At 47.6% G+C, this 114,812-nt stretch overlaps 1 protein-coding gene across 1 annotated transcript; it reads right to left on the bottom strand.

Moving 5' to 3' along the window:
• Positions 1-493: 493 nt before the first annotated feature.
• Positions 494-75,586, bottom strand: LOC119374230 (arylsulfatase B-like). Its single transcript, XM_037644310.2, has 11 exons — positions 75,447-75,586; positions 40,606-40,714; positions 36,260-36,419; positions 22,439-22,551; positions 21,410-21,521; positions 18,580-18,665; positions 15,871-15,997; positions 13,239-13,547; positions 11,518-11,656; positions 2,181-2,508; positions 494-658 (listed from the first exon to the last, which is right to left on the bottom strand). Exons 1-11 carry the CDS (start codon positions 75,584-75,586, stop codon positions 494-496), a joined length of 1,788 nt encoding a protein of 595 aa, XP_037500238.2.
• Positions 75,587-114,812: the final 39,226 nt, after the last annotated feature.

The raw sequence follows: 114,812 nt of genomic DNA on the forward strand, positions 1-114,812 counted from the left end.
TTTATAGGGTTTAAGGTCTGAAAGCAGCTCAGACTATGAGACACGCCGCAGTGGAGGGCTCCGGGTAATTTCGACTACCTGAGGTTCTTGAACGTGTACTGATTTCGCACAGTATGCGGGGCTCTACCAGATGGCCTCCATCCAAACGCATCCGCCGTGGCAGTGAACAAACCCGCGTCTTCCGGCTCAGCAGCCGAGCATCGTAAGTACAAAGCCGCCGCGGCGGCTTCAGGGCCATTTTCTGTTCCGCTTATGCATGGAGGCAATCACGGGCTCAGTAACTCAGTATGCCCGCCGCTTACTTATGAATTTCACTTCACCGCGTTTTGTAGTTCGCGGTCTTAGCTTCATTGACAGGCGAACTTTGCGCGACAAGAAAATTTTTATCAATCAGGGAGCGCTATTGGTGCATGCGGAATAAGAACGTAACGAATTAGTGTTAAGCAATGCGGTTGGACCGTTGTTTGTAGACTACTGTGTGATGGAAGTGCTTTCAGCAGGGGCAAGCCATTTGCGGCGAAGGCTCCACGTCCACCCACGGAGACCAGGTGCAGTCGTGGTGTTGCGGATGACCCCGCTCGTCCACTTCCGCGTTCGAAGGACGAGGAGATAAGATCAGTCGGTAGGTTGCCAGTTTTTTTAGCAAACCGTCCCGCAACTGAAAAAAAAAAAAAACGTTAGCCCTTTATTGCACGGAACACATTCATTCTTGCGAAGGCGTCACTATGGCCGCATGCAGTGTTCTTTATTGTTTCCGGCTTCCAGGAGAACCGTGGCGTTTTCAGTATTTTGTATGCTAGATTGATCCTTTAGCTGTTATCTGTTATTTGGCTGAACACTGCTTGTTCACATTGCTTTTGTAGTCGGTAAGTGGTGCCACAATAAATTCAATTACAATGGCTATAGGAAGTGAGTGTGAGAGTCTAATGGTGGAAACGTAAAAGAAGAAAAAAATATCAGGGGAAAGTTTGCCATTGAGTGTTTGTCTTATACTGCATGTTTGTCTTATACTGCATGCAGAGCTTTCTTGAGAGCTTCCAAATGGGCTAATAACATTTTTGTTGGAACCACAGATGTAAACACAGATGCAAGGGCATATCCGTAGTGAGATATACATATACATGCCACGTACGTTGTGAGGATTCGCAGTGAGCTCGCTTTACCACGTATTGCGTGCTTGTCATGCGACATAATTTATTGACACGTGAACGTTCAGCAACCTAAAGGGCGAGCGTCGGAGAACGGCGGTTGCGATGCAGCCAGAAGCCAGCCAGGGGTGTAGCCAGGGGGGGGGGGGTTGGGGGGGGTTCAAACCCCCCCGAAATTTTTCAGTTTTTCTTGCGTATATATACACGCGCACACACAAACGCACGCACGAACATACATAAAGTATGGTTGAACCCTCCCCGAAAAAAATTTCTGGCTACGCCCCTGAAGCCAGCCCAGCGCAAGCTTTAGGTCGCGTGGCTGCTACTAACACTACGATTGCTTTATTCGACTGCTTCGTCACCGTGCTCTCTAATTCATTTCATAAACCCCTAAGGAACAGCGTTGCCATTCTAGAGACTAAAGCCATTGACAGCATGGAGATTATAAGAGGGCTTGATGCGACTGGCTGGCATGATTTATTCACAACGACGAAGTAAGTGTTCGCATGGTTTCAAGGAACGAAAGCTCTCGCATACTGTCAAGATTCTCGCTTAGAATTGTAGACATAGCGCGCCAGTAGAATCGCTGACACACGCAAATGTAGGTCTTGAGACCGACGGGAAAACTAAAAACCGAAAACAGATACAAAAAAAAAACATGGGCTGACGATCACGAAAAGCAAATTCTTTATTATGCAGGTACTCCGAAGGAATGATGACGCAATTAGCTCCTCTTTTTTCAAAACAGGATAACCGTCGTATTTCCTGCAGTGACCGGGAATGCGGCTGTGTGAAGCCAGATGACCTCACAGCTGCCTGGTCTTTTCTTATACGTACGTCGATGCAGCGCCCAGATTGAACAACGCAAACTTTGGTACGAGCAAACGGGATCATGTCCACTTACAGGAAGTCATCGCAGCACAACATTACGCACACAGTGTATATCGTGCAATAAGCGTAGTGTACATGATCCCACTGATCCCGTTCTCTCAATCAAACAGTGAACTGACCAATTATGACGCTTGTACTTACCTCAGGCTGAGAGGACGCCAGATTGTTAAGCTCGCACGGGTCGTTGAAGATGTCGAAGACAAAGACGTCCTCGCACGGATCGAAATTGACCGTTGGCTCGCCGCTGGCGCTGCACGCAATCGTTGCCTCTTGGCGCCAGTTGGGTCTAGGCGGAGACCAGAAGCGTGGGTCCGAGTGGATGGTCGCTTCGTGCACTGCTTTCCATGCGTCGGATGACACCATCAGGGCATCCAGGTCGAGGCCTCCGGGGGGATCTCCTTCCGGGAGAGGCACTCGGTTATTCAGGTACGGTTCACAGGGATCCTCAGAACGGTTTACCAGCTTGTACCTGGCATAATGGAATTTTGCAGGAGACATTAAGGGCTTATTCGTTACTGCAGTGCTAATCACGCTATCACAAATGTCTAACAGTATGAACGCTACAAAAAGCTGTTTGCCGCTAGGACTTCAAATCTCTCATTTCACACAACCACCTGTCTCCCTATAGGTTATTGAATTCCTGTAAATAATGATGTATTAAACATGTTCTATAGCCTAAGTCATCATTGGACGTCTTTCGCCACAGAAATAATAAACATAAAGATAGCGAGTTCATTTTGCATTTCCATTAAACTCGGGTATATTCAGACACATTTCACGTACACAAGGGATGTCAAAAAATGAAACGGAACAAATATGCACATGCGCTAGCGTACGAAGACCAGACAATGCGCGCAGCAATGCGGACCATGAAATGAATAGCACGGAATTTGTAGTAACCGGTTTGAAACACTCGGAGGTCGACGCTTAGTTGCATATTTAAAGCGTTCCCGCGGCCCGTTCACATCACCTGCTCATTCGCCTGGCATGCATCGCTTCTAGTTATTCAGAGCATCGCATTTCAGATGCGAAGCAGCTTAAGGCGGGGCTTTGTCCATCGATCCCTCCCGCGGCGTCCACACCCCCACTGCGCATGCGCGTCCCCTCTCCCTCTCTCTCCTCTCCTGCGCTCCCCCTCTCGCGCGCCTCATTCTCTCCTGCGCAACGCCACGATGAGCGTCCACGCCCCTCTGCGCATGCGCGTCCCCTCCCTCTCTCTCCTACGCTCCCCCTCCTCTCGCGCGCCTATCAACCGCGCTCCCCACTCGCCGTGTGAGATTTTACGGCCAGGCTAGAGGATCGACACGACGCGCGTAGCGTTCCTCTTCGCGTTCCACGACGCTTTGAATGGATGGATGCAGCTTACGGCGCGGGACTTCGCCCCAGCTTAAGAACCTGGCGAGCCAGCTCCTAAAAAAATTACACCATGTCCCCGCTGCTTCGCATCTACACATGGTTCCCTTTAGCGGGAGATGGTGCAACATTTTTACGCCATATGGAATGTTCCAAAGAGATTTCTCCCAATTCATACGCTTATAAGGCAGAACTAAAGACAAAAACAAAAGTGTTGTTTGCTGGACTATAAACACAAACACTAAATGTTTTGTTGGATATCAGCACTTCCAAGAAGTTCTACTTCTCTGATTACATTTGTTCTTGTATTTCTTTTGCAGGTGAGACAGTGGTGCAAATCGCGACACCCCAGACTCTAAAAAAAAAGGAGTATATGTGTTACCATTTTCGGTGAGTCCTGACTTGCCACGTATATGACTATCTTTAAAGGGTCCCTAAATCACCCAGATATCGAAATTTAGTTGTGGTGTTGCAGTCGTGCACAAGTCTACAACAACACGTAGCCGTGAGAATTTTTCGAAACGGTGCCGTAATGACGGAGTTACACGGGTTTGATGATGCAAAAGAGGCTCTCGCTCGTTTAACTCTTTCCTTCGCTAAGCTCCTTTCGTCGGCTCATCTCTCCTCCAGGCCGAGTGTTCCTCCTCGCCGTGCGAGGAGAAGAGCAGCAAGCCCGCGTACCTGCGAGCGGACAAACAGGGGCTGTGGATGACGAGCAGGCGACACGTTGACGTAACGGCGAACGATGAGGGGATGAGGAATGCCGAAAGGCACGGAGAGGAGGAGGGATTGTTTCTTGGGATTTCTGGGGCGTCCGCGGCTCGTAGCGCTACCGCGTTTGGCATTGTAGATCGTGACGGCATTCTGAAGTCGATGCACGCGTTTACTTGAAATGTTAAAAAAAAAAACAAAAAAAAATGCCAGGCCTGCGCGGAAAGCGCAGCACAGTCACAGCGAAAGCTGGAAGAGCGGCATTTCTAAAGCCCGTTGGGGCTACTAATACAAGTACACTAGCAAGGCACCCACTACGCCATAAATCACAATATTTGTGAAATTGGGAAGCACCCACAACGCCATTATTCGTCATTGTGCGCAGAAGCGAGGTTCCAGCTAGACATATGTAAGGCATTATGTGCACTTTGTTTACGTGACGACTGATGACGATGAAGAATTGTGGCTCAGCCCTTTCTAATGGGTTTTAAACGGCTCACCAGTTACGTAATTCGCATTGTGTGACACCCGGTCGCTATTTAACTCTCCCACCATGCAATATAACATATATTGACGTGAGAAAGAGATACAGAGAGAAGGGAGAAGAACTTTATTGAGACCCTGAGGAAATGGATGATGGGCTCATGGGCTTCCTTGGCAACCAATGCAAGTGCACTTGCGAGGAACCCACTACGCTATAAATCATAATTTCTGTGAAGTAGGGAAGCAGCCACTATGCCATTTTTCGTCGTTCAACGGAGAGCCGTGGTACCCGCTAAAAACATGTAAGGCATTATGCGCACTTTGTTGGTGTTGTGCCTGATGACGATGAAGAATTATTGCAGAGCCCCTTGTAGTGGGTTGGAAGCATCCAACAGCCCACTCGTTGCGCAATTAGGATTGTGTGACGCCTGGTTACATAATTCGCGTTGTGTGGTGCGTGGTTGTTATTTCACTCTTCTACCACACTAAATTACATATGTTAATGTGGTTCCTTCTGAAGATGAAGCCTGTATAGCGTCGTTTTGCAAGGCAGTTCCAAGCACCGGCATGGCTCTGGGAACGGTCGTGTTTTTGATGTTCTCCGCTACAAAGGATCAATCGGCTTCAAGCCGAGGTACTGCCCAGGTTTCTACCAGCAGTAATGACTACCGTATCGTCCTGCCCCGTCTTCCTACTGGTAAGCTCGTCGCTGACTCCGTTTTCCTGCATGCAGACCTTGCTGGCCGTCCATACCGAGCGCAGGACTTTCGAGATGCCCTCCGGAATATCATAGATCTTGCTGATATAACCTCGATCGGACAGTTTCAAATGTCACATGTCTGGATGGTGACTTGCAGGACTGCGCTATCTAAAGTGAAGATAGTAACCTGTGGTGAATTCTTTGTTCGAGGACGAAGATGCGTCGTTATAGACCCTGAACCCACGGAAGTTAAAATGAAGCTGTTATGGCTCCCTGAACGCCTGGAAGATATTTATGTGCACGAAGCCTTTCAGCCTTTCGGAAAGATCAAGTCGATTTCAGCGGAAACTTGGAGGGTGTCAGAAATGGAACAGATGAGGACCCTTAACCGAGACGTTGTACTGGCACTTGGTGACGGAGTCCGTGTCTCCGACATCCCGCACCTACTCTCAGTTTGTGGTCTACAAAGCCTAGTGCTGATTCCCGGCAGGCCACCTTTATGCCTTCGTTGCAACAAAGTAGGACACCACGCTGCGATGATTGTCGGCGGTTTGGACATACGGCTGAAGAATGTGTGGCGACGTATGCCAATAAATTACGACATCGCATGCGACCACCTGAAGATGCGTTTCCAGAACATATCATGGACGCTACGGAAGTCCTCGATGCAACGGGAGACCTTCCATGTGCTGCCGTCGCTGAGCCCTGTGCTGTTGACAAAGACGCAGCTAGTGACTGTGCTGGAGCGGAGAAATCTAAACAAGCGTCAAACACCGTAGATGTGACAGACAGCGGAGAGAAGGAAGCGGTACCTGCACATGATCAGTCTTGACACAAAAGGAAAGCCCCAGCAGTAATGCTGATGTAGAAACGCCACGTGAGAAGCTAACTAGTGCCGATGTGCGAGAATCCGTCGATGTTTCCATAAGTAAGCGCCCTGCATCGTCAAACCCTGAGACGAGTGAGGAAAGTGATTCGGCGGTTGGCCCAAGACAATCACGACGTCGGAGATCATCAAAGCATGCAGGAAAGTGCAGACGTTCAAGATCAAGGAGGCCTGGTGGCGGTAACGGGGAGCATTCACGCGCCCCTTCCCCACCAGACCGGCGTATGCAGCTCTGATAAAAGTGTAGACACCATGGCGCTGCCTCAGAAAGTCACTTTTGCAACGATCAACGTATGTGGACTTCGATCCAAGCAGAAGCAGGTGCAGCTCCGCCGGTTGCTGTTCAGCCATCACCTTGACTTCGTCGCCGTTCAAGAAACGAAGATCGAGAGTGAAGTGGATACGGAGAGGGCCTTGCGGCCATATCTCTCCGTATTTGATGTAATTGTTTCGCACGCTGTAGGCCTATCGGCGGGCTGCCTTTTGTTTCTTAGGAAGAGTTTACCTTATTCTTCTGTTGCTTATAATGTTGACAGAGGGGCGGCTTATACAATGCGACTTTATGCTGTATGGTTTGCCGTGGCGCCTAATCAATGTATATGCCTTCAATGATGCACCGCGGCGCACTAATTTCTTTGAAAGCTTGGCCACTTTGCTAGATCCTGACCGTAACATTCTGCTCATGGGTGATTTCAACTGTGTTTGCAGTCCGTATGATCGTACTGGGTTTAGCCGCAGCGATAAGAGTGCTGAAGTGCTATCTCTGATAGTTCAAAATGCGGGACTTGTTGACATAGGAGCAATGAATAGATTACCCTCATATACACATGCACAGGGTAGTACTCACACTAGAATTGATCGCATTTATGTTTCAGCGCCTCTTATTTCTCGTGACCTGTCATGCAAAACGGAGCCTATTTCGTTCTCAGATCACTGCATTGTTGTGGGGCAGATTGGTCATAACACTCGATCAATTTCAGACCGCAGTGGGCACTCTGGAAACTCAACTCTTCAATTGTGAGTGACCAGGAATTTACTGTTCGCGTGCGCGTAGCCCTGAGGCGTTGCGTCGGCTGACATGCCTTTGTTTGCCTCTTGGGAATTTTCAAACAAGAAGTTCGGACAGTAGCTATCGAAATCGGATCAGTGCGGGGCTTTTACAGAAGGTTAGAACAAAAGATGTTACTAAAGAATCTTGAAAACTTATATGAATTTGAATGTGAGGCGCCTGGTTGTTACACAGACGAAATCGCTAATGCCAAATGCGCACTCCAGAGGTACGACACCTTACGCTACAGAGGTGCCCGTGTTCGATCACGCAATACTCGTACTTTGCATTCAGAGGAACCCACACGTCAAGCCTTACTCGATGAATGCCGCAACGCAAAAAGCAAATTTATACCAGATTTATATTCGCAAGGGTCATTGGTAACTAATACAAGTGAAATCATGACAGAATTTGAAGCTTATTACAAAGCATTGTTCAGCGATTCCTATGAAAAACAGAATGAAGATCTCGTAACGCAGTTTCTGTCATTTGTGACTCCTTTATCTGACGAAGAGTGTGAGTCTATTAGTGGGCCTATCACTTTAAAAGAAATAGAACTCGCCGTTGACCAGTTACCGATGTCGAAAACGCCAGGACCCGACGGAATGTCGGGCGAGTTTTACAAAACCTTTAAATCCTTACTGTGCCCGGTACTGCTGGACATTTTCACGCAGAGTTTGAATCTGGGGACCCTTCCTCAATCTTTTACAAGAAGCCACACCGTCCTAATTCCGAAATACTCAGATAGAGAAAAGCTTCGTCATGTTGACGGCTACAGACCGATTACACTGTGTAACGTTGACTATAAAATTTTTGCAAAAATACTATCAAACAGACTACAATTTGCAATGTCAATTCTTATTGGCGCCCACCAGACTGCGGCCTGAAAGGTCGTTCAATACAAACCAACATACACATTGCCCGCACAGTATTGGAACATTCTTCCCACTCGTATGACCAACTGGCAATGTTACAAGTAGATTTAGCGAAGGCGTTTGATCGGGTTCGTCATTCCTTTCTATTTTCTCTTTTAGACCATGCTAACATTGGTTCCACTATATTCAAAGGTATAAAACTATGCTACAGTGATTGTTCAACTCGTTTGATTGTTAATGGCCACCTGTCAAAACCTGTGTCGATTCACTCTTCTGTGAAGCAAGGCTGTCCGTTGTCGCCACTGCTTTTTGCCCTCTATTTGGAACCACTGTGCTTAAGCGTGATTCGATCTTGCAATGTTCATGGTTTCAGTGTTTATGGAAATGAGGTGAAAGTATTAGCGTATGCAGATGACCTGGCGTTTTTTGTACAGACATTTCCAGCATAACAACAGTGGTGTCCACTATTCGGGAATTCGGAACCATTTCTGGTGCACGAATGAACTTTGCTAAAAGTTTAGGACTGTGGTTTGGCCCGTGGGCTTATAAACCAACGAATTTCGAGGGTATTGCATGGTCTTGTGTGCCACCGAAATACCTTGGCGTTCCATTGGATGCATATAAGTCAAGCGCACATTATTGGAAAGAACGTGTACCCAGCCTAAAGCGTTACGCCCAACGTTTATTCCCCATAACCTCTCAATTTTTGGCAGAGCTAAAGCATGCAATCTATTCCTGGCAACAAAATTATTCTACGTACTGCAAATACTACATTGTTCCAGGGTTTACATTCAGAAGTTTCACCGAATCTTTGCTACCTTTATTTGGTCATCAAGTTACGACCGATGAGGCGTGACAATGTTTTTAGACCAGTTTGTGCAGGTGGTCTTGGGTTGGTGCATCTCTTTATTAGACAATTGGTGTCCCGTTTTTTATTTTCGGGACTGCGATCATCCGCTGCTTCGAACATTTTTACAAGTGAATCTCGTCGATGTTTTACCAAGTTTAGTGGTATCTGCTAATTGTGCCTCGCCTCCCTATTTGCAAGGATTCATGCGTGAAGTGTATGAATCAGTGCGGTTTTTGACAGTAAGATTCTCTAATGACTATTTATTCTCTAGTTCACGAAAAGATCTATATAATGCCATATTAGATATGTTGTTTCCTGCACCTTTGTACCGCTCACTATATGCTGGATTGCCTGGACACGACGTGCTTGTGCGTGTGAAGAAAATGCCTATTTCACCAACATCCAAGACATTCTTCTACAAAGTGCATACACAGACGCTGCCTGTGAAGACCTGGTTAAGCAGCAAAGGCATCTTTGTATCTTCAGTTAACTGTCGCCTCTGTGAAGTTCCGGAAACTATAGAACATTGCTTCATCAGCTGTAAAGACGCCATACTCTTCTGGGACGTTCTACAAAGGGCTTTTAAAAAACAACTCGATTTAAATTCGTATAGCATACGTTATCTCATGCCACCCAAAAGCCATTCTATTCCTGTTGACATGCTATTACTAATGGGTATGCACAGTTTATGGAAAACTCGCATGTTAGACAGACATGCGGAACCCATGGTATCATCGCGGTTGCATCTCATTCAAATGGCTCTTCAGCTAAAAGACTTTTACAAACAATTAGAGTTTCAACCGGACTGGTATCCACTCTTCATGAAATGTATAGCTTTAATACCCTTTTAGGCTTCTGTGTACGCTTGTACGCTGGTAGAGACCGCCTTGAATATTTTGTTCGCTATGTATGCTAGTTACACACATTTGTAATAATACCATGAAAGAAAAAAAAAAAAGCACCGGCATGGCTCAGAGGTAATACTGGGCTCCCACGCAGAGGGCCCAGGTTCGAACCTCGTTCCATCCTGGAATTTTTTCTTATTTTTTTTTTTTTCTTATTTCGAGCGATAGTGGTTACGGACCGGCGCGGCGGCGGCGGCGGCGGACAACTACGCACCAAAAACGGCCGTTGAAATGATCTCATAACAGCTTTCGCTGTAAAATATTGGACGTGGTTTAGGTGCCCTTTAAAGGGACAGGTGAACTCTCTATTGCGCCCCACAAATCTTCGACGAGCGTATCATGATCTTCAAACTGTGTTCACGTGTCTCTTTATAGTGATTCATATACGTGGTAAGGGATGACTCACAGAAAACGTCAAATGACTCTTTCTCTTCTTTTTGCGCAAGAGATGGCCCAGTGTGTGGATGTGCCACGCAGGTGAAGTAAAACTTCCGGACCTGTTACACCCACAGCTCCATCAAGTCCGACCATCCGCCAAAGTCAAGGAAAACGGAAGTGTCATAAACTGGACGAGTTGTGCACATTCGAACACGAGCAAGGCAGATGTGGAATGGGTGCAACATGTACTTATCCGGAGCTGAACCAAATGAGCCCTTCAGGCGTCTGTGCAATTGACGCTACCAAGAACAGCCGTGCATAGGCTGCAGAAGCGGCTGAAGCTGCAATCCTAAAATTACTGCTATCCTAAAAAGCTGCAATACTGCACACGCGCCAACCATGTTGAACACAAAGCATTTGCAATTGATGATATGAAATGTATCGGTGAGAGTCGGATTCTATAGAAATGGTCATGCTTTCGGACGAAGTATGCCGGGGTGGCAAGCCGATAAAATCCGCGGACATGGGGTTCGGACAACCTCTACGTAAGCCCAGAAATCGTGCGCGACAATCTACAGGTATGCGGGTGGTGTGACCTCCTTCATGTCTCTCTGGTGGGATCGTTTTGATACGCAGAGGCGTCAAACTGCCGCGACCGCTAATCCGCACACGTTGGAACAGTTGACATTTCCGAATGTCGGACACCTGCGACCTGACATTCTCCTGCAGCGTTATTGCGACCCACCTCAGTGGATCTCAATTGTTAGAAGTGCTTCGGACGACGCATTGCCGATTCGCTGGATTATATTCGGCAAGGGCCCAGTACCCGGGCTCCTATAGCATATGAGTACTACTTTTTTATTTTTACGAAGCTTTGCTTAGGACGCGGTTAAAATGATGCAGTGGGGTACCTGCAAGAACAGCGAGTGCGCTTTACCACAGAACATGAACGCGTTACGGAGGACATGCTAGGGCAGGCGGAATGATATCTCTTAGATAACCTGCGTCCTACGGATAGCGCACACATCTAATTCTGCTGAACGTTTACTAAATTTTAGGTTTTGTGTGAACACTGCGCCGCTGACAAGCAGCACATTTCTCTTTGTTCCCATTTCTTTCCTGTACACGTTATCGACGTTGAAAAGGTCATTTTAGGACGCCTAGTTTTCCAGTAGTGGACTTAAATTCGCGCACAATAAAGACGTTTCAAAACGCCATTTCTGCATTTCTGAAGTCTTTCAAAGGGAGCAATTTCTACGAATGCTTTCATGAAAATATTCATTCCTTGCCTGCCGGAGATGATGGCCGCCGCATCCTTCCAACCTTCGATCTCTAGGACCACGTCTTCGTGCCCGATGTCCTTGAACGTAGTCAATGCCTCCCAGAGGTTCCTTCCGTCTACGTCACCGAGGTCCGAAACGTCTCCGCCTTGTAAGTGTATGGGTGAAACAAAATAATAAGCAGCAAATATTGAGCTTGCCGTCGGTGTGTACGCGAAAGCGTACGGACCCAGACGCATATTACAAGATGCACAATTCCGTCTGTTGGTTCTATTATTCAGCACTCCTTTATTTTCCGCCCTCATGACGTCAAAGAACTGAGTTCCGAGTGTTGAAGAATGATACTTATTCCATGGGCAGCATATGCTATACGCACTCAATAACTGCATTAGAATTGAAGGAAGACCGCGTTTCTGTTATCACAGTTGGTAAGCAACATGATCACTTTTATACATCCTTCGGCTCACGCTAAACAATATCAGCCAGAGCTGAGCAGTTATGGTAGAGCACGAATAAATGTGGTTTCCAGGGAAAGAGAAAAAATAGGCGAATTGACATCTGGAATAGAAATCATGTTAGTTTTTCTTTTTTTTTTTGCTATCTAACGCCATTTCACGTCTCAACTGACATGTTGGCCTTCAGATATGAAGTGAACAGGAGAGGGGCGACGGGGTTCTGACATCGTGCCGTGGGCCGTATAATAGTGACCCGCGGGCCGCAGGTTGCCGAACCCTGTTTTCGACGAAAACAAACTTTTGTTAAGGTATTTCTTTCTTGGAGGCCGCCGACAGCTTAAGTGCTGTACTCCTCGCAGTCAGTAAACGGACTGCACTCAGCTATTTACAGCTTTCTTACGGTTCCAGTGGTAAAGTGGACGTAGAGGCTTTTCCTGCAGCAATTTCCACAGTCGTGTGATAATTCAGGTATGATTACATGCATACGAATCTCAATGACCATTATTAAGCTTAAATCGTCGGTGAAGGACGCTGGGCATACATTGATTAGTTCTACAAGCCCGTCATCACCCGTGATTTCGAGCATTCAGACGCACCACACACACTTGAATGAGTCGCACAGGCAAATACTGACGTTTTATGGACTGGTAAAAATGTTTCGATTGGCCCCTCTCACTGGCCTTACGCCTTGTAGCATTAAATGCACAATTGGTTGGATTCAGGTCGTAACACAGTACGGCCAATGTTAACAGAGGTTGCGCTTAACACTATATACATGGCACATTGCAATGTGGGCGTATTAACCGAAAGTTCGCACAAGGGCTACGTGGCACCTAATAACGTTACACTATGGGCGTTTTTGTCAGCATTAAGCCACGTTTCTTAAGTAGGCGAAAAATATGTAGGGCAATCTCGCTGCCCGCGTCAGTAAACACATAATGGTGTGAAGCGGCTCACAGTGGACTCTGGATGCGTAAAGGAGCCGGTACTGCCCCAGGGAAAAAAGATCAACTTCCTACCAAGCAATGTTATGTCCATAGTTTCACCAAAGCTTTGTGTCAAGAAATTTCTTCCTTGAGCTTAAGTTCACAAGGTTCCTGCACTGGCAGGAAATTTAGTTTCGTAATAACATGTCTTGAGAATACATATTTTGGTGTTATATTGCAATGACTCAGTATGGTCATGTTATCGCAGAAGGGGCCTATCGCCGGAGTTTTTGACGCAAAATAAGAGCAACTCGTGCACAAACATGCTCATCTGCAAACAGCACAATACCTGCAGCCGCGTATAGTGTGGGCCCCCAGTCGACAATGTGCATCAGCTGCTGCGAAGGTCGTCGTGGTCGGCAGCTGTTTAGTCGTCCATACCAGAGCACCGCCGGTACTCGCATGCCCCCTTCCCACATGTCCCCCTTGGAGCCACGCAAGGGCCAGTTGTTGCCAGTGTTGGGAACACTTAGCGAAGCGTCCATCGGCCCACCCCCGTTGTCGCTGGTGAACACCACCACGCTGTCGGCGAGCATGTCGCGCGACTGAAGCGCCGACAAAACCTCACCCACAGAGTGATCCAGGACGTGGAGTGCGCCTGCAATGAATCAGCAGAGATGACAGTGTTTGCTGGTAGGGACTTTAGTGGTCACGCTGATGAGCGGGTGCGAGAGGGTCGTGCTCCGATGTCGCGGTCGGTGAAAGACGTGGTGACATCGGCACATCGACTGTAGCACCGCCGCAACGTAATGGCTACCATCGTGGACGCAAGCATCGGCATTACTAGCGACGTTTGAATTTTTTTCTCCCAGCGTATAACGGGACTTTGTGCAACCACGGTGCCTCGTGAGCGTGACTAGGTTGCAGTCACAATGTGTTATAATTGGCATTGTTGTTTTCTTTCGTTTTTCTCTTTTTTGGTCTTGAATGTTGTAGGTTTTTGAAAACTAGCTTCTCGTCTTTTCCCGCCCAAACTGCAACGTAACACAAAGTAAGGCTAGCAGCTAACTCCCTTAGGATCCAAACTGGTGTTCCTCTACAGAACGCTGGCGTAAGAAAACACAACCGCCGCAGCGAGCACAGTGGCCTCCAGGTATCTATCCCTTCAAAGAAATGTATGCGGTGAGAGCACAGTACGTAAAAGCGTATGAGCCGCTGTTCTCTCTGGCGAGATAGCACGCGTGTCACCGCGGACGACGATGCCCTTTTGAATAAAGTTGGCAGATTCTGCTCGAGCAACGCAAGCCTAGCCTCAAGCACCCCCTCATGCACATTCGCGCGACGGAGATGGCCAACGCATTTCATCTCTGCTTGAGCTGCGACCGTCGGGAGCCGCGCATGTTTTCACTCGCACATGAAACACATGACGCACGGGGCAATGCTGGCAATTGCACAAGGATGTTGCAACGGCGTTTCACAACGATGTTGGCGGTTCACAACGCGTCGACATAGGAAGCTGTGGGATGTACTATTAATACACACACTCTATTTGCGTTGCGGGACGGCTTTAATCTATCAAAATAAGCGGGGGATATGGGTTTTATAAGTGACTAGACGCAAAATATGCCGGCAGGCCTCCATATTAAATTACGAATGACATACAAGGGGTGGGTTCCTGCGCTCCTGCTCGGCTCAGGGAACTTGATGTTGCCTGTAGAACTCCCACACATATCTGCACGCTGCGCGCTTGTATCAACTGAAGTCCTTTTACAGATGTCTGGGATATGTTGTGCACATCTTGAACTTGGTTACAGCGCAACACTAGACAAGGACAAAAGAAGGAAACGGAACAACACGGCGCTGACTCTCAGTTTCAGTTTCAGTTTATTGATATCAAAAGGTAATACAAGATTAGCGAATATACAGGCGAGGGTCCCAAAGTAAAAGAACTGTAGTGGGACCCTCGGTTCATTATACAACTGATATTGTATAGAAAAATTGTCAAATATATATATGTAGCACGTGCATGACCCGTGACATGCGCAAGACACAAAGAAACACCAAGGCAGCATTGTCAAAATTATAGATAATAAAGATTGGCGCAGGTAACTAAATTCCTTCTCATGAAGAGCGATTGGTGGTTCACTAATACAAGTCCTGCCTCTAGTCGTTATGTTGTAGGCCTCAGCGATTTCCCTTGTCAGTTGGTCCGCATATTTAAAAATGACAGTGGTTTTGTTAAAGATGAGACGACAACCACATCTTACGCACAGCAGTATTGTGCACGGCTTACGAACAGCAGACGGTCTTCTGTCGAATGAGAGCGCAATATACATAGAGCATTTACGCTCATGTTGCCCCCAACTTTTTTCCCACGTTTTTTTTTTAATTTTGTTTTTCTGAGAACTTTTTTTCAGTTGATGTTTAGAGGCGGACGAACTAAGCTGTTCAAATTCCAAAGTCAAGTTATCGCAGTTTCGCTGTCGCCTGCGTTATATTTCAAGCAGTCACCGCCTTACTTGAATGGCGTACTTGTCTAAAGTTACAGCGCAATATATCACCGTAATTCACTTTGACGTTCTTGTACAAACACAGAATTGATCTCATGTAACGGAGCACTGCGCCAGGTGAAATGACATGACTGCGCACAAAATAGGGGGCAGCAGAACAAAAAAGAGTGGACTGATGTATAGGACTGAGCAGCAAAGCCCTGGAAGCTGATAGATTTAACCTGACATCCTTGTTATATTGACAATTGCAGAGCTTTTATTCTGCTGACATCTGCAGCGAGCTCTTGCTTTGTCTTAGCACGCGTGAAGAGTGTACCAGGAGTGTACATAAAGGTGGTCACTATTTCTTTTTGTTTTTTTTTTGAAGAGAGAAAAAAACGATCCGTTACCATTTATCAGAAGGCATTCAAAAGTTCCGGAGTCAACGCTGGTTATGTAGCGGACAATGCGCGTTCGCATTTGTCAACTCACCTGCAAAGACGCTGCGGTTATAGTTTGTGATGTAGCTGTACTTATCCACAGTCTCTTGTGGTGCCTCAGGCTTGGTATCTTCGCAGGTGGAATGAACTGCTTGGTAGCTCAGGTACAGAAATAGGGGCTGTAAGAAACCACCATGAACATATGTCCTGTACACATTATATACACTGTAATCATAAGTGTTAGTACATGATTGCCTAATTTACTATCGTAGTTTATTTCGCATTGGAAGTATTTGAGTTTCCACCGCTTACAGGCTGACTAGCGCTGGTTTTTCGACTTCATTTGTCGGGTCGGCTCCTGAGCAATTCCTAATCAAACTAAGAAGCAAAGTGCCCTCGATTAATCGATCGTATGCCTGACATAGCGAGCACGAAAGATTTCCTGCGATTCCTTATGCGCATTCGATTTCGCACAGGTTGAAGAAAGTTGCGGGACAGTTTCGTGTTGATGTTTTGTTGCTGATTTTTTTTTTGCGGGTCAAAAAGAAGGGGTAGTTTGTGTGGAGTGATTGACAGGCGTGCAAAGACAGATGCAAGAGCAAATGACAAGGCTTGTTCTGCCAAGCTTTTTAATAAGTATACCATGTGTTTTTCTGTGGCGGTATGTAGAACTCCTTCCACGTACAGCAGCGTCCACATCGGTCAGACTCGATTGTTTATCAACAGTAATTCGAAAGAACACGCTAATTTGTTAAATGGAAGAGAATCATCCCATCTTGCCAGTCATCTTGCCAGTCATGATCAGAGGGCAGGGAAGATCGCTGATGCATCGCCGAGGCAGCCACAATGCTTAGATTAAAAGCAATTGCATTACGCAGCAATCGGTTTCGCTATCTGAAGAACAGATTGTGTTCATTGATCGTTCATAGGCATGTATGTGTTTTTACGTGCAATCCCTTCCCATGGTTACTGTATACAGGGTGCCGCAGCTAACTGTAGTCAGAGTTTAAAAATATGCCGAAGCACTCTATCGCGACGCGACCCAAAGCATGTTACTGACTAGTGTGTAGAGTGTCACACCCTTTTTGTGCTCTCTTCGATTGCTTAATAAAACAACAAAAATGAGCGAACTTTTCATGTAACGAAGCTGGACAAGAGATTCCAAAGAGAAAGTAGTAGATTGCTTAGCAAAACGCCCGATTAGACATTTTCTAACTTTGTGCCTATTAAGTATTAGTGTTTCTGTGTTTACTACAGATGCCCGACAAATACAAAAATATACCACGTGACATGCCCGCTTGCGCACTTTGATTCCAAGGCTCCCTAAAAGAATATCCATTTCTTCTTCTTGATTTCAACTATGATGTCCTTAACCCCCGTTTGTTCCCTGACCCACTCTGCTCTCTTCCTGTCTCTTAAGGTTACACCTATCATTTTCCTTTCCATCACTCGCTGCGTCGTCCTGAATTTAAGTTGAACCCTCTTTGTAAGTCTCCAGGTTTCTGCTCCGTAGGTAAGTACCGGTGAGATGCAGCTGTTATATACCTTCCTCTTGAGGGATAGTGGTAGATTACCATTCATGATTTGATAGTGCTTGCCGATTGAGCCCCATGCCATCCTTATTCTTCTAGTTATTTCACTCTCATGGTTCGGCTCCGCGGTTACTACATGTCCTAAGTAGACGTACTCCTTTACAACTTCCAGTGTCTCGCCACCTATCGCAAAGAATATGCTTCCCTCGTGGCGGTTCATGGCAGCGATAAGCAAACGTAGCGGTTATCGGTTGCGCTACCGCAAGCAACAGTTGCGTCATCGCAGAGCCAGCCCCGTTGCCCTTTAGGCATTTTAAGCGCCAGCCCACAAGGCCAAATGCGATGGTCGTTTCCACGTGGGAAATTACGGAGAACAGCAATCGAGGCGCGCATAGGCGTACAGGCGGGCATGTGACGTGGTATTTTTGTATTACGCAACAAGTTATATTGTTCTTCCAAATTGCCATTTTGCATAATCAAGCGCGAGGCGATGTTGCATCATTCTTCATGCTTCAGCTTAGTTTTCCCACATCGTCATCCTTATTCAAGATCTTTTTTTGTGGTAAGTGGTGTTACTATGAGGAAGAAAGGGGCGATTTACGCGCAACGTTTGAATGTTCCCGCGTCATGTGTCTGACTGAGGCAGGATGCATGACACTGGGCAACATTCGAGCAAATATACGCAAGCCAGGTGACGACTATTCTTGTACGGCAGATGGGCGTCGCAAGTATGCTAGTTTGATTTAGTCTGGAGCATATTCACTAATTACATGGCTGCATATAATTATATGGATGCAGCGTTGGCGGCTTTGATGCCGGTTGTGAAGGGTATTGTTTTGGAGTTGGGAATCCTAAAACTCGCATGGAAGGAGTGTTCTCATAGTAACACCCTTGTTACTATGAGGACCAAGTCTACCAGATGAGAGTCGGGTGTACTCAACGATCTTAACTAAGGGCGTTCAAAAGCAGCTAAGGCGGGAAATGACCATGCAATAAATACTTCAACGCTTACGAGTGGTAAAAATGATTATTATGTAACTCGGTTCCAACAGCTACGCGCTCCATTCATTGGCGCCTTTAATATCGGAGGTTCGGAAGGGAAGTTCGGTGCTTTCCCGAACATCAGCGAATGAGCAGGCTTCTGATTGGCTGATGTGAAGAAGAAGACCTGCATGAATCGCCATGCCAATATTACGCGAAGCAGCTACAATATGTTATATGGCGTTTACCTCTTCAACATTGTGATTGGCGATGATGTGTTTAGCTTCGTCTGTGAAGGCTTGCGTCGAGTACGTGCCTCTGAGGTCGGTGACAGCTTTCGTTGAATGGCCAACGTTGCGCCAGAGGTCCAAACCGCATAGGCCTTGTAGCTGCAAATCGCGGCGCCGCATGAATGAGGGCTACTTTGGTAAGTCCGCACCGGAACGCTTATGCAATGTGATGCGCGGTGTAATGGGAAATTTTCTGTTGGAAAGAAACTTTAATCCATGCTACAACGATAGATTTAAGCTCGTTAATTTGTTTACAATTCTGCGATGGCGGAACCGAGAAACGCTGCGTCCACTTGAAAACCGGTTTCAACTGCTGAACATATATCTTTACTAAAACGGCCGAATCGAGTGTGGCATCAATAACCGCTGTGAAAACAGTTTAAATGTGATCTCATGCTCTTCTAGGTAATTCACTACTTGCGTATGTACAGTATGACTTGCTCGAGAAATTTACATGTGTTGCGAGTTAATGAGATAGGACGATGCTTACGTGGAACCGAACGGTCGCCTGTTATGGTATTTCCATCACTTCTGCTATTCGCCAGTCACGATGAATGTTACCCTGTCGTATGACAGGGAAAACTGCGGGAGGGATATCATTTGGGAAAGCTATTTACTTTAGACATTGGCACACTTGGCATTTCTCAGTATCTCATTACAGAAATCAAGGTGACCAGAGCTACTAGCGGTTTTAAGGTTACTCAACAAGGCGTGAATACCGGGGTTGCTGATGAGAATTTATTGCATGAACATGTTAGACACTGCCGCAGAGAACTTCTCATTACGTGAGATATTGCTCGCGAGGTTATGCAAGATCACGCCAGGTCATTTAAAGAGCATGGTGAAAACACTCATATAGCGGAACGAAGACGCCATAGCTCAGCGGTAGCTTGCAGTCGCGCGCGGCAAGGAGAGATTACAAGCGGAGCGCAAATTTGCCAGTTTATCAAGCGCCCTTATCTTCACACATAGGCCCGCACTCGCGCTATTTAAAGGGCTGTGACACAGCATTTTTTTCGTCGCACAACAGATTGCGGCTATTGGTGGAAAGCTAGCTGAAACCAAAAGCGGCGTTTAGATATGATGCGCTTGCTGCCACGGGGTGCCGCCACCTGCCGGACGCCGCGCCCTGTGGTCGGCTAACATTACACGGTTGCAACACTATGCGCTCTGGAATCGCACCTGGACAGAGCGACTGTGTTTAATGACACGTGGTCATGGTCACAACTCGCGCTGGAAGTAGCTTCTTTCCGCCGTGTCATCCCTTCCTACGCAGCTTCCAGGTCACTCGTCGGGACGTAAGAGAGAAAACGCTTAAGACGCGCGACGATTCTTTTTATAGCTCCGCTCATTTTTATTAGATTAAAGCATTTCGGCGGCGATGAATGTGGGATGCAATAAAGTCCGATACTGAGGTCAATCGATGATTACTTGGAAAAGTGGTTTAGGATCAACTAAAAAAATTTGGTAGGTATTGCGGTCCACATTGAATGATACTTATTTTTATTTTCAAGTTAGGCAAACTGTTGTACATTTTAAACAATACCGGGTAATATATGTTACATGCGAAAATCATGAGTATTGACACAACAGCTAGCTAACAATAATTAAATGAGCTATAGACCTTTACTGGTGTTTCTATTGTAAAGAACCGCTAAGTAGGCTTAAGAGCTTTAGAAAGAGTTATTGTGTACGATATGTGACACGTATAAGTATATATCCACGTAAATATAAAACTAACCAAGCTGCCGCGCTAGCTTAGCAGGTAAGATTTGTCACTGCTGCGCTCGAGGACGATGGTTCGATTTTCTCCCACGTCCGCCGTATTTCTATCGGAGCGAAATGAAAGGACGACCGTGTGCTTAGGCCCAAGGTGCGTTAGAGTACCCGGGGTGTTACAATTTATTCGAGTCCTCCACTACTGGGTACCTGTTATCATATCGTGGTTAACTTGCTGCTATATAAGCTCAACAGAAACTTCCGTAGACGTGAGCTCAGTAGACAATATAAAAATAAAACATTATTTTGGGCATGTTTCAGACGTTGAAAGACGTTTAAAGGGTCTTATACCACTCAAATTTCAAAGACAGTATAGTAATTTTGTTCTCTACGTCACTACCTTTCCTAAAGGCGGTATCTCCTCTTCGTCACTTATTTCTTCAGAAAACTCGCGAGCGATGTCACTACTACCCGCTCAGCCCATCAGAATTCACATACCTTGCTCAATTGCAATCGAAGAAGTGCGTGTGACTAGTACTCGCTTGAAGCGGAGTTTTCTCGAACAGAAAATTGCATGGTTTTCTGTTTCAAATTTCTGAGTTTTCCGCTCAGCGGAGACATTTTGAACATTGTAACACGATTTCCTCCATTTGACAAACGCGCCACTAGCGTTCGTTTGGAAGGCTCAAACCTGGGGAGCAGCTATAAGAATTTCCACCGTGCAATCTGCCGCGTTCAGGTCCGTGACGCATTTGAATTTTCCTCGTGCACATGAGCCCAACCAGCCATAGACTTGTGTCGGAGCCTTGTGCTACGGCAATTGGCAAACTTTCTCGACCACGACAGTTCCATGAATTCGGCCGCGTTCTAATTCTTTTCAAGGACTATCTTCGCAATTTCAAACCCTTCAACGGCGTAAATGCATTGGCTACAATGGCCATGACTGTCTCTTTTTGTTTCTTAGACGAATAAGGCTTTGAGGGTGCAGTGGTGCGCGGAGCGATAAGATACAAAGGCGTTTACGTTTAATCATTTCTTCCGTGTAAAGAGAACACTGCTGGCTACTCACATCCTGTGACGGTGTGATTATAATAGGCCATTTCGCCGTTGTAGTATCCGAAGAACGTGTCAAAACCGCGCCATGTTGGTGTGTGCTCCATGCTCCTATATCCCAGGTGCCACTGCGGTCGAATGTAAGGAGAAAGCACTTGACGAGATAAATGGCGAACACAGGTTGAGCAGGGGAGTCAGCAAAGGTATCGTCTGAGATCGCTTATTCATGTGTACAGTAGCATACTGGCTAAATTTAGAAACAGTTCAACAAGGAGTAAACAATACACGTGTTGCATTGCAGCATTCGTACTACGTCTGTAATTTTAGGGTATACAGGCTACAGTAATCAGGTAACATGTGCTCATAAGGGCCCTCCAGAGACGGGCCTAGTTACGAAAGACCACACACCATGAGAGCAGGATTGATAATGAGCTAAGGCACGTTTCTGTTGCCCACCGTTATGATTTGCAACGTCTATTCTCGCCTTTCAGCGGCGGCCGAAATGGACAGTCCACAATATGCACACTTCTTCCACTAGCCACAAATTTAAAAGCGGGAAATGGCGAAAGAGCCGACTGGGTGCGCTCTCTCGGCGCAAAGTTTTCGGCCGCTTCCACCATGATACCGCTTCTTTGCATTTGTGCTGACCGTCCCAGCGTTCAATTATGCGACCTTCGAGCAACCTCGGGCTGTCTCGGGATCCCAACACACGTTACACGACGGCGTTTGCTGTCACGACGTGAAACTACATGGCCATTCTCTGCGTGCGCCCACCGGCTGCCAACTCCAAAAATGGACGAGGACCAATTTCGATAGTTGCAACAGGGGTGCAGTGGTTAGCGTGCTGGTAACTGTGGCGGTGTGGCCGAGGTTCGAATCATAACCGTGTCCACCTTTTTTTGTTCTTCTGTCAAGGCTTTTCTGCTGCTGCTTTTTGATGTCGCCTCGGACACACAACATGCCAAGTAATGCTCTAGCATTATTCTAACAAGGTAATACTTATAACCGCGGCGTCACCTTACCAGGTAGATGCTACGGAGCTCACCTTTCCGACCATATGAGTGCTGTATCCCAGCCGCTTGAACCACTGCGGTAGAAGCTCGTACTTCAATGGTACGGCGGCCTTCGCGGCTGGCACGAGTACCCCGTAGCCCACGCCTGTTTTGACACCGATAAACAGCACGAAGGTCAAACACAGAGCATACGCCATTTGCAAAGACGCGAAGTGTTTCAACGTCGACCGTAGCGGCCTAAACAGAGAAAAAAATATTAGCAGTGTTGTGCTGTCCAGTTAGGGGGTTATCGTTGGCTTATAATCGCCGCTAAGACGCATGTTGCAATCGTGGCGTCGAATACTCCTCTGTATTCACGGGCGTGAATAACAACGATAAATCCCTCGTAGGACAACACAACAAAGAAGATGTACATTGTCAAAGGTTGCGCCCTTTAGCTGAAGTAGCTGGCTTATCCCCACGACTTTGATGGTTTTCAGGCTTCTTCATCTGATTCAACGATAATGTTAGTTCGAGGAAGTTTTGACCCACTCACACGCACGCTTTCTATTGTAATTGGAAGTCTCGTTTATTGAGTGTGGTACTGTTCTGAAGTCTGCGAAAAAGAGAAAATAGCGATCCACTAATGAGATCTTGATCGGGCTCAACCGCAGCCGCCTATGTAGATTAACATCCACCGAACGGCCCAAATTTAACACTCTGACGTAATTGTGCTACATGAGCTTCCTGTATACTTGAGTAACACTGATGTCGTATCCGAGGTGCACAGCAGCGAATAGCTGGAACAAATATGGGCATAGGACCCTTATCGTTACACCGTGCAAATAAAAAGGTGCAACTACAAAACGCGCGGTGAAGGCACTTAGCATTTTCACCCCATTTAAAATATGCAAAGATCTTTAATAAAATACACATAATTCTGCCGGCGGACATGAAGGAACCCACATTCTACTCTACATAAGGTAGGGGATCGTGGACAGAAGAGCACTATGTGTCGAAGGGTATGAAAGCAAAAAATTGGCCGCGTATCTGCGTGATTCGCTGCAAATGTCGTCGAAAGACGATAGTCTTCTGCCGGCCATACTACATGAGTTCTCCTCCTCTATGTTGAATCGCCGCATCTGGCTCATAGCGTCGCATTTGCAGCGCGGCCCGAAAAAGACTAGCATTTTCAGCGCCGGCTAAGAAACACTACGGTCTTTAGAATTAAGTATCTGTATTTTCTGGATATGGAACATACCACCTAATACTTACGTATTGATGTTGCACCTCAGATATGCGTAACAGTTGCTTTTTGATCGACAATGTCCACAAGTATGAAAGGCGCTCCCAGTTCAAGATGGCTGGGTGTTCAGAAAGTGGTTAAACTTCGGCCAGGTGGCTGAATCGGGTGCCAGACAGACAAACAAAAGGAAAGACAGACAGACAAAAATGTCTGTGTTTAAGTTCCCCAAGAAAGACTATCGTCTTTAAAGCGACAGGAAGGGGAAGATGGAAGGTTGCGATGAAAAAATCCGTAAACAGGGGGTGGGTGCTCGAGCCGACGTTTTCGACAAGTGGACTTGTTTTCTTCAAGGCTGGAACTGATTTCCTTAGCTATCGTATGTATATGCTTCGTGCCCTCTCCACCACAAGGGAGAAGGGGAGGGCAACTGCCAGAGTGGGAATGGGGAAAGGGGGAGAGGCCGCCGTGACGAACTGGGTGAGTCATAAGGAAGGCGTAAAAAAACAAAATGAGAAAAGGAACAAAAATTGGGGAGGGGAGGACATGCGTTTCGCTGAATCATTGTCAGTGGAAGCACATGGCACTTTAAGAATAGTAGGTTCGAAATTCCTAGAAGAAGGGCTTAACTCTCATTGGTTTTCATTGTGTAAATAAAATACCGGACAGATTCAAGGGTCCCCTTAGAAACGTTAATACCTGCTGGCTGGAGTGTATTGAACTTGTGAATAAGGTATGACTCCGTATATTTTCTGTCGCTTGGGGACCGGAAGTTTGACTGAAGTATGTAAAGTTTGAGATCATCGAAGTGCGCTCTACTACATTAAAATGCTGTGCCACTGCTTTGGGTAACTTCTTCGCCGTGTCTGCGCGATGCCCGTTTAATCTAACATTAACAGGTTGTCCCGTTTCTCCAATGTACCGTTTTTGGCAATATGAAGATTGGATCATGTAGATAACGTTTGAACTAGTACAGGTAAAACTAGATTTTATATGATGGACGTAATCACTGCCGGTGCTTTTAACTATAACGTCATCTTGAAGATGTTTACAAGTCTAACATCTTGGACGAGAACAAGGTGTTATGTGGGCAGTAGAATGAGGGTTTACTTTTGCATGCACTAACATGTCCTTAAAATTCCTATTGCGGCGTTACACGACCTTCGGTACTCCGGGAAACGCTTTTCTAAGGCTCTCGTTGCTTGCCAGTATTCGGTAATACTTACGGAGGATATTATTTATGTTGGGTAGCGCATTTGAGTATTTGGTTATAAATGCTGACAGCTGGTTAGGCTGTGGCACGGGGGCCCTTTGTTCTAGTGATGATTTCCTATCTAGTTGACATGCTTCGTTGAAGACCTTGTTTAGAGCATCATGCGGGTAATTTCTTTTAACTAATGTTTCCTTTAGGTTGCTTAAGTGGTGAACGTAGTCACTGTCATCGTTACAGATCCTTCTTATACGCCTCGCCTGTCCTACAAATATCCCCTGTTTGCAGTGTCGCGGGTGATGTCTAGTGTAATCTAGGTATTGCTGGCTGTCTGTAATTTTTCTGTAAAGTGTTGTTTTCAATTTTCCTGCTTCAATAGATACCGTCGTGTCAAGGAAGTTAATTTCACTGGAAGAATGGTGCATGGTGAATTTAATACTAGAGTGAAACCTGTTACAGTGGTGAATGAATGCGTGTAGTGTACTTACGCCATGTTCCCATATGATAAATATGTCGCCTATATAACAGAGACAGGTGGAAGGGTTCACTGGACATGATTTCAACAGCTCTGATTCAAACTGTTTCATAAAAATGTTGGCGTATGTTGGCGCAGAATGGATTCCCATACTAGTGCCGAAAGTTTGCAGGTAGTGAACGAGTCAAATTCAAAATAATTTAGCGTCAGGACTAATTTCAGTAACGATAGGTAAACTTCAGCATTATGTGTTTGCTTGCTTTCTATGAGTGATTTTGAGACCGCTTCAATTCCTTCCGTGATTGAATCACCGAAGGGATTGAATTGAATTGAATTGAATCACCGAAGGGATTGAAGCGATTGAAGGGATGTCAACTAGATAGGAAATCATCACTAGCTCAAGGGGTCCCCGTAGCACCGCCAACCAGCCGCCAGCATTTATAATCAAGTACTCAAATCCGCTACCAAACATAAATAATATTCTCCGTAAGTATTACCCAATACTGGCAAGCAACGAGCGCCTTAGAGAAGCGTTTCCCGGACTACGAAAGGTCGTGTTTCACCGCAATAGGAATTTTAGGGACATGTAAGTGCATGCAAAAGTAAACCCCCATTCTACTGCCCACATAACACCTTATTCTCGTCCAAGATGTAAGACTTGTAAACACCTTCAAGATGACGTTATTCGCCGCGAGATCGGGCTACAGGCGGCAGCACCGTCGCCGCGCTAGTGTGGATAGGCGGTTGACGGCGCGTATACAAACGCACAAAACAGCGCTTAGTTGTGAGCGGTTTGACCCGATTTCCGGCAAACAAAATGTGTTCACTGCAGCTTTCTGGTAATATGTGCGCTGTTCATTCCCGAATTAATGCACGAAACGCGCCGAACGTTACTATTACTTGTGAGAGAAGCGCATCCTAGCTGCCAACGAACGGGTTACTCGCCTTCGGCAACAGTCGGCGTCTTCGCAATGACTGACGTTTTCTTTCTGTTTTATTTGTACATGTTTAGCTTGTGTTCAGCCTACTATGCACTACTGTAGCGCGATTGAATTAAGTGCTTACTTCTTGTTCATCTGGATACCCCCAAACAAAAAGAAAGCCCGTATTCCTGCACGATGAGTTCAAATAGCACTTTGTGCACTGCGTGCTCAAATATTCGTCCGCACTTCTTATTCAGTTCTCCATGAAATGCAGGACAGTTGATAGGTTTACTGAGGAAAGCTACGTGGCTGACAGCGCCACGGAGACGCTTAACACGCACACGTTTGTTTGTATGCCAGTAACAGTACACAAAGGTAACTGTATACAGCACGTAACTTTCTTCGAATGATTATTTGCACAACAATAATGGAACAAAGGCCAGGTTATTTCACGGGACCAAATTACGTTTTTTCATGCGAATAATGTCCGCTGCCTTCCGTCAATCTATAACAACGCAACACAAACGCTCAAGGTAATGTAAAGAAAAAAAGATGTGGCTACGCGTGAAATTACTACGACATAAATGTAAAGTAGGCCTTTTGGAGTAATTTTGACAATCACGGCTCCTTAACGCGCACCTTAACCTAAGTACACGGATGGTATAAATTTCGTCACAAGTTAAAATTGCGCAAGGCAACTCAGTTTTGCAATTTCCGTGTCATTCCATTTTCTGTTCTTTTTAGGGAACAATTTAGGTACCAAAGTGTCAGACGTGACTTGACAGAAATATTTCCGTGTACTGGGACCAGGACCGTACAAAGCTAAAGCTCGTGGCGTAACCTATAAACGACAGCCCCGAAGTTATGCACCCAACCACAACGCGCAAGTGCATGAGAGCCTCTTTTTTTACCACCGAGCCGCTTAGAGGCTATAGTCACATGAGTTTTAATACTTCTCATCTTTAGGACAACGCCAAGTGCACTTTGCAAGGCGCTTGAACCACAGAGCGGCACCTACACCGATATGACTCGTGAACGAAGGGTACGACGACAACAAACAGCACTCTCGACAAGTGCACTCACTGATCTTATTACAGTACAAATACAGCCGATGAAGGCCAAATGCTTCTTTACATCATGTTAGGCATACGTACGTGCCGTTATGCACTAATGCAACGGAACAAACATCCTTTTGAGGACCTGCATGACGTACGCGCACATACAAACATAACGTGGCTAGCAGACGACGCATAGAGCAATCCACACTAGGCGCGGTTCAGCCAGAAGCCGCCAGGCGGTGACTCCGCTCGATCTCGCGGCCAATAGTTAAAAGCACAGGAAGTAATTACGTTTATCATATAAAATCTAGTTTTACCTGCACTAGTTCAAACGTTATCTACATGATCGAATCTTCATATTGCCAAAAACGGTACATTGGCGAAACGGGACAACCTGTTAATGTTAGATTAAACGGGCATCGCGCGGACACGGCCAAGAACTAACCCAAAGCAGTGGCACAGCATTTTAATGTAGCAGGTCACAACTTCGACGATCTCAAACTTAACATACTGCAGTAAAACCTCCGGTCCCCAAGAGACGGAAAATATGAATTGTCATACCTTATTCACAAGTTGAATACACTCCACCAGCAGGTATTAAGGTTTCTAAGGGGGCTCTTGAATCTATTCGGTATTGTACATACACAACGAAAACCAATGAGAGTTAAGCCCTTCTTCTAGGGATTTCAAACCTACTATTGTTAAAGTGCCCCGTGCTTCCACCGACAATCATTCAGCGAAACGTATACCTTCCCCTCCTCCCCCCCCCCCCCCACCCCGATGTTTGTTCCTTTTCTCCTTTTGTTTTTTTTCCGCCTTCCTTATGACTCATCAGTTCGTCACGGCGGCATCTCCTGCCCCCTCCCCCAATTCCACTCTGGCAGTTGACCTCCCCTTCTCCCTTGTGGTGGAGAGGGCACGAAGCATACACACACGATAGCTAAGGAAATCAGTTCCAGCCTTGAAGAAGACAAGTCCACTTATTGAAACGCCGGCTCGATCACCCACCCCCTGTTTGCGGATTTTTTTATCGCCTTTAAAAGAACACTATATGGCCAGGGTGTTTATATGCGAAATAAATGTAACCCTGTTATCTATGCCTGTTTATAGCTTATCAATTGGTTTCTTTTGTTCGAGAACCATAAAAAGATATTGTGAAATATTTAAGTTGTTGGGAATGACGCGATATAGTATCAAGTATATTTCTGAAGTGTAGGGGTACTTTGAAAGCTCAGCTCATTTTGCTGTAGAACCATGTCCTTGAATGTGTTTAACCAAAGCATATAGATAAAGTTGAAGCCAGTTTCACGCCTGTAAAATCTGAGTAGACGGCGGAGCGGGCAATGATGAAGATGATGATGACGATCTTGGGATGATTGGCACTTACCCATTTAGAGAGATCGGCCAAGAGTCGGGCGGATCATATAGCCTAAAATTCTAAGTGCTAATAAAAGTTACAGTGTCAATGTATTCATTACAATGAAATCCAGGTTTAGATCAGACCGTGTTGCATAACCTCCCAAATGACCAAAACGATTATGCCATTATGACATTTAAAAATTATTAGCGGTTGATGTGTCGAATATGTGTCGGGCAACCAAGCGCCACAACATGGCGAAAGCAGACTGAGTTTGTTCTACATCTTTCTAAAATTTTTCTTTCTTTCTTGTTTCTTTCTTTATCTATTTCAACATATTTTCTTCTCCTTCTTCTCTGTCTCTTTACTTTTTCTTTGTTTTATCTTTTCTCTCTTTCTGTATTACCCAATCTCTTTCTTGCCCTCCTCATAACCTTCGCATCACTCCTTCTCACTTGCACTTCTCTTTCCCACCGCTTGCTATATAGTATATTTGTACATGGCTATGCTATGGTTTACCCTTTCACCTCCCTCTTTCCCTCCTTCTCACCCTTACATATGTCATCATCACCCTTACTTTACTTTCTTATCCCCCTTCAAAAATTATACAATACAAGGCTAGCTATCCTTTACCTTCTCCCCTCCTCTATTAATTCCTCCTCCCCTTCACATCACTCCTCCTCACCCCCACTTCCCTTTCCGACCCCCTTACTATGCTATACTACGTATGACTATGTTATGCTAGGAGCTGCTTGGCACATGCCCACTGTCTGTGGCGAGGCGAGATTCGAACTCGCGTACTCACTATCCGAATGCGAGCGCCCTTACCGCGCGGATATCCAGGCACGCTGGCAGCGCGGAGCATAGCCTTGTGTAGTATAGTACAGCATGGTGGTGGGAAAGGGAAGTAAGGATGTGGAGGAGAGATGTGAGGGTTTGGAGGACAGAAAGGAGTATAGGAGACCGAGTATCGAGAGACAGAAAGAAATGGAAACAGAGAAATAGATGGAAAGAAAGGGAAGGAACAAGCCTAAACATAGAGGGCGAGACGCCGACTACAGAGGGAGAGCGAAAGAAATAAGAAGGGAAAGGAACAGACAGAAAGAGAGAAGGCGCAAGACCGACTACACCTATGGAAAGAGAGAAAGAAAGACACAGAAAGAAATACAAAAAATGTAGAAATACAAGGAAGAAAAAAGATGAAAAGACAAAAGGATAGAGGAGGAAATAGAAAGAGAGAGAAATAGTTAGAAAGCTAGACGTAGAGAAAAACATAAAAGGCGAGAGACCGACTACATAGAGAGAGATAGAGAAACAAATGCATAAAAAGAAAGAAACGTGGGGAAGAGAGAAAATGACAGAAAGAAAGAGAAAGAAGTAGAGGGAGAGAGAGAGAAAGAGCTATAAAGCAACATACAATAAAAGAAGAAAGAGAGAGAGAGAGCATAGCCATGCATAGTACAGTATAGCAAGTATATTTTGCCGTGTTGTGTAAAAAACTATCATCTTCATGAACCGGCACACGCTCTCTGCATTATCTTCTTCAGCTGCGTCCTCTTCTTTCTCTGCTGCTTCTAGTCCATCAGCTCTGCTGTGACCCAGCCTCGCGCGACTTTGTGAAAGCACCGCTATTTTTTTTTTGTTATCTGGTTTATTATACTGTCAGCATCCATGCGCTGGGAGAAGGCATTCCATTACCCTTAGGCCATACACCCTCACCCAACGGTCAGTGCACTTCAACCTTCTACCCAGGCATTGCAACATATTGTGTTTGCGAAGTGAAGGTCCCCACATACACCTGCGGGTTCTCTAGGGCGACCGTATCATAACCTAGTTTGTTCACTCTCGTAGTTTACGTCTCGGTTTCGTGTCATGCGTAGGCTGCAGTTGCAAGTCGCCGCATATTTGTTTGCTTTTCTGTGTGTCTCGCCTTGACACGCGGCTGGAGGTGTGTCGTAACTAGAACATAATACTTACGGCATCATTTAGGTCACCTGGTTGACGCTTGCGTATAATTCATAGCGTTCACTATACTGGTGGTACCGGTGCTATGATTTGACGTCATGTAACACTATGCCTGGCTCTCACGTGCACGTTAAGTGCGCCCGCCATAATTAATTTGCGGAAGGAAAACAGATATGTTAGATCACCCTCCATGTCACAACTCCGAGCTTCAGTGGCATACCAGAAGTTCGTTTTTGGGCGGGGGGGGGGGGTAGAGTCCGACTCTACTTCATATATGTTCGTGCATGCGGTTGTGTGTCGATATATATATATATATATATATATATATATATATATATATATATATATATATATATATATATATATATATATATATATATATATATATATATATATATAAAACGCCAGGCCTGCGCTGAAACCGCAGCACAGTCACAGCGACAGCTGGAAGAGTGGCGTTTCTAAAGCACCGTTGTAAGCTCCCTTGGGGCTACTAATACAAGTCCACTAGCAAGGTACCCACTACGCCATAAATCACAATATTTGTGAAGTTAGGAAGCACCTAGTAAGCCATTATTCTTCATTCTGCGGAGAAGCGAGGCACCAGCTACACGTCTGTAAGGCATTACGTGCACTTTGTTGACGCGACGACTGATGACGATGAAGAATTTTGGCTCAGCCCTTTGTAATCGGTTGGAAGCTTTAAACGGCCCACCAGTTATGTAATTTGCATTAGGTGACGCCCGGTCGCTATGTCCTTCTCCCGCCATGCTGTATAACATACGTTGACGTGGGAGAGAGAGGTGGGGGGGGGGGCGAAGAACTTTACTGAGACCCCGAGGAAATGGATCATGCGCTTATGGGCTTCCTTGGCAACTAATACAAGTGCACTTGCGAGGAACCCACTATGCTATAAATCATTGTAAATTTTTAGAAGTAGGAAAGCAGGCATTATGCCATTTTTCGTCATTCTGCGGAGAGCCGTGGTACCCGCTAAATGCATGTAAGGCATTAAGCGCACTTTGTTAATGCTGTGCCTGATGACGATGAAGAATTATGGCTGAGCTCTATGGAATGGGTTGGAAGCATTGAACAACCTACTCGTTGCGCAGTTCGCATTGTGTGACGCCTGGTTACAGAATTCGCGTTGTGCGACGCTTGCTGCTTATTTTACTCTTCTACCACGCTATATTGCATATGTTAATGTGGTTCCTTGTCGACATGAAGCCTGTATAGGACCTATATATATATATCTATATATATATATATATATATATATATATATATATATATATATATATATATATATGTGTGTGTGTGTGGGTGTGTGTGTATGTGTGTACACATAAATTTAGGGAAGTTCAAAGCCCCCAAACCACTCTCTGGCTGCGCCACTGTCTCGATTACTGACTCAGAGCTCAATTATAAGTGACCCCACAGCTATGAAGCGTCCAGCCACTGTGGACGCGCGGATATTTTATTCATATTGTTTAATGACGAAAAAGCCGTTGCACCTCCTTCTGCCGTTTCAAATATACACCCTTCATACAATGAGTACATGGCGTTCTGTTCCCATCAAGCGAGTTTTCGCAACCAAGCCAAGGTATCGGTGGCAGTGTAGACCTGGATCATCCGAGGACGGAAAGGCAGCATCGGCCCATTTTATTTTTGCTGTGTTTCTACGTTGTAATAGCGACAGATGCAGAAAAATGCAGGTCACAGCCTTGCTTCGCTGGATTGCGTTTTTATGATGATGCAATCCAGACGTAAGGCAGTTGCGCAAATGGAACAGCGCAAGGCAGAGTAACGAATACGACAGGAAGGACGGCTTGGAAGGCTGAATGACATTACAACCACCAGGGTTTCCGGTGGTAGCTACTTTGCGCCAAAGGGGCTAATTTATTATCCCGTCTGGTATCTGAAATTTTTACAGCGAAAGCTGTTATGAGATCATTTCACCGGCTGTTTTTGGCGCCGTAGTTGTCCGCCGCCGCCGCCGGTGTCCATAACCACTATCGCTCGAAATAAAAAAAAAAAACGAAATAAGAAAGAAATTCCGGGATAGAACGAAGTTCGAACCTGAGGCCTCTGCGTGGGAGCCCAGTATTCAACCTCTGAGCCAAGCCGGTGCTTGAAACTGCTTTGCAAAAAGGTCCTATACAGGCTTCATGTCCGGAAGGAACTAGATTAGCGTATGCAATATAGCGTGGTAGAAGAGTAAAATAAGCACCAAGCGTCGCACAACGCGAATTCTGTAACCAGGCGTCACACAATGCGAATTGCGCAAGGAGTAGGTTGTTGAATGCTTCCAACCCATTACAAAGGGCTCTGCCATAATTCTTCGTCGTCATCAGGCACAGCATCAACAAAGTGCGCATAATGCCTTACATGCATTTAGCAGGTACTACGGCTCTCCGTAGAATGACGAAAAGTGGCACAGTGCCTGCTGCCCTACTTCTCAAAAATTACAATGATTTATAGCGTAGTGGGTTCCTCGCAAGTGCACTTGTATTGGTTGCCAAGGAAGCCCACAAGCGCATGATCCATTTCCTCGCGGTCTCAGTAAAGTTCTTCGCCCCCCCCCCCCGTCTCTCTCCCACGTAACGTATGTTATACAGCATGACGGGAGAGGGAAATAGCGAGCGGGCTTCACCCAATGCAAATTACATAACTGGTGGGCCGTTTAAAGATTCCAACCCATTACAAAGGGCTGAGCCATAATTCTTCATCGTCATCAGTCGTCGCGTCAACAAAGTGCACATAATGCCTTACATACGTGTAGCTGGTGCCTCGCTTCTCCGCAGAATGACGAATAATGGCTTAGTAGGTGCTTCCCAACTTCACAAAAATTGTGATTTACGGCCTAGTGGGTACCTTTCTAGTGTACTTGTGTTGTAGCCCCAAGAGAGCTTACAACGGGCTCTAGAAACACCGCTGTTCCAGCTTTCGCTGTGACTGTGCTGCGATTTCCGCGCATGCCTGGCGTTTTTTTGTTGGCTCCCTGGCTACTTTCTGTTTTCTCATTCATTGTCCCCGCGTTTGCACATCGACAGGTTGTCGTAACTTCGCATGAATGTCTACCTGGCCTGCATCACCCGGACAACGGAGGCGAGATTTAATAAGAAAGCCAGCCTGGCAAACGTCCGGGTTCCTTTTACAGTGGTAAATAAAATGGAGCGGTAGCTTTCGGGAGTCGCTACGTCACAATTTCAGATTTTCAAGGAACGAAAATTCTCTTCCTCGATTGTACAAAGTTTCTGATTTATAGAAAAAATCCGGCAGATCCCAAGCACTGTCGGAGTAAAGTTCAAGCGAAGCAGTCAGGCAGTAGCAGGCTAAGCCGGATTTCTCGCTTTGAGTCAATCATTAGGAGGTAATTCGACATCTTCGTGTAAATGAAGTAGTTATGCGCATATTGTGTGCTCACCAGGCCCGCCCAGTAAACTGAAGTTTGAAGGGTACCCCATGGTTCAACGTGACGTCGACATTCATGTTAGAGCAGAGACGCCAGTTCCATCGCCACGCCACTGTGCATATGTGCATATCGTATGTAGGGTCGTAGGCCTATGCGCTCTACGCTTGACTTTAGCTTGAGGAGCCATTACATAGGTATCTAATGTTTATTACATTAATATAAAACCGGATAGCCGACACTGCCGTCATAATCGGCGTTGTCCTGACATAACGTTTTCACAGGGAGCTTTTCCGAAAGGGTTTCAACGTTGGTGTGGCTCTGTGGTAGAATACTTGACAGCCGTGCAGAATGCCTCGGCTCGATACCAGCTCGAGCCGTGATTTTTATTCTTTGGTTCCATCGGAAAATTTTAACCCATCGAGAAAGCCGCCGACCCTGACACCGCATTTTCTTTGACGAGGGTTCCTTCACAATATGGGGTGAAGATTTCCAAAGCCTGGGTTGATATTGTCACAGGGTCATGACGTTGATGAAAGAAGCAGTTGGCGTGTCCAAGATGAAACTCTTTACTTGGCCGAACTTGTGGCCGGGAAACGGAAAGTAAAACTACGAGCAATATACTGACGCTGTAGACTGATAACGGCGAGCAGAGTGTCGACCGTCGATAATATGAACAGCGGCAAGGCGCATCGGCATTTACACATGCGGCAGCGAACACTCGAGCCTTATCGCAGGTGGCCGCGTTAGTTCGAGAAAAAACGCAGCTGTTCGCATTTGCGCGCTCAAGCCCTACAGATGATCCCAAAAGAATGTTTGCGCAAGGCAGCAGCTACACGCGCAATGGGCCTGTAACAGAAAATATAGAAAGAAAGGATCGTGTGTGGGAATACAGACTGAGAATCACCTGTGGCGCATACACACACACCCACTGTGTGCGGGTATGTGCTGTATACAGTTTTGCGGGTATGAGTCGCACGTACCTAGTGGAAAGGATTTCAGGATGTACGCGATAGGGAAGTAACACTATTGATGTCATGACCTGCAAATGGTATTTGCCATACATTCACATCCTCCTATGCCAGTTTTGGTATGTGCCAGGCTAAGGAGACGATCGCGAGAGCGCCAATACATAGACGGCTGGATAGATAGATAGATAGATAGATAGATAGATAGATAGATAGATAGATAGATAGATAGATAGATAGATAGATAGATAGATAGATAGATAGATAGATAGATAGATAGATAGATAGATAGATAGATAGATAGATATAAACGCTCAAAGTGCATTTGGTTCACTAAGAAATGCTTCGCATGTTATAATTCGAGCGCGGTTATCTTTTCGTTGAATCTAGTTGTTCCAACTTTGCAACGTGTGTTCGTATTTGTCGTCTGCATCCATGGAAGGTCCATATAAACGAAGCACATTATTCTACCCCTTTGAATTACGTTTAGGCGGAGCCTAAACGTAATTGATTATCTGCCTTCCTTGATGCTGTTGGTGGTGGCAGGGATGATGATTTATACCTAAGGCTTTTGTAATCGCTTGGTACCTTTCAACTACGTAATTTTTGCGTGTATTCACATGGTATGACGCCTTTTTAGGATTCTGGTCTTCTCCCACGCAATCTTACATCTGTTAACTTGTCTCATTGCCCGACATGACGCTTGTATATATACTTGGTATTCTTCCCAACAACTTTTCACGCATTGGCCTCGTCAAGTGGCAGAGCACTTGGCTACCACGCATAGTACATGGATTCCATTACGGCTCGAACCGCGACTTTTATTCCTTGCATCCATCGGCCTTTTTTGCTCAAGGCCAACACCGCTTTTTCGCTCACAACCGACGACGCTGACACCGACCTCGCATGTACTCGACACGTACTTCCTGACGCTGACGCCTAAATAGTGGTACGGTCGCGATTTTACAAGACACGCATTAAGACACGTGCAAGTGTATAAGTAAGAGTACTCTAAATAAAAAAAAGAGAGCTGAACTCACTATTAGCATTTTTTCAGAGATTCCTTCCACATAATACGAACAAGCAGCAAAACTGCGCACAGCTGACGAACCACGGCAATATTTTACGTAAGCCCACCGCGCGGGCCCCATGTGCAAGAACATGAATGCACGGCAACCGTACAGATGTTTTTACAATCTTGAGCTCGGTTGGTTGGGAGAATTTACGCTATAACATGAATCCGTATAGAGGCTGTTTGCGTACCGCTTCGAGCCGGGTAGATAGACGTGAACAAAGAGGCACGAGAAGGTGTGCACACTGTTGGCGTGTAGTGGCGTTGCAGGATGATGCCCGTCGCGGCCAGGGCATCGATGTTCGGCGTCGGAATCTGCCGGGAACCGTGGAAACTGACGTCGTTCCAACCCTGCATGCACATCAAAAGAGCCCAGTACATTGAATCGTCAGCACGCAAAAGACAAAACGTGTGCGCAGTATCTACGGGGCGGATGTCTATATAAACTGTGTTCATCAACGAAATGGATCACAAGCATAGAGGTTTTGAACATAAATTCCCAGCGGGAACACTGGTTGTGTAATTGTTTGACTACTATGACAATGGTAGTTAGTATATGAATTTGTGACCGTCGTATTCCTGACTTGCTTTACTACTTATTAAGACGAAAGATGCAGGTGCCTCAACAAACACGAAAGTTGACCGTCGGCGTCCAGCGGCGTCGGTGTCAACACGAGCATTGCAAAAAAATCACCATCACGTAATGACGTGACCAAATCATGTCATCATGACGTCAAGCATCGCCGAAATGTGTGACTTCATCATGATGTCGCCACGTATCGTGACGTCAGATAATGATGTCATCACATGACTCCATCGTTTGTTCAAAGGTGGAGCGATCGCGAAGGCAGTGCAGAAACATGTGAGGCGCAGAAAGCTTGCAATGCCTCCGTTGCTGGAGGCAGTGGAAGACCACCTTAGGTGCAGAAAGATTTCGGAGGGGGGCAGGGGAGGATCAGTACATCATCTGAGAGGAAAAATAATATTGTTTTCGCTTTCGAGTCGTCTTAAGGGAATACATAAAGGACCCTGTGAGGTTTTAGGACTGCAAGCGAGGTAGTCAATTGTTACGCATTATCTGCCTTCCTTGGCTCGAACAGCGAAGGAATCTATTGTTTTCTAAGTACAGAAGGCAACAAGACTTCACGAACGTGGTTAGGAACTCTTAAATACTGCTCTTTATCAGGAAAATCTTTTAATAAATTTTGCCCCACCTAATGATTCTCTGGTGAATGAAACTGGTAACAGAATACTTTTAAAAGGCCCACTTGGTGACGTCTCGAACATGCTCAAAACAATGACGACGAATGTCAGTAAAGCAATTACTAACGCTAGTTGGTTTACGTCGACTTTGAGTATTGGTTGACTGAACTAGTCACATAGAAATATCAGATGGACACGGGCTAAAAGTACGAAGTGCAAGCTTCGACTGTTAGATCTGCCATGTTTTGTTCGAATATATAAAGTACGCAGTTGATATGAAAGCGATGCGAAGCTCCCCTCACGTCTGCAGAGCACGGTTCTTTTATGTCCTCGCCAGCGAATCAATTTCCGCTGATGACAAGCTTATCGATGACGTAATCAGGCTCATTCGGTAATCAGGCACTGCAAGGTGCAGCTGCTGTGTAACATGCTTTTTCTTTGTCAACTTTTATCTGTTCCGTAGGTTCACAACGTAAGCTATGATGAGCTGCCTAGAGCAGCTGATATTGGTGGCAATGTTGTTCACGGCCGCTTCCAGCGCTGATTAGGCTAATTTCCTGTTAGTCTATAACGAGGCAAAAATATTGTTGAAGCCGGAATTGCACCCAGGGATCATCCGCGGTTGTCAACGAATGGACCACAGAGCCACTGTTCTCTTTTTTACTGCGCTTATTTAATTCAAGCAGAGCAACTATGGTATGTCCATCGGCCTTTATAGCGTAGGCGATCATTCTCGCACCGGTTTTCGTGAACGTTCTATGAGTCACTACCACAGGTCGGCAAACTGATGAGTGGACTCACTCAGATTCAGACCCAGTTGTGCGTCTCAGTCTGAACGAGTCCGGCTGAGGATATGTCTGTGCGTCGAATCCAAATGAGTCCAGTTGGAAAATATTTATTGTGCCTGGGTCCGAGTAACGAAAATGTGTGGTGAGTCTGGGTCCGAGTGAGCCCTCAGTACAAATTATATTTTTTGAGTGAGTCTGAGATAGCTTCACTTTTTGAACCGACCTATGGCCACTACGCGAGTAAAGTATTGAGTAGTGCCGTAGAACACCATAAGTACATGGAGCAGTAGACGTCAGTGCCACAATGCGTGACCGTGCAGAACGTTTGAATGGCTTCATATAGCGAATCTAGGTGTTCAGCTACAATTGCCGATATTTTTTGCTTCTAATGTAAACGTAACCAAACTCGCCCCTGTTTGAAGTTATCATTTGCTAAATGTATGTCACTTTTCGTGAGGAAATAACAAACCGTTATTAAGGTACACAGAAATTATTTCTTCATTTTTTTTATTTCTCGAAGGAACATTCTTGAAAATTTCTTCATAGTACGAAAGTCAGAACTTCTGTGGTTTTTGAGCCTACTTTTTGAAACCCTTTCACTCACTCGACTCACGTTTGCTTCTTTTTTCCCTCTATACACTATTATTCTAAATCGTTATATATGTAAGTATGTTCAAGCTTCCTTATACCAACAAAGCATACACCACAACACGAAACACTAACTTGCGCGGCAAGTAGGCAGAGTCACGGGAGTAGACGAGTTTGGCACCATTTTTAAATACCTCCTGTTGCGCATTTCGAGGCGTCACTTGTTTGAAACATTTCCCAAACGTGCTGGCATATTGTGGTGTTAAAATTGAAACATGGCATTTTCGGTTGATCTTGCCCTCATCCCCACTAGCGCTGTTGACCTATTGCAACAAGTTCAGACATATTTCATCGTCGTCACGAGCCGCAGCAGCATCAAAGCTTGAAGCTGTGCAAGTGCACATATTCAAGCGTAGTGAGTACATCGGGACGTGCAGTGCTCAGCAATTGAAACGAAGTAGTAGGCCCACGTGGGGCCTGGCGCTCTCTCGCTCCAACATTTAGCTCTGAGGACACAAGCACAACTCATTATAGTATCGAATAAAAGAAAACGCTTTCGTCCCGTATAGTGACAGCAGCTTAATCCCGCTAGAAAGCCTAGCGTTCACCGAACACTCGACAAAGCAGCAGCCGTCGTGCGGGTCGACCACAGCGTTTCGCTTAATGATCACTGTACGTTTAGGACCACGAAGTACACATGACAATGTTTCAAGAAATGAGTGCACTATCTGTGCTCTCTACTTCCAGTAGGAGCCCATAGAAATTTTACTATGAACTCTTAGAAGGCTCCTCTTCCAGTTTACGCTGCGACTTAGGTCTCTCTTCCGCAGATGCCTACAGTTTCGTGTTCCATACCCCCGGCAGAAGCTTCGTATCGTGCACTAAATAAATACCTAAAATATTTGAACTAAATAAAGATAAATATGAGAGCGAGTGCGGAAATCTGTGGCCGAGCAAGATGGGAAGAGGCGCACACTCGTTGCCTAGGACGGCTGTGTGGAAGCGTGGACTTGATCACGCGTCCTACAAAACGCTTTTCTATTCAAGGCAACATTCTTCTCGGCTCATCATCGCACTATTACAAGCATGCGTGAAACGCAGACGGAGTGCGGGCTCCTAACTGTCCACGTGTTTGTTATTTATTCGTAACAGCACGGCGACGGCGATGGTGAAAATAGGGTCGTGAAAATTTGTGTATTTGCTGCCGTGACCAAAGACAGAATCAGAAAAAAAAACGGGCTCGACTTCAAAAGTTGTTCTCCACAACTGCTGAGGAAAGCGAAGATTTATCGCTGCAACGAATTTCACAGATGATTCTATGGATTCAGATCGCTGTCTGATGAAATTAATTCGCGCTCGAATTAAATCGTTTGCCGCGAGTGCTAAGCGAGAAGTTGACCCTTGTAATCGAAAATTCGCTCCCTGCGGTAGGTCTGATCGTGTTATCACCGTGAAGCGCAACAAGCCCATTTCAATCGCTTCACTGGTTGTGTAGCAATACAGGTTGTTGTTTTTACTCGTTTTTCCGTGAAAATCATAGCTGGAATGTGAGGTATAGGGTTCCCCATAAGACGAACAGTATTATGCGTCCTTTAATTTCAAGCATATACGGGACAAACCTCACAGAATGTTAAGGTACTCGCGTACGCTTGCTGCTATCAGTGTACCAATTTTATTTGGGACAAGCAGCCTTGGCTATGCTTCATTTAAAGCCCTAGATATGACTTTGGCAATTAAGGTCATTGATACCGAAATTTGCAGAAACATTTTTTTTTTAAATCTGTTGTAGCGCGGCCAAGGACGCGGCAACACGGAGTTGAAACGGAAGGTGACGCAGAGCGTTACAGATCTTCTCCGTGTGTTCGGGTCGTTTGCCGCGGTACAACGAAATTTCAAAATGAAATACCAACAGTCCCATATAACCGCAACTAGATGAATATTCGCTCTTTGGTACTCACAAGGTCATCAGCCAGAATGAAAATGATGTGTGGAGGCTTTGAAGCTTTTTCCGCGGGCAACCCTTGGCTGGTTGCGAAAAGCATAAAGAAGACTATGCTTTTGGTAGGACTGTAAAAGAAAAAAAATGAGGGCACTCAAACACACAGCCTCCTTACATACCTGACATCCTAGATGTAAATATTTCTACCAGGTCCACTTGCGCATTTAAAAATTGTTTATATTCGCTTGTTTTAACATTATTTTGTTCCGTCTCTTCTAGAAGTTTTTATTCAAATTACTCATGCCTATACAGACTTGAATGCCAGCGGTTATATGGACGCCGGCAAAAATACCTGTTTTTCTAATGAAGAGTCTCTTTCTCTCCCTCTCTCCAAGCATAATGTCTCATAAACAAGATAAACGGAAAAATAGAGAGAATAAGAAATTTATAAGTGACTGCTCGCGACATATTCGGGCAAATAACGGAAGACAAATGCTGTTAAGCGTGGATCATCGTACGATCATCATACGCAATACCTCACATGTACTGAAACGATGCGCAGTCGTCGAATGAAGGAATAAAAAGTGGGACAGAGGGATGAAGAATCCAAAGAAGAGTACATGGCGACAGATGGTGTTACACAATTACGAAAAGGCGCCTCTAAGAATTTTTGCTCGTTCTCAAAACTGGTCATCTGAAAAAATGCTTGGCCTTGCGTTATTTAGCTTGAAATCAAATCCCATGAAATTTTATTTTAAGCCACTACGGATGTTGAGGGCTGTGGGTGAAAACCAGGAAGAGCAGATGCGGTATGTTGTCCGATTTAACTGGTCGAACAAAAATAACAGGGGATAAACGCGTTCTAACTCAACGAAATAAACGACATATTTATTACGTCATAACGCAGCATGTTATACTAAGGCCCCTACAAGAACATAGTACGAAAAGTAAAACATATCACTGCATAATGAATAATCTGTAGAAACACAGTCATCGAAGAAATACATGCAGAATAATGTAATTAAGTATAATTATTATAATACTCTAATATAATTAAGTATCGAAAAAAGTAGAATGAACGTTTGATCGTGCCAGAACAGAATGTATTAGGGAACATTGAAGCCTTGTGTAGACATTCGCATCTATATTAGATCGTTTTATTGGCAAAGACATTAGAAGTTATGAAATGTTCGCCTTGCATTGATGGCAGGTTTTCGAATGCGCGGATTTGGTTAGCCAAAGTTATTCTCGCCCTCTGGTGTTCACACATTTTAGAGTTGCGTGCGCAGCTGTCCTGCGATTCCGTAGCAAGTTAGAGATGCCTTTTCAGCCGTCATATTTACCCTAATGCCAATTGTGCAGCTTCGTATTAAACCCTCTGTCAGAAATAATATACGTGGTAGCATACTTTTAAAAATATGTCAGCCATGTGCGTGAAATAAAGGACATCTAGAACAGAACGCTCGGCGTTTTTATGCATTTGATTAGGTTGGTTTTTCTCCGGAAGTCTTCCAGCACCCCAGGCGACACGACAATATTGTGTAATGTCCTCAAAACAATGATTTATACAAGCTATGTTAGATACCTTTGGAAAGGACGAAACGCAGCCTCAAAGGCTCTCCGTATACCCTGAGCGCTTAGCGAAAACCGTTTCCACGTAAGTGTTCTAGGAAACGCCTTGCTCAATTCCGCAGATGATTGATAGAAGGAACAATAGATCAAACGGAGACATTTAAATGTAGGAGTTGCATTTTGACAAATTGGCATAACACCAGCAAACTTTATTTTTTAGTTCACCGTTTGTAAGTTTGCTACAACACAGGATGAAAAGCGGGCTTCCTTTTAAACTCAACTACGTCGTTTAAGACGTTTATAAGGCTCGATGAGAAAACTTCTGCCGCAGTTTCGGACTTTTACATCGATGACGTCATTGCCTGCTTAAGGACGAAATAGAGCTGCCTTCAGATTTATGACGTTCTTCCGCCTTTCAGTGTTCCTCATGGCAGACTCAAGTTCAAGAAAACTGTATTATGAAGGTGGACATTTCTTGGAAACGTGTTTGATGGGCAGATGAAGAACACTAAGCGACAACAAGCAGAAAGAGCAGCCATTCTGGTGAGGCCTTTTGACGTCCACTACCTGCGCGTTTTTCTCTATGTGGCAAGACACTGTGGGGCATGCAGCCGTGTGTAAACGATGACGTTCCTGCAGCTGCCAGCAGCCAAAGCCGTGAGATAGGAGCACGAGAGCAGTGGGTTCGGCTAGTTGGTGGCTGCTGATGGTTACTTCTTGCACTGGGTAGTACGAAAAGGGGCCTAAATACAGGAACACGTTGGCAATGGATAGCTTGCAAACTCACTACTGGTTTACTCGCATCTTGCAAGGAATGAAACCTGGTGTAAATGAATCGTATGTAGTGTATTGTCACCGAAGAGGACGCGAATAATTTTTTTAAGAAGTATATTCCTCGGGGTGGGTAACCCTATGAGCGTGAGCTTTTGCGGGCTTCAACGAATTTGCGCAGAGGAGCAAGAATGTCAACGCGGCTTCCTATAAACTGTCAGGTTCCATAAATGAAAGGTTCCGCGCGATAACGATGATAATGATCACGATGACCTCTTCCTGATGGCGCTAATCCACAAAGAGGGATGGGCCAAGAACCGGGCGGCAGGATGCTTCCCGGTTATTCGACCTTCCCGTTCTCCTTTCTCTTCCTTCTTTGACGCAGCCCGGTGGAAACGGAACGAAACTAGCTTTATCAAGTGGCACCATCAAAACGTTCGTTGCGATTGGGTGAGTCTCAGGAAGGGTCATATCGTAATGTAACAAGGCACTTTCGAAGAAGATGCCGTTAAAGCGCGTAGTGTGACGGTACGGTTGCGTTATATAGCAGTCGTATAGCCATCACCGAAACGCCACTATCATGTATTGATATATACTAAGTGTGTGCAGCGCAAAGAAACGAGGACAAGAGAAGACACATAAATGACATAGACTGGCGCTGTGTCGTTTATGATTCCACGATCTTTCTGCACCGAAATTTTGAATACGGCCCTTATAATAGCCATGTAAGCAAGACTGCCAACTACAATGCACTTCCCGAAATTGCAGAAGACCTTTCCACTTTCTAACAGCCTCAATAAACTGATGGAAACGAGTGCTTCCTGCTCAGTGAACCCTTAGTATTACGTAGCACAGTTATGTCCTTCAATCTATGACCCTAGACTGCTACTACATCGTCAGTGAAGAGTAAACACTTCAGCTTCAGAATCTATTGAAATTTAGGCCGTCATAGGTCCTCTGTTCATGATTGTGTCTGCACCGAAGCCCGTTCGCTGTGCGACAACATAGACGTAAGAGTGGTTTGACATCTGAAGTTAGGGCCGCATAATGAACTTATGCTGCGTGGTGGAACAGACAGAATGTCACACAAGATTTTCAACGATTGCTGCTCGTGTTCCCAGAAATCAGAAGCTATGGCGTCACTACGTGCCTAAGAGAGCGTTGAAAAGATAGACAATAAAAATTGCACATAAAATCAATAAGCAGGATAGAACAAAACTTGAAGCCTGCTGGAATTGAATGATGTGATTTAATCACACAGGACTGAGTTTCGCGTAATATTACGGACGTTTCCATGAAATCTGTATAGGAGCTCCTTAACAGTGGACCTGAGCTGTTCTAAAGGATGAAAGGTTTGATGTTACACTAAAGCCTGGATGAGCAGCGGAATTTACGAGAAACATTCTGCACTGCTTGTAAATAGAGGGGAATTCCAAACAAAGCAGGACGTCAGGGGAAGACGGATGCTTGAAGAGATGAAAAATCCTTGAGCAGGGGGGTATAGCTGGAGCGAACGTTTCGACGAGTGGTCGTCTTGTTGAAGGCAGCAACTACCTAGCCTAGAAGCCAACGTTTAGACAAATGCTCTTGTATTCGTCAAGGCAGCAAATGCCTTTAGGCAACGGAATGAAAAGAGTGAGCAATCAATTGTTTCTGCGTTCGTTGCAAAATGAGCAAATGTTAGTGAAAGACAAAGCACAGTTAGGAAAGTAAAATTAGACGTCGAACTATTCAGAGGAAGCTTTATAGTGCTATTTCTCGCAAAATAAGTGGACTTGTATTTTTTGAACATCTCAGAACTCAGAAGAACACATAACTTGTGTCTTTAGAACAATAGGTGCGATACAGCAAAGATTGGGTGGAAATAAACAAGTGATGAGATGATAGCGCTAGATGTGCTCGATTTTGTTTGCGAATGGATCACAATGCTTTATAAAAAGCTTGGCCGTCCACAGACAGTGAACTGACATTGAGAGTTTCACAAATGCTGCACCAGAGTTATTCGGCAAACAAATTTATGCGACTCGTAACGTGCTTTACATGTCATGTTCCAGAGTTTGAAGAGAAATTACACTTTAGACTACCACACAAATCGTGGTGCTGGTAGTGGTTGTTACCGAATATTTGTAAACAAACTGTTGTGATAACTCTGCGAATTTAAGCACAATTATTTATATTTGTTGCCTTGGCTAGGTACTGAAAATGCATAAAATAAGCAAACATAATTGTTTATTGCCCTATTAGCACGGCTGATGAATTTTTTTTCAAGACGTAATTTAAAAATGACAGAGACGTAGAACCTTACCGCAGGATAAGGCGTTTGAAGATAACGCTTCGTGATATAAGGGGAAGGCAGGTAACCTAACTGAAGATTTATGTTAACATAAAAAGATGTCTATACGGTAACGTATACACAGCTACTGAGATCTTCACTTTTTTTATTTTAATATTGTGCTTAAGGGCTTTCGAGAGAAGTGATAGACGATACAATACGGCTGGCCAGGTATTAAAGCGTTAGAGAATGGCTACCCCCAGCATTTTCATTCATAGCAAGGACACAATGCGTACTCTCCAGTGGCAAGTTACCCTGCCTCGAAACAACAGATCACGGCGTTGAGTTATCGTTGCCAATTTCAACAGTTGTGACGCTGCCGGTTGCCTAGAAGCGTGAACTACCAGGTCAGTTGGTTTATGTTGGAAGCGAATAAAACCGAGTGAAAATAAAGCCAAAGGGCAAGTAGGAGGTACACACAAGACATTAGACCGGACTTAAGCGTGGCGATTGTTTGTCTGCGCCTTCATCTTGTCCCGTGTCTTGATTTTCAGTGGTTTCTTTCCGCCGCGTCAACAAGTTACCCAATGCCGCCCGAATGAAATAATTACACCCAATATAACTTGTGCACAAGATGTCAGGTGGAGCTGTACAGAAGCCAACGCAAGCTTCACAACATGCCGTAAATCCATACCTGAGTAGGGCAATGCCACACATCACTCGAATGGGACAAACGGCGCTAAGGCCAGCTGCACTTTTAGCTCGAAGTGAAGGCAGGACAGCAGGCGTCGCACAATCTGTGCGGTGCAGCCTGAGCTTTTGCACTTTATGAAATAACTGTGACGTGGGCGAGGGCAAACTCCTTCTCTCGTTCAGCAATGATGTACGCTTACGCTACGCTGTGCTGTCAGGCACTGCTTCAGTTTGGGAGATGGAACGGGATGACTATGCGTCAGCTTTTTTCATTCTCTCATCGCTCCTATAGCACTGTCATTTGACTCAGGGAAAGCCATGCACCCACTTCCGTCAGGATGGGCCACTGAACAAAAAGGATAGCACAGAATGAACAGTATGGACCCATAGCAACATGTCTTTTTTTATCACCACAAAATTAGAATTTCTTTTTTGTATTTCCCGGGCATCTGTAGTGAGCGGGAAAAACACTAATACATAACACATAGAAAGGTAGAAACGATGTAATCGGACCTTTTTGCGAACTGATCGATAACCTTCTCATTGCATTGTTTGCCCAGCTTCGTATAAATATAAATATGCTATATTAGGTAATTCAGAGGAACACAAAAATAGTGTGACGTACTCCAGGCAATAATCAGCAACATGAATTTCGTCGCGTCGTCATAGTGTGCGTCGCCATATTTTTAAACTTGGGCTACAGATAGTTGGGGGACCATGTATACATAGTTGTCGTCGTCTTTTCTGTCCCTTTAACGCAGGGGTCACAGACTCACCTCAACTGACGGGCCGCAGTCAAGAAAGTTCACTCCCGCAAGGGCCAGGACAATGACGAATGTATAAGCGGGGTTGGGGTGGGGGGTTACAACGACAAATTGACTAAAATCTGGGAGTTTTATTTCACGGTTGTGTAGCAACACATGGTGACCGCACAGGGTGTCTCACGACAAATATGCTTTATACCAGCCATGCTTGTGTAGCTCATGAACACAGTTATTAAGAAAATACAAAAAAGATTGTTCGAACGCAGTCACGTGCGGGCCGCGGATCACGTGTTTGAGATCCCTGCTTGAACGCGTCCCCTGTTTGCCGGGATTCGAATAGACACTGAAATTATATCATAGATAACATAGCCCTGCTCCTATGTTACCTGGCATGACTGCCTGTTCTTATGCTGCCTGGCAAAACGCAACCGAAGACACTTCAGTTGCGTTTCGAAAGAGTTCAGGAAGCAAATCCATCCAAAAACAAAAGAACCTATCTGTCACAGCGACCAGCCTACATCAGCATCTCTGATGAAGTGATCCGTATCACTCGCAGCGTCCACTTTAAGCGATAACGGCAACCTTAGCCAACACCTCCTAAATAAATGTGAACGCTTTCACTTGCTCTTGCAGTGGCGCCACACCATAGCCCAACGCTCCTGCAGCTGGCGATATTCGGTAACCATTTATTTCGCTTTTTCTTTAGCCGCGAGCGATGACGTCTTTTTTTTCAACGGTCCTGTACCGTACCAAATAATACGGAATACTATTCCCAGTTGCTATTCACTGATTGGTCAATTCTCCCTGTCAGTCAACTAAACGAGTCCCAAGGCACTATGGCACCACGAGCACTTTTGATTGGTTTAATGAAATATATCAGGGCCCGCCACAAAGACGACGCGGAGCAAACGACGTAGTATTCCGCATTCCATGGCACTACATAAGCCCCCTGCAGTTACTTCAGATTTTCTGCTTGCATTGTTACCAGCCACGACGCTCTTTTTGTAGTGAGCAACGTGGTGCAGGTTATCTGTCCCTACTGTGATGAACCTACAGTTCAGAGTAAGCTTTTAATGTGAAGCATTCTTGTCAGATGTATGCACACTAGCTTTTTGTGCCCGGTATCTGACCGTCTTCGCAAATCTGGCACCAATGCATCAAGTGCAGACCGGCATAACGCTTGGAACAGTTACTTAGCATTGGATGTGAAGCGAACAGCTGTTAGGAAACGGCCAGACATTCCGACATAGTCGAGCGCAAACGGAACACACTGTAATGAATTACGTCTTGGCACATGCACAGAGGAACTCTAGGCGTAGCGCACCTGAGTTTACTTGTCAATGCGCATTGACGTCATCAGTTGCGACCTGGAGCTTGCTTCATTGTGAAATCACATGTGATAATGCCGGTAATGCCACTAGCGACACCAATCTCGAAGCCACGTTCAGTGAGCAGATGGACCGAGTTATTACGTCACATGCTGTTCATGCGTGCTGTACACTACGACGTACGTGAACACATTAGAGTTTATTATTCTTACTCTGTGTCCTCGTCTCCACCGCACTACGTTAGGCCTCCCAAAGAAATATGACTTGCAGTACCTGGCACGTATGATTGGAGCCTTGATTGCCTGGAACAGGGAATAGACGAGGACGTACACATACAGCTGCTTGAAGACAGCGCACACCACAGCGCTTGCCCAGCTAGTATGTTTTTCAGTGGAACAGGTTATCTCAGTTTCAAATGACTACTTCAGTGGCCTCAAGCAATCTGCCTTTTTTTTGAGAGGATAAAAAATTGGAGCACTGCTGGAGGAAGTGTGTGGAGCCGGAAGGAACTATGGTGAAAACTATAATCTTGCTTTCTGCAAACATTGCATATTTCATTGCTTTTTACCACACAGAGTAGAACTGTTGCGAAAACCTGACGAAAAGGTAGTGCAGGGAGCGTAGTGTATTGCTTTTCTAAGTGCGGAGCACTTCAAGGGCCCGGGTTATCATATGCCGTCGTATGTTGTGATTGCTTGGCGTAACGCAAGCAAAACTAGGTATTGCATAGACATCCGTAACATATTGATCGGTCGCTCGCGCCAAGTAGAAATCTTCCTCTTTTTCTTCTAGTGCCTTGACGATGATATTAAGTGCGGAGCACCTCAGGGGCCCGGGCCCTGAAGTGCTCTGACGACAGCATCGTCGGAGCACTTCAAGCGCTTCAGCACGCTGTCGTCGCTTGGCGTAACGCAGGCACACCCATGTATAAAAATTGAAAATAAGGAAGCAAGAGCGAAATAAAAAGAGAGAGAAAGAAAGGAAGAAATAGATAGAAAATTATAAATAACGACAAATAAAGAGAAAGAAACTGCCGAAAAAACTGCAACAGAGAAAAAGAAACTTTTACCTCCCAAAAATACCTCCCACTTTTTACCTCCCAGAAATAAAATAATGCTACCTGCGGTTTCTGAGAGCATTTTGCGCCCCACCCTGGAAGAACAGTTAAATGGACCAGCATTTGCAGAAAAGTAGCAGTGTAGCGTCGTCGCACAGCGTGCCTGTAACGTCGACTGCGCACAGTACAGGTCAAGGCAGCAAACTGAAAAATTGCACAATCACAAAAAGATACGCCAGTGTGCATTCGCGCTTTTCTTTTTTCTGCTCTGCGGGTGTCCTACAGAGACAGAAGGAAGCAAACCGCGGTAAAGTTAGCACAACGAAAACAACTTTGTTCTGCATTTCTGAGCACAACTGCACTACGTTTTTTTAGCAAATGTGCCATAAAACCGCTATTTATGGTGGACGAGTGTGGTAAGTTGCCGGCCTAGTAATAATAATAACAATATGTAGAGTACTGCATGTCAAAACCACGATAGCCACGCGGTATCGGAGGCCTCCGGAAATTTCAATAAACTGGTGTTCTTTAGCGTGTATTGATGTCGCACAAAACACGGGCTTCTAACATTTCGCCGCTATCGAAGTGCAACCGCCGCGACTGGGATCGAACCCGCGAGTTTTGGATCATCAGCCACTCTACCACAACGGCGCGCGGCTTGGTAATGCTGCACAGTGACGAATACAAACAGCACAATAAAGTTTTGTACGAAGAAAACTCGTGTTCGTGTCGCTCCTTTCATTTCTACGTCGAGGCTGGTATTGCGCTGTTTCAGTTTGCGTCACCACGCGATAGGTTAGAATAAGGATTAAAGTAAAACATCTAATTCGCTTAGTAATCATGTTTCAAAAATCTAGCGCGGGCCCACTCCATATCATACGTACCATGGCTTTCATTCGCGTAAGTTTTGCCACTTGACATGTAATGTGGGTTCTCTCGTTCGAGTTACGTAAACGACTTTATGCGATGGTTGCGTGCGTCTTGCTTAACGCCGCTACACCGGAAGCATTAGACATTGTACGGCGTGTGTGTGTGTCAGAGTGACAATTCCTTCCCTCCAGCATAAAAAAAAAAAAAAGCTCGCGTGAGAAGTGCGTTAACCGAGAGAAGCGCGCAGGAATAATGGTGGTTTTTAAGACGAAAGCTTTATATGCTTAATCAAAAGCGAGAATTGACGCTCGGCGACGGCGGCGGCGTTGTCAGCACGAGTGATGAAAAATATAATCAGAACGGGGTGACGTAACTAGAGGATCACCAAAATTTGCGACGTCGTCATTACGTCATGTAACGCGATGTCACACGAGACGTCACCACACGGCATCGTCGCTTGGTCAAAGCTGGGCCGATCACGGAGGCAGTGCAAAACGACGTTATGTGCAGAAAGTTCTTGGACGGGGGCGGGGGATGTTCAATACATCGACGGAGAAGAAAAATAAGATGGCTTTTGCCCTCGAGTCGTTTTAGGCGTATATATAAGGGACCCTGTGAAATTTTAGTCTTTCACTCCGGGGCCCAGGTGATGAAATGGTACCTTGGTGATCATGAAATTGTTGACCATCCGCCTCCACTGCGCCATGTATTTAGTTCGATATCCAGTGCCAGCGGGATCCCACCACATATTCAAAGGAGTGGAGTGGCACACCGACCAGGCGCTGTGTTCCCTATGGGTACTTCTCTCGAAGGACTAGTTCAGTTCAGTTTAATTTCAACATAAAGATACAGCGTGCATTGATGTTGTGGACAGTGAACAAAAGGCCTCCAAAATGGGTTTGAAAGGGTGGCCCCCAAAACACCTGCAAAGCTCCATTGGAAGAGCTTATTGGTATAAGATGCATGGGACAGCCTTCGGTGAAGTTATGTAGGATCTCCTGCTGTAGTGGAAGGCAGTGAATCGCTGCCGTGGGTACGTAGGTACAAGTGGTAGCATTCATCATCAAGAACAACAAAGAAATCAGTGCTAGCAGCAGCGTTGAACTAAATTATATAAAAGTACTGAGTGCCCAAAGTATAGGAAATCGTGGATGTAGAGGCCATTGGAACCTCAGCGCTGCAAAAGCCGCATGGTAGGTAAATATTCATGAAATGCAGAAGTGGCATAACACTTACACTAAACCCCGCCACGGTGATGTAGTGGTTATGGCACTTGAGCACTGACCCGTAGGCCGCGGAGGCCGCATTTTCGATGGAGACCCGTGTGCATAGATTTAGGTACACGTTAATGAACCCCAGGTGGTAGAAATATCCGGAGCCCTACACTACTGCGTCCCTCATAATCATATCGTGGTTTCGGGAAGTAAACCCGAACAATTATAATCATTAGAACTTACACTAAGCCGGAAATTATAGTTCTCTCGATGCTTCAAGGTATAGAATAATTAGTTTCTGTCATCCTCCAGGTCACTTCATAAAGCTTTGTAACCGAACGTAAAAAGCGGGTTTGCAGGTTTAGATTCTAGAGGGAGGACACGTTCTAACGCGCAAACTAAAAAAAAAAAAAAAACGTGGCGATGAGCGAAACGTGCTTGCTGCAAGGTGAGTGCTTGAGTTGCCCTTCCCAGGACTCCTGCATCTCTACCTCGCATGTGCAGAACCTCGTTCGTCCGGGATAGCAGAGCGCTACAATTAAAGCTAAGACTAGAAACGCGAAGCCCACGTGACACTTATTCAACAAGTGAATGTTCATTAAATCGCTACTTTGTACACTAGGTACTTCGTAGGAGCGCAATAGCAAAGTTAAAACGGGATCTTGAACTAGGATTCCTCCAGCCAAGGCTGTGGCTGTGCTGTGCGTTCCTCCCAGGTATGGTGTTCTTCCTCTGTACTAGCCTACAAGCAAGACCTTCATAAACCATGAAAGCGGCGATGTGTTTCTAGTCCCTGCTACATTCAATAGTCCATCGCCTGCTGCTTTTGAATGTCGCACGCAGTGCTGTAGGTGTTGGCGAGAAAAGGTAACTAAATGCGTTACCAAAAATGCGTTACTAAATGCGTTACTAAAAACAAAAAAGGAACGCGTTACCGTTACAGGTACCCTAAAGAAGCAACGGACGTTACTTCGGCCATTACTCTATGGTCAAAATTTTTATTCACCGCATTTCCACTGTAGGAACCCCAAATAACCGATTTACAAAGCTGATATTTATAATTCACACAAAACATCCATCCGAAACAAGAATTTTCGCGCGAAGTACTGATTTAACGAGAATAGGTTGCACAAATGTGTCGCACCATGGCAACAGTAACGTAGCCAAAAAGGTTTTTCGGGGATGGGGTGGATGTATGGTCGTGCGTGCGTTTGTATGTGTGCCTGTGCATATACTCATGGAACATTAAAAGATTTTGGGTGGGGGAGAGGAGGGTTGAACCCCCACCCCCCGGCAACGCCATTGCTTGGCGATAGTGGAGTGACCTAAAGTCGCCTGTACAGTTACATGTGGTGGCTGCTAACTCTGTGGCACATGAAAAATCCATTTTCTCAGGGTGATGTTAAATACATAATTATATTTCATCATCAAACACCGCATATCTCAACAAATTTACAGTAATTTTGACGGTGCGCTTCTACTAACGACACAGATGATCAAATAGTCATAAAGAAATGCTTAAACGGCTTAGATTTGGGGAAGAAGGATTTGCACACATACGCATTTTTCCCTTTTAAAAATCTGTATACTTGACTCAAAAATTGCGGCCGTTTATGTGAAGGTGTTCAAGGTCAGTCTCGTTCGTTGAAAAATTGGGTAACTCTAGAAACGTGTACCCGCAGTTGCCGAGAGAAAAAAGCAAATTTCATTTTGAAAACAACATTGATAACCATCGCTAGATTATTGCAAGGAGAATTTTCTAATAACTACAGCTCGTAGAAATAAACCAACAGCTGCATTTCAAAGCTGTCATCGGACACATTGCCTCTCTTAATGAGCACGTCCGCACCTACACTAAACAGGCGCTCGAAGGACGCATTCGATGGTACTCTTAACGCTTGATGAATGAAAATAGCGCGAAAAAACGTAGGACGAGACGAAGAAGGCTACAGCACAACCGCATGTGCTGTAGCTTTCTACGTCTCGTCCTACGTTTTGTCGCGCTATTTTAATTCATCATCAATTACGAACTCACCCAACAGTCTATTCTTAACGCCTGGCAGGCCGGCATGAGTACGCCGCTGCGACAATAAAAAGTCGAGGCGAGCTCTGCAATAGTGGTGCCTATGACACGAGGAAATTTTTATGAAAATATCCCGCATAATTGAGAAAAAAGTTACGAGTAACGTGACGCCTCACGTTACCGACAAATGTTAACGTAAGTCCGTTACCCGTTACAGTTCCTAAATAGCAACGAGTACGTTACTAAGTTACCGAAAGAGACGGGTTACCGGTAACGCCGTTACTTGTAACGCGTTACCGCCAACACTGGTCGCACGCTACTTATGCAGCGCCATGTTAGCGCTGTTTCGGAGTGTACATAACGCGTCTCTGCGTCCTATAGTAACACCAAACCGATGGGCGCAGGGTTAAGTGGCGCAGCCGTCCATTGGTATGGGAGACGGTAAACCACGGTTCTGGGGGAGGATGCACATAGCGTCCGCACTAGGGCCCAGGTTGACTGTCGTTGCAGTACTTGGGTAAAGCCGGGAGAAGGGTGGCGATGGCTCTTGTGGGGGAGGAGTCTGGCTGGCTCTACTCTGACAGCGCTTACAACGCTACTCATTCTGGGGATACCAGGATGGAGAGCGTTAAAACTAGTCTGCAATACGTAGCCCCTGTTGTACCATTTTCGAGGCACTTTTTCGAATTACATGCTATACCAATACGTGGCATCGGTTGTACCATGTCAACCAATCGATCTGTTGTACCTTCAATTGATACACAACACGGGCCTTACATCACTCATGTAATACACATACGCGAACAACGCACTATGGCTTCAGGGCAAGCCTTATAACAATAAAAATATTGGATGTATTCGATGTATAGCCTATTACCTTCTAGCTTACTTTTGCGGACGTGCGATTACATTTCTTTTTCTGCGCCCCGGCAGCGTTGCTTATTGAGAAAGCGTGACTCCCCAGTTGCTCTCATTGCACCGAGCAACGTCAATTGCGTCTTAAAGTTCGCCAACTTGAATAAATTTTACATAGCATGCGAGCCCTTCTTCCTCTTCCATATTACGTATTGGATCGTATTAAGTTTCGCCGGGCAAGATAACGGTCAACCTGAAGATTACTCTTTTTATATTCTATTGCGACTGCATTATCAATGTAGAATTACTTGCAGAGTGATTGAACAACGCCTCCTTTATAAAGATGCCAGGCGCGTGGGCCAAAAGCTTCCTGCCCTTTCCTTTCCCGCTTTCATCGTTTCTAATGGAGGCGGTAGCTAGCGATCCTTGCGGTGGCCGCTTGCAATACACATGCGCGTATGCGCACACCAACACCCCCGAAACCACGCCACCTCAGCCCCATTGAAAACAAAAGGGTAGTTCGTGCCGCCATCTCTCGACAAAGGGCCACAAGTCAAGGCATTTTTCTAGAGCAGGTGTTGGTTTCAATCGTACAAGTTCGTTCCGAATCCCCAACATACGACTGGAAGAGGAGGATACAACGTTCATTAATGAGAATAAGAATGAAAATAAATAAAAATAAAAGGAGGGGAAATTTCAAGGGTGGGTTCCCCATTCCAGGACACCAGTGGCCGCCGCTGCTCGCCCGGCTTGATACAGGAGACCCCTTTGGGTCTTCAGGTTAGTTCGGCCGAGGACGGCCTCCCAAGGCTCCCCCAGCATCGTGAGTACGACTGGAAGAATCAGCGGTGGTCAGCGAAACGAGGAGACCCCTGAAATCCGTTGCTCCCTTGACGAAGCTTGATGTCGTGTGCGACACAAATGAAAAGAGAGCGTCCTTTATTTGGTTCTCCGCTGATTGTTGACACGACCTTTGTGCACCAGACCTCTGTGTTTTCACCAAAGCAGTGAAGACTTCTCAGATTTCTCACGGAAACAAAATACATGTGCGAAAACCCGACATGATAACCCGAGAGTTAGGATGTCATTAAAGGGACACTGAAGACAATATCAAGTCGGTATAAAGTTTTGAAATCTTATTCAAGCAGCCCTGTAGGCCTTGTGTCGCGCAGCGAAAATACGCCGATAATCAATTTACAAAAAGAAATGAACGAGCGGACATCCACCTTGCTTACTCATTTAGAATACATCCCGAGGTTCGATGTGCGAAACCACAATATGATTGTCCCTTTCAGCGCCAGCAGGACACAGATGTCGCACTTTTGAAAGCCTTACTTCGCTTGCCTTACTTCCTATAACATTACTTCTGCTATCGCATTCAGTGCTTCACTCTTTCAGCAAAAACGTTGTTTTTTTTAAAATTCGCTAGACAAATTCCATTCCCCACGAACTATCTTATCCGCCTGCCTCTGTCTACCACACCATCTTCAATAATGTATGTTGTAATATCTACTCCCGGTTTCTAGCGATGACGCCATATTTATCTTTCATCGGAAAGGAACCACAACAAGATTACTAACGAGCGAAATTGCCCTGCACATACCCTCTGCATTGAACTTGTGCTAACGTAATCGAGGAATGTGGCACCTGCATATTTGTGCAGGAGCCACATCTCCCTTTACCAGAAGACACGGGCCCGCCATACAAAACGTTCACAGCACGCTGTACTTGCGGACGTACTATTGCGCTGCGTAGCAGTTACAACACTCGAGCGTGTGGCCGAACGCACCGGAAGGTTGCACAGTGGCGCCGATCATGGCATAATTTCGAGTTATCTGGAGAGAGTTTTGCTATCCCTGCGAGCGGGAATCGCCCCAACTTGCCTGCTTACACCCTCGAAGTTATCACACTGGTTCTTTATTTCATGGTTATCATTTGCGAAGCTGATACCAGCGTTGACCAAAGTGAAGGCAAGCGTGAAAGCAAGTCGAGGCGATGCGCACTCACGGGAACACCCAATCCTTCCCTTACAGTGCGCTTGGCCACGTGTTTCCGCGGTGTAGCTCATACTGAGCGCGATAGTACTTAACGACGTCGTTTTAGTGTAGCTGGACACACTAAGAATCCGTCGCGTAAGGAGGGTTAATGCTTTGAAAGTGTTCAGCTTGTCAATTTTACTTACTGGAACTCACGCTTTGTTCGACTTCAGAAGCAGAAATTTAGTAGTAATCATTCTGGAAGTTCCGCACTCACTTTTAATCACGCTATAGTCGTTAATAATTGTGTTTCAAATAACGTGTACTAAGCAACAAGCTTACACTAGCGGGATGTAAGAACTGTGCGATAAACTTTTCTTTCAGTATAACTACGCGCGTCGAAAGCATTCAAGCGAAATGCAGGCATGAAGTGCTTCGCTAATATTGTCAAAATGTGCTGTCCTCATGCGATGCCTGAAACCCTTAACATACAAGCCCATTGCTCAACCGACGTTTGCTCTCAAGATCAGTTCCTAAGTGTAACACTTCATGGTTTATGTAGGAATGAACACAGAACAAAACAGTTTTCTGGGCGCATGTACAGAAAAAACCGTCAAAGCTCTCTAGTGCCTAATTAGTGCACAATTTCACACGGTCTGAAAATAGATATTCAACTAGATACTGTTCTCATTCCGTTTTCGTCCCGATTCATTGTCCAAAGTTTTTATATCACTGATCGCTATAGCAAAAATTGACAGGATGCGCTCTAAAGTGCAATAATGTCTTATCTAGTCCACATTGAATGTTGTGTATTGCATGTCTTTGTGTGTGTATACAACGAACCGGCAGGTCCCCCGATTGCACAATATGTGAGCCCAAACAGAACGCAGTGAACTTGAAACAGAGCAAATCATTCATCATTGTTCTCCAAGCGACTGATCTTCCGATATTTGTGAAATGCTATGTCGTCGCCAGAGGTCGGGAAGATATTACAAGATATATTATTGCAGCTTATTTGATCGGCTAGGTGGTTAACTCATAACGTGACCTCCAACATCTTTCCTTTAAAAGGAAAGGTTATTTCTGTGCGCGTTGTAAGCTTTGTCCACTGTGCACCAGCTCAGAAATAGTTCCAGCTGGAAGTCAGTGCTAGTATGCCTCATCTTATTTGTTGCTGTTCCATCAATTCGCTGCACTAGGCGATTGCACGTAACCCACCAGTACCAATTGCAGCCCTTAACACTTATTCTCGGATATCAATATCATATACAGGAATGGCAGAGCTCCATTGCACTCATGTAGAAAATAAGAGAGTGAGACTTAATGCTTATGTACCGGTGGCCGCTGCAAACCTGTCCATTGAGTTCTTTGTCTTGCAAGAATGTTAGCGGCGCCTTTATGGCTACCTGACCATTGTATTGTGAAACCATGGGCCGAGCATAGCATCCTCCAACAGGTGCTACCTGGCGACGCTAGCTGAGAAACTGTTCAGGGTCCGTACGCACAACCATCCCGTATACCTAGAGATGTGCCGAACCAAACAGTTTTGTTGGAACTGAAACATGCGTAGTTTTTAAGGGCTTTACGCCGCAACAGCTTTCAGCGCCACCTGGCCAGCGCCCGGAGCCTTATAAGGACACATAACACGTGTTTCAGCGCTTCAGGGATTAGACAGTGTTCTCACCTCTGGATGTTTGACCGAGTGATGAGGCACACGAAGCGGTTGGTGAACGCTACCCGTTGGTAGCGTCGATGAAAGGTCTCGTCGATGAAAATATTGCCCTACAAAATTCTAAGCAGTAGGTAGCGGTTGGAGCCCTGTAAACTTACCGCTCGGCGGAGCGCAGTGTGCAGCAACTTGTGCATTGCATGGCTTGTCCGCGCTGCCAGGAACTGGACGACTTTGAAACGAAAAAAGACACACACAGGGTGAAGCGCGTTTCACCCTGTGTGTGTCTTTTGCCGTTTCAAAGTCGTCCAGTTCCTGGCAGCGCGGACAAGCCATGTATTCGCACCAACTAGCCCCCATAGCAGCTTGTGTGCATTGCGCGACACTGGATGCGCAAGACTGATTGGAGAGGATAAATGGTTATGGCATACTAAAAGTGTGTATATTCCCGTCCCATTTGGTCGTACATCTAGACCACTGCTGCTCTGCTTCATTTCGCATTTTAATGGCCAAATTAACGAGCAAATTGGCCCTTGGAGCACGTTTTGCACTTTATACGCCACGCTTAGAGCACAGCATTTCTTCGCTCCACAACAATATAAAATAAATTAATTAAGCTACGTGCAATGAAATATCGACGGAATTTGGTTTTTAACCAGCCAAAGCGTGCTACGCTCTCATTAGAACCGTGGAAGTTTCACGGTACCACCTCCTAGAACGGTGCAACAAAGCAGTGGTCAGTTGCAAGAAGCACGTAAAAGAATCGTTGTACATTTTTAGCAGCGTAACGTTAAATCCTACAGCAGCGCTGTCGAGAAAAGCTGACAATAGGGTGCTGCTGTTAGGACGGTGTCCTTGCTTTCTTAAAACTAAACCGTACTTTGGCCGTGGAAAAAAGACTTAGAAACAAACTTCACTGTGTGCAGTTGCAGCGTTCTTCGCTTAACATTCGTTCCGATGTTTGGCACGCACCTGATTTTCTCGGCAGTTTCTTACGTCCAACGAAATAGCGGTACGTGCGGCTCTTTAGAGTATTTTGCGCCGAATACTGTCATATCAGTGTGATGGGACAACATCTGCATACAACACAAGTCTAGCACAGGTGAACAGTGACCCTGTAACGTCGACTTCACACAGTGCAGGTCAAGGCAGCAAGCTCCAAAACAGGAAGGCCGCAAAAAGATACGCTAATGCGCATTGGTGTTTTTTTTAATGCTGTACTAGTGTCCTACATAGTCCGAAGAAAGGAAACTGCGATGGAAGAAGCCCAACGAAACCGACTTTGCTCTTTATTTCTGAGCACAGTCTACTACTTTTCTAACAAATGTACAATAAATGCAATATTTGCAATGGAAGAGTGGCAGTTGCGGCCTTGGTAAAAAAATTAAGGCAGTTTCGAACTATAGTGGCACCAAGCCTGAAGGAAGTGCGGAGCTGAGCAGCCTTCTTGTTTATCTTTGGTTCTCTCTTCTTTTATTTTTCTCTTTTACAGTTTTTCCTGTCCTCCTCTCTCTCGTTTTTTCTATTCATTTCTCATTTTATTCCTATTTTTTTCACTTACTTTCTCTTTCTGTTTTTCGCTTGCTGCCTCTGTTTTCTATTTTTATACGTGGTTTTGCCTGTGTTATGCCCAGGGACGCCAGCATACGAAAACGTATATATACGGCAGCATAGCGTACGACAGCCCGGGCCCCTAAAGTGCTCCGCATTTATATCATCATCAAGGCGCTCGAAGAACGAGAGGAAGAAGACTTCTCCTTGGCGCGAGCGAGTGCTCAGTAAGCTTCAGATGGATGCGTTATGCCAAGCGCTGGCAGCATACGACAGCATACGTTGATCTGCCACGATCAGTTAACATTACACAACATACTAGGCCCAGTGCCCGGCCCTTCAAGGCGGCGACGGGTTTTACAGTCACTGTTTAATTACCTCTCGAAAATTGGCCTAGTCAAAAAGCTTTAATGGTTGGCTATTTCACATAGCAAAGCCTTAACTTACCTGACACCCTCGTTGTAAATATTTCTATCAGGTTCACTTGCGCATTTCATTTTTTAATATTCGTTCTTTTTGTGAAGAAGAAGACGCGTCGCCGGTCAGCAGTATTGCCAACGCTCTCCTCGCGCTGCTGGTCGCTGGCATCTTTCTGGACGGTGCTCTGCCCCGGCTCGCTGTGTTTGTTCAGAGCGCCACCACAGGAACGCACCGCCAATAAACCTCTTCTCATTTTCATTATTATTTCCTTCCCTCTCTTCTTTAGTCTGCCAATCTCATTCCGTATCCCTACACAGAGTAGCATGCCAGCGGCATACATACGCCGGCAAAAATCTGTTCTAATAAACAGTATCTCTCTCTCTCTCTCTCTCTCTCTCACAGCCCGGGCCCCTAAAGTGCTCCGCACTCAGTGACAATATCTAGGGGATTACGAGTCAAAACCATGACATGATTATGAGGCACGCCGTAGTAGAGGGCTCCGGAAATGTCGACCGTTTGGTGTTCTTTAACGTGCATTGTAATCGCACAAAACAAAGGCCTTCAGCATTTCGCCTCCATCGATGTGCGATCGCCGCGACGAGGATCGAACCCACTACTTTCCTGTCAGCAGCCGAGCACCGTAGCCACTTTACTACCGCGGCGGACTGCTTGATAGCGCTGCACGGCAGCAAAGACAAACCTCACAATAAAGTTCTAGACGAAAGAAACGCGTATCCCTGTCACTCCTTTCATTTCCGCAGTCTATGTTCTTATTGTGCGGTTTCAGATTGCGTCATCATGCGACATTTAATAATACGGATTGAAATAAAAAATCTAATTGGCTTAGCAAGCACGCGTGAAAAATCTAGCGCGACAAAACTGCTTTTCATACGTGCCATTGATGTCATGCGCGTAAGTTATGCCACTCCACATGTAAAGTACGGTTCTGTGGTTCGAGGTAGGTTAAATACCTGTATGCGAATGGCACGTGTGTCTTGCATAAAGCCGCTCTCCCGGAAACTTTAGACAGATTACGGCATGTATGTAAAATCGTGATAAATTGTTTTCCTCTAGCAGAAAGAAAAGTCGCTAAAGCAATTCGTTAAGCAAAAGAAACACGCTTGGTTCATGGCGATTTCTAAGGCCTTAGATGCCTCAGATGCCTCATCAAATGCGAACATTCACCGTCGGCGTTGGCGACGGCAGCATCAACACGAGTGATAAATGAAAAAAAAAAAAAACAGAATCATCACGTGATGACGTCACCACATGACGTCATCATTGAATCACAGATCAACAAAATTTGTGACGTCATCATGACCTCACGTGATGGCGTCAACCCAACGCGTCGTCGCTTCGTCAAACGTGGCCCAATCGCGGAGGCAGGGCAAAACCACGTGAGCTGCACAAATCTTGCAATGCCTCCAATTCTGGAGGCAGTGTAAATCATCGTTATGTGCAGAACACTTTCGGAGCGGGGCGGGGGATGATGAATACATCGATTGAGAAGAAAAAATCACAGCATATCCACGGAGTGAATGATGATGAGTGGGCGAAGCTGCGGAGGTTCATCGGTAAACCGTGAATGTTCCGTGAATTCTGCCCAGTACCTCATCACCGATGTGAGATCGGGCGCGTTTATACTAAAGGTTCGATGAGTTATGAAGACTTGCAGCTCACTTTAATTTTACATGTACGCTGTGAATTTTCATTGTTTAGAAAACCATTGCTTTAGAAAACATCTGGCGTCTTTCGTTAAGCAGCTGGCGTCTTTTCGTTTTGCTTTAGAAACATCTGGCGTTCTTTCGTTTTGCTTTTACAAAACATCTGGCGTCTTTCGTTGGTTTATTTCATCAATCAACGGCGTTTTGAACAAAATTTTTATTGTTTAATCACGCACAGGAGAAATCTCACCAGGCACTACCTTGGAGGTAAACAATGGCTGCTAATGGGAATGAGAGACAGAAGAAGTCGGCTTTTAGCTAACACTTACACTTCTACTTCTACTAACGTTTCCTACTGGAACATGCCAATGGCTGCTAATGGGGAATGAGAGACAGAAGAATTCGGTTTTTAGTTAACGCGCACGCTGCGAATTTTTTATTGTTCAACAACGCAGAGGAAAAATCTCCCACCGGCACCACCTTGGAGGTCAAAGCGTAAGACTGGTTACGCACTACGACTACTACGACTACGACTACGACTACGAGGGACGAACGGGTGCCGCCTTAAGGAGCTTCGCCCCTAAAAGAAGATGGTTTTCGCCTTCGACTCCTCTTAGGCGAGTGCGCAAAGGACCCTGTAAGTTTACATTCTTTAAGGCCTGGGCCCCGGTGATGAAATAGTACCGCGGTGATGACGAAATGTTTGTCTGCCTCCACTACGCCAAGTATTGAGTTAGCCAGCGGGAAACCACCGCGTTTTCAAATGAGTGAAGTGACACAACAGTCAGGCGTCGGGTCTCTATGCCAGTGGTTCGCAGCCATGGATGCTTCGGGGACCCCTTGTGGACCGGGGTAAGTGATTGGCGCATTCCTTCCAGCGAGAGCAATTGGGGGCGATGAATTAACGCAGCATGTAGCGTGAAATAGCTGCCTTTTCAATTTTCAATTTTCGATCTCAAAAGCTTGCCGATTAGTTGTATGGTCTACAGCAACATTTAATCTATTTCTAGCTGCGTTTGTGTTTCACCTATGCAGGCCTTAAAAAATCATGCTATGCATATGTCATAGCAAACTGGACAAAAGCTTTACAGCAATCTCATGGTGAAAGGGAAATATAAGGCAGTTCCGACGCCATACAATTGCGTTATGCGGTGAAAGATACACAAATTAGAAGGAGCCGGTGTCACAAACCATAGTGTGGCTTCAAAAAACTGCTGAGCATTTGTTTCCCGGACCCCCGAAAATATCTTCGCCAACCCCCATTTGGGAGCCACTGCACTATGGTACTAGGGTACTAATCTTCAGCTCTGGGCCCTGAAGATCCTTTGAAACTGTATCACGACACCATACGAGATACTCAGGCAAGAAGTATTTGAGATGCAGATACACAATACGACAACACTGATTGTATCCGATCCGACACATTCCAGTTTTACTTTATAAGATCCTTCGCAAATTTGTTACTACATATATCTATATAATGTAGCACTAAACGCCTATGCGCAAAAATGTTCGCTTGAAAGTTTTGTAGCTGCGACCAATTTTGTTTCATTTTAATGGATGGTCTGCCAGTATCTCAAAAGTTTTGTATTTCTTGCGCAAGGTATGTCAGCTTTATTCCGAAACAGTTATTAATGGGCTTGGTGACACTTCTGACAGGCGAATAAACTGACAAACATTAATCTCGGCGTGGCCATAATTACGTGGACATTGTTTTTATAATTGAAAAACTGCCGGTCGTGTCATACTGAATGTATTGCGCAACGCGCCTTTCAAAAGGCGAAGCGCACGGGACACTACTTCAGTAAACGAGCACCCATTCAATCCCTATTTTGTATACTGGGTACTTCGGATGAGCGCAATGCCAAAGTTACAAAGGCAGCTTGTACTAGAATTCCTCCAGCCAAGATTGTGGCTGTGCTGTGTGTTTGCCTACAAGCAAGACCTTCATAAACCATGATTGCTGTGATGTGTTTCTATCGACTGTTGTATTCAATAGCCGATTGCCCGCTCCTTTTCAACGTCGCGCAATACTTCTGCTGTACCATGTTAGCTCTGTTTCGGATTATTCATAACGCATCTCTGCGTCCTACACTAACACCAAACCGATGGGCGCAGGGTTAAGTAGAGCAGCCGTCCATTGGTATGGGAGACAGTGGGTTCTGATTGGTGATGCTTGGAGCGTCAACACTAGGCCCCAGGTTGACTGTCGTTGCAGTACTTGGGTGGAGCCGGGTGGAGGGCGGCGATGACTCCTGAGGGAGAGGAGTCTGGCTGGCTCTCCTCTGACAGCGCTCGCAACTCAACCCATTCTGGGGAATCCAGGATGGAGAGCGTTAAAACATGTCTGCAATTCGTGGCCCTTGTCGTACTATTTAAATGACACCTTTTGTACTTTCAATTTATACACAACACACGCCTTACAGCACTCAGATAATACACATTCCCAACGCCATATGTGTTACCATTCCCAACCAACCAGCCCGGCAACGTGCCTTATATAGCAATGCACATACGCATAAATAGTATTACCGCTTAAGGGCAAGCTTTATAACAATAGAAAATTATTGGTTCGAAAACTCATTACTTTGAAGGCTAGATTTGCGGACGTCTGACTACATTTCTTTTTATTCGACCCGACAGCGTTGCTTATTGAGGAAGTGGGACCCCAGTTACTCTGATTGCACCGTGCAACGTCAACTGCGTCTATCAACTCGCTAACTTGAACTCACAATAAATGACATGCGAGCCCTTCTTCTCCTTCCATAGCAATTAGTGGATCGTATTAAGTTTCGCTGTGCAAGGTAACGGCCAACGTGAATAATACTCGTTTCATATTGTGTTGCGAGGGCATCATGAATGTACAATTTACTTGCAGGGTGCTTCAATCGTACAAGCTTATTCGGAATCCCTGATGTGCGATTGGAAAAATCAGCGGTGATCAGCGAAACGATGAGCCGCCTGAGATCCGTTGCTCCCTTGATCAAGCTTGCGATCATGTACCACACGAATGAAAAGAAAGCGTCATTCATTTGCATCCTCGCTGACAGTCGATGCGACAGGTGCCGGACTTTCTTGTTTTGATGAACGCAGTGAGGACGCCTCAGGAGTTGTGATGAAATGAAAATACATGCGTGAGTAAGTCGGACATGATAATCTGAGAGTTAGGATGTCATTAAAGGGACACTAAAGACAATATCGAGTCGGTATCAACTTTTCAAATCCTATTCAAGCTTTTTTTTGGCGATAGTCACCTTACGTGAGAGACGAATAAACGGGCGGAAAGTACAGCTTTCTCCATCTTGCTTACTCATTTATAATATATCCCGAGGTTATACGTGCGAAACCACGATAACCCATTGTGGACGGGCACGCGCACTCCGATGCCTCGATATCAGACGCTCAATGTCAGACGGTGCGGCGATGCAGTGTTATCTGATTCCGGTCTCAACTCGCGCGCCCCGACCTATTTTGCTGCCGGGTGTCCAACTAACAGGCAGGTGCTCTGATTCCCGATTATGTGAACTTGAAAGAGAGCAAATCAGTCATCATGGTTCTCGAAGCGACTGCTTTCCGATATTGGTCAAATGCTCTGTCGTCGTAAGATGCCGGGAACATAATACAGTGAAACCTCGGTGATACGAATCTCTCGGGGTTACCAAAATATTCGTGTCATCCGAAATCCGTATCACCGTAAAACATGGAAAAATAGTATGCGACAAAACAAAGTTGACATACGTTTTGATTCAGTGTTTCTCAGGGCCGCAGAGACGTCAACAATCATACTTGTACTCGTACATACACGGTGCATGCGCTCGTGTGTAATTAATGAACCAGATGTGTTGCGCCCCGTGACCGCTAGTAGCTCCTTCCTAATCTTACTACGCTTTTCTGCATGACAACAGAGTACTGCAGCGAAAGTGACTTAAGAAGCGCTTTGCGCACGATCGATATAGAGGCCAAGCTCCTTCGCCCAGACCTTCCGCTTTGTCTCTTGGGGTCTTCATCCACCTTTAATGGCACTTGATGACGGACCCGCAGCCTAAGGTTCAGTCTTGTCTCATAGAGAGTCTGATTGCGGGGATATGGCCTGCATCGACGCTGCATGCACGTGTTAACACAGTACAAAGACGCTGCTGCCTCGAGCAGGGTTGCCAGGTCGAAAATACAAAAAAATAGCCAGAAAATTGAAAAAAATAGCCAAAATGTAGCCAACTTGAGCCAAGGGCAGTAAAATTAGCCAAAAGCAGCCACGCATGTGTGAAATCAACTTCTACATTTGTATTTAAATGACTAAATGCAAAAGCCTTCCGGCGAAATTGCAAATATGTGCTGCCTGAACAATTCAAAATCATAATTCCGGAGATTTAAGCACAAATTCTTGACTTCAGCAATCATTTCATGCATGACGACATAGTGTTCGCGCTGTCGAAAAAAGTGAGTCTCTCTGCACGCGCCTTGCGTGACTTTTCTTGAAATCACTAGAAGTTGCGACAATAAAATTGCGTCTACGGCATGAGTTACGGCACTGAAACACAAATGGAAGCCCTTTCGCAAAAATTTCTTCCGTGATGACGAATCCAGAGTCGCAGTCTGTACTAAGCCTAATAAACGATAGAAACAGTTTGTCGGATATACAAGAAGGATTGTTTGTTGGGTGAGTTGGTACGACATTCTAAAGAGAGCACCAAAGCAAAAAAAGAAAAAAAAACGACAGGACACAAAAGGCAAAGGCGGCAACAGGAGCGCTCACTAACAGCTGTTATTAGTGAGCGCTTGTGTTACTGCCTTTTCCTCTCGTGTCCTGGTTTTTCAGTGCTCACTTGAAATGTCGGATATACTATTTCCAATGTCGATGAATGCACAGCGCCCTGGATGCGGAGCGCTTTCGATTCCTGTTAACGTGCAATTTCATTTTAAAGCCACGTTCAGCAATGGGTGATCTGCAAAAACAGGCTCCACGCAACAGTTCCCGCGGAGTCCCGACCAGGCATCCAAAAGCATTGTTTAGTGTGCGCGACGCCTGCTTGACTGGCAGGTTATACACGTGTAGTTTTTTTTTATATTTATGTTATGATCGACCATTGAACCTTACGCCTGCTCGCCTGCTTAAGCCACAGCGCCATCATTTTCATTAAAATTCATTATTCGCGTAATCAAAATGGAAAATTCATTTATTGGAGCAGGAAGCACACTTTGGCTGCCATGTTTTGGCACCATACACTCTAACACCAGGGGCTGCGACGTCACCAGATGTTGATAATTTTGCTCAAATCGAGGGGACAAGAAAGTAGCCAAAAAGTAGCCAAGTAGCCAAGACGATTTTCCTGCCGCCACCGGCCTTAAAAAAGTAGCCAATTTGGCGCAATGTAGCCAAACCTGGCAACCCTGGCCTCGAGCACAAGAGCACGCGTCAACGCGTCGGGAAAAAAAAGCGCGACGTCAACGTCATCTGTAATCTAAACGCGAAGGCGCCTCAAGGCCTCTAAGATTCGCGCGCACTTTCTCGGAGGCAACGACGCACCGTTGATGGTCGCGCAGCGCGCATGCCCGCGCCAGCGCGTGACTGCCGCGTCTTCCGCAACAGCGCGGGCAGCACCTGTTCATACCTGTGCGCTAGCGTACGTTCGTATCAAACGTCGCGGGGTGCAACTCGGTTCGCAACAACCGTACTCCACTACATTGCAGGCTAATGGTCCTTGGCCGGGACCACAGAAAAATTCGTATCACCTCGAAATTCGTACGAGCCGTGATCGTATCACCGAGGCTTTACTTAGAAGATATATTATTGTAGCTTATTTGATCCCCTATTTGGGTAATTCTTAAGGTGACCTTCAACATCTGTCCTTAAATGACAAGGGCGTTTCTGCGCGCGTTTAAATTGCGTGCATTGTGCACCACCTCAGAAATAATGCAAGTTGGAAGTCAGTGCTGTATGCCTCCTATTTTTACAGCGAAAGCTGTTATGAGATCATTTCACCGGCCGTTTTTGGTGCCGTAGTTGTCCGCCGCCGCCGCCGCCGGTGTCCGTAACCAGTATCGCTCGAAATAAGAAAAAAAAAACTAAATAAGAAAAAATTCCAGGATGGAACGAGGTTCGAAACTGGGCCCTCTGCGTGGGAGCCCAGTATTCAACCTCTGAGCCATGCCGGTGCTTGAAACTGCTTTGCAAAAACGTCCTATACAGGCTTCATGTCGGGAAGGAACCACATTAGCATATGCAATATAGCGTAGTAGAAGAGTAAAATAAGCACCAAGCGTCGCACAACGCGAATTCTGTAACTAGGCGTCACACAATGCGAATTGCGCAACGAGTAGGTTGTTGAATGCTTCCAACCCATTACAAAGAGCTCTGCCATAATTCTTCATCGTCATCACGCACAGCATCAACAAAGTGCGCATAATGCCTTACATGTGTTTAGCAGGTACCACGGCTGTCTGTAGAATGACGAAAAATGGCACAGTGCCTACTGCCCTACTTCTCAAAAATTACAACGATTTATAGCGTAGTGGGTTCCTCGCAAGTGCACTTCTGTTGGTTGCCAAGGAAGCCCATAAGGATCCCATGATCCATTTCCTCAGGGTCTCAATAAAGTCAATTCTCTCTCTCTCTCGCTCTACGTTTCTCCGGTTAAAGTGTGTTATAAAGCGTGGTGGGACAGTTAAATAACGACCGGGCGTCACACAATATGCATTACGTAACTAGTGGGTCGTTTAAAGCTTCCAACCCATTACAAAGGGCGCAACCATAATTATTCATCGTCATCAACCACCGCATCAACAAACTGCACATAATGGCTTACATATATGGTACCTCGCTTCTCCGCAGAACAACGAATAATGTCGTGCTGGGTGCTTCCCAACTTCCCAAAAATTACGCTTTGTTGCGTAGTGGGTACGTTGCTAATGTACCTGTATTAGTAGCCACAGGAGAGTTTATAACGTGCTCTAGAAATGCCGCTCTTCCAGCTTTCGCTGTGACTGTGCTGCGCTTTCCGCGCAGGCCTGGCGTTTTTTGTTGGTGCTTCGTCTCTGAGCTGCGCTAGACGATTGTGCATAACCAGCCACTACCAATTACAGTCCTTGTAACACTTGTTCTTAGAAATCATTATCATATACAGGAATGGCAGAGCTTCTATGCACTGTGTAGAAAGTAAGAGAGTGACCGCCTATATTCGACTGGTGAGTGAGACTGAATGCTTACGTACCACGGGCTGAAGCTTCCCATTGAGTAATTTGTTAAAATGGCTGCTTGGGCGAGTTGGTTCATGATTAAGATAGATTTACCAGCGCAAAAAGATGACGGAACATTTAGGAAGGACACACACACACACAGCGCTATGTGTGTGTGTGTCCTTCTTAAATGTTCCGTCTTTTTTTGCGCTGAATCTATCTTAAAATTGAGTAATTTGTCTTGCAGGAGCGTTATCAACGCCTTTATGGTGCCTCGTCGCTTGTATTATCAAGTAATGGAGTAGCCAAGGGGTGGGGGGCACACTGGGCCGGAGCCCCCCCCCCTCCCCCCAATTTTTACAGCGAAAGCTGTTATGAGATCATTTCACCGGCCGTTTTTGGTGCCGTAGTTGTCCGCCGCCGCCGCCGCCGCCGCTGCCGCCGCCGCCGGTGTCCGTAACCACTATCACTCGAAATAAGAAAAAAAGAACGAAATAAGAAAAAATTCCCAGGATGGAGCGGGGTTCGAACCTGGGCCCTCTGCGTGGGAGCCCAGTGTTGTACCTCTGAGCCATGCCGGTGCTTGGAACTGCCTTGCAAAACGACGCTATACAGGCTTCATGTCCAGAAGGAACCACATTAACATATGTAATTTCGTGTGGTAGAAGAGTGAAATAACAACCACGCACCACACAACGCGAATTCTGTAACCAGGCGTCACACAATGCGAATTGCGCAACGAGTGGGCTGTTGGATGCCTCCAACCCACTACAAGGGGCTCTGCAATAATTCTTCATCGTCATCAGGCACAACACCAACAAAGTGCGCATAATGCCTTACATGTTTTTAGCGGGTACCACGGCTCTCCGTTGAATGACGAAAAATGGCATAGTGGCTGCTTCCCTACATCACAGAAATTATGATTTGTAGCGTAGTGGATTCCTCGCAAGTGCACTTGCATTGGTTGCCAAGGAAGCCCATGAGCCCATCATCCATTTCCTCAGGGTTTCAATAAAGTTTTCCCCCCTCTCTCTGTCTCTCTTTCTCACGTCAATGTATGTTATATTGCATGGTGGGAGCGACCGGGCGTCACACAATGCGAATTACGTAACTGGTGAGCCGTTTAAAGCTTCCAACCCATTATAAAGGGCTGAGCCACAATTCTTCGTCGTCATCAGTCGTCACGTAAACAAAGTGCACATAATGCCTTACATATGTGTAGCTAGAACCTCGCTTCTGCGCACAATGACGAATAATGGCGTTGTAGGTGCTTCCCATTTTCACAAATATTGTGATTTATGGCGTAGTGGGTACATTACTGGTGTGCTTGTATTAGTAGCCCCAAGAGAGTTTACAACGGGTTCTAGAAATGCCGCTCTTCCAGCTTTCGCTGTGACTGTGCTGCGCTTTCCGCGCAGGCCTGGCATTTTTTTTGAGGCATACACCTTACACCAATAAGCTGTACCTAGAGAGCGTTGCAGGTTGTTTTGGAGCCCACCCTTCAAGGTTAGTACACACAAGGCAGTGGTTTCAGGTGAGGGTCCGCAATGCTATTTTCGGGGGTCCGCGAAACCCATGTTCAGGAGTTCTTTGGAGCCACACTATGCCCCGTGACAACAGCTCCTTCTGATTTTGTATCCTTCACAGCATAACACCTTTGCATTGCGGCAGAACTGACTTGTGTTTCCCCTTCTTCATGAGATAGCTGTGAAGCTTTCGTTGCAGTCTTATACACTCCGCTCACTGCGACTGGCGCGCCACCGCGCGGCCGTCAGAGAAGGCAGTCGGCGAGAGTCGGAGGAGAAGCGAACGCTTTCCCGCGCCCGCTAGTACGCAGTTGTAGGTGTTCTGTGACGCAGTCATGTACTGCTGCGTCGTGGGTTGTTCCAACAGGTACACGTCGTGCCCCGCGGGAACGACGTTTCACCGTTTCTCCACTCGTCCGTGCTTTATTGGGCAGCGGCAGTAGGGTATCACGGCTGTGCGACGAAAAACGTTAGCTTGGTTCCCGCTCCTTCTGCCGTCTCGCGTTCTGCGGTTTTGTTTTTCTTGTGCCGCTAGCATCAGTACATTTCAGCCACGACGGAACAAACTGGGAGCCCTCTCGGCACTCGAAGATATGCAGGGCACATTTCGTTGGCGGTGTGCCGTCCAAGAATGTGTCGTCCCCGTCGTACGTGCCAACGTTATTTCCTGCCGAGTTTCGTAAGCGGTCCGTGCTTGCAGAAAATAAGTTGGTAGTCAGCGCTCGTGTCGTCGTATGTGTTTCTTCTACGTCCCGTGCTTTACGTTCGCACTGCTCCTGCAGTCATGATTTTACTGCTGGCGGAAGCGCAGCTGTTCACGTAGAGATGCGCTAACTGGGAGTCGATCCCCTTCCCCCGAGATGTTGAGGGACAAAAATGTCAGGTGGTCACGGCTCTTCGGAAAGATCTTAGAATTGAAGCAGAAAGACTACGGCTGGGGTAGCCCTACGGCACTCGGAAGCTTCGAGAGGTCGTGGTCGCGAAAATGTTAAAATGGACAAAAAGAACCAAAAAACAGTGGTAAACACGAGACACAGTGAGAGGAAACGACGGGACACTCACTGTGTCCTGTGTTTATCGCTGTTTTTTTTATCGATTTTGACAATGTACCAACTAGCCCAGTACAACGCCTTGGTACCGAGAATGTTTGCGCACCTCTGCGCTAGAGCGTAGCTTGGGTTACACCAGAGTTTGCGCAAGTTATAAAAGCGTAGTGAGCTCGCGCAGACGAGACAGAGAGCCAAGTGCGCAATCACTTTAAGTGGTTGATACTTGTAATAAACAGCTGACCCTGTAATCATTAGGCGTTCATGAAACGAACGAAGTGTGCAGCATGTATACAAATGTGCACACGGAACTAAAATCGAGGCTGTTTATTTTCATCTTAGATCTGACCGTCGTTGCAGTTTTCTGCTAACGCTGTTGCTACGGAAGCGCGATGTTTGTTTCGCAAAGCAGCATAAACGAAAGAGGTTGTAGCGAATGAGGGAGCCTGATGGTGGCCGAAGTGACCATGCCGTCGTCGGCGCCACATCACTTGAAGCGAAAGACGAAGCGGGGCCGATCGTAACACGTTTATTTCTCGCCCGCACCTCAAGCACTTGGCATGAGCCGCGCGAACGGCGAGGTAGAAACGATTATGATGAGCGATGATGACGCTGCAATAAGGTAAGCCTCTTGTGTAAGTAAGCCTCTTGTGTGACGCACGCCTTATGCACGCATTTAGCCGTCAGTACTAACGACGCCGTGGCAAAGCGTTCACTCACGTCAAAAACGTGGCCGCTCCCGTGCAGGTTTTCCCCCTTTTTTAATGTTGCCATCGCGGAAGAACAATCCCACTACGATATCTTTAAATCCAGCTCGAAGCACTAACGCGCCAGCCATGGGCGCTTGCGCCGCCATAGCTGTCAAAGCAATGAAGCACTGTTGTCTGCTAAGGCTCTCACCATTGCATGCTCGCCGCACCGCAAGTGGCGCTGCGTGCGTCTTTCAAGGCGCCCTCTATAGGTCCCGAACGGAGTGTATACGACATATGCATAGCACGCGTTTTACAGACTTGCACACTTGAAAAGCAAACGCAGCTAGAAACAAATATAACATCTCTGCAGATTGTACAACTAATCGGCAAGCTGGTGAGATCAAATTAGCGCGGTACTTTAGTTTGACCGTTCGTTGAAAGGTAGAAATAAAAGGCACGTATTTCACGCTACATGCCGCGTTAACTTATCGCCCCACTTTCTCTCGCTGCAAGGGGTCCGCCAATCACTTCCACCGGTCCACAGGGGGTCCCTGGAGCTTCCATGGCTCATAACCACTGGAATAGAGACCCAGCGCTTGATCGTTCTGCCACTCAAATCGCTTGAAAACGTGGTGGGTTCCCGGTGGCACTGGATATCTGACTCAATACCTGGCGCAGTGGAGGCGGACAGTGAACCATTTGGTCATCACCGCGGTACTATTTCATCAGCCGGACACAGGCCTTAAAGAATAGAAACTTACAGCGTCCCTTGCGCCCTCGCCTAAGAGGAGTCGAAGGCGAAAACCATCTTTTTCTTCTCAGACAATATATTGATCATCCTCCGACCCCTCAAAAGTCTTCTGCACCTAACGCGGGCTCACACTGCCTCCAGTATCGGAGGCGCTGCAAGCTTTGTGCACCTCACATGATTTTGCGCAGCCTCCGTGATCGGGCAGTCCAACGGGCCCGCGACGCAGCAGAGATACTTGGTCTTTCTGTTCCGACGTGGGAACGGACCGAAACGTGCTAGGGCGCGTTCCGAGGGACCGAAATAAAGTTTATTCATCCATCCATCCATCCGTGATCGGGCCACCTTTGACCACGATGCATTGTGATGACGTCAGTACGTGACGTCACGTTATCGGATGCCATGATAGATCGCAAATTTTGGTCATCTCTGACGTCATGATGACGTCATATGGCGACGTCATCACGTGATGATTTGTCCCATCACTCGCTTTGACGCCGCCGTTAGACAATTTAGATGAGGCATCTAAGGATTTCGCCTTAACGATCGCCATGGATCCTGCGTGCTTCTTTTTGTTAAAGCATTGCTCTCGCGACGTTTTTCTGCTAGACGAAAACAACTGTCACAATTATACATACACGCCATTCTCTGTCTCAATCTTCCGGGGGAGCGTCCCTAAAGGCCAACTCCGGCGATCTTTCGATGTCAATGGATCTCAATAAGATTCGCTGGGCACGTTCCTTTTACGTTCCCGTTATTTGTGCCAAGTTACAAGCTGGCGAGATACGTAGATTCATTAAAAAAGTCACAGTTTCGCCGCAAGGCCGAAGCAATGAATGCGATAGCAAGAAATCGAAATTTCACACGAAGAACCAGAAGCAGCTCGATACTTGCAGCGTGCCGCTGAAGCACAAACAAGGACGGCCTAAATGAGCGCACAGGCATTGACAGGGCAAGCGTGAACTAACAAATGTCACAGTTGTTACGCCTATGTGCTTTAGCAACACGCTGCAAGTGTCGACAATGGAGAATCAGACGCTTGCTTGCTTGACCCTTAAAGGGGTCATGAAGCACCCCTTGGGCTGATTGAAAAAACACATCCTGCGGAAAGCTGACACGGCTATGAACTGCTCTGCCAAATATTACAGTCGTGCGCGCCGCGTAATGGCCACAAGCGGAGCGCGAAGTTGCCGTTTCCCCAGGCACCCTCTTTTCAAACAGAGGCCGGTTCTCACTCTCGTCGGTGGGCGGGGCGTCTGTCCGCTGTACGTAGCAAGAGACATAGCATGCTTATTGGCCGATAGCCGACGTAAATCGAGAGCGGCGTTCGGATCGATACGCTTCTTGCCGCGGGGTGCCGCTACTTGCCGGCGCCGCACTCCTCAGTACACGGTAGCCGCACTCGCGCAAGCGAATCACAGCGGGAGAGCGATCGCGTTTCATGACGCGCGCTGGCGTAACTTCTTTCCCCCATGCCATCCCTCCCTGTCTAGCTTCCAGTGCGCTCGCCGGCACGAGAAAAGAGAGAAAGCGCTGGGAGCGTGCGCCAAACCCCCGTAACTCCGCTGATTCTTGACGGATTCGAGAAATTTTTGCGGCAATCGATTCGGGAGGCAGTACACTCCGATACTGAGGCCATTAGATCATTACTTGGAAAAGTGGTTCATGACCCCTTTAATATTTGGCTCTTACCTACTATGGGGGATTGGCCATGAAACCGGCGGTTAATATAAGTGGGGAAATTTAGAATTTAGACGCTCTTAGATATTTCTTCTTCTTTTAAACTGCGGCGCGTGGAGTGACCCGCTGCGTCTCTTACCACAGCAAGGTGCGCCCGGTGTTCTTTGTCTTATTGTTTCTTCCACATCTCGAGTGGGTGCAGAAAATGGCCACATTGTCGTGCGCGACTCAAGAGCAGTTTTCAAATTGAAAGAAAATTAGGAGCGTTGCGTGATAGAAAACACGGTCACGCTCCTCCAAAATTTGCTTAATACCAGCGGTAAATGGTGTATATTATTACGTGAAGGCACACAGGGACGCAGTGCGTATTTACAATATATTTACACAGCGCTTAAGCGTTAGACAAGATGGCGGAGAGCGTGCCGCACACAGCAACATCACGTCGTCTTCTTTGGTGCCTTCCTTGCTTCGGCAGTGTGAACATTCTTTTAACATGACCCCCGGGTGGTGAAGCACCGTCTCGGTGCTTTCTATGGTGTTGCTGAGCGGTAGAGCTTAAGGCGGGACACGTGAACAGTGTCTGTAGGCAGCGAAACGGAGGCAGATGTAGACTCGAGAGGGCCTATCTCGTAGGTGACATCGGTCACCTGGCGCAATACACGATATGGGCCCGAGTATCGGGAAAGCAGTTTTTCGGAAAGTCCAACACGCCGAGTCGGGGTCCACAACAGCACAAGTGAACCCGGGGTAAAAGAAACGTCGCGATGATGGGCGTCGTAACGCTGCCTCTGGTGCTCTTGCGAAGCTAAAATGCGCTGACGAGCGACTTCTCGTGCTTCGCGAGCTCTGGTGATAGTATCACGGGCGTATTCAGTCGGCACATCGACGGCTGCCGGAAAGATGGTGTCAAAAGGTAAAGTTGGGTCGCGGCCAAACAAAAGATAGAAAGGTGAAAAACCAGCGGTATCGTGGCGTGAGGAATTATACGCAAATGTAACAAAGGGCAATGCAACGTCCCAGTCATGATGGTCGGAGGAGACGTACATAGAGAGCATATCAGTTAAAGTCCGGTTGAAACGTTCAGTCAGTCCATTAGTTTGTGGGTGGTAGGCCGTCGTAAATTTATGTTTCGTCTCGCAAGAGCGAAGCAGGTCATCAATAACTCTGGAGAGAAAATAGCGCCCACGATCTGTGAGGAGTTGGCGTGGGGCACCATGATGGAGGATGACGTCGTGCAGGAGGAAATCGGCGATATCCGTGGCACAGCTGGTTGGTAGAGCTCGTGTAATGGCGTACCGGGTTGTGTAATCCGTCGCGACAGCTATCCACTTGTTTCCGGAAACAGATGCAGGAAAAGAACCTAGGAGGTCCAGGCCAACTCGGAAGAACGGGTCAAAGGGAACATCAAGTGGCTGGAGGAGTCCGGCGGGACTCATAGGAGGTTTCTTCCGGCGTTGGCACTGGTCGCATGCGGCGACGCAGCGGCGGACAGAACGATGAAGGCAGGGCCAGTAAAATCGACGTTGTACACGGTCGTACGTCCGAGAAACACCAAGGTGACCGGCAGTGGGGGCGTCATGTAGCTGGCCGATAACGCTCGCACGTAGATGAGAAGGTACGACAAGGAGCAGTTCGCGTCCATTGGTGTGGACGTTGTGACGGTACAATGTGCCGTCCTTAAGCACAAACAGTCGGGTAGACGGATCGGGTGTTGGAGAATTAGGCTTCTCAATTATGTCACATAAGACGGGATCTCGACGCTGTTCCTCACGGATTTTGCTTAAAGCGGAGATGGAGAGTACACATGGTGGCGCTTCATCCAAATCCTCAGGAGGGTCCACTGGATTGCGGGACAAGCAGTCAGCGTCATGGTGTAAGCGGCCAGATTTGTAACACACGGAGTAGTTATATTCTTGAAGTCGGAGCGCCCAGCGACCAAGACGCCCAGTGGGATCCTTCAAAGACGAGAGCCAACAGAGTGCGTGGTGATCGGTTGTGACGGTGAAATGTCGACCATGTAAGTAGGGCCGAAATTTGCCTACCGCCCAAACGAGTGCAAGACACTCCCTTTCGGTGATTGAGTAGTTCTGTTCGGCTGCGGAGAGGAGACGGCTGGCATAGGCAATAACACGGGCGCACCCGGTTTGATGCTGGACCAATACAGCACCGATTCCGTGGCCGCTGGCGTCGGTGCGGACTTCTGTTGGGGCGGAAACGTCGAAATGAGCCAGAATAGGTGGTGTGGTTAGCAACGTGATGAGTGTAGAGAACGCCGTAGCCTGCGCAGTGCCCCAGGAGAACGGGACATCTTTCTTCAGTAAGTCGGTGAGAGGGCGTGCGACGTCCGCAAAATTGTTCACAAAACGTCGAAAGTACGAGCAGAGACCGAGAAAGCTGCGGACATCCTTCGTGCAGGTCGGGACGGGGAAGTTCTGCACGGCTCGAACTTTATCAGGATCAGGGCGTACGCCAGAGGAGTCGACAAGATGGCCCAACATGGTTAGTTGTTGTCGTCCGAAGTGGCACTTGGATGAGTTCAGTTGGAGACCGGCATTGCGAAAAACAGAAAGGATGCAGGAAAGACGTTCGAGGTGCGTTTCAAAGGTCGGGGAAAAGACTATAACGTCGTCAAGGTAACACAGGCAAACTGACCACTTCAACCCGCGCAAGAGAGTGTCCATCATCCGCTCGAAGGTGGCCGGAGCGTTGCATAACCCGAAAGGCATGACCTTAAACTGGTAAAGGCCGTCTGGTGTCACAAAAGCGGTCTTTTCGCGATCCATGTCGTCGACAGCAATTTGCCAGTATCCTGACCGAAGGTCGATGGAGGAAAAGTACTTAGCGCCGTGGAGGCAATCCAGGGCGTCGTCAATGCGCGGTAGCGGGTAGACGTCTTTTTTAGTGATCTTGTTCACATGTCGGTAGTCTACGCAGAATCGCCAGCTGTTGTCCTTCTTCTTGACAAGAACTACAGGGGAAGCCCATGGGCTAGAGGATGGCTCAATTATGTCTTTGGCGAGCATCTTGTCGACTTCCTTTTGAATTATGTGGCGCTCAGTTGGAGATACGCGGTATGGCCTTCGATGAACCGGTGAGGCATCGCCGGTGTTAATGCGGTGCTTCACAGCACAGGTTTGCCCTAGTGGACGGTCACAAAAGTCAAATACGTCCCAGTATGATTGAAGGAGGCAAAAGAGCGCGTCAGCTTGGTGCGGCAAAAGGTCTGGCGCGATCATTTTTTCCACATCAGGAGACGGACTTGCTAGAGAAGACCGGACAGGCTTGTAGTTGGAGGGAGCAACATCGTAGGGGGACAAAGCTGAGATAATGCATTCGTCAGAGGGCGTCAGCAAGGCGAGGGCAATTCCGCGTGGGAGCACTTGTGGACACAGAGCAAAATTGAGCACAGGAATGCAAGCATGGTTTTCACGTAAGTGAATAACAGTGTGCGGAAACGTAACACTGTGTGTCAAGAGAATGGACGTGATGGGCGCGAGCACATAGTCGCCATCAGGTACAGGTGGCGAGGGCGCTACGGCGATGCAGGTCACTGTTTGCGGTGACAAACGGACATGTTCAGCAGAGCACAGGCGACCTTGGGCGACAGTGGGCGGATCAGTCGGACACGGCAGGTCAAGTTGCACAGTACCAGCTGAACAGTCAATAAGGGCGGAATGGGCAGACAGAAAATCAAGACCGAGGATAACATCATTGGTGCAGTGGGTGAGAACGGTGAAGAGAACGGAAGTTTGGTGGCCGGCAATAGTAACGCGCGCTGTGCAGACGCCAATGACGGTAGCTGCACCGCCGTCAGCAACACGAACACTGCGTGAAGGGGCTGGAGTGAGGACTTTCTTTAAACGGTCACGAATATTAGAGCTCATAACAGAAATATGGGCGCCAGTGTCAACCAAAGCTGTAACAAGTATACCGTCCACTTCAACATCGATCAGGTTCTGATTGGTAGGGAGCGTCAACAGAGGAATTTGAGGGCAGGTCGTACCAGCAGCGTCACCTCCAGGAGCTGCACCCGTTAGTTTCCCGAAGGAAAGCGTCGGGTGTAGGACGGGGACGAGGAACGACGTGGCGGAGGGGACTGGGAAACTCTACGTCGTGGGGAAGGCGAGCGGCTGTACTGGGCGGTGGTCGTAGTGGTCGGCACGTAATTTGCTGAGTCGTCGCGGCGTGGCGGTACTTGGTTAGAAGTACGGGCTGATGAGTGGAAGTTGTTGAAGCTTGTCCGCAATGGAGAGGTCCAAGTGCTTCGGCAATGACGCGAAATGTGTCCCACTCGTTCGCATCGAAAGCAAATGGGCCTGTCGTCAGGCGTCCTCCACGCATTTGGGTCACGGTTACTCGGAGCGGGGCGGCGGTAGTAGGCGGAGGGGGGGCTCAAGGTAGGCGGAGTGACCACGTCGGGACGGTGCACAGAGCAGATCGTCTGAAGGCCCGCGTTTGCCAGTTCTTGGCGCACAACCGTCTGTATGAGAGATATGGTCGGCTGAGGATCACTGGGTGCCAGGGCTCTCAAGGGTGCGGGCGATATAGCTTCAATTTCGCGTCGAACGATTCTGGTAATGTCACTGGACAGGGGGGTGGGTTGGGTCTCTATACGAAGGTCCTCACACGTTGATGTCGCAGCAGTGTTAGGAAGACGGGCGAAGTGGTGGGCAATGCGACGGCTTTTAGCCTCTTCGAAGCGTCGGCACCCAGTGATGACATCTTGGACGGTCGAACAGCCTCTGAACACAAGGAGGTTAAATGCATCGTCCGCGATGCCCTTGAGCACGTGCGCTACCTTGTCAGCTTCTGCCATGGTGGCATCAACCTTACGGCAAAGGGTCAAGACATCCTGAATATACGCTAGGTACGACTCCGTGGACGTCTGGACACGCATACCAAGTTCTCTCTTGGCGGCTCGCCTGCAGCCGGCAGATTGGCCAAACACCTCGCGTAACTTGGTCTTACATACGCTCCAGCTTGTGAGCTCTTCCACGTTGTTGTTGAACCATGCCTTGGCCGTTCCTTTCAAGTAAAATATAAGGTTTGCCAGCATCAAAGTTGGGTCCCACCTGTGATTTTCGCTCACGAGCTCGTAGAGTTGAAGCCACTGATCTACGTCCTCGCCGTCAGTGCCCGAAAAGTTGCCAGGATCACGGGGCGGAGCGGCCACAATGACCACAGGCGAGGTGGGCGCCGTTGGTACGGTGGGCGCGGCTGTTGACGCAGGATCCCTGCCGGTAGACATGTTTGAAGTGGCGACTTGGCGGCCGCTGCGGAGCTCCGTTGTGCGTTGCTACCCCGCACTTCCACCAAAATATTACGTGAAGGCACACAGGGACGCAGTGCGTATTTACAATATATTTACACAGCGCTTAAGCGTTAGACAAGATGGAGGAGAGCGTGCCGCACACAGCAACATCACGTCGTCTTCTTTGGTGCCTTCCTTGCTTCGGCAGTGTGAAACATTCTTGTAACAATATAAATAGTTCGCCGTTACATCGCCGGCGCATCCATGGTGTGTGGGTGTGTTGTCTAACGAAGCGCGCTGGGGAGCGAGGGGTTGCTGGTTCTAATCCGCGGTCGGGTACTTCAGAATTTTTTCTTCTGTTTTTTTCTGTTGCCTTTTTTATATATACATACATATACACATCCGGGACATTACGGCGTCGACAGACGGCGACGGCGGCGGCAAAAATCAGCCGAGAGTGTCCATACAATTGCTATTGCAATAAAATGAATTTTATTGATTGCCCCGACTCTCCCCATTTCGCTTCCCAGAAATATTGGCAACATTGTGCGCGTGACGTCATTTTTGGCAAAGCGGAAGTGACGAAACCGAGGGTCCACTAGAGCGTCTGCTATCCGCAAGGCAACAATCGTGTGTGCTTGGCCAGCGCTTCGTTGGCAGGGCGTGTGAAGTACAGTTCCGTGTGGTAGTGCGTGCGATGGGTGGCAAGTGGTGTTGCGTTGTGGGCTGCACACGATTCCCTGTTGGCGGTCACAAAACAGTCGCTTCTAACGATTACCCTGCGTCTTTATAATAAATTGTTTTAGCTAGCAATGCCGGTTTACCGCACGGAAAGTGCGCTAATACCGTACCGGCTAAAGAATGCACATGTGTGAACATTACCGTACAGAAACACTTTCCGTAACATATACATTGGGCACCGGCCCTATCGGTATACGGTGAGCTGCGCGTCGTGCGGAACAACGTAGCCTAATCTAGTAACGTTGGTGCGAAAGGTGGCTCGTACTTGCCTTGTATTAAATTTCTTCGGCCCTACCAACGCCATGTTGAACGCCGCTATTGCGAAACATATGCACTCTTCCCATAGCAATATTAAGAAGCATTAGTTAGTCCGCAAACTTCTCAGAGATAGCATTTTACCCGATCACGGCCCCACAAACTTGAGCCGCCTGGACAGGTGGCGCCATCTGGCGGTAGAATGCGCAGTCAGGCAAACAAAGAACTAAGCAGGTGTGTTCCACTTCATCGAAGAGGAATGGAATGACGATATTAGTTGCCCTCCAAATGCGTCGGAATCGCAGCTGTCATTTTCCGACAGCTCCGAGGAGCTTGTGCACGTAGCACGGTCAGTCGCACACAAGGTATATTTTGGACGGTGTCACCTTTCCCCTAAGCGTCTGCTCTTCACCGCTTTCGCAGCTTTCATACTACGCGCTGGCGGGACCGGCATGCCAGGGGCGTAGCCAAGAGGGGGGGGGGGTTGGGGGGTTCAAACCCCCCCCCCGAAATTTTTCAGTTTTGCTTGCGTATATATACACGCACACATACAAACGCACGCACGAACATACATGAAGTATGGTTGAACCCCCCCCGAAAAAAAAATTTCTGGCCACGCCCCTGCGGCATGCCTTGCATGAATGCCGGTTTTTGCGGACTTATACGTCATGCGAAGACGGTATGCTCGGTTGGGTTTTGGGTTTGCGCTTTTTTGCTTATTTATTCTCCAATTTGCCGACTATTTCTGATATCGGGCCCGTGGCAGGAGCGTCTCAGGAACATCAAAGCACCATTACTTTGACAGGGCCAAAAAATTGCCGGAGTTGGCTTTCATGCATGACGGACGCAACATTCGCATATAGTTGTTTAAAACAGCAAGAACGACCGAACCACACTTTAAATGTGGAATCGCAAAACTGACGTGAATGAAGTCACGTCAGTTTTGGTACGTGTTATGGCAGTTGCTTCGGGCTTGACTTTTCAAACTTGCTTACTTAGCGACTTAGACGTTTTATTTTAATCCGTATTATTAAATGCCACACGATGAAGCAAACTCAGACCGTACAAGAACTTAGGCTTCGAAAATGAAAGGAGTGACACGAACACGCGTTTCTTTCGACAAGATCTTTGTTGTGCGCTTTGTCTTTACTGCCGTGCTGCCCTACCAAGCCGTCCGGCGCGGTGGCAGAGTGTTTACGGTGCTTGGCACCTGACACGAAAGTAGCGGGTTCGATACCGGTCGCGGCGGTCGCACTTGGATGGAGGCGAAATGCTGGAGGCCCTTGCCTTGCGCGACGTCAGTTAAGGTTAAAGAACACCAGACGGCGGAAATTTCCGGAGCCATCTACTACGCCGTGCATGTCGCGGTTTTGACACGTAATCCCCCAGATATTGTTATTAGGTGCGGAGCACTTTGGGGGCCCGGGCTGTCGTATGCTTTCATCGCGTGGTGCAACGCAGGCAAAACCACGTATAGCATAGCCATATGTAGAATATTGAGCACGCACTGGCGCCAGGGAGAAGTTCTTCCTCTTGTTCTTCGAGCGCATTGATGATTCCAAAAAGACAGGGCGTGCAAACACGGACACAAGAAAAAAGTCAGGACACCACAAACGCTGGCGTTTGTGGTGCCACCCGCGAGCCCGTTAGTCTGCGGGTGGTATGCTGTGGTTGTCCGATGAATGACGTGGCATTCCGAGAGCAGAGCTTCGACGACCTCGGAGAGAAAAGCGCGGCCTCTGTCACTAAGGAGCTCTCGAGGGGCGCCATGTCGAAGGATAAAGTGACGTAAAATGAAAGAGGCGACATCCCGAGCGGTAGCGCTAGGCAAAGCGGCAGTTTCGGCGTAGCGTGTCAGGTGGTCGACAGCCACGATAATCCACCGGTTGCCATCTGCGGTCATTGGAAGGGGACCGTAGAGGTCAACGCCGACGCGATCAAATGGCTTGGCAGGGCATGGAAGCGGCTGCAATGCGCCGGTCGCACGTAAAGGTGTCGATTTGCGTCGTTGGCAGTCAGGACAGCACTGCACGAATTTCCGCACAAAATTGTACATGCCGCGCCAGTAATAGCGATGGCGAAGGCGCTCGTATGTCTTGAACACCCCGGCATGGCCACATTGCGGATCGTCGTGAAGAGAGGCGCATACTTGTGATCGCAAGCTGCGTGGAATGACCAGTAGCCATCGGCGGCCATCGGCAGCGTAGTTGCGGCGATGAAGCAGTTGATCGCGGATGGTGAAATGGGAAGCTTGACGACGGAGGGATCGAGATACAGGAATGGTGGATGTTCCACATAGATAATCAAGAAGAGAAGCGATCCACGGGTCACGACGTTGTTCGGTGGCAATGGAGTCGAGATCGAGAGATGACAAGGGGTGGACGCATGTGGTTGCGCACGCTGGATCTGGCGGTAAAGGTGAGCGGGAGAAGGCGTCAGCGTCAGAGTGTTTGCGTCCGCAGCGGTATACGACGCGAATGTCGTACTCCTGGATGCGAAGTGCCCATCGCGCTAGGCGGCCAGAAGGGTCCTTCAACGTGGCGAGCCAGCAAAGCGCGTGGTGATCGGTTACTAGATCGAACGGGCGGCCGTATAAGTACGGCCGGAACTTTCCAAGCGCCCACACCAGAGCCAAACACTCTTTTTCAGTCACGCTGTAATGCGTTTCGGCTTTCGTCAGCGTGCGACTAGCGTAGGCGACGACGTATTCGGAATAGCCGGGCTTTCGTTGAGCGAGGACAGCGCCAAGCCCGACCCCGCTGGCGTCTGTGTGTACTTCGGTAGGAGCCGTCGGATCGAAGTGACGAAGAATAGGTGGGGAAGTGAGCAGGCGGCGCAGTGTAGCGAAGGCTACGTCACATGCAGAGGACCAGGAGGAGAGGTTCACGTCGCCGCGAAGAAGCTGGGTTAACGGTGACATGATAGGAGCATAGACCTACAAAACTTCGAAGTTCCTTCATGGTCGTGGGCTTAGGGAATTCCGCGACTGCACGAAGTTTTGCAGGGTCAGGTAATACGCCGTGTTTGGACACGATGTGGCCTAAGATGACGAGCTCCCGGGCAGCGAAGCGGCATTTCTTGAGGTTAAGCTGAAGGCCAGCGTTGGTCAGACAAGTCAAAACGTGCCTGAGGCGACGGAGGTGTGTAGGGAAATCATGGGAGAAAACCACGACATCGTCGAGGTAACACAGGCACATAGACCACTTTAGACCACGTAGTGTATTATCCATAAGTCGTTCAAACGTAGCAGGCGCGTTACAAAGTCCAAAGGGCATGACGTTAAACTCGTATAGGCCATCAGGTGTAATAAACGCAGTCTTCTGGCGATCGGCTTCAGCCATAGGAACTTGCCAATAGCCAGACCGCAAGTCCAGTGACGAGAAGAATTCTGCTCCGTGAAGGGTGTCAATGGCGTCGTCAATGCGCGGCAAAGGATAGACGTCCTTGCGGGTTATCTTATTCAAACGACGGTAGTCCACGCAAAACCGGATAGATCCATCTTTCTTACGCACCAGTACGACAGGAGACGCCCAGGGACTGTGCGATGGTCGAATAACGTCTCTACGAAGCATGTCTTCGACTTGGTTGTTAATGACGCGGCGCTCTTCAGGGGAGACGCGGTATGGTCTTTGACGCAGCGGCTGGTGTAAACCGGTGTCGACGTAATGTTGTACTTGCGACGTGCGGCCCAGTTGAGGTTGCGACACATCGAAAGAATTCCGGAACTCGTGCAGAAGAGCAAGTAGGTCAGCGTGTTCGGCAGGGGTGAGGGTATCGGCGATGGCACTGGAAAATATATCACTGGATGACTCCCCGAGTGCCGACAGGGCATTTGGTGGGTCGCAGCAGTCATCCGGGACGTCACCCAAAGACGAAGAGTCGAGATCTTCCACGCGGCCGAGACATTCGCCTGCAAGCAGCGTGACAGGTGCAATTCAAGACGAATATATTGCTGCTGCCGGCGGCGATGTCAATCGTTGCGAAAGGTAGCGGCAGAGCTCTACGACTCGTGAAGACATCGGACGGTGTGAAAAAGACTGTAGCGTCGGTGTGGGCGTTGCAGGAAACAGGGACCAGTGCGAAAGTGCCAGGCGGAATGTCGGTATCCTCACGAACGAGCAGCTTGGGCGGCTGATGAAGAGCGTCAAGTAATGGGGCGTCACACAATGGGGAAAACTCAACTTCGGCGCGTGCGCAGTCGATGACGGCATTATGGCGGGATAGGAAGTCCCACCCGAGGATGACGTCATGCGAACAGGCAGAAAGGACAATGAACTCAACGATGTACAGATTGCCTTCAATGACCACCCTTGCAGTGCAGGCTGCGAGAGGCGTCACTTGCTGCGCGCTTGCGGTGTGGAGCGACAGTCCCGAAAGCGGCGTCGTTACCTTTCGTAATACACGGCAGAGATTAGCGGCTATGACAGAAACGGCGGCGCCGGTGTCCACAAGGGCAAAAGTACGAACACCTTCAACAGTTATGGCGACCACGTTAGTTGGGGAGGAGTGAGGGCTTGGACAGTTCGGAGATGGCGCAGTTCTTGCCTCTTGAACTGCGGCGTTTAGTTTTCCTGGTCGGAGGGTCCGGGCCGGCGACGCATGGGGGACGGCGATCGCCGCCGAGGAGATGGTGAGCGCTGCGGCTGGAAGTCAGGGCGGTGACTAGGGGCATCGCGCGGTGATGGGCCAGGAACGTATTGGAGGAAGGGCTGGCTTCCGGCTTGCGACGACCGGGCACGGTCGCCGAAAGTTTGGGGGCGACGGCGGCAATAGCGGGCGACGTGTCCAGGAGTGTGGCAGGCGTAGCAAATCGGTCGATTATCAGGCGTCCTCCATGGATTGGCGATTGTCGGTGCTGCCCACGTGGAAGGATAGACAGGCGGTTGCGTGGGCTGCGAGTGCGTAGTGTAAGGTGGTTGCGGAAGCCTACGCAGAACGTCAGCATACGTGAGGGGCGCGGCTACAGGCTGCACGGCTTGCGCATAGGCGACAGGAGCGGCCACAGGCTCCGATGCACGCGCGTAGTGAACAGGGCTGGTTGGAGGCGGCTCGCGGCGCGCAAGGGGAACAGCGTGGGCAACCTCCTCCGAAATAACAGTGCGGAGCGGGGTGGGCAGACGGGTGGTAGGCGCGTGAGTAAAATGCATTAAGGAAAGTTGGCGGGCAACTTCCTCGCGGACGAAGTCTCGAACCTGCTGAAGCAACGTCGAATGGTCAGGCATGGTGTCGAGACTGCACAGCGACTCGCCACCCCGTGGAGGCTGCCGAGTCAGAGCGCGCTGCTTCTTCAACTCGTCGTAGCTCTGACACAAGCTGACGACTTCTGAAACTGTGCCCGGATTCCTAGCCAAGAGCATTTGGAATGCGCCATCGTCAATGCCCTTCAGGATTTGTTTGATCCTGTCAGCTTCGGGCATGGTGTCGTTGACACGTCGACAAAGGTCGACGACGTCCTCAATATAGCTTGTGAAGCTTTCTCCAGTCTGCTGTGAGCGGACGCGCAAGCGTTGCTCTGCGCGCTGCTTGCGGACAGCTGGTCAACCGAATACTTCAGAGCAGGACGTCTTGAAGACGGTCCATGTGGGGATGTTCTGTTTGTGGTTGTTGTACCACAATTCGGCGACGCCAGTCAGATAAAATATGACGTAGCCTAGCTTGTCGGGGTCATCCCACTTATTATGCGCGCTCACCAGTTCGTAGTGGTCAAGCCAGTCTTCCACGTCGGTCTCATCTGCACCGCTGAAGACCTTTGGGTCCCGGAGCCGAGGAAGCCCGGTGCAGGTGACGGACAGGGACGAAGGCGCCGGTGGGTTTGCGTGGTCAGTCATGATCGGCGGTAGCGTCCGGCTACGCAGCTCCAGGGTGTAGCGACGGGGATGAACAGCACCCTCCACCAAATGTGAAGAGGTTTATTGGTCGTTGAAAGACGTAATGGTCGTCAGCGGCAAGCAAGCGAGAAGAAGCGTCCAGAGGCACAGCGGCGATCCGAAACACGAGCCGAGCGAGCCGAGCGTTGGCGATGCTGCTGGATGGAGGCGCATCTTCTTCTTCACAACTTCTCCGTTCTTCTTAGAGGAACAAGTGTTGTGGTCTCAGTTTGGCGTATAAATTGCAAAAAGCTGCTACAGGAGCCAATTTGGTCTCTCATCTGCCCATTACAACGAATGAAGCAAAGCAGCAGTGGTCTTGACGTATGGCCAGATGAGACTACAATATATTCACTTTTGGACTGCCACATCGATTTATGCTCTCCGATCAGTCTTTGTTTTCGCCTCCAGTGCGGTGAAATGCACCCGTTGCTTTAGGCTACACTCCGCCAAACGCTAAGATTACACGGATCCAAGTGCCAGTTGCTGCTCAGAAATTGCCAGGACAAGCTTTTCCCCAAGAAGACCTCGCCAGCTAGTTGCTTCATATTGAATGGGTGGCCTTCACGAAGCGCTTCGAATGCTTAATCAGTCGGTCGAACATCCATAAGTGAGAACACTGCCTATTCCCTGAACCGCTGAAACACGTATTATCTGTCCTTGTAAGGCACCAGGCGCTGGCCAGGTGGCGCTAAAAGCTGTTGCCACATTAGGCCCTTAAAAACAAGCTATATTTCAGCTTTTAAAAAAGCTGTTTGATTAGCCACATCTGTAGGTATAGGAAGGTTGCGTGTAGAGACCATGGACAGTTCTTCAGCTAGCCTCGGCAGGCAGCAAATGTCGGAGGGCACTATCCTTGGTCCATGGCTTGATAAAATAAGTGACGAGGCAGCATAAGGCGGTGATAACGCTCCTGCAAGACATATTACTCAATGGGAAGCTTTGCAACGGCTGGCGATACAGAAGCTTTCAGTCTGTTTCACCGGTCGCCTATATGCGCTCGCTCTCTTGCTTTCTAAAAATCAGTGCATAGAACCTCTGCCACTCCTGTACATTATAATGATTTCTAAGAATAAGTGTTACAAGGGGTGTAATTGGTAGTGGTTGGTTATGCACAATCGTCTAGCGCAGCGCAGAAACGAAGCACCAAAAAATAGAGGAGGCACACTAGCAGTGACTTCAAACTGGCATTATTTCTGAGGTCGTTTACAATGAACGCAGTTCGCAGCGCTCGCAGAAACACCCTTCTCTTTTAAAGGACACATATTGGAGGTCACCTTATGAATTAACCACCTACCCGATCGAATAAGCGACAATAATATATCTTGTGATATGTTACCGCTCTCTAGCGACGACAGGGCACTTCACAAATATCGGAAGGCAGTCGCTCCAAGAACACTGATGAGTGATTTACTCTCTTTCAGGTTAACTGCGTGCTACCTCGGCTCACATAATCTGGAATCGGGGCACATGCCTGTTGGTTGTACACCCGGCAGTAAAATAGCCGGGACGCACGAGCGGCAACCGGAATCAGAAAACACTACAGCCCCTTAATATAGAAAGTAGCGACACTCTCCTCCACTCTGGTGCTTTCCTCCTCTGCATCATCTCCCAAGAGGCCGCATCTCCTTTATATTCTCCCTCAACCGGGCACCGTGCGGGCGCCGGCCCTATACGTTGGCTGGTAGGTGAAAGTGCCCCTGCTAGCTGAGAGCGCCGGCAAAAAAAGAAAACACAAAATCAAAAATTGGCCGCGTATCTGCGTGCTTCGCTGCAAATGTCGTGTAAAGACGATAGAAGAGGCGCTGCGTGAGATATGAACGCCATCTGGCAATACGTCGGGAAACGTGAATGCTGTGTTGCGGGCTGGTAGTCCCGGCGCAGCAGCAGGCAAGACCGGCGGTGACCAACGCGAACGGCGGGGACGCCAGCCCGCCCGAACACGCGGTTTGGCGCGAAGCGCCGAAGCAGAAGAAACGTCCGCACTCAACGAGTACTCTCCACAGACTCTTTTATATTCACGTCGCCTGGCTAAAGCAGGAATGCCAGAGCGGCTCCCCATGGCACTCGTACAGTGCAATACTGAACTGAAACCGAAGCACAACAATGAGCTCGCGCAGAGGGCACGGTGGAAGCCAAGTTTCGGCGCAGCCGCATTCACTCCTCGGGGTCTTAGTAAAGGTCTTCGCCGGGAAGCGCCGAGACGAGAGGCGGGAGAGGAGGGCGCGTGGCGCGGCGGCTCGGTTAAAAGAAACACGGTACTTTCCAAAAATTATCCAGGGACTTTAGAAAACACTGCATCACCGCGCCGCCTGACGTTCAGCGTCTGATGTTGAGGCATCGGGGTGCGCGTGCCCGTCCTTTAACGCTCGCAGCCACGTCTTTTTGCAAGCTTGCAGTGGACTAGCTGATTAGATGTCGCGTTTTGCGGTAGGGGTCGCTTTCTTTGTTCAATCCACTACGCTTTCAGTTAGACGGGGGCAAGTGGCGGCGAAGTGTACGCCGCTCGCTTTACACTTATCATATAGGTAACGCATGGCCGCTGTAATTTCTCTTCTCATCTCTGGAAACTGCAGCATTTTTCGCCAAACGCCTCTTCGTTTCGGCACCCTCGTTCGTATTTCAGTACCACCCGGTACGGTACGTCTTAACTACAAAGGACATGCATAGAAGGAAACTAATGATGTATATGGCACCAGTTTGTCAGTGAGACAGGATATGTCATTTCTTTATTCAGGGCAAAGCGAGCTGTACCTTTCTACGCCGCCGAGACCCAGTTGAACTGAGCGTTTGACGGATTGAAGAAAGAAAGCGGTGTGTGATGTGCATAAATTGAAGGTAAAAAAAGTGAATTCGCTGCCATGGAACAAACAATGCCACGTATTGGAATACCATTCCCAAAATGGGAATACCATACCCAAAAGATGCCATGAAAATGGTAGAAGAGGGGCCACGTATTGCAGACTAGTTTTAACGCTCTCCATCCTGGTCTTCCCAGAATGAGTAGAGTGGTGAGCGCTGTCAGAGCAGAGCCAGCCAGACTCCTCTCCCACAGAAGCCATCGCCGCCCTTCTCCCGGCATCACCCAAGTACTGCAACGACAGTCAACATGGGCCCTAGTCCGAACGCTATGTGCGTCCTCCACCAGGACCCTGGTTTACCGTCTCCCATACCGACGGACGGCCGCGCCACTTAACCCTGCGCCCATTGGTTTGGTGTCGGTATAGGACGCAGAGATGCGTTATGTATAATCCGAAACAGAGCTAACATGGCACAGAAGAAGTAATGTGCGACATTCCAAAGGGGCGGGCAATTGACTATTGAATGCAACAGGCGGTAGGAACACATCACCACTGTCAAAACGCAAACACGCAGGCAAACACGCAGCACAGCCACAGCCTTGGCTGGAGGAATTATAGTTCAAGATCCCGTTGCAGCTTTGGTATTGCGCCCACGCGAAGTACCCATTATACAATGTAGCGATTTAGTGGGTACTCATTTATCGATGTAGTGTCGCGTGCGCTTCGCGTTTGGAAATGCGCGTTGTGCAGCACGTTCAGTGTGACACGACCGAGACCTTCTCACTTATAGAGACAATGTCCACCTAAACATAACCACGCCGAGATTAATTTTTGCTTTATTAGTCTTAGATTTATTTGTAGGGTTCTGCTATCGCGGACGAACGACGTTCCGTAAATGCGAGGAATGTGTCTAGGAGCCCTAGGAAGGGCAACTCAAACACTCATCCTGCAGCACGTTGCGCTCGCCGCCACGTATCTGGAGTTTTGGCGCTAGAACGTGTCCTCCTCCTAGAATGTATGTCTGCAAGAATGCTTTTACGTGTCCTTACAAAACTTTATGAACTTACAGAGAGCATGACAAAAACTAGTTATTCGGTAGCTCGAAGTGTCGGGAGAATCATAACTTCCGACTAAGCTCTATTCCACTTCTTCAGTTTGTGTATCTTTGTCCGCGTTGCGGCTTTCACAGCGCTGATCTTCTGATGACCTGCACGTCCATGATTTCTCACACATCAGACAGTGTACACTTTTATATAGCTTTGTTCAATGCTACTGCTGCTTTCCTTGTTGTCGGTGATGACGACTGCCACCACGTGTCGTAATGCTGTGAAATAATCTTCGAAAAGTGATATTCAAGGAGTTTGCGCTGATGGCAGCTTCACTAAAGAGTAGAAATGAACTAATTTCTACCCGTTTATCTCCATTTGCTGAGCGACTGTATTGAAATGCTCGGTTCCATCGACCTTCCTAACATTTTCATAGGAAATGAATGCCAAAGAATTAAAGGCACCGTAACGCACACACAAACAAACCAATAATCTACACACGTTGCAGCCTGTCATGTCTCAAAATAAAGAGTTCACTTTATCGTAAGGTCTCCACGTCTTGTGGCCTCCGTGTACCGCAAAGTGGCAGTCATATCAAGTCGCAACAATCTTCTTTGTCCCTACTACCGGGCAAAAAGCGAGCTTGTACCTATTTATAGATCAGTACACTCAGGGCTGGGAAAATACTTTTTGAAATTGTATCGCGATGCGATACAAGATACTCGGGCAACAAGTATTTCAGATACAGATAGAAGAACTACAGCAATTGTTGTATCCGATACGATACTTTCCAAATGTATCTTAATATACATTCCATGCATTCGCAAACTTGTTGTTATAGATCTATGTAATGTAGCAGCAAACGCGTATGCACAGAACTGGCATGTGTGCACAGAACTGAAACTTTGATAACCACATTAAAAAGGCATCATAATTTGCGCAATAGACGTGCCGTGCATTAGAGTACGCGGCAGAGTGGCTTAGAGCAAGTGTGATGGCACTGACACAGAACTTTTTGCTTGAAAATGCGTTAATTGCTACCAAGATTGGTTCATTTGACTCAAATATCAGTTAGTATCTCAAAGGTATAGTACTTGTTGCTCAATGTATATCTGCTTCATTCCCAACCAAATTATTGGGATTGTTTTAGCTGCTTAACATGAGAGCCCTTTATACACTTCGGTGTCAGCGGTGTTTGCTTGTCACTTTTGTAAGTGGTGCGAGTCACTGTCGTGCTTCCCGACCAGCTAGCGGCTTATGATTTAATTACAAGAACTTCAATAAGACGCTTCCGAACGATTGCCCATGTAACAGTGTCGAATTTTACCTTCTCCGTAAACGCACTACCGTTTACGGAATACTGGACCACCGGACAGGTGTATAGCAGCAAGAACGCTTGTAGCGACATCTCTTGCGATACATCCTGTATATGCAGAGGACAAAAAATGCCATGCCTTTTTATAATATACTTCTCTGCAAGCGTAAAGCGTTCGTTAGCGACATAGTAATGTGCAATCATTCAACAATTAACAATGTTCTTCGACGAGGGAACATGTGTAACCCAGGAACGTCTGAGACGGATTGTATAGTTGCACACACAGTCGTAGGCAACCGCGGCTACTCGCATTCTTGTGAACTACAACTTTAATTACCCGGTGATAAGTAACAGTAACAAAAATTAGAGAGGCCTAAAAAAAAGGAAAACCAATATATCCAAGTAAAAAAGACAGGTTGTTCTGTGTCGAACAATCACACGGAATTAGTACACACACAAGATAGAGGCGGCCCCTTTAATAGCTGTCTCATTACGTATGAAGTATCGAATAAAAAATTCAGTGCCTATGAAAAAAATCGCACCATATCCCGCTAAAGCGGACCATGAGGCGATGCGAAGCAGCGTTTCGGCATGTCGAGCCCGCGTTTCAGAGGGGGAGTGGAAAAAGCAGGGGAGATTGGAAATGGACAGGGGGAGGGGAGAGGAGGTGTGTGGAGAGGGTTTGCGCTTGCGCAATAAGGGTGGTCACGCCGCACACCACCAAAACCACCGCCAACGGTTTGAACACCGCCATAAGATGCTTCGCATCTAATAGCCTGAAACGACTCGTTGGGACACTGATGGTGAATAGAGGATTTGGTGTAGCAACATTTCTCGAAAACACATCGTAACATAGTTAAGACCGCCCCTAACAATTTCCATTATTATAATGCAAACTGAATATCGCTACTTTACTAAGTAGTTAGCAGAATTTCAGCAGTGAACCTGTTTAAGCTCGCCGTAATTTGTCTGCCGGAAACAGAAATGGTCATCGTAAGGCGGCACGCGCTCTCTACATCTTATTCTTCATCTTCGTCCTCTTCTGCTTTGCTCCCAGAACACGTGCGTCCATTTATCCGGCGTGGCCTGTACTAACACTGATGGGTCAGAGAACGAGTACAGATAAAGAGGAAAAAGAACGATATATAAAGAAAGAGACAAATTCTTGGTAAAAAAAAAGTCTTCACGAGGCCGGATTCAAACCCGCGACCTGAAGGCGAGCCTCCTAACCACACGGCTATCCGGGGACGCTAGCGGAGCATAGCATAGCCTTGTATAGTATAGTGTAGCAAGGGTGCGGGAAAGGGAAGCGAGCGTGAGGAGGAGAGATGTGATGGTGAAGAGGAGCGAACGGAGCAGGGGAAAGAGTAAAGAATAGGATAGAAAGAATGAGAACGAGATAAATAGACAGAAAGAAATGCAGAAATAGAAAGAGGAGATCAACGGTATAGAGAGAAAGAACCAGAGAGTGATAGATAAAAAGGAAGATTTGAAAGAGGAAGATTAAGAGAAAGAGAAAGAAAGAGAGAGAGGGAAAGCAAAATAAATAAAAAAAAACAAAGAAAAAAGGCATACAACAAACAGAGAGAACTGGGAAGAAAAGTCGCAATACTTAGCAAAAAAACAGCACACGCCAGGACTACATAGACCCGCATCATCTCCGCTCTCCCTTTAGCATTGCGGTTTTAGTATGAACTACGCTATTTTTTTGTTATGCTCCAGGCGCACCCAGATTACTAAGTATTCGTCCTCAACATCGCCTTCACATAGCAGTAGACTCAAGTGGAATGCAAGTATGCACACAGCAGTCGAAATGACGCGGACACCTAAAAGTAAGAATATAGCAGGGGGCTTACTTTGGCAGCACGTTACAAAAGACGCATTGTAGTATGAAGACCTGGAGAAAAAGCAACACAGGAGCCCTATATAATGTATGGGATGCAAAACACGTACAGCTAAGAAAGCACATATTTTGTTAACAATCAAATTATGATAAGAACTGTTTCAATGCGGTAGCAGGAAGAAAATATGCGGTACCTCAAGTTATCTTCTGTAAGGTGAATGCTTGTTCTGTGAGATGTAGCATCGCTGCCGGTGGTGCTTTACTTGCATATATAAAACGATTTCCATATAAGAGTAATCTCATAGCATCTAAGTCAAACACAAATCCACGAGATCGTTCAAATCACATGGTGTGTGCAAGCCACGAGACACGAAGGAACCACATTCTTACATTCTTCGGACTTTCTAACGAAGCACCACGCAAGAGAAACTCTGATAACCAACGGTGGTTAGTTATCAGGGCTCCTCCATCCTCGCATGTGCGGAACCTCGTTCGTCCGCGATAGCAGAACCTTGCAATTACAACTAAGACAAATTAAAGAAAAAGTCATTTCAGCCTGGTCATAGTTACGTGGACATTGTGTTTATATATTGTCACGTGGTCGTGACGTCGACGAAGACAGCAGTCAGCACGTCTGAGATGAAACTGTTTATTTGGCCGAACTTGTGGCCGGGAAAATGAAAGTCAAACTACAGCAATACACTGATAGCGTGGAACAGAGCGTCGACCGTCGATCAACTGACAAGCGGTCACGCGCGTCGGCTTTTATACAGGCGCTATCGAACTTTCCAGCAATATCGCTGGTGGCGGCGTAATCTCTAGACAAAGCTGGAACATTCGCGTGCGGGGCGCTATCTTAACAAACCGATCTACTACAATCGCGACGCTTCTAGAACACTACTTCGCGGACAGCGTCGAGCGTTGACAACCGTCCCTGCCGGTCAAACCCGAATAATCAAAACAAGACAAGAAGTGGGCGTGGCATTGCCCCCCTCTGAAAAAGCATCGTCCCGATGCTTGTGAAAGAACATAGAAGAGACAAAAAAAACATGGCTGATCCCTCCGTCATAGGAATCGGTATAACACGAAAGTGAAACGTGTCTTTACAGAAGTACTGCTTATTGTGTAATGATATATGAGAGCTTGTACAACGTCTATTCGTGTTTGGCAGCTGTAGCACCGTTTGACGTGGATGCACCCATGTTGACAGCATGTCTCTATCGCGACGACTAACGCCCATGATCATGATTAAACCGTTGTGGTAGCTGATGGAGTGAACATATATTTGGACACAGCGAATCGTGAATAACGCGTAAGGATGATATCAACAAGCTCATAATCAACACTGGTACCCGGTATGCACTTCTTCGAAGCGTCGTCAATTAAGGAAACGGCACGGTGTGTGCTTTCTAGTAATGGGTAGCCGACGCCTGTGCTCATGCATACATAACACACACTGCGCTTCAGCAACACGGGAGGTAGAGGTTCGTAGCCTGAGCCGCAAACGCGTGCGTCCCGCTGGCCTCTGTCTCGCAGGCGCTGCTCTCGCTCCACCAAGGCACGACATTCGCCCCTCGAAATCGCGTCCTTTCTGCAACGCATATTGCAGCAGTTTTGTTAGTCGGTGCTCTCGCAATAGAAGCAGTCGGCGACGGAGAAATCCCGTTGGTGCACGTGGAAGCTGCACTACTCCGATGCGCCGACGCACGCTAACACGAAGCAAAAGGCAAAGAACGTAACTGCATCAAGGGTGCCTCGGCGACGCCAGCGCGGCCACTCTACCTCTCTGGTATCGAGACGCTTTAACTATTACATCAGATATCGCGCGCAATCTCGGAGTAAGCGCTAGTAAGCGTCGATCGTGAAGCATGGCTTCTTTTCACCTCTCACAGACGGCGGCACTGCACCGCTCTGCCCGCCTCGAAAGAGAATGTGTGAAATATATAAGGCGCGTTCGCGCCGTGCCTAGCATCTCCCGAGATGGATTAGTGGGTAGGGCGTCGGGCACTTGCCGTCGCGGCCGCACCGTCGTGGGTTCGATTCCCAGCGCGGTATCTTTTTCTTGGTTTTTTTCTTTCTCACCCGTTGGTTTTCATTTTATCAACGTCATATCCGTGACGGATGTACTTGGTGGACCCCGGCATAAAACACTTTCGTGTTAAAAAAAAACAAGTGCATACACAAATAAATTAGTACAATAACAAAGGAAAAAAAAATAGAGTCCCCAGGATCGCTAACGCGCAAAAAACGGCTTAAGGCGTACGACATGGACGACTTCAGGTCGCGCACGGCGCCGCTGAGAGTTCGTAATGCCGTCAGGGACAACCTCATAGTCGAGTGCGCCGAGGCGTCGAAGTACCCTGTACGGTCCGAAGTATCGTCGAAGAAGCTTCTCACTAAGTCCTCGTCGGCGTATTGGCGTCCATACCCATACACGGTCACCGGGTTGGTATTCCATGTGGCGTCGTCGAAGGTTGTAGCGGCGGCTGTCAGTCGTCTGCTGGTTCTTGATCCGTAGGCGGGCGAGCTGTCGTGCTTCTTCGGCGCGCTGTAGGTAGGTGGTCACGTCGATGTTTTCCTCGTCGGTCACGTTTGGTAGCATGGCGTCGAGCGTCGTTGCCGGGCTCCGTCCGTAGACCAACTTGTATGGCGTCATCTGCGTCGTTTCCTGTACGGCCGTGTTGTACGCGAAGGTCACGTACGGAAGGATGGCGTCCCACGTCTTGTGTTCGACGTCAACGTACATGGCCAGCATGTCGGCGATGGTCTTATTTAGACGCTCGGTGAGGCCGTTGGTCTGTGGGTGGTACGCGGTGGTGCGGCGGTGGCTTGTGTGGCTGTATTCCAAGATCGCCTTAGTCAGGTCAGCCGTGAACGCCGTACCTCTGTCGGTGATGAGAACCTCTGGGGCGCCGTGTCGAAGGACGATGTTCTCAACGAAGAACTTGGCTACCTCAACGGCACTGCCTTTGGGCAGGGCTTTTGTTTCGGCGTAGCGGGTGAGGTAGTCGGTTGCTACGACGATCCACTTGTTGCCGGAAGTCGACGTCGGGAACGGCCCCAGTAGGTCCATCCCGATTTGCTGGAACGGCCGGTGAGGTGGTTCGATTGGCTGTAGAAGTCCCGCGGGCGTCGTCGGTGGTGTCTTCCGTCGCTGGCAATCTCGGCAAGTCTTAACGTAGTGGGCGACGTCGGCAGCAAGGCGTGGCCAGTAGTATTTTTCCTGTATTCTGGCGAGCGTGCGGGAAACACCGAGGTGCCCAGCCGTCGGGTCGTCGTGTAGGGCCTGCAGGACCTCTGGTCGCAATGATGAGGGCACGACAAGAAGGTAGTCGGTTCGAAGTGCCGAAAAGTTCTTCATGAGAACGCCGTTCCGTAAGAAAAACGACGGCAGTGCTCGCTTGAATACCTTCGGAACAACGGCGGTCTTGCACTCGAGGTACTCCATAAGGCCCCCCAGTTCCGTGTCGGCTCGTTGCCTTTCGGCGAAGTCGTCGGCATTTATAGTTCCGAGGAAGCAGTCGTCGTCGTCCTCTTGCGGCGGCGCGTCGACGGGGGCTCGGGACAGGCAGTCGGCGTCAGAGTGTTTTCGTCCGGACTTGTACACGACGGTAATGTCAAATTCTTGAAGTCTGAGACTCCATCGTGCGAGACGACCAGAAGGGTCCTTCAAGTTAGCTAGCCAACATAAGGCGTGATGGTCACTGACAACTTTGAAGGGCCTGCCATAGAGGTAGGGGCGAAACTTTGACGTAGCCCAGATGATGGCAAGGCATTCCTTTTCTGTTGTGGAATAGTTGGCTTCTGCATTGGATAGTGACCGGCTAGCATAACTGATAACCCTTTCAAGCCCGTCAGTCTTTTGCACAAGGACGGCACCGAGTCCTACGCTGCTTGCGTCGGTGTGTATTTCCGTATCGGCGCAATCGTTGAAATGCGCAAGTATGGGTGGCGTCTGCAGGCGTCGTTTAAGTTCTTGAAATGCTTGCACTTGCGCCGTTTCCCACCTGAATTCCACGTTAGACTTCGTGAGAAGCGTCAGTGGTTCGGCGATCCGTGAAAAGTTTTTGACGAAGCGTCTGTAATAGGCGCATAAGCCGAGAAATCGGCGCACTGCCTTCTTGTCGGTGGGTGGCGCGAAGTCGGCGATGGCAGCTGTTTTCCGCGGGTCTGGGCGCACTCCCGACTTGCTGATCACATGACCCAGAAACAGGAGCTCGTCGTATGCGAATCGGCACTTTTCTGGTTTCAGGGTCAGTCCAGAGGTCTTGATTGCTTGAAGTACTGCCTCAAGCCGCCGGAGATGCTCGTCGAAGGACGAGGAAAACACGACGACGTCGTCCAAATACACAAGGCACGTCTGCCACTTCAATCCGGCCAGTACGGTGTCCATGACGCGCTGGAACGTCGCAGGTGCCGAGCAAAGACCGAAAGGCATGACCTTGAACTCAAAGAGGCCGTCGGGCGTTATAAAAGCGGTCTTTTCTCGATCTCTTTCGTCTACTTCGATCTGCCAATAGCCGGTCTTGAGGTCCATCGACGAAAAGTACGTCGCGTTGTGAAGTCGATCCAGGGTGTCGTCTATCCGTGGGAGGGGGTACACGTCATTCTTCGTGATTTTATTGAGGCGCCGATAATCAACGCAGAAGCGCAGTGTCCCATCCTTCTTCTTCACTAACACCACAGGTGATGCCCACGGACTCTTTGAAGGCTGGATGATGTCGTCGCGAAGCATTTCGTCCACTTGTTTCTTTATGGCCTCACGTTCTCGCGTCGAAACTCTGTAGGGGCTCTGTCGGAGTGGTCGAGAATTTTCTTCTGTTATAACTCGGTGCTTAGCAAGGAGCGTTTGTCGGACCCGCGATGACGACGAGAAACAGTCCTTGTATTGCAGGAGCAGGGTTTTGAGCTGGTCTTGCTTGACCTTCGGAAGGCTCGGGTTGACGTCAAAATCCGGTTCGGGACCTCTATTCGTCGAAGCAGGTTCGGCAGCATCGAAGAGGGCGAAAGCATCGCTGGCGGCTACACATTCGTCGATGTGGGCAACCGTCGCACCCATGTTGAGGTGCCTATACTCGTGGCTGAAGTTCGTCAGCAGTACCTTTGCTTTACCGTCATGCAGCTCGGCGATACCTCTTGCGACGCAAATTTGACGGTTCAGGAGTAGTTGCTGATCGCCGTCGAATTACGCCTTCAAGGTTCGCAGGTTTTTCGGTGCCGACGGAAATAATTACGCTGGAGCGCGGCGGAACGGTCACCTGCTCTTCTATCACCTTCAGTGCATGGTTCCCTGGAGTCGCGTGGGGTGGGAGCGCTTTGTCTGAGCTTAGTGTTATCGACTCAGACCTCAGGTCGATAACGGCGCCGTGGTCACTTAGGAAGTCCATTCCGAGTATCACATCCCTGGAGCAGTTTCGTAGGATTACGAAGCTCGCAGGATAAGTCCGGTTATTGATGGTGACTCTCGCCGTGCAGATACCAATCGGCGTTATCAGGTGGCCTCCAGCTGTCCGGATTTCGGGTCCACTCCAAGCGGTCTTTACTTTCTTCAGCTTGGTGGCGAATGGCCCACTGACGACGGAATAGTCGGCTCCGGTGTCGACGAGAGCTGTGACGCTGTGGCCGTCGATAAGAACATTGAGGTCGCTGGTCCGTCGTCTTGCGTTGCGGTTAGGTCGTGGCGTCGGATCACGGCTTCTTCGATTGGTCCCGCTGTTTCGACGTTGCGTCGTCAGGTTTTCTTCGGGCCGCGAAATTTCGTCGTGAGGGCTCCGTCCGGTTTGCGTCGTGTTATGAAGGTCTCGTCGCGTTGTCGTCGTCGGCGGCCGCGGAGGATCTTCGGCATTTCGTCGTACAGCAACCGCACCTCCATCGGTTGCTGCCCTTAGTTTCCCGGATACGGGCTGGGCGACCGGCCCCGGTTTGGTCCAGTGTACTGCCGGCGGTGCGGTGACATGTAGCGGCCGGGCGACGGCGATCGGGAAGGTCGTCGTTCTTGCCACCGTGTTCCGGTGAGGTAGTCGTCAATGTCGCGAGGCCGTTCGCCTGGCTGCGGGCGCGGCGCGTTGATGGCGAATCCGCGTAGCCCCATCTGTCGGTATTGGCAGCGGCGGTACGTGTGGCCGGCCTCTCCGCAGTGGTAGCAGAGCGGGCGGTTGTCAGGGGCACGCCAAACGTCGGTCTTTCCGGGGGCGCATCCTTGTCCTGTCGGCGGGCGGTATGGCGTCGTTGGGGGTGGCGGCGGTGCCTGGCGGCGAAACTGCTGCTGCGGCGCGGCGTCTTGACGCGGGCGAGGAGGGGGGGCGTTGCGTCGGGCTGCAGCAGCATAGTTCATTGCTTGCAGCTGCGGCTGCGCTGCATAGGGGGTGCCCAGCGACTGCTGGATTTCCTCGCGGACCATGTCGGTGATCGAATCGACTTGAGGCTGCGCTGAAGGCAACAGCTTGCGCAGCTCCTCCAGCACTATCGCTCTGATGGTTTCCCGTAGGTCGTCGGTGCCTAGCGAGTGCGCTTCGGTGTAGCCTGTCGACAGGGTTGAGCGGTTGTACTGCTTCGTCCTAATCTCGAGGGATTTTTCGATTGTTGTAGCCTCCTTTAGGAATTCGGTGACAGTTTTCGGTGGGTTCCGCACCAATCCTGCAAAGAGGTCTTGTTTCACTCCCCGCATAAGGAAGCGGACCTTTCTTTCCTCAGGCATGGCAGCATCGGCCAGGCGGAAAAGTCGCGTCATCTCTTCCGTGTAGATAGTGACCGTCTCATTCGGTAGCTGTGCTCTTGTCTCCAGCAGAGCAGCGGCCTTTTCCTTGCGGACGATGCTCGCGAAGGTATTGAGGAACGTCGTCCGAAAGAGGTCCCAGGATTGAAGGCTCGATTCATGGTTTTCGAACCACGTCTTCGCGGCGTCTTCTAAGTAGAAGTAGACGTGGCGCAGCTTCTCTTCAATGTCCCAGTGGTTGAAGGCGGCGACTCGCTCGTACGTCTCCAGCCAGCTCTCCGGGTCTTCAAACGACGATCCACGGAAAGTTGGTGGCTCCCTTGGCTGTTGCATCACTACCGTTGTAGGTGGCAGGGGGTCTGTCATCGTCTCGGCGGTCGATGTGACGGTCTTCGGCTGCCTGGCGTTTTCGGGAAGGAGCCCGTACTCTGGTTGTAGTCCCTTCTGCCGGCGGCTGGTTCGAGGATCCGGGTTGCTCTTAGAGTCGTCTTCTTCGCGGCTTGGGCTTGGGTCAGCGCTCCGCGGTGGCGTCCGGATCATGAAGCAGCACCTCCACCAGATGTCACGTGGTCGTGACGTCGACGAAGACAGCAGTCAGCACGTCCGAGATGAAACTGTTTATTTGGCCGAACTTGTGGCCGGGAAAATGAAAGTCAAACTACAGCAATACACTGATAGCGCCGAACAGAGCGTCGACCGTCGATCAACTGACAAGCGGTCACGCGCGTCGGCTTTTATACAGGCGCTATCGAACTTTCCAGCAATATCGCTGGTGGCGGCGTAATCTCTAGACAAAGCTGGAACATTCGCGTGCGGGGCGCAATCTTAACAAACCGATCTACTACAATCGCGACGCTTCTAGAACACTACTTCGCGGACAGCGTCGAGCATTGATAACCGTCCCTGCCGGTCAAACCCGAATACATCAAAACAAGACAAGAAGTGGGCGTGGCATTATGTGAAAGTGTCGGTCGTGTCATACTGAATGTACTGCGCAACGCGTCTTTCCAAACACGAAGTGCACGTGACACTACTTCTATAAATGAGTGCACAATAAGTCGCTACTTCGTATATTGCCTATTTCGGGTGATCGCAATACCAAAGCTGCCACGGGATCTTGAACTAGAATTCCTGCAGCCAAGGATGTGGCTGTGCTGCGTGTTTGCCTACAAGCAAGACCTTCATAAATGATCATAGCGGTGATGTGTTTCTACCGCCTGTTGCATTCAATAGTCGATCGCCCGCTCCTTTTGAATGTCGCGCATTACTTCTGCTGTGCCATGTCCACTCTGCTTGTAACGCTACTTAATGCCTCTCTGCGACCTACACTAACACCAAACCGATGGGCGCAGCGTTAAGTGGCGCGGCCGTCCGTCGGTGTGGGAGACGGTATTCCAGGGTTCTGGTCGAGGGTGCACGTAGCGTCCACACTAGGGCCCATGTTGACTGTCGTTGCAGTACTTGGGTGGAGCCGGGAAAAGGGCGGCGATGACTCTTGTGCAGGAGGAGTCTGGCTGACTCTTTTCTGACAGCGCTTGCAACTCTACTCATTCTGGGAACACCAGGATGGAGAGCGTTAAAACTAGTCTGCAATACATGGCCCCTGTTGTACCATTTTCGTGGCATATATTGGAGTTACGTGGTATTCCCATACGTGGCATCGGTTATACCATGGCACCCAATTATCCTTTTATACCTTCAGTTTATACACAACACACGCCTTGAGGCACTAGTGTAATACACATAGGCGCGCAAAGTATTATCACTAAATGGCAAGCCTTATACGCCTAGTGCGCGCCGACGGAAGCGCCATAGGCGGCGAACTCAATCATTGCTCTCTGGAAAGCAAGCAGACGGCCGCCGTGGTTTCCTACCTCGTTGTACGTGTGTTTCCGCGACATTCACGTTTCCGTAGTGAAATAAGCAACGTTCGTCCTATGTGTGGTGGCCGAAACTTCAAGGGATGTCGAATAACAATTGCTGTAGAGTGGAGTGCTCAAATACCTGCAAAAACGCGCCCGGAACACGGTTTTACTCACATACCGCAAGGCCTCCTGAGCAAGATCGACGGAAGCAATGGATCGCCGCTGTTCGTTGGCAAAGACGAGCCGCTTCGTCATTGTGCGAGTCAACACGTCGCTTCTTGTTCTAATGCTTTCGTTCTGTCATATCGGTGCTCGCTGTATGCACTCGATCATGTTGACAATGGTAGACGACCAAAGTTATCAGCCTGAGCATGCGTTGGTTCGGTTCGACCGCCGTGCAGAGCACTGCGCTCAGATGTTCTATATTTCAGAAGTGTTGTAGTTTGGGCGAGTTGGTCATCCATGAACTTAGCTTGTACTAGCGCGGTACATGTACCGCGCCATTACAAGCTAAGCTCTACATTTATTATTTACAGAAACAAATGCAGCAATGGTTGACTTCAGAAAGAACAATAAGTGATTGAGACGTCACCTTTGTAAACAAAACAAAGCGGATGTTCACCACGAGCTGCACCTCACAGCTGGATCTTGTTACGCTGGTCTGCGCGTCGCACCTTTGATACTCACCGGCATGACTATTCACTCCACGCGGACGTTCGTTCTCCTCCGCAGTCGGTCATCACATGCCTTCTCGGCGACCCTCTTCAAAACTTGTCACGGTCATCTCTTGATACTTAACTCACAGCACTAGATCATTAAACAACACGTCTTCTGTGGTCGAGCGAACGATGCTATCACTAGAACGACATAACTTTATCGCCGACTAACTCCTCACTGACTGACTCTGCCCTCGCTTGCTTGCTGCGCTTGCATTGCCTGTATCGGCTCGCGCCTAGGTTCGGGAAGGTGCGTATGATTCGCCTGTGCGTAGCGCGGCGAAAGCTAGGGAAAGGGGAGATCCTCTCACCGATTCGTCTGCGGAATCAGACGGCGCCGCTGGCTCGGCTTTGCTTTCTCGAATATCCCGGTCTTTCGCGTTCGTTGGCTGTGTCGGTGGCGTCTTCTGCGGAGAGGGTAAGAGGCGCGCGAGCACGCTCCCGGCGCCTTTTTATACTTGTTTTTTCGATGCGCGCGCTCTGTCGCGAACCGTCGGCACCAGGCGACCCGGCTTTCTTGCCGTCGTTCGAAATCGGCGATGTGCGCTTGGTTAAGCGCTCGTTCGTGGCAAACATCGTGCACAAGTCCACTTTCGTAGAGGCCCGCGCCTTTCCTGCAGCTGCCAGTGCAGAATTAGTTGTCTGGCACCCGCACGAAGGGGAAAGAGCAGCCGCGAACTTCATTCATCTCCTCACAGCAAGGCTGTTCAAAGCGCTGTCGTCTGCTCGGCTTCCCGCACGCAGTGTCGGCGGCGCCCGCTAGGTGGCTTTCAGTGGCGCCTCTATAGGCGGTGCACAAGGCGTATAACAATAAAAATTGTTGGTGCTGATAGCTTATTACCTTGAAGCCTACATTTTCGGATGTACGATCACATTTCTTTTTCTTCGCCCAGGCATCGTTGTTTATTGGGGAACGGTGACTCGCCACTTACTCTCATTGCACCGTGCAACGTCAATTACGCGTTAACGTTCGCCAACTTGACCTGATTTTAAATAGCATGCGAGCCCTTCTTTCTGTTCCATAGCATCAGGGGCGTAGCCAAGGGGGGGGGGGTTGGGGGGGTTCAAACCCCCCCGAAATTTTTCAATTTTGCTTGCTTATATAGGCACGCACACATACAAACACACGCACGAACATACATAAAGTATGGTTGAACCCCCCCCCCCCCCCGAAAGAAATTTCTGGCTACGCCCCTGCATAGCATGTATTGGATCGTATTGAGTTTCGCCGTGCAGGATAACGGCCAACCTCAAGAATACTCGTTTCATATACTATGGCTACTGAATCATGCATGTACAATTTACTTGCAGAGTGCTTCAATCGTACAAGTTCATTCTGACACGAAATGCATCCGCGAGAAAACCTTAAATGATGACCTGACATTGGGGATGTCATAAAATGAGACACTGAAGACCAGTTTTGTCGATCCTACTTGCTCGTTCAATACATATCCCGGGGTTGTACGTGCGAAACCGCGATATGATTAAACCCTTTGTGCGTCAGGGGGCCACATGCGTCTCATTTTTACTTCAGCAAAAAAAAAAAAGAAATCTCCCACATAACCCGTCGCAGTTAAGGCAACACTATTTTGCTGCTGTCTTACCTAAATCTTCGTAAGCTCGGGGAAAAAAAAAGATAAATTTCACTGCGCTTTCGAAAGGTGGCGGTGGTGTCAGAATGCCGCTGAAGTTTGTTCTTTTTTTTTAGGAAAGCTTCCGAGCTTTCATTTCGTTCAGACAGAAAAAGTATGTGTCGTTCAAAATGCCGCGCAATTTACTCTTTCGTCAATTAAGATCTCAGTCATCATGCGTCTTTGTAAATCGCCGCAGTAACTCTACGTATAATTGGATCGAAGCACAATCATCCGCGAAATTTCGTGGATGAATCGTCCGCGAAAATCACACATCAGGAACAACAGCTGTCCTCGAGCATTTTGATAGCGAAAGAAAGCGCAAGCAATTAGACAAAGAAATTAAGGCAGCTCCGCAGTAGTGGTGCCTCTCTTTCTGCCTGTTTTCTGTATATCCTTGTTCTATTGTTGTATTTCTTTCTATCTTTCTTCTTCTTTCTTGAGTTTGTTTATCCCTCTCACTATATTTCTCGCTTCCTCTTTCTTTCTATCTCTTTTTCGCTCTCTCTTTATTTTTTAGGTCTCTCTGTATGTTTATCTCTCTTTCTTTTTCTTTCTGTGTTGCTCTCTGCTTTCACTATCTGTTTCTTTCTCTGTCTACGTCGTTCTCTGTCTTTCTGTCTTGTTTTTCTATTCCTTCCCTTTCCTCTCTTTCTCATTCCTTCTCTATCTTTCTTTCTCTCTCTCTTTCTTTGTTTCTCTCTCTGTGCTCGTTCTCGCGCCCATCCAAGGTGTCTCATCCCACTTGGAGAAATCGGCGCAGCGCGAGATCGCGTGCCGGACGCACGTGTTCGGGGAGCGAAGCAGATCATGAAGAAGAGGATGAAGAGTTCGCGTGCCGACCGAGTTATTGCGTCGTACGCGCTAGGCGCAGCTGTACGAGGTGCAAGGCGATATCTATCTATCTATCTATCTATCTATCTATCTATCTATCTATCTATCTATCTATCTATCTATCTATCTATCTATCTATCTATCTATCTATCTATCTATCTATCTATCTATCTATCTATCTATCTATCTATCTATCTATCTATCTATCTATCTAGCTGCCTGCGACTTTGTGCTCTCTCTGGACGTTTTATTGAAGAGATGTATAACAAAATTGGTATGGCATAACGACTGCATGACAAACATAAATGACATGGAAATCATGATATTCATGTCATGAAAGGCATGATTTATGTGCCACGGTGTTGGTGCTCTTGCGGCCGTTTCGTTAATTTGATATATACCAAAATTGGTATGGCGTGACAAGAGTGTATCACAAACATAAGTGACTGGTCCTACCGTGCAAATCATGACACGCATTTCATGTACAGCATGATTTACATGATCTGGTCTTGGGGTGCTCGTGGCTGTTTAATTAGATAGATATATACCAAAAGAGGTATGACGAGACATTTCTGTATAGCGAACATAGATGGCAGGTGGTAAGATGAAAATCATGACATGCATGTCATGTACGCCATGACATACATGCCCCGCTGATGGAGTGCTTGCGGCCCTTTCGCTATATTGAAATGCACCAAATTCGGCATTGCATGACGTGACTGTATGAAAAACATAAGTCACAGGTGGTAACATGAAAATTAGGACATGAATGTCACGTACAGCATGATTTACATAACATGCCTATCATGCGCTCGAGGTGGGTTCGCTAGCTTGGTATACGCCTAAATTGGTATTTCGTGACCTGACTGTATGACGAACATAAATGCACGAAAATCATGACATTCATGTCGTGTAGGGCATTTGCATGCCACGCACATAGTGCGCTTGCGGCTGTTTCACCAGCTTGATGTACACCAAAATTGTTATTGCTTGGCGTGACTGTGCGACGAATATAAATGACAGGTGGTAACATGACAATCATCTCATGCATGTCCTATATGCCATGCTGATAGTGCGCTCGCGGCCGTTATGCTACCATGATATACACCAAAATTGGTATTGCGTGACGTAACTGTACGACGAACATAAACAACAGGTGGTAACATAAGAATCGTGAAGAGCATGTTGTGTAGGGCATGATTTACAAGCCAGGCTCATGATGCGCTCGCGGTCGTTTCGCTAGCTTGATATACGCCAAAATTGGTATTGTGTGGCGTGACTGCACCACGAACATAATCGACAGGTGTCAACATGACAATCATGGGACGCATTTTATGTACAGCATGAATTACATGCCACGCTCATGGTGCGCTCGTTGCTGGTTCGCTAGCTTGGTATACCCCAAAATTCGTATTTCCTGACGTGCATGGCTTGTTTCTCGCTGCCAAGAACTGGACGAATTGACACAGAAAAAGACGTACACAGGCTTTTTGTGTGTCAATTCGTCCAGTTCCTGGCAGCGCGAACAAGCCAGGTATTCGCACCAACTAGACCCCATAGCAGCTTTACATGCATGCATTTCGTGACGAGACTGTATGACGAACATGTGATAACACGACATGGAAAGGTGATAACATGACTATCATGACATGCATGTCATGTAGGGCATGATTTACATGTCACGCTCATCGTGCGCTCGCCGCCGTTTGCCTACCTTGATATACACCAAAACTAGTATTGCATGACGTGACTGTAAGACGAACATAACTGTCAGGTCCTAGCACGCAAATCATAAATTGCATGTCATGTACGGCACGATTTACATGGCACTGTCTTGCTGCGCGTCTGGCGCTTTTGTTAACTGGATATACACGAAAATTTCTATGGCGCGACATGAGTGCGTGACGAACATATATGACATGTCATGCATTGTATATACCGGAATATATACGTTTCATTGTGTAAAAGATTGTATATGCGCGCCGGCATGACAAACATGCGATATATGGTGAACTAGATGTCATGACATGAATGACTTCATTTTCCCCAAAGAGCAACAAGGCGATGTACGCAGCTCTTTGCTGGTTGCTTCGCACTACGTCAATTCCCACAGTGCGTGGGATCTGCTGGATTTTTAGATGCGAAGCATTTCTTAGCAAACCTGTGGCACTTTGAGCGCTTCTATCTATCTATCTATCTATCTATCTATCTATCTATCTATCTATCTATCTATCTATCTATCTATCTATCTATCTATCTATCTATCTATCTATCTATCTATCTATCTATCTATCTATCTATCTATCTATCTATCTATCTATCTATCTATCTATCTATCTATCTATCTATCTATCTATCTATCTATCTATCTATCTATCTAGCCGCCTACGTCTGGCTGCTCTCATAATCGCCTCCTTAGTCGCCACGTACGTCTCCATAATCGCCTCCATAATCGCCACGTACGCCGTCAAATCCTTTCTTCTAGACACGTGTGGCATATACCCGTATTCGCGATGCGCAGCGCCTATAGGGGCGCCACTGAAAGCCGCGTAGCGGCGGCCGTTGGAACCGCACACGGGTCGCGTAGCGGACGCCTCCTTTCACTGCAAGCATGACGGAAGTGCGCGCGTGCGATTTGCCGCTTGTGCGCGTCCCTGATAATTACTTTTGCGGCGATAGTGTGCGCAAAGGAGCCGCGCTTTATAATAGTGGACATGTGTCCGATGTAACAGCTGTGTGGGACGACAATGTCACTATACGCGCCAAGTGTTTGCCACAGACAAGCGTCAACAAGCTTCCTTACGAAGTGGAGCTCATCGTAAGTACACCGCTTTCTTTACAACGTCCCGATCACTAATGCCTGCATGTGTTGACGCATGAACCAACGTTTTTTCTCGACACAGTAGCTTCGTTTACGTGCCATGTGTTTACATAGTAGATTTTGAGGGAGCGCTGTCGCGCCGGCGCATGGATTTCACAGGTGTGGCCACGCGAATGGTCAGCGTTGGTAAAACATTGAAACCAGCACGATAAACTTGCGAAAAAATATCTCGGCAGCTTGCGCTAGTGGCGCGGGACTGAGTCACTGCGGAGCTGGTGGTCACCTAGCTTGTCATAGCAGCTTGGCTACGTATTTGCTGAGCGTCTTCAGAGAAGAACGTCGGTGCATGTCCGTCGACCCTCTGTAATCTCGCTGAAAAAATTTTATTTTGTTGTCTTCACGAATACGTGTAGCTCTTCGACAGCAATTTGTTCGGGAACAAAATTTTCGTCAGAATGAGATGCATCCAGAGGCTCTACGGCGAGCTGTTTGAAGCGGTTGAAACAGTTATGGCACAAAATGTCGGTTTCTCTGATGGATGAGGCTTCTTCTGACGTGCGCCTTCAGGAGGAGTGGCGTCTTAGCCGCGCCAGAGAGACAGATGGGGCAGAAGGGGCAGATTTTGCGCTGCCCCCCCCCCCCTCTTAGGCAAATAGGAAAGCCCCACGCCCCGTGAGCACGCCTATGGCCCCACTCATAACACGGCTTGTGTAAAGCGAATGAGTATTAGTGGGATACATCAAGGGTGTTTTTTATTAGCATGAAGTCATGTTACGAGGCATTGAAAGGGAGGTTGAATCGGTTGAATGTCCTGTCAAAAGCCTTCAGTGCGAACAGGTGCCATGTTTTACAGCCAATATGCATACAGTTGAGGCGAGCGCACAGCGAACATTCTGCATTGGTGATCGCATTCCAGTGCCATCATTAGGTAGAATGCAGCCCATTTCGTGCAGCACACGTGTGATTCCACGGCGCTTTTGTAAAGTAGCCGCCACCTGCCCCACATTCTCTGGCATAGCGCTTCGCGCCATTCGTTTTTCAAGAGAGCCTAGGCATCGCGTCTTATCAGTGATAACAATCTCATGTGCATTGTAGCGTCTACAATGCAGGTGAGGCGACCAAATGTAAACGTAGTAGCGTTCGCTGAAGACGTAGCGACATAAATGGAGAAATAAAAACACGGTAATCGTTCTAACACTGCGCGATTGCTTACCTTTTGAAACAAAGCGCGATTGCTTACCTTTTGCGTCGTACAGCCGCAATCCACCGTCGCCGTCGCTCTCGCTCATGAAATAGCACCGGAAACATGTAGAAGTGCGTTCCTGGCGAGTTTTTGTATGTGTTTGAGCAGCCGACAGCGCAGCAGTCATTTTTCGACATCGCTGAAGCCCGAGAGAGTCGTTAAATCACGTTGAAAAACACATCCACCCGTGCACTCGCGTAGACGCTCGCTGAAACACTGTTCGCCGGGCCCCGCGAGCGCTTCCGAGCCATGGCGGCAGATGGCGTGGTCGGCGCTTTGCGCATCGCCTATACCACGGGCCACAGTAAGCGGGTATGCGCCACAGGTGATTGAAAATTTATATCTTTAGGTGAACGGCGAGAACAGACATTGATAATTTAAATGCGAGAGCGTTGAGAAAAACCGACATCAGCAGCGTTGACCCGACGAATGGAAAGAATAGAAATTAGTATCCCAGCAGGAATCAAGCCCAAGCATTCTGAGCGGCAATCAGGTATTCTACCACAGAGCCACGCCAGGTCTATAAACATGTTTGGAAAAAACGCCAGGCCTGCGCGGAAAGCGCAGCACAGTCACAGCGAAAGCTGAAACAGCGGCATTTCTAGAGCCCGTTATAAACTCTTTTGTAGCTACTGATACAAGTACATTAGCAACGTATCCACTAAGCCACAAGTCATAATTTTTGGGAAGTTGGGAAGCACCCACCACGACATTATTCGTTATTCTGCGGAGAAGCGAGGTACCATCTGTAAGTCATTATGTGCACTTTGTTGAGGCGACGGTTGATGGGGATGAAGAATTATGGCTGAGCCCTTTGTAATGGGTTGGAAGCTTTAAACGACCCACTACTTACGTAATTCATATTGTGTGACGCCCTGTCGTTATTTAACTGTCCCACGACGCTTTACAACATACGTTAACCAGAGCAACGGAGAGCGAGAGAGAGAGAGACGTACTTGACATATTGAGAGCCTGAGGAAATGGATCATGAGAGCCTTATGTGCTTCCTCGGCAGCCAATAGAAGTGCGCTTGCGAGGAACCCAATACGCTATAAATCATCACAATTTTTGTGAAATAGGAAAGCAGCCACTAGCAATTTTTCGTCATTCTGCGGAGAAACCTGGTACTCGCTAAACACCTGTAAGGCGTTATGTGCACTTTGTTGATGCTGTGGCTGCTGACGGTGAAGAATTATCGCAGAGGCCTTTGTAATGGTTAGAAGCATTCAACTACCCACTCGTTGCGCAATACGCATTGTGTGACGCCCGGTTACAGAATTCGCGTTTGTGTGACGCCTGGTTGGTATTTTACTCTTCGACCACACACTACATTACGTATGTTAATGTGGTTCCTTCCCGACATGAAGCCTGTATAGGGTCTTTTTGCAACGGAGTTTCAAGCACCGGCATGGCTCCGAGGTAGAACACTGGGCTCCCACACAAAGGGCACAGGTTCGAACCTCGCTCCATCCTGGAAGCTTTTTCTCATTTCTTTTTTTTTTTCTTATTTCGTGCGATAGCGGTTACGGACACCGGGGGCAGGTGGCGGCGGCGGACAACTACCGGCGCCAAAAACGGCCGTTGAAATGATCTCATGAACAGCTTTCGCTGTAAAACAGGCTATGCAGGCGTATTGCCGGTGCAACGTCAATTGTGGTTGTGGTGCTGGCTATCTAGTTTTACAAGAAAGCAATAAACACTACAGATATGTACTCCTACGACACAGGCGTCATATCAGGTTAACGTATTTGGTTCCAGTGTTGGCTCCGCTTTCATAGCAGCGTAATAAGCATTACATTTGTGTTCCTATGATTCGGCAAGCTATATTGAAGCATTGCTCGACCCCAGAGAGAGAAGGAGAGAAACGAAGAGGAAATTTAGGGAGGTTAACCATGATTTGGCTCGGTTGGCTACGCTACACGTGGGGCGGGGAAAAGGAAAGAGGGAATAACAGATAGGAGAGAGAAGACCAAGATGAAGAAAGTGATGAACAGTTAGTTGGAACACACACATCACGAACTCCGGAGGACTGCATTAACGAAAGTTACGTATGATATCCACATAATTGCACCATTAAGTGCACTTAGTTTCGATAATACTGACGTATGTACTTCAACGTGAGGGCTGACGTTACGTCGCACCATAAGTTACCCTTTAAACGCCAGTGTTGTCGACGTGCCTGGTAAGCACCGATGTGCACACAGCTGCTACACTTACAAAAAACGTCGATCCACCTCGTAACGCTTGGCTCAAAGCCATAAAAAACAGCATTAAAGTACTCGCTGACTGCTTCGCACGAAACCGATTCCCACAACGCTTGGGATCTGCCGAATTTTTTCATTTAATCTGATATATCATTTTGCATTAGACTAAACTTGGTATGACAATGCACACGCCACATATAAACCAAATAGGTCAAAACCTTTGTTTGGGCAATTGTAGCTCACTAGTATTAGTACGGTCACTCAGTTATAAGTGCCGTTGCTCACAAAATAGTTAAAAAAAACACACTTTGATATGGTACTGTTCACTAGCTAACAAGGTGGTGGATCTCACTAACCTGTAGTTTATTAACTTCAATTATTATATGGTTAGCGCTTTTTTGTGAGAAGTAAACTGTTAGTATTTAGTTAGTGAGTATGCCGACTTTCTTTTTAAGAATACGTTCTTGCTGCGGCCCCGTTATTCCTGCAAACTTCTTAATCTTATCTACCCATCTGGCTTTTTGCCTCCCCGTAGTGCGCTTGCCTTCTCTTGGAATGCAGTCTGTTACTATTAATGACCAGCGGTTATCTTTCCCACGCGCTACATGCTCTGCACATGCCCATTTCTTCATCTTCATTTCAACTAAGGTGGCTTTAACATCCGTTTCTTCTCTGACCCACTCTTCTACCTTGCTGGCCCTTAAGGTTACACCTATCATTTTCATCTTTATCGCTTGCTGCGTAGTCCTCAATTTAAGGTTAAACCCTTTTCGCTGAACACTGCCATAGTTCTCGGTAATTAACTGTTTTACCACTAAGCAACGTCAGCGTGCGAAACTGCTACAGGAAAATGCCCGACATGGGCGTCCTACATAGGCTGAAGTCACGTGCACCAGGCGTCAGGGCACGTGAATTGTGTAACGAGCCAGTGCACTGAAGCTGCCCGCGCATTACAAAGCGCTAAGCCACGACTCCACATCATATTCTTCATCACCAACACCAACAAGATCGACGACACGTTGCCTTTCATCTCTTCAGCAGAACTTCACGCGTCACTACATATGATATGCTTTACTGCTGCCGAACTCCTAAAATAGGTTGTGCCACAAATAATCATGAGCTGTTCGGTCACAGTTCTATGGCGCGGTTAACGCGGCCGCTAGTGAGCAACACGCCCATTACAGGTTATATCGCAATCTATCAGAAGCTTTAGCGTGGCTGCAGCTTTCCAAATGGCACGGCTAGCGCGGGCTAACTCAAAGCCTCAGGGGCAGTGAGCGGGCTGTTATTATTCCAGGTTAGAGCAATCTCGCCCGTGGTCATCACTGTGTGGACACTGCGTTTATCAACAAGAAAGGTGTAGGTCGTGGCATACTGAATCTACTTCGCTAACGTGCGCTTCGAATCACGAAGCGTATGCCAGAATACTTCGGTAAATGAACGCGCATTAGATCGATGCTTCCTATACTGGGTACCTTAGCTAATCTTTAGCTACGATGTCTCCAGCTTAATCTGTCGTTGCGCTGCGTGTTCGTCGGAGGATATGGTGTTCTTTCTCTTTATGTGTCTACAACAGAGACAATATTAAATCGTGATAGCGATGACATGTTTGGACACACCGTTGCATTCAATAGAAGAGCACCTGCTTTATTTGAATGTAAGACATTACCCCTGGAATGCCATGTCCTCTTTGTTTCGAATGATACTTAATGCATCTCTGCGACCTATACTAACACCAAACCGATGGGCGCAGGGTTAAGTGGCGCGGCCGTCCGTCGGTATGGGAGACGGTATACCAGGGTTCTGGTCGGTGATGCACTTAGCGTTCAGACTAGGGCCCAGGTTAACTGTCGTTGCAGTACTTGGGTGAAGCCGGGAGGAGGGCGGCGATGGCTCTTGTGGGAGAGGAGTCTGGCTGGCTCTACTCTGACAGCGCACTACAACTGTACTCATTCTGGGGAGACCAGGATGGAGAGCGTTAAAACTAGTCTGCAATACATGGCGAAAATGTGATACGCAAAACTTAGAATAAATTGCTTCCCAAAATATTAATTGCTGGTTCTATAATATCTTACAATGATGCTGGATAGACATATAATTTAAAGGCGTTTGTTAGACGCAGCCTTATTGAATGTAAACAGAAAATGAAAGCAACAAAGGTGTAGGAGGCGTTATTTGTAGTCTTTGAACCGTATTGTAGTGATTGTGGCATAACTGTGAAGTAATTAAGGCGGACAAAAAGGCAACTTGCCGCCGACAGGATCTGAACCTGCAACCTTCGGGTGAAGCATTCAATGCTATACGAATTAAGCCGAAATGGTGGTCGTCCCATGTAGCTAAATTGATAAGCTATATCGGAAGGCCATGATGCGTACACTCGCGCATGCCGGATTTCTTTTTCTGCGTGGCGCGGTACAATTCTGTTTTTGTAAATGTCAATTATCTCCTAATATTTGCAAACATGAACTAATTTCAACTAGTATTTGAATAATCCTTCATCTTCCAGCAGACGGATCGAACTACATGTCGTTTTGGCAGCGACCAAAACGGCGAACGCGCAGATCATTTGTTTTGTAGTGTACTGCAACTTCATTATGTCTGTACCACTTATTTCCATAGGGGTTCGCATATCGGTTCTTAAACGCCTACATACGTATGGCAAGATTCGCGAAAGTTCACAAACTGACGCGCCGCCTGAATCGCGGTTTTCCCTGCACCAAGCTTGCTTGTCGGAGATTCAGCAATTCGTATTGTTTAAGAATTGCGAATATATCAGTAAGCCTATGTACTCACCCCTTACACATCTTTTCTCATGGCTATTCAGGGAAATTAAATGAAATTAGTTGTGATGAATTTTTAGAAAGAACTCATCTCATGTATCAAGCAACCGTGGAGCGCTCACTAAGGATAAGCTTGCGTTACTCTCTGCAGCACTACTATTGAAGTGTCTCTGATAGGCTAGCTTTACTTTATCGATTGCATTGTCATGCAACAAATAATGTCACAAGGAAAGAAAATGCGGTGACGGTTAACTCCGTGAATGTTGGAGGCATGAAAGCAGATTTCCTTGTGAATTTTCCGCAGACTATTTCGAAGTTAACCAGAATGGCTTTGTCGTCTTTAATGTCTTTGAGGGGTGCACCGAGCATGTGATTAGTTTTCATGGACACGTTGAACACCTGCCTCGAACGCCATAGCGGCTACCATCGCAGGGAATCCGTCGCATTTGCACAAACATTATCCAGGACATACAGTTCATGACAGAACCTCACTTGTCCAATGCTAGCCATGGCAGGTGCCGCAAACGTTGAAAGCTGTTACGCCCTCATCGGGAAACCGGTGATCCAGCCCGGAAAGACGGGGTTTCAAGAGCGAGGCTGTTTAAGCCTCCGTTGAAACGCGCGCTTTCCACGAAAAGCCAGCCTTCCGCCGCTCGACCAGATGCAGCTATGGGACGCGTAGTAGCGATAACCACGGAGCTGCTGTCGCTAAACACGCCCAGCGACGGAGACAC

Source organism: Rhipicephalus sanguineus, chromosome 11 (genome assembly GCF_013339695.2).
Source record: "Rhipicephalus sanguineus isolate Rsan-2018 chromosome 11, BIME_Rsan_1.4, whole genome shotgun sequence".
Lineage (NCBI taxonomy): Eukaryota > Metazoa > Arthropoda > Arachnida > Ixodida > Ixodidae > Rhipicephalus > Rhipicephalus sanguineus.

Coding starts and splice junctions, on each gene's coding strand:
- LOC119374230 (XM_037644310.2), bottom strand. CDS start 75,586: ATGAGTCCCGCCGGACTCCTCCAGCCACTTGATGTTCCCTTTGACCCG. Junction 18,666..21,409: donor TAATCACACCGTCACAGGAT/GTGAGTAGCCAG, acceptor ATTCAACGAAAG/CTGTCACCGACCTCAGAGGC. Junction 2,509..11,517: donor GCGGCCATCATCTCCGGCAG/GCAAGGAATGAA, acceptor CCATTATGCCAG/GTACAAGCTGGTAAACCGTT.